General features: G+C 49.2%; 10 protein-coding genes, 1 long non-coding RNA gene and 1 pseudogene across 43 annotated transcripts; 8 read left to right on the top strand and 4 right to left on the bottom strand.

The window, feature by feature from the left end:
* Positions 1–1,627: 1,627 nt before the first annotated feature.
* Positions 1,628–2,723, bottom strand: LOC108582544 (annotated as a pseudogene). The gene has a single exon (XR_004179458.1). The product of XR_004179458.1 is annotated as a non-histone chromosomal protein HMG-17 pseudogene (transcript).
* A 616-nt stretch (positions 2,724–3,339) lies between these two features.
* Positions 3,340–9,769, bottom strand: LOC108582677. The gene is made up of 2 exons (XR_002518143.2): positions 8,443–9,769; positions 3,340–3,909 (listed from the first exon to the last, which is right to left on the bottom strand). It is a non-coding gene; the product is annotated as an uncharacterized LOC108582677 (long non-coding RNA).
* A 60-nt stretch (positions 9,770–9,829) lies between these two features.
* Positions 9,830–11,746, top strand: RAMP2 (receptor activity modifying protein 2). The gene is made up of 4 exons (XM_003913099.3): positions 9,830–10,062; positions 10,530–10,595; positions 11,058–11,166; positions 11,300–11,746. The coding sequence occupies exons 1-4, from the start codon at positions 9,966–9,968 to the stop codon at positions 11,553–11,555; spliced, it is 528 nt and encodes a 175-aa protein (XP_003913148.1). The 5' UTR covers positions 9,830–9,965; the 3' UTR covers positions 11,556–11,746.
* Positions 11,747–19,859: 8,113 nt separating this feature from the next.
* VPS25 (vacuolar protein sorting 25 homolog) lies at positions 19,860–26,392 on the top strand. 2 transcript variants are annotated; one of them, XM_003913101.3, is made up of 6 exons: positions 19,860–19,979; positions 20,184–20,329; positions 21,094–21,147; positions 21,803–21,891; positions 22,661–22,736; positions 25,752–26,392. In XM_003913101.3, the coding sequence occupies exons 1-6, from the start codon at positions 19,927–19,929 to the stop codon at positions 25,862–25,864; spliced, it is 531 nt and encodes a 176-aa protein (XP_003913150.1). In that variant the 5' UTR covers positions 19,860–19,926; the 3' UTR covers positions 25,865–26,392. The 2 variants fall into 2 exon arrangements, with proteins under 2 accessions (XP_003913150.1, XP_017806249.1); XM_017950760.2 differs by lacking the exon at positions 25,752–26,392 and adding an exon at positions 24,445–24,528.
* A 990-nt stretch (positions 26,393–27,382) lies between these two features.
* Positions 27,383–43,402, top strand: WNK4 (WNK lysine deficient protein kinase 4). Of its 8 annotated transcripts, none has more exons than XM_017950768.2 (19): positions 27,383–28,103; positions 29,538–29,710; positions 30,707–30,927; positions 31,193–31,350; positions 31,874–31,962; positions 32,044–32,260; positions 34,054–34,318; positions 34,553–34,674; positions 34,905–34,963; positions 35,038–35,182; positions 35,436–35,552; positions 40,238–40,375; positions 40,944–40,998; positions 41,101–41,711; positions 41,790–41,850; positions 41,954–42,362; positions 42,452–42,651; positions 42,810–42,907; positions 43,023–43,402. In XM_017950768.2, the coding sequence occupies exons 1-19, from the start codon at positions 27,486–27,488 to the stop codon at positions 43,023–43,025; spliced, it is 3,759 nt and encodes a 1,252-aa protein (XP_017806257.2). In that variant the 5' UTR covers positions 27,383–27,485; the 3' UTR covers positions 43,026–43,402. The 8 variants fall into 8 exon arrangements, with proteins under 8 accessions (XP_017806257.2, XP_009188954.3, XP_009188953.3 ...); XM_009190690.4 differs by having other exon boundaries at positions 35,065–35,182; XM_009190689.3 differs by having other exon boundaries at positions 42,810–43,402.
* Positions 43,403–43,408: 6 nt separating this feature from the next.
* Positions 43,409–45,061, bottom strand: LOC101015090 (cytochrome c oxidase assembly factor 3 homolog, mitochondrial). The gene is made up of 2 exons (XM_003913112.5): positions 44,799–45,061; positions 43,409–44,504 (listed from the first exon to the last, which is right to left on the bottom strand). Exons 1-2 carry the CDS (start codon positions 45,010–45,012, stop codon positions 44,398–44,400), a joined length of 321 nt encoding a protein of 106 aa, XP_003913161.1. The 5' UTR covers positions 45,013–45,061; the 3' UTR covers positions 43,409–44,397.
* On the top strand, positions 45,059–58,103 carry CNTD1 (cyclin N-terminal domain containing 1). Of its 4 annotated transcripts, none has more exons than XM_009190704.4 (7): positions 45,059–45,161; positions 50,065–50,140; positions 50,676–50,847; positions 52,146–52,308; positions 53,102–53,246; positions 54,516–54,612; positions 56,721–58,103. In XM_009190704.4, exons 1-7 carry the CDS (start codon positions 45,149–45,151, stop codon positions 56,889–56,891), a joined length of 837 nt encoding a protein of 278 aa, XP_009188968.2. In that variant the 5' UTR covers positions 45,059–45,148; the 3' UTR covers positions 56,892–58,103. The 4 variants fall into 4 exon arrangements, with proteins under 4 accessions (XP_009188968.2, XP_003913160.1, XP_009188969.1 ...); XM_003913111.3 differs by having other exon boundaries at positions 45,124–45,566; XM_009190705.2 differs by lacking the exon at positions 54,516–54,612 and having other exon boundaries at positions 45,124–45,566; positions 56,721–56,804.
* Positions 57,478–71,019, bottom strand: BECN1 (beclin 1). 16 transcript variants are annotated; one of them, XM_021929220.2, is made up of 14 exons: positions 70,799–71,019; positions 70,392–70,523; positions 67,417–67,484; positions 66,552–66,613; positions 66,033–66,101; positions 65,792–65,882; positions 65,549–65,685; positions 65,226–65,420; positions 62,929–63,075; positions 62,692–62,793; positions 61,544–61,693; positions 60,970–61,030; positions 58,999–59,141; positions 57,483–58,273 (listed from the first exon to the last, which is right to left on the bottom strand). In XM_021929220.2, the coding sequence occupies exons 2-14, from the start codon at positions 70,519–70,521 to the stop codon at positions 58,105–58,107; spliced, it is 1,524 nt and encodes a 507-aa protein (XP_021784912.1). In that variant the 5' UTR covers positions 70,522–70,523; positions 70,799–71,019; the 3' UTR covers positions 57,483–58,104. The 16 variants fall into 16 exon arrangements, with proteins under 16 accessions (XP_009188964.1, XP_003913153.1, XP_021784912.1 ...); XM_021929226.2 differs by having other exon boundaries at positions 66,020–66,101; positions 70,799–70,941; XM_021929224.2 differs by having other exon boundaries at positions 66,020–66,101; positions 70,349–70,523; positions 70,799–70,941.
* An 8,143-nt stretch (positions 71,020–79,162) lies between these two features.
* PSME3 (proteasome activator subunit 3) lies at positions 79,163–89,592 on the top strand. 2 transcript variants are annotated; one of them, XM_003913107.5, is made up of 11 exons: positions 79,163–80,042; positions 80,713–80,745; positions 80,870–80,932; positions 81,127–81,231; positions 83,690–83,738; positions 84,129–84,241; positions 84,769–84,837; positions 84,979–85,046; positions 85,146–85,200; positions 85,328–85,414; positions 87,837–89,592. In XM_003913107.5, the coding sequence occupies exons 1-11, from the start codon at positions 80,001–80,003 to the stop codon at positions 87,915–87,917; spliced, it is 765 nt and encodes a 254-aa protein (XP_003913156.1). In that variant the 5' UTR covers positions 79,163–80,000; the 3' UTR covers positions 87,918–89,592. The 2 variants fall into 2 exon arrangements, with proteins under 2 accessions (XP_003913156.1, XP_009188970.1); XM_009190706.4 differs by lacking the exon at positions 79,163–80,042 and adding an exon at positions 80,085–80,624 and having other exon boundaries at positions 87,837–89,562.
* A 512-nt stretch (positions 89,593–90,104) lies between these two features.
* On the top strand, positions 90,105–97,366 carry AOC2 (amine oxidase copper containing 2). Its single transcript, XM_003913105.5, has 4 exons — positions 90,105–92,557; positions 95,756–96,041; positions 96,262–96,391; positions 96,741–97,366. Exons 1-4 carry the CDS (start codon positions 90,970–90,972, stop codon positions 97,005–97,007), a joined length of 2,271 nt encoding a protein of 756 aa, XP_003913154.2. The 5' UTR covers positions 90,105–90,969; the 3' UTR covers positions 97,008–97,366.
* A 110-nt stretch (positions 97,367–97,476) lies between these two features.
* LOC101019829 (membrane primary amine oxidase) lies at positions 97,477–104,770 on the top strand. Of its 4 annotated transcripts, XM_009190709.2 has the most exons (5): positions 98,770–98,888; positions 99,065–99,599; positions 101,096–101,381; positions 102,090–102,219; positions 102,918–104,770. In XM_009190709.2, exons 1-5 carry the CDS (start codon positions 98,880–98,882, stop codon positions 103,191–103,193), a joined length of 1,236 nt encoding a protein of 411 aa, XP_009188973.1. In that variant the 5' UTR covers positions 98,770–98,879; the 3' UTR covers positions 103,194–104,770. The 4 variants fall into 4 exon arrangements, with proteins under 4 accessions (XP_017806263.3, XP_009188973.1, XP_009188974.1 ...); XM_017950774.3 differs by having other exon boundaries at positions 97,477–99,599; positions 102,918–104,764; XM_009190710.4 differs by lacking the exons at positions 98,770–98,888; positions 99,065–99,599 and adding an exon at positions 99,820–100,800 and having other exon boundaries at positions 100,924–101,381.
* Positions 104,771–112,690: 7,920 nt separating this feature from the next.
* On the top strand, positions 112,691–120,786 carry LOC101020181 (membrane primary amine oxidase). Of its 2 annotated transcripts, none has more exons than XM_021929235.2 (4): positions 112,691–114,547; positions 118,402–118,687; positions 119,336–119,525; positions 120,116–120,786. In XM_021929235.2, exons 1-4 carry the CDS (start codon positions 112,951–112,953, stop codon positions 120,389–120,391), a joined length of 2,349 nt encoding a protein of 782 aa, XP_021784927.2. In that variant the 5' UTR covers positions 112,691–112,950; the 3' UTR covers positions 120,392–120,786. The 2 variants fall into 2 exon arrangements, with proteins under 2 accessions (XP_021784927.2, XP_031512964.1); XM_031657104.1 differs by having other exon boundaries at positions 112,692–114,547; positions 119,396–119,525.
* The last annotated feature ends 15,255 nt before the right edge of the window (positions 120,787–136,041 follow it).

Here is a 136,041-nt window from a genome sequence, read left to right on the forward strand (position 1 = left end):
TGTAGATAAGATGACAAGCTCAGAGGAGTTAAGTAACTTGCACAAAGTCTTTTTTTTTTTTGTGATGAAGTCTCGCTCTGTCGCGCAAGCTGGAGTGTAGTGGTGCGATCTCAGCTCACCACAACCTCTGTCTCCCAGATTCAGGCAATTCTTCTGCCTCAGCCTACCAAGTAGCTGGGATTACAGGTGTGCACCACTACACCTGGCTAATTTTTTGTATTTTTAGTAGAGACGGGGTTTCACTACGTTGGCCAGGCTGGTGTTGAACTCCTTACCTCAGGTGATTTGCCTGTTTCAGCCTCTCAAAGTGCTGGGATTACAAGCGTAAGCTACTGTGCCCTGTCACACAAAGTCTGATACAGCCAAATAAGCAATGGAACTGGGATGCAAACCTAGCTCTACTTGACTCCAAAGTGTGTGCTCTTAAGCACTAAGGCAGTAATAAGAATAATGTAGTATTAACTATGGGCCGAGTTGTGCTTTAAGTGCTTTATACTTTGTAACTTACAGATATTATTATCACCCCCATTTTACAGATGAGGAAAATATTGCCTTTTGTAATATGCTCACATTACAGGCATCACACGTTAAACATATGTGTTATTAGTGTCATGTTTGCTTAACATATGTTGGATCCTTGTTTATGATCCAGAAAATAATGCATTTTTTTCTTTCTTTTTTTTTTTGAGACAAAGTCTGGCTCTGTCACCCAGGCTGGAGTGCAGTGGCGCGATCTTGGCTCACTGCAACCTCTGCCTCCCGGATTCACACCATTCTCCTGCCTCAGCCTCTCAAGTAGCTGGGATTACAGGCACCCACCACCACACCTGGCTAATTTTTTGTATTTTTAGTAGAAACGGGGTTTCACTGTGTTCGCCAGGATGGTCTCGATCTCCTGACCTTGTGATCCGCCTGCCTCAGCCTCCCAAAGTGCTGGGATTACAGGCGTGAGCCACTGCACCCGGCCTGTATTTTTTTTTCATTGTCCATCTAATGTGTTAATGTGTCTTGCAGGAAAGAATGTGAAAAGGTACTGTCTATAGACAAAGTAAGCATAATCAGGAGAGGGGCAGTACTGAGTGAGGAAAGACCTCTGTGCCCTGAGGGGCCCTGTGGGGTTGCCCTTCTAGCCAATCTTCCTCTTTCTTTCCTATTCGATTCTCTCTAGCAAGTTGACTTATTTTTTTTAAGCTGTATCCAGTTTTATTAAAGATACTTTCCATAAACAATCATGGCGTTTCAGGCAGGACGTGGGCAGACAATCATTAACAGTATACAACAACTTTCCCTGTTCAGATCATCTGTTGAAGATTTTGAGACGGAGTCTCGCTCTGTCGCCCAGGCTGGAGTGCAGTGGCGCGATCTCGGCTCACTGCAAGCTCCGCCTCCCGGGTTCACGCCATTCTCCTGCCTCAGCCTCCCGAGTAGCTGGGACTACAGGCGCCCACAACCGCGCCCGGCTAATTTTTTGTATTTTTAGTAGAGACGGGGTTTCACCGTGGTCTCGATCTCCTGACCTTGTGATCCGCCCGCCTCGGCCTCCCAAAGTGCTGGGATTACAGGCGTGAGCCACCGCGCCCGGCCTACAACAACTTTCAAACTCCCTTCTCCTTCAATGGACTACCAAAAATCAGAAAGCCACTATAAAACCCAATGAAGTCTTCATCTGATGCTCTGAACAGGGAAAGTTTAGAGTAAGGATTGATATTTCACATTTAGCATGTTGTTTAACAACTTTTCATAGGCCAAACCTGACTTTCAGGAAGTGAAATGAAAATGGCAGAATTTATCTGAAGATCCACAATCTAGAAATGGAACCACTGCTCTTTTGACAAGTGCCATCTCAGTGGCATCACTGGAAAGTCCAGATTGCCTGACACTCTGGTAACCAATGACTAGAGGTCAGGTCCCAACAGATGTCTGGGCTTAAGGGAGTTAAGTGTATGCTGAAGTATGAAAAGGGAGAAAAGGACATAAAAATGAATTTGTTTTTCCATAGCACAAGGCTTTTGTGCCAAGGTGGCCATGTGTGTCAAAGTCAGGGAATTCCTCCTCCTGAGAGCCAAGAGGAAATCTTTCAAAACTAGAAGGGAAACGTGTTTTCCCCACATCAATCCAGCTGTGGAGACATTCTATTAGTGACATATGCCCCTTCCCCAAAAAACAACAATGAAGTGTTATGTGTGCTAGCAACATAGCTTAAAAAAAAAAAGGTAAAACAAAATTCTGCATTTTTAAAAAACTTGATAAAAAATAGTATTTCAAATTGTACAGTCACCAGAAGTACACAGTTATCAACAATGCACACACTTCACTTGGCATTTCCAGCACCTTCAGCTCTCTGTGCCTGGTCTGTTTTGGTATCTCCATTTTCTGCAGGGTTATTCCCCTCCTTGTCAACATCACCTTTTCCCTTTTTCCCTTTGGGTACCTTCTCTCCCTTCTTTACAGGGGCCTTTTTAGGCTTGGGCTGTGGCTTTGGAGGAGCAGGTTTAGTAGACAACCTCGCAGATCTTCTCTGTGATTTGTCCTTCACCTTGGCTTTATCTCCTTTAGCATCCCCTTCAGCCTTTGTCTTGGGCATGGTGGTGGCAGCGATGGTGGCGGGATGTAGGCGCTGGACGCAGGATGCAATGGCAGGCACGCGGGCTTTGGTCGGTCTGGGGGTTGTTCTCACCTCTTCTTCTTCACACTGCTCCAACTTCTTTTTTTTTTTTTTTTTTTTTGAGATCGAGTCTTGCTCTGTTGCCCAGTCTGGAGTGCAGTGGCACTATCTTGGCTCACTGCAACCTCCACCTCCCAGGTTCAAGCGATTCTCCTGCCTCAGCCTCCCAAGTAGCTGGGATTACAGGCATGTGCCACCACGCCCAGCTAATTTTTGTATTTTCAGTAGAGATGGGGTTTCACCAGGTTGGCCAGGCTGGTCTTCAACTCCTGATCTCAGGTGATCCACCTGCCTTGGCCTCCCAAAGTGTTGGGATTACAGGCGTGAACCACCGTGCATGGCCTGTTTGTTTGTTTTTAATACAGGGTTTTGCTCTGCTGCCCAGGCTGGAGTACAATGGCATGATCATGGCTCACTGAAGCCTCAACTTCTGGGCTCGAACAATCCTCCCACCTCAGGCTCTTAAGTAGCTGGGACTACAGGCACACACCACCAGGCCCAGATAATTTTTTGTAGAGATGGGGTCTCCCTATATTGCCTAGGCTGGTCTCAAACTCCCGGGCTTAAGCAATCCTCCTCCCACCTCAGTCTCCCAAACTGCTGGGATTACAGGAGTGAGCCACCATGCCTGACCCTTATTTAACCTTTGAGCCTCAGTTTCCTTGTCTGTAAAGTGAGTTGCTATGATACTTAATTTAATAGTTCAGTTTTAAATAAAACTATTTGTATGATGCATTGAGCATAACAGCATATTGCCTGTCATCTTCAAGGCTTGGTAAACAAACATGAGTAACCTGTGTTATGCAGTATCCAGGCTCCTGGTGTGTCAGGATGGGGTAGAAGTGCTCCTGGGGAGGGTTTCACAGGACAATCCTAATGAATGGAGGGAGAAAGCAATCCTGGCATCTGGCATTGGGTCCTACAGCAGCCATGAGTCAGCCCCAGGTGCTAAGGGACTAGCTGTGTTCTCAGCACTGCTGGGTGTGTGCTATGGGTCACTTGGCCACGGTCCTTGACAGTCACGCTGCCTGAGCATCATTCTTGTAAATCTGGCCTGGGTTCTTCTTAAAAAACAGCCTCCACCATGTGATGTCATTGTCCAGCCAGGGTTGGAGAAGGAAGGAGGAGGAGGGTGTGTGCACACACTCTGGGGATCTTCCTATTTGTGGAGGAGTCAATTTGGTCCTGGAAGAAACTCTCTATCCTTCTCTCCTCCTTTCCAGATCCAGTAAGAAATTGGTATTCTGATGTGGAGTGAGAGGAGGTGATAAATCATAATGGCTAAGACATGAACTTTAGCATCAAGCTATCCTGGGTTTAAATCCTGGCTCTGCCAATTACTAGCTCTGGGACTGTAAACTTTCTCCTCCTGTTTCCCCATTTCACACATGGAGAAGATAATTCTGATGTTATAGTGGTGTGGCTTTAAGACATACATACAAAGCTTTCAGCACATGTGTCAGTAGACACACTATGCAGCCTAGAGTAAGTGCTTAATAAATGGTAGTGACTGTTAGGTCCCCAGCAGTTGATGAGTAATATGACTTGATCAATTTCTCTGGAAGGACCCCGTCTTCTCCAATGGTTTTTTTTTTTTTTTTTTTCCTTCAGACAGAGTTTCACTCTTGTTGCCCAGGCTGGAGTGCAGTGGCACAATCTCAGCTCATTGCAACCTCTGCCTTTCGGGTTCAAGCGATTCTCCTGCCTCAGCCTCCCGAGTAGCTGGATTACAGGCAGACACCACCATGCCCAGAGTATTTTTAGTAAAGACGGGGTTTCACCATGTTTGTCTGGCTGGTCTCAAACTCCTGCCCTCAGGTGATCCGCTTGCCTTGGCCTCCCAAAGTGCTGGGATGACAGGCATGAGCCACCGCACCCAGCCCAATGACTACTTTTCCCCCTGAAAGGTAGTCAGGCCCCTCCCAGGTGTGCCATCATTCTGGAGATGAGGAGGCTAGGGAGAGATGGAGTAGTTGTGTCACCACTCCTTTGTCTTCCCTTCCTTAGCTGGCTCCCTGGCTATGGCTCCTCCACTTCTCCCTGCTGTCTCCCTGCCCTCTCAAGAAGTCTGTCTCCTCTCTCTAGTTAGGAAGGATCAGCCCCTGCCAGCCAGGACTTCTGGCTTCCCCGACCCTGACTCTTTCTCACATCTTCTCTTGTGCTCTGCTCTTCATTTTGCAGACAGCTGGGGGAGAGGCCAGCAGGTGTGAATGACTGTGCGCCATAGAGATGCTTATTGCAGGATGCTCCACATATAATTTCAAGGTGTAGAAGGCCCTAGCACTTTTTACTTCCTCCTGGGTGGCTCTGGATTTGTGTGTGTGGTAGGGGTGGAGGTTGAAGATTAAAGATGCCACTCTTTCCAAGGGGCAAGTCACCTTTTGCCCTGCTCCAGGCAGGATGACCCTTGGCCTGTAACAAGAAGGGAAGTGGCAGTAGGACAGTAGTAGGATTCCTGCTCATGAGGAATTAACCTACACTGGGGCCAGAAGTCTCAGGACAATGTCCAGCTGAATGAGAACCAGATCCCTCTCTCTCCAAGCCCTAGGTGGTGAGGGGCAGAAGAATAAGGAAATGTGTAAGAAACTTAAAAACTAGATTTACGGCTGGGTGCGGTAGCTCACGCCTGTAATCCCAGCACTTTGGAAGGCCGAGGCAGGTAGATCACCTGAGGTCAGGAGTTGGAGACCAACCTGACCAACATGGTGAAACCCTGTCTCTGCTAAAAGTACAAAAATTAGCCAGGCATAGTGGTGGGCACCTGTAGTCCCAGCTACTTGGGAGGCTGAGGCAGGAGAATCACTTGAACCCGGGAGACGGAGGTTGCAGTAAGTTGAGATAGCACCATTGCACTCCAGCTTGGGCAACAAGAGCGAAACTCTGTCTCAAAAACAAACAACAACAAAAAACAAACAAACTAGATTTCCAGGCCAGGAATGGTGGCTCATGCCTGTAATCCCAGAATTTTGGGAGGCCAAGGTGGGCAGATCACTTGAGGTCAGGAGTTTGAGATAAACCTGGCCAACATGGTGAAACCCTGTCTCCGGTAAAAAACCAAAAATTAGCTGGGCCTTGTAGGGGGCATCTGTAATCCCAGCTACTTAGGAGGCTAAGGCAGGAGAACTGCTTGAACCTGGGAGGCGGAGGTTACAGTGAGCTGAGATCACACCACTGCACTCCAGCCTGGGCAACAGAGCAAGACTCCATCTCAAAAATAAATAAATAAATAAATAAATAAATAAATACCCTAGATTTCACTGGACATAAGGGGGAAAAAAGACTAAAGGCAATACTACGTACAGTTAAAAAGAAAGAGGCATACATACATATGTAGTATCATGGAAAGATATCCAAGACATATTACTAAGTCTTCCTTCCTTTCATTCCTTTTTCCTCTTTCCCTTCCTCTTCCCCTTCCCTTCCTTTCTTTCTTCTTTTTCTATTTGGAGACAAGGTCTCACTCTGTAGCCCATGCTGGAGTGCAGTGGCATGATCATGGCTCACTGCAGCCTTGAAATTCTGGGCTCAAGGAATCCTCCTGTCTCAGCTTGCTGTGTAGCTGGGACTACAGGCATGCGCCACCAAGTCTGGCTAATTTATTTTTATTTTTTGTAGAGACAGGGTCTTGCCATGTTGCTCAGGCTGGTCTCGAACTCCTGACTTCAAGTGATCCTACTGCCTTGGTCTCCCAAAGTGTTGGGTTTACAGGTGTGAGACACTGTGCCTGGCTTCTTTATTATTATTACTATTATTATTTTAGACAGAGTCTCGCTATATTACCCAGGTTAGTCTCCAATTCCTGGGCTCAAGTTCCTGCTTCAGGCTCCCAGGTAACTGGGACTACAGGCATAAGCTGAGTACCCAGCAAGAGTGTTACGTTTTTTAAAAGTCATTGAGGCTGGGAACAGTGGCTTATGCCTCTAATCCCAGCATTTTAGGAGGCCAAGACAGGTGGATCCCTTGAGGTCAGGAGTTCAAGACAAACCTGGTCAACCTGGTGAAACCCTGTCTCTACTAAAACACAAAAATTAGCTGGATGTGGTGGCGTGCACCTGTAATCCCAGCTGCTCAGGAGGCTAAGGCAGGAGAATGATCTAACCTGGGAAGTGAAGTTTGCAGTGAGCCGAGATTGCACTACTGCACTCCAGTCTGGGCAACAGAGCGAGACTCCATCTCAAGAAAAAAAAAAAGTCACTGAATAATAGGAGTATAAAATCCCATTTATGCTTTTCTTTAAAAAAAAATCCAAAATATGTGGGAAATGAGATAGGAGTGGGGACACAAAGTTTTCTGGGTTATATATTTTGCAACTAGTATATACTTATATATTACTTGCGATTTAAAAAGTGTATTTTTTAATAGCAAAAACAGAAAGGGGCTTAGAAAGGGAAGGTGAGGGCCCTCAGCAGTGGAAAACAGGGGACTTCCCATGACAAAACCAGCTTCTGTTTCTAATACAGCCCTTCCTCCACCCATTGCTACAGATCATCAGATTGTGGGACTATCCCCTATGGCTACATGGAAAAGAAAGGTGAGGTCTCCTGTCCCTATTCATCTCCAAAGACCCCCAAAGTAAACCCTCAGTTACCAGGATGCTCTCAGAGGTCAATAAAAACATTCAAACATCCAACTGGCACGGAAAAGTGGAAGAGGAAAATCAAAACGAGAGAAAATTCCCAGATTCTCCAACTAGACAGTTTGGACACCCGAGCTCAGAAATGACTATAATAAGCTCTCCTTCGGAGGTCTCAACATCATGATGCAAACTTAACCCCAATCCTAGTCTAAAAATAAAACTTCCCGAGGGCCAGGTGCGGTGGCTCATGCCTGGAATCCCAATACTTTAGGAGACTGAGGCAGGAAGATTGCTTGAAGCCAGGAGTTCGAGAGCAGCCTCGGCAACAAAGCAAGACCCCATATCTACAAAAAATAAGCCTGTTGTCCTAGCTACTTGGGAGACTGAAGCAGGAGGATCTCTTGAGCCCAGAAGCTCAAGACTGCAGTGTGCCATGATTCTTCCACTGCACTCCAGTGTGGGCAACAGAGTGAGCCTCTGCTCCTAAAAAGTAAGATAAAAATAAAATAGGAACTTCCTACCAAGTTACCTATATTTTCTTTTTTGATCTAAAGGCCATTTTACATATGAAAATCTTGAGCTCCAGAGATGTGAAATAACCTGCCCAAGTTACTTGCAGTAAGACAGAGGCAGAACCTACCTTCAGAATCCCCATCATTTTTAAATTTTATCCATTATCATTATCCATTATCATTATGCCATATTGTCCTTTTTTTTTTTTTTTTTTTTTTTTTTTTTGAGACAGGGCACAATCACAGCTCTCTGCAGCCTCGACCTCTGGGGCTCAAGTGATCCTCCTGCCTCAGCCTCCCGAGTAGCTGGGACTACAGGTGCATATCACTATGCCAGGCTAATTTAAAATTATTATTATTTTTTTTTTGTAGAGACAAGGCTTCACTATGATGCCCAGGCTCTATTTTAAATCTAACATTTGCTTTTGTCCCCTTTAATCTTGACCCCAACCCCAGTCCTAACCCATAGTGGGCTCATGTGCTTCTGGCCCCAACCCAGTGAAAATGGCTTGTTTTGCTTTCTGCACCTCCTTGCTCCCTCCTCCCATCTTATCACCCAGAAATCTACCATGTTTCCTTCTTGAAAGGAGCAATCCTAGGCAGGCAGGAAGGACTAGATTTGGTCCCAGCCTGAAACGTCTTGGAGACTGCCTGGCTCTTTTCTGAATCATTATAGAAATGATCCTTACCAGGAGGACTTTGGAGTTCACGTCAAGCAGGCCATTGACTCTCTCCCACTGGATTCCTTGCAAAAGCAGCCTCTTGACCATAGAGGAAGACAACAGGTTATCTATGCCCATGATCCAAGAGCTTGAGATCCTGAGATGAAGACTTCAAGAGAGATCATGACAGATAATTTGTGGTGGGCAGTAAACTGGGACAACAGCAGCAGCTGAGTCCAAAGGTCAGTGTCTGGGAGTAATTTAGGAAAGTTTGGTGCTGACAGCTGTGTCTGGGACTTGAACGTCATGGCCAAACCAGCTCTTGGGTTCCTCAGCTGCCTCAGAGTAATGAACCTCTGGCCCAGGACACAAGAGGCAACTGTGGTGTGGCCAAAGTCAGGGCCCCTGGAGGCCCAGGCTCAGCCTTGCTGCTTCCTTAACGGTGTGACCTTAGATAAGTCACTTAGGAAAAGAGGAAAGGAAACTAGCATTTAGCGAGTGCAGTGCCCTTTCACAGCTGCCATCGTCACTGTTTGGTGAGGAAGCGAATGTCCCTATTTTACACGAGAAGTCCTAAAGGTAAATGTGTCATTCAAGGCCCTATATCTGGGGAGTAGGAAGGCAGAATTAGAACCCAGAGCCTCTGAATTCAAATCCCGGGCTGTTGGCCCTGAGCTTTAGTTTTTTGGTCTGTAAAATGGTGATACACTCACCAGGCACATGAAGTGGCACACTGAAGGTTCTAAAACCCCTCCCTTCTTTCTCCCAACCGTGGTCCTGAAGAACTGTGGCACCTTCTTCCTGGGAACGTAGCCATCGTATTTTGTGCCCCCCCCCAACAGGTTTGTGGGGTCTAGGCCCCAGGAGGTATCTGAAGGGAGGGTATTTGGACTTTGTTTTCCCCTCTACCCCACTCCGCAGACCTTTTCCCGACTCTGGAGGGCCGGCTCCCGCTTCTCCTCCCTGGTTTTGGCTGGTGGGCTGACATCAGCGGGTGTTCCTAGGGATAGGATAAGGAACCCTGAGCTGCCCGGCTCAGCTCCAGGCGCCCCTTGCCCCACAACCCAAGACAGCCCTTTGGATGCAGCGGCGTCGAGAGGCCGCTGGAGCTCCCAGCCTCCTCCCTGTTCTCCAGGTCTGGGAGAGCAGCTTGCCGACCCCTACAGACCCGAAAGAGAGAGAGCGCGACTCGAATCCAGGGAGCGATCCTGGGAGACCCTGGAGAGTCCTGGGCGCCACGCAGCCGAGCCCCTGAAATAGATCCCGGTTCCGGGGTTCCGGGAGCTGTCCAGCCTCGCGGGGTGAGCTACGAGAGGGTGGGCCAACGCCGGCGAGGCGGAGGGAGCTGCGGGCGCCAGGCGCGGGTGCGGCAGCTACTCCCCCTCCAGCCTCTGGCCCCGGGCGTCGCCCCCGCCCCCCACGTGGCCGCCGCCGTCCCAGCCCCTCCGAGGAAGCGGCGCGGCTTCCTGCAGCTTGGGCTGGGGATATAGGCGCCCCCACACCCGGGCCCGGCTCAGCGCAGCCGCCGCTCCTCGCCTCCTAGCTGCACGATGGCCTGGCTCCGGGTGGAGCGCGCCGGCGGCCCGCGGCCCCCTAGGACCCGCGCCGGGCGGCCGGCAGCGCTCCGCCTCCTCCTCCTGCTGGGCGGTGAGCGCGGCGCCCCGAGGCCCGGGCGGGAGGCGCGGGAGGCCCCGGAGGGGAGAGGGGAGAGGGGCTGGATGGCCGAGGCCGGAACGGGCCCGGGGTGCGGGTGCGGACCGACGGACCGAGCAGCACTGGCCTTCGGACGGTCCCTGACCCCACCTCGGGGAGGGCGCAGCACGAGCTGCTTCCCACCCGGGGAAAGCTGGGGTGCCGGCCCCGGCCCGGCGGAGAGGGCTTCGGAGGACAGGAGCTGGCCAGAGGTGAGGGGGCTTTGGGCCTGGGTGTGAGTGACTAGGAGCTGGTGCCAGCCCCTCCCTCCCCGGCACTGAGGCGTCCGTGGGGGCTAGATTATTCCTCTTTTTCTTCCAAGGTAGCCCTGTTTACGGAGGGTCTCAGTCCCCCAACCCTGTCGCAGGCTCCACTACCTGGGTCACCGCTATGCTACCCTCCTCTCCCGTTTCTTCCCACAGCTGTGCTGAAGCCCCATGAAGCCCTGGCTCAGCCTCTTCCCACCACAGGCACAACGGGGTCAGAAGGTGGGTACCCGGGGTGTGGAAGGGTGGCCGAAGGCAAGGACGACAGCAAGTTCAGTGGGGAGGGTCCCTTTCCCACAAGGCCTGCCCCACCCCAGCTGATGCCCCACTAAACTCCCCTCTGTTCTCTCTTGGGGTTCCTTGCAGTCTTTCTCCCTGTCCTCTCACGTGCAGGTCGGCCCCTTCGCGGCTCTGAGCTGCCCACCTCACAAGTGGGCTAGAAGACCCCAGGAAAAGATGTACGTGGAAGTTCTTATCAGGCTGGGATGGAAAGTGCTTAGCACATGGAAGTCATTACATGATTCCTGAGCTGGGACTCTGTCCTCCGCCAGAATGTCTTGCTAGGGAAACTTTCTGAAGGGTTCCCACGTTTGAAGACAGGCAGTTCACCTTGCAAGCACCTGGGCAGGAGGGTTTGGAGGGAGGGGCAGGGGTGTGGTCATTGTTCAGCATCTGTACCTACAGGGGTGACGGTGAAGAACTATGAGACAGCTGTCCAATGTTGCTGGAATCATTATAAGGATCAAATGGATTCTATCGAAAAGGATTGGTGCGACTGGGCCATGATTAGCAGGTAGGGGCAGTGCTGGAGGGTGGCTCAGGCCAGGGGGTGGGCCTGCTCATTGCAGGTAGACCTTGAGTGAGTGTGGGGCACTCTTCTCCCTGGGCCCACCCCCTCCCTCACTCAAGTCCTCTTCTGCGCCTAGGCCTTACAGCACCCTGCGAGAATGCCTGGAGCACTTTGCGGAGTTGTTTGACCTGGGCTTCCCCAATCCCTTGGCAGAGAGGATCATCTTTGAGACTCACCAGATCCACTTTGCCAACTGCTCCCTGGTGCAGCCCACCTTCTCTGACCCCCCAGAGGATGTACTCCTGGCCATGATCATAGCCCCCATCTGCCTCATCCCCTTCCTTATCACTCTTGTAGTATGGAGGAGTAAAGACAGTGAGGCCCAGGCCTAGGGAGCCACGAGCTTCTCTATAACCACCTTACTCCACTTCCCCACACCAACCAGGCCTCCCTCCTCCCCTCTTACTCCCTTTTCTCACTCTCTTCCCCACCACAGATCCCTGGATTGCTGGGAATGGAAGCCGGGTGGGGTAATGGCACAAGTTCTGTAATCTTCAAAATAAAACTTTTTTTGTACAATGTCCTTCTTCCCATTTCAGTGGAACCTGTGTCCTTCCCTGCCACTCCCATAGGCCCTCAGTTCTGGGTAGTAGAACTGGAAAAATCTGGATGGCCCATTGTTCTGTTCATTTCACCTGCCCCCCTGCTCCCTGCCTCCATGAAGGTCACACCCCTATATTCTTTCCTCCCAGGCGGGCCTTTCCTGTCCTTATCCAAACTCAGCTCCAGGAAACAAGCAGGAAGAGACTCCCTTCCGGTCTGGACAGCAGCTGGGGGCCTGCAACTGAGGAGGTGTGGGGGAAGGGGCAAAGGAAAAATCTGTGCTTGTGACTCCTGCAAGAGGAGCAGGAGGCTGCCCAGGAGCCCTGACTATTCCCCTTCTTCGTGCCTCAGTTTACTCCCAGGGCCTGGGAAGAGGAACCCTGACTAAGCAACAGGAATCCATTCCTAAGGACCTCACAACTGTGGGAGAAAGCAGTGGGGGCTTCCTTTACTAGGTTCACAACCCCCCTCCACCTCCCTTGCCCTCATCCTACATTGTCCTGGACTGGGTGTGGCCTACAGCCTAGCAACACACTGCCCCCTGGTGTCCGCTAAAGCCAGCAATCAGGAGACGTATGTGATCTGGAAGAAGCTCAAGGCTGAGGAGCACTGGACCCTGGGGTCAGAAAACCGCCATCTCCACAGCAAACAGTTCCTTTTGTGTTTGTTTGTTTTTTGAAACAAAGTCTCACTCTGTCACCCAGGCTGGAGTGCAGTGGCACAAACATGGCTCACTGCAGCCTCGACCTCCTGGGCTCAAGGATCCTCCCACCTCAGACTTCCAAGTAGCTGGGACCACAGGCGTGTGCCACCATGCCCAGCTAATTTTTTTTTTTTTTTTTTTTTGAGATGGAGTCTCACTCTGTTGCCCAGGCTGGAGTGCAGTGGCGCAATCTTGGCTCACTGCAAGCTCTGCCTCCCGGGTTCACGCCATTCTCCTGCCTCAGCCTCCTGAGTAGCTGGGACTACAGGCGCCCGCCACCACGCCCAGCTAATTTTTTTGTATTTTTAGTGGAGACGGGGTTTCACCATGTCAGCCAGGATGGTCTCGATCTCCTGACCTCGTGATCCACCTGCCTCAGCCTCCCAAAGTGCTGGGATTACAGGCATGAGCCACCTCGCCCTGCCTGTGTTTCATTTTTTTTGTAGAGACATGGTCTCCCAAAGTGCTGGGAGGTTGAAGTGGGTGGATCACTTGAGGTCAGGAATTTGAGACCAACCTGGTGAAACACCATCTTTTTTTTTTTTTTTTTTTTTTTTTTGAGACAGAGCATCGCTCTGTCACCCAGGCCAAAGTACAGTGGTACAATTTTGTCTCACCGCAACCTCTGCCTCCCTGGTTCAAGTGATTCTTGTGACTCAGCCTCCCAAGTAGCTAGCACTACAGGCATGTACCACCATGCCCAGCTAATTGTCATATTTGGAGTAGAGATGGGGTTTCACCATGTTGAGCTGACCAGGCTGGTCTCAAACTCCTGAGCTTAGGTGATCTGCCTGCCTCGGCCTCCCAAAGTGCTGGGATTACAGGTGTGAGCCACCGCGCCCAGCCTGAAACCCCATCTCTACTAAAAATACAAAAATTAGGCCAGGCACGGTGGCTCACGCCTGTAATCCCGGTACTTTGGGAGGCTGAGGCAGGCGGACCACCTAAGCTCAGGGCTTCGAGACCAGCCTGGCCAACGTGGTGAAACCCCGACTCTACTAAAAATACAAAAACTAGCCGGGCGTGGTGGTGCATGCCTGTAATCTCAGCTACTCTGGAGGCTAAGGCAGGATAATTGCTTGAACCTGGGAGGCAGAGGCTGCAGTGAGCCGAGATCGCTACACTGCACTCCAGCCTGGGCAACAGAGCAAAACTCCGTCTCAAAAAAAAAAAAAAAAAAAAAATAGGCTGGTGCAGTGGCTCACGCTTGTAATCCCAGCACTTTAGGAGGCCAAGTCTGGTGGATCCACGAGGTCAGGGGATTCAGACCATCCTGGCTAACATGGTGAAACTCCGCCTCTACTAAAAATACAAAAAATTAGCCGGGTGTGGTGGCACGCGCCTGTAGTCCCAGCTACTTAGGAGGCTGAGGCAGGAGAATCACTTGAACCTGGGATGCGGAGGTTGCAATGAGCCAAGATCACGCCACTACACTCCAACCTGGGCAACAGAGTGAGACTCCGTCTCAAAAACAAACGAACAAACAAACAAGAACTCAGTTGGGTGTAGTGGCACATGTCTGTAGTTCCCGCTACTTGGGAGGCTGAGTGGAGAGGATCAGGAGTTCAAGGTTACGGTGAGGTATGATTGGGCCACTGCACTCCACCACGGGCAACACTGTCTCTAAAAAAATAAAAATACGAAAATAAAATACCAACAGACCCTTGAGTATATTAATAAAATGCATGAAGGCAAATACATGCCATGAAGGGAGTAGATATACCTTTAGGGAAGACAGATACATTCATGGAAATAAAGCAAACCTTTATTTCAGGTAAAAATTCAAAATATTTTAGGGAATATTTTCCACTTCCCCATTCAACACTCCTTTGCTCCATGTCATTTTCTCAAGCTTAGATTATTGCAATAATTTCCTAATTCACCTCCCTTTCTACTCTCTCCCCTAGGGAGGAAATTAGCAGGACTTGGATAAAACAGGAGGGAGAGGCCAGGGCTGAGGGAGGAGAGAGGTTAGGGGTGACTCAGGCTTTGGACTTGAGTTACTAGGACAATGATGGCAGTAATAATAGAAAAGAACCATTGAGGAGGAGGAATTGTCCTGAAGAAAAGCATGTACAATTATAAGGTAATAGTGGAACAAGCTGTTATGTTCCATAGAGAGTTAGAAATGGGGGTGATGGGAGTGGAAAGAGGTTGGGTCTGGAAATACAGGTGTGGGAGTCTCCTGTACAGAAGTGAGCTGTAAAGGCATTAGATGGATGAGAACTCTAAGACAGAATAGTTCATTGAAAAGAGGAAGGTTAGTCGGGAGCAGTGGCTCATGCCTGTAATCTCAGCACTTTGGGAAGCCAAGGCACGCACAGATCACCTGAGGTCGGGAGTTCAAGACCAGCCTGGCCAACATGATGAAACCCTATCTCTACCAAAAATACAAAAACTGGTCAGGTGTGGTGGTGTAAGCCTGTAATCCCAGTTTCTACAGAGGCTGAGACAAGAGAATTGCTTGAATCCTGGAGGCAGAGGTTGCAGTGAGCCAAGATCGTGCAGCCTGGGACACAGAGCAAGAGTTTGTCTCAAAAAAAAAAAAAAAAAAAAAAAGGAAAGAAAAGAAGGCGGCTGAGATTACACTCTTAGGAAACATCACACTTAAAGAATGAGAAAAGGGCTGGGCATAGTGGTTTATGCCTGTAATCCCAGCACTAGGAGGCTGAGGCAGGAGGATTGCTTGAGCTTAGGTGTTCGAGACCAGCCTGGGCAACATGGCAAAAACTCATCTCTATAAAAATTTTAAAAGTTAGCCGGGTGTGGTGGTGCATGCCTGTAGTCCCAGCTACTCAAAAGGCTGAGATGGGAAGATCACTTGAGCCTGGGAGATCGGGCTACAGTGAACCAAGATCACACCACTGCACTCTCCAGCCTGGGCAACAGAGTAAGATGCTGTCTCAAAAAACAAATATATAGGCCGGGCACGGTGGGGTCATGTCTGTAATCTCAGCACTTTGGGAGGTCGAGGCAGGCGGATCACGAGATCAGGAGATCGAGACCATCCTGGTTAACACAGTGAAACCTCCTCTCCACCAAAAATACAAAAAATTAGCCGGGCGTGGTGGCACGCACCTGTAGTCCCAGCTACTGGAGAGGCTGAGGCAGGAGGATTGCTTGAATCCAGGAGGTAGAAGTTGCAGTGAGCCAAGATTGCACCACTGCACTCCAGCCTGGGTGACAGAGCAAGACTCCATCTCAAAAATAAATAAATAAATAAATAAATAAATAAATAAATAAATAAATAAAAGAGTGATGGAGGGAAGATCAGAGACGTAATAGCAGAACAAGAATAAAAGAGTGTCAAAGGCCAGCCGTGGTGGCTCATGCCTGTAATTCCAGCACTTTGGGAGGCCGAGGCGGGCAGATCACGAGGTCAGGAAATCGAGACCATCCTGGCTAACAGGGTGAAACCCCGTCTCTACTAAAAATACAAAATTAGCCAGGCTTGGTGGTGGGCGTCTATAGTCCCAGCTACTCGGGAAGCTGAGGCAGGAGAATGGTGTGAACCCAGGAGGTGGAGCTAGCAGTGAGCCGAGATCGTGCCACTGCACTCTAACCTGGGCACCTGGGCGACAGGGTAAGATTCTGTCTCAAAGAAAAAAAAAAAAAAAATTAGCCGGGCCTGGTGGCGGTGCCTGTAATCTCAGCTACTCAGGAGGCTGAGACAGGGAGAATTGCTTGAACCCAGGAGGCAGAGGTTGCAGTGAGCTGAAATCACACCACTGCACTCCAGCTTGGGTGACAGAGCGAGACTCCATCTCAAAAAAAAAAAAAAAAAAAAAAAGGCCAGGCGAGTGGCCAAGGCAGGCGGATCACCTGAGGTTGGGAGTTTGAGACCAGCCTGACCAACATGGAGAAACCCTGTCTCTACTAAAAATATAAAATTAGCTGGGTGTGATGGCGCATGCCTGTAATCCCAGCTACTCGGGAGGTTGAGGCAGGATAATTGCTTGAACCCGGGAGGCGGAGGTTGCAGTGAGCCAAGATCTTGCCATTGTACTCTAGCCTGCGCAATAAGAACAAAACTCAATCTCAAGAAAAAGGAGTGCCATAAAGGCAAAGGAAATAGTGAGCTTTGAGAAGGTATTATCAACTGAATAGTTCATTCATTCATTCATTTAACAAACATTTGTTGGTCATTCTGTGGACCAAGTATAGTGCATAGTGTTTTTACCTTTTTTTTTTTAATTTCTTTTTTGTTTTTTTGAGGTACAGTCTCGCTCTGTCGCCCAGGCTGGAGTGCAGTGGCGTGATCTAAGCTCACTGTAACCTCAGCCTCCCGGGTTCCAGCAATTCTCTGGCCTGAGCCTCCTGAGTAGCTGGGGTTACAGGCGTGCACCACCATGCCCGGCTAATTTTTTGTATTTTTAGTAGACACAAGGTTTCACCATGTTGGCCAGGCTGGTCTTCAACCCCTGACCTCAAGTGGTTCACCCACCTCAGCCTCCCACAGTGCTGGGATTACAGGCATGAGCCACTGCAGCTGGCCTTTTGTTTCTTTTATTTTCTTTTACTCAGAGACTAAGGTCATAGGAACTGCGCATATGAAGGATTTGGGTGAGGGAAAGGTTGGAAATCAGACAGAAAATTGAGATGGCAAGGTCAAGGTTTGTACTTTTTTATTTATTTATTTTTTTGACACAGAGTCTGGTTCTGTCTCCCAGGCTGGAGTGTAGTGGTGTGATCTAGGCTCACTGCAACCTCTACGTCCTGGGTTCAAGCAATTCTTGTGCCTCAGCCTTCTCTATAGCTGGGATTACAGGTGTGTGCACCACCACATCCAGCTAATTTTTGTACTTTTAGTAAAGACAGGGTTTCACCATGTTGCCCAGGCTGCTCTTGAACTCCTGATCTCAAATGATCTGCCCGCCTCAGCTTCCCAAAGTGCTGGGATTACAGGTGTGAGCCACCATGCCCAGCCTATACTTTTTTTTTTTTTCTTTAAGATAAAGGGTCTTGCTCTGTCATCCAGGCTGGAGTGCAGTGGTGCGATCACACCACACTGCAGCCTCAAACTCCTGGGGTCAAGCAATCCTCCTGTCTCAGCATCCCAAAGTGTTGGGACTACAGGCATGTGTCACAATGCCTGGGTAATTTCTAAAATTTTTTGTAGAGATGGAGTCTTGCTATGATGCCAAGGGATGTAAATATTATTATTATTTTTGAGATGGAGTTTCGCTCTTGTTGCCCAGGCTGGAGTGCAATGGCGTGATCTCAGCTCATTGCAACCTCTGCCTCCCGGGTTCAAGTGATTCTCCTGCCGCTGCCTCCCAAGTACCTGGGATTACAGGTGTCCACCACCATGCCCAGCTAATTTTTTGTATTTTTTAGTAGAGATGGGGTTTCACCATGTTGGCCAGGCTGGTCTTGAACAACTCCTGACCTCGTGTGATGCACCTGCTTCGGCCTCCCAAAGTGCTGAGATTATAGGCATGAGCCACTGCGCCTGGCCCAGGGATTAAATATTTTTAATTAAGGAAGACCTGCACATGTTTACAGTATATGGGAGAGGAGCTAAGGGCAAGGGAGAGAAGGAAGATGATAGAGAAGTCCTGGAGGAAGTTGAAAAGGGGAGGCAAGAACATATGCCAAAGGGTGCAACACTTCTTCTGAGTCCAAAAGGAGGCAGTAGGCTGGGTGCAGTGGCTCATTCCTATAATCCCAGTACTTTGGGAGGCCGAGGTGGGCAGATTACTTGAGGTCAGGAGTTTGAGACCAGCCTGACCAACATGGTGAAACCCCGTCTCTACTAAAAATAAAAAAATTAGCTGGGCGTAGTGGCTTATGCTTGTAATCCCAGCTACTCGGGAGGCTGAAGCAGGAGAATCACTTGAACCAGGGAGGCAGAGGTTGCAGTGAGCCGAGATCAAGCCACTACACTCCAGCCCAGCAATAGTTTTAGACTCCGTCTCAAAAAAAAAAAAAAAAAAAAAAAAAAGGAAGGAGTAAAAGTGGAGAGCAATTTTTGAGTGATGAATCAAGTATAGAGATGGACAGAGGGAAAACTTAAAGGGTTCACATGCATAGCCTCAATCTCACAAAGCAGGAAGGAAAGGCATTTCGCAGAGAGCAGAGAGATGGAGACAGGTGGAGTGGCTTGATGAACGTGGAAAAGTTTGAATAGTTATCTTGAGGGTGACAGGGAGTCAATAAAAGACAAAGGATCACGGAGCTGCCCTTAGAGCCTGGCAGTGAGGCTAGTCAGGGAATCTGGGGCTTGGCAAACATACTCTGGTTATTTTTCTTCCAGCAATACTCCAGAGACCAGGAGTGAAAAAAAGAGGCGGGGGACATGGAGCAACGATCATTGGTTTGGGAACTGACCTGTAGGTAGGTAGGTAAGGGGACAGAACTGAGTAGTTTAGGCTGGGTAAGGAGTCAGATAAAACCAAAACGGGTCCTAAGTCTTGAGACAAGAAAGGCAAGGTCATGGCAGAGGTGAGAGGTAGGCGGCTGTGGTCAAAGACTGCAGCTCTGCATTATGGAAGTAGAGCTGTCTCTAGTGATTCAAGCTACAAAGTGTGCTCCCATGGGTGCTGCCTGAGGAATGGTGAAGTCAAAGGAAATTGGAGGGCCAGGTTGGTCACCTGTTATCCCTTTGGGAGGCTGAGGTCTGGAGATTGCTTGAGCCCAGGAGTTTGAGACCAACCTGGGCCAACATAGTGAGTGCCCATCTCTAGAAAATATTAGCCTGGTTGCTGGGAGCATTAACTCACGTCTGTAGTCCCAGAACTTTGGGAGGCCGAGGCAGGAGGATCACTTGAGCCCAGGAGTTTGACACGAGCCTGGGCAACAGAGAGAGGCCCCCGTCTCTACCAAAACAACAACAACAATATTTATTTAATAACTGGGTGCGGTGGTGTGCACCTGTAGTCCCAGCTACTCAGGAGGCTGAAGCCGGACAATCGCCACAGCTTGGGAGGTAGAGGCTGCAGTGAGCTGTTATTGTGCCACAGTACTCCAGCCTGGGCAACAAACGGAGACCTTGTCTAAAAGATAAATAAATAGATAAATAATTAATTAAAAATAAAACAAAGGACACTGGAATTGAGGAGCTTGGGTAATTGTGAGTTGATCAAATCAAATGGTAATTCACAGAAATGTTAATATTAAAATAAGTCTAGTATAGAGGAAACAAAGGTAGGCTAGGATCTGGAGATCTGGCCTCTATTTGCCGTCCTACTTCAGCAACAAAAATTCGCTGCTTTGGGGAAGCCATGACCTTTCTCTGGGGTTGAACCAGAAGACTTCCCAGGACTTTTCCTGCTCCAAAAGATACGGCTTTTTAGGATAACAGCGAAGGACTGGCTGATGACGAGGACTCCTCCTGCAGATCTTCCTCTTTCAAGAAAGACGTCCGGAACCTTTCTGCATTGCTTTCTGCCCGGACGCGCGGAAGCGAAGGCCGGAAGTCCTTAGCCGGTAGCTTCCGGGTTTCCTGGGCTACTACGATGGCGATGAGTTTCGAGTGGCCGTGGCAGTATCGCTTCCCACCCTTCTTTACGTGAGGCTCAGACCCCAAGAAGCCCCGCTGTGCCTCCCTCCCCTCCCCTGGACCGTGGGCTCAGCCCTGATGCTTCAAATGGGGAGGGGGAGAAAAGACCCGGCCGCCAACCCCCTCAGTCCCTTACTTTCTTCCCGAAACGCGTCCCGGGCAAGTGCTGCCTCTCGCCCTCTAATTCTGCGCCCCACTCCCTTCACCCGGCAGGTTACAACCGAATGTGGACACTCGGCAGAAGCAGCTGGCCGCCTGGTGCTCGCTGGTCCTGTCCTTCTGCCGCCTGCACAAACAGTCCAGCATGACGGTGATGGAAGCTCAGGAGAGCCCGCTCTTCAACAACGTCAAGCTACAGCGTATCCTCCCTCAGGCTCTTCCACAGCCCAAACTGATGTACTTCTGCGCTTTCCCACATGCCCAGACGCCCCCTACCCCCCCACCCCCACCAGCTCCCCTTTACCCATGGTAGGCAGATTCCTACCCAAACTGGGCTTAAGGAGTGAAAATGTGTAGCTGACATTTTACCCCCCAAATGCAGTACCAGACCCTCTTGTTCTTGGCAGTGATGACTGCTCAGATGTCATTAAGGTCTTAGAATTTCTGCCCTGAAGCCAAGTTCCAAGCTTTTTAACCTAAACCTTTTTGACTGTATCTTCCATCCTTTTCTGTGTGAGGCCCAGATTTGGGTAACTACCTTTAATTATTTTCTCTGCCCCTCTCCTGCCAGGAAGTAAGGGTCATTTGGTTTTGCTGCCTGATTCATCCCTAAAATATCTGTGGAGAAAGGCTGAAGGAAGGCAACAGACAGAGGGTGAGGAATGACAGTACCTTTCATTTTCTAAAGCTGTTTTTTTTTTTTTTTTTTGGAGACAGGGTCTTGCTCTCTTGCTCAGGCTGGAATGCAGTGGCACAATCACATAAAGCTCCTTTTAATTGGAAGAGTTTCTCTTTACCTTCCTCCTTTGAATATCCAGGAAATGACAATTCATATCATGTTGGGAAATTGCACACATATGTGTGTGGGAGAGGAAGGGGCAGGTGTTTCTCAACATGGGACTGGCTCTGAGAATTTTTATCCTACCCAACTCATGTGTATGCCATTCCCTTAACCTTAAACCAGGAAAGCTTCCTGTGGAGTCGATCCAGATTGTATTAGAGGAACTGAGGAAGAAAGGTGGGTTCAGTTCCCCAGATTCCTTATTTTTCTTCCTAGTTGGATTTTCCTGAGGGCAAATTAGGATAACTCTTTTTCCCTTTAATAACTTTTTCTCTCTCCTGGCTTGAAGGCCAGAGTCTTCTGTAAAGTAGGCAGCCCAATTCCCAAGTACTTTCTTCTTCTTTGTACACAAAATTGAAATCTCTGTGCCCTAAACCTGAAGAGCAGTGGAAGAAGGATGAATACCTTGTAGATAATAATAGTAAAATAAATATTGAATCTCTCTGAAAGCTGAGTCTCTTCTACTCTGTCCCATCTTGGTATTTTATTTGCCTCTTTGTTTCTTTTTAGGTCATGATGCTTTTTTTTGCTGGGGGGAGATAGGGTCTCACTCTGTCACCCAGGCTGGAGTGCAGTGGCTCAGTCATATCTTACTGCAGCCTTGACTTCCTGGGCTCAGGTGATCCTGAGTAGCTGAGACCACAGGCATGTGTCACCACACACCTGACTAATTTTTTGTATTTTCTGTAGAGACAGGGTCTCGTTATGTTGCCCAGGTTAGTCTCAAACCTCTGGGCTCAAGTGATCCTCCCGCCTTGGCCTCCCGAAGTGCTGGGATTACTGGTGTAAGCCACTGCGCCTGGTTATGCTTTCATAAGTATCTGTTTTACAGGGAACCTCGAGTGGTTGGATAAGAGCAAGTCTAGCTTCCTGATCATGTGGCGGAGGCCAGAAGAATGGGGGAAACTCATCTATCAGTGGGTGAGATCATCCTGCTGCCAAGTGTTCAACAGTGACCCATGGCAAAGGATATTAGGGCCTAGCAGATACCTGGTGTCCCCAGATCCAGACTGAGCAAAATGGGAAGGGGGCAGAAAGAGGAAGTGTAGGCCTTCCAGGCAAACCTCTTTCAGTGACTCAATGCCTTTGACTGTGTAGGACCTCCCTTTCTTTGCCTGTAGGAGGCCAGGGGCTATGTGAGGCCATATTTGGAGAATGCAGAACTGGGAACCCTGAGTGCTCTTGTTGGCTGGAGCCTCTGGCCACAGGAGATAAATGGGGAAAGGAAGGGAAAAAACCTGGGGCCCCTCCCCCACTTCACCCTTATGGGACTGTCCACAACATGAATGAGATATTCTGAACCAGTGTGGGTGTGGGGACAGAATACCCTTCCTCCTAAACCACCAGCCCCAAACATTCTCAAGGAAGAGAAGAGGGTAAGAAGCATCAACATTCTAAATATAACAAATACACAGCATCCATTCTTGAACAGGAAAACAACCAGAATGAGAGGTCGAGGTCACTCCTCAGACACGTGAAGACCTGTGGTTTAGTGGTTCCAAATGAGTGTGTACACATGTAAATATAGCACTTGTAGGGTTTATGGTTTTTAGGCCACTCTGCAGAGGTGACAGTGAGTCTTCGTTTGGGAATAGGTATCATTCCTGGATCAGAGGGGTGGAGCTGATGAATTTACTGTCTCCCAGGAGATTCTTGGTTCTAATTCACTCCTCATTCTCTGTGTTCACAGGTTTCCAGGAGTGGCCAGAACAACTCCGTCTTTACCCTGTATGAACTAACTAACGGGGAAGACACAGAGGATGAGGGTAATGCCTTTCCCTTCCCACCCACAGTTCATTTTTTTTGTTGTTGTCTTGTTTTGTTTTGTTTTGTTTTTGTTTTTGTTTTTTCTGATATGGAGTCTTGCTCTGTCACCCAGGCTGCAGTGCAATGGTGCAATCTTGACTCACTGCAACCTCCGCCTCCTGGGTTCAAGCGATTCTCCTGCCTTAGCTTCCCGAGTAGCTGGGATTACAGGTGCACGCCACCACGCCTGGCTAATTTTTTGTATTTTTAATAGAGTTGGGGTTTCATCATGTTGGCCAGGTTGGTCTTGAACTCCTAACCTCTTGATCTGCCTGCCTTGGCCTCCCAAAGTGCTGGGATTAGAGGCGTGAGCCACCGTGCCCCGCCGGTTTTTTTTTTTTTTTTTCTTTTTGAGACAGAGTCACTCTGTCACCCAGACTGGAGTGCAGTGGCACAGTCTCTGCTCACTGCAACCTCCGCCTCCTAGGTTCAAGCAATTCTAAGTTCTTTTTTTTTTTTTTTTTTTTTTTTTTTTTTTTTTTTTTGAGACGGAGTCTCGCTCTGTCACCCGGGCTGGAGTGCAGTGGCCGGATCTCAGCTCACTGCAAGCTCCGCCTCCCGGGTTCACGCCATTCTCCGGCCTCAGCCTCCCGAGTAGCTGGGACTACAGACGCCCGCCACCTCGCCCGGCTAGTTTTTTGTATTTCTTAATAGAGACGGGGTTTCACCATGTTAGCCAGGATGGTCTCGATCTCCTGACCTCGTGATCCGCCCGTCTCGGCCTCCCAAAGTGCTGGGATTACAGGCTTGAGCCACCGCGCCCGGCCGCAATTCTAAGTTCTTAACCCACGTCCGAGGATTCCATAAGCCACCTGAATTCACATGCAAAAAATCCCAAATTTTATTTTTGTGGATGCATGTGCATTTTTCTAGGGATAGATATTATAAGATTTCCGAGGGCATCTATGACCCATGAAAAGTTAAGAATTTCACTTTTCAGCTGGGCACAGTGGCTCGTGCCTGTAATCCTAGCACTTTGGGAGGCTAAGGCAGGAGGATTTCTTGAGACCAGGAGTTTGAGACTAGCCTGGGCAGCATATGGAGATCCTTTCTCTACAAAAAATTTAAAAATCAGCTGGGCATGGTGGTGTGCACCAGTAGTCTCAGCTACTCAGAAGGGTTAGGTGGGAGGATTGCTTGAGCCCAGGAGGTCAAGGCTGCAGTGAGCTGTGATCACACCACTGCACTCCAGCCTGGGCAACAGAGAGAGACCCTATCTTAAAGAATAACAGTAGGCTGGGCGCAGTGGCTTACGCCTGTAATCCCAGCACTTTGGGAGGCTGAGGCGGGTGGATCACCTGAGGTCAGGAGTTCCAGACCAGCCTGGCCAACATAGTGAAACCCCGTCTCTACTAAAAATACAAAAATTAGCCGGGCATGGTGGTACATGCTTGTAATCCAAGCTACTTGGGACACTGCAGCAGGAGGATCACTTGAACCCGAAGGCAGAGGTTGCAGTGAGCCGAGATCGTACCACTACACTCCAGCCTGGATGACAGAGTGAGACTCCATCTCAGAAAATAATAATAATAATAATAAAGTATTATAAATAAACTTTCTTCATTCAGCATCTGCTATAGATGCTGAATGAGGAACAAGGGCAGGGGATTAAGCTTGAAATCTCATTCCTTGCTGACTCAGGCTTTCTTCCACCTTTTATTCTTATAGAAGACTCAAGATTTGTGGGTGTCAGCTGAAGAGATTGGGCAACACCCCCAGCCCATTTAAATAATTTGGTTTCTGGCCAGGCAAGGATTTGTATAGTGTTTGATTTTTACATAGCGTAAATACTCTTGTTCTTTTTCTCTGACTCCATATTCTGATCCTCTGGATCACCACAAGTTTCGATCTTAGCTGGGATCATAGGGGATGTCTCCCCTTTCTGCCAGGCCCTGGTTGTCCTAGCAGAGTTTACAGCTCTTGGCTGTTCCCCTTCCTGCCCTGCAGGTCTCTGCTTGCTACTCCCACCATCACCCCATGATTTCAGCACTGTAGCCTTGCCCAGCCCACTACTCAGGCTGGGCAAAGTTGGAGGCTTCCTCAGAAAGCAAGTTCCCTGACTTAGCTGAGCCCCCGCAAGGGGTGAGGTAAGCAAGCCTGTCAGGGCTTGTGTGCTGCCTCCCACATCTCCCTGCAGTATCTTACCATATCTCCACATACTCAGCTAGCCATTGGCTCCCAATTTTTTTTTTTTTTTTTTTTTTTTGAGACGGAGTCTTGCTCTGTCGCCCAGGCTGGAGTGCAGTTGCGCGATCTTGGCTCACTGCAACCTCCACTTCCCGGGTTCAAGTGATTCTCCTGCCTCAGCCTCCTGAGCAGCTGGGATTACAGGTGACTGCCACCATGCCCGGCTAATTTTTTGTATTTTTAGTAGAGACAGGGTTTCTCCATGTTGGCCAGGCTGGTCTAGAACTCCTGATCTCAACCCCTGACCACCCCCCCCCCCGCCTCAGCTTCCCAAAGTTCTGGGATTACAGGCATCAGCCACCGCCCCTGGCCTGTGCTCCCAGCTTTTAACTAGAAAAAGGGCAGATATCAGTGCTAGAGTTTAACAGTCTCCTGGCCAGGAGTAGTGGCTATATTCTTTGTGTTAGGATAGATCCTCTAGGGTCAGTGTGTAGTGACAATGGCTCCGATCTCCCTAGGCCTGATTTTCACGGCCCCTTTGTGGCCCTAAAGCAGATGGTGTCATTCTTGAGCATCAGACACAAATGGGAGGTGTGGGGGAGGTTGAGTCTAAGAGGAGAACCAGGAAGGGGGAAATAAGCACAAACTCATTTCATGCTGATTCAGGCTTTCTTACACCCCTTAATACTAAGGAGTGCCTGGGAAGTGTGGGTAGCAGCTGCAGCAGTAGAGATGGCATATGCATACCCTGCCTCTGGGAGGTCTCAGCTTCCAGCCAGACCACTCTCCTCAGAGGCCTTGGGCCCCAGGAGCTGATTGTCTTTGACTGCCCATCTCTCCCTGTTCAGAGTTCCATGGGCTGGATGAGGCCACTCTACTGCGGGCTCTGCAGGCCCTACAGCAGGAACACAAGGCCGAGATCATCACCGTCAGCGATGGCCGAGGCGTCAAGTTCTTCTAGCAGGGACCTGTCTCCCTTTACTTCTTACCTCCCACCTTTCCAGGGCTTTCAAAAGGAGACAGACCCAGTGTCCCCCAAAGACTGGATCTGTGACTCCACCAGACTCAAAAGGGCTCCAGTCCTGAAGGCTGGGACCTGGGGATGGGTTTCTCATACCCCATATGTCTGTCCCTTGGATAGGGTGAGGCTGAAGCACCAAGGAGGAAAGATGTGCTTCTTGTTGCCCTACCTCCTTTCCATCCTAGACTGTCCTTGAGCCAGGGTCTATAAACCTGATACTTTATATGTGTTCACACATGTAAGTACATACACACATGCACCTGCAGCACATGCTTCTGTCTCCTCCTCCTCCCACCCCTTTAGCTGCTGTTGCCTCCCTTCTCAGGCTGGTGCTGGATCCTTCCCAGGGGATGGGGGAAGCCCTGGCTGCAGGCAGCCTTCCAGGCAATATGAAGATAGGAGGCCCACGGGCCTGGCAGTGAGAGGTGTGGCTCGACCCGATTTATGATATTAAAATCTCAACTCCCACTGCCTGCCTCTTAAATTACTGCAGTACTGGAATGGGGATGGGGAGGGCTGTGAAGTGTTGCCACCTGAGTAAATCCCAGCCTGGGAGAGGGGAGAGAAAAGAAAGCTTATGACTTTTGTAGAAGAAAAGGTCCTCCAGGGCTCTGCGGGCTCCAGTGAGCCTGTGGTTTTACATCTGCTGGGTGGGCTGTGTGGAGGAGTGCTGATGGAACACAGCTTGGGGACAGACTGCTTTCTCTCTGAATTGGAGTCACTTAAGGGCTCCCCCTTCCCTCACCGTCTCCCCCATGGAAGTCCTGAGCTACTCTGAAGCCCCTCCCTCCATCCATCTGGTCTGGGTGGGGTAACTGTGGCCAAGGGGAGCTGAGGGGGTAAGCCGGATGTGGACTTTGGTTTATTGGAGACTTTGGCAAACAGAAAGGGAGGAAGGAGAGCCCACATTGCAAAAACAGCCACTCTGGCCAGGACTAGGCTGCGGCCAAGGTGGCCTGGAGGGGATGGATGACCGGGCAGTTTGGGGGAGGGACTTAATCCTGGGGAGCACACACCCATTCCCTATGCAGACCAGAGGGACAACAACGTCAGACCTTTCCACTGTCCTTTCTGTATGTTCGGCCTGGGGCTACTCCGGACAGTTAGGAGGGGGTGGTGCTGCCTTATCTGGGGTGTGCAGGCCGGTGGTAGCCTGCCCCTAAGTAATCCCCCACTAGGATCCGAGTGTCTTCCTCTCCTGCACTCCCCCGCGCACAAACAGGTTTGTGCACTCTTAGTGCGGGAGGACGCACCGCGGTCTCCCACTCAGTTCTGGCCTCAGAGTGAGACTGCGGCCGGGGGCTCGGGAAACAGGGGGACGCGGCTGGGCGGGGCGGCGACTAAGGTTAGGGGCTGCTCGCGGGGAGCCGCTCGGAGGGGCGGCCGTGGGGGGCAAGGGCGGGCCGCGGGGCGGGGCGGGGTCAGGGGCGGGGCCGGGCCGAGCCAGGGGCTGGGGCCCCAGCCGCTCAGCCGGAGCTCTGCGCGCCCAGCGGGTCTGCCTGTCAGACCGCCTCGTCTCCGGCCGTCTGGTTTTCTACCCTTCGGCGCCTTGCTCTTCCTCATGTTGGCACCCCCGGCCACAGAGGCCACCGTCCCCATGTCCCAGACTGAGGCCGACCTGGCGCTGCGGCCCCCACCGCCTCTTGCCACCGCGGGGCAGCCCCGCCTCGGGCCCCCTCCTCGCCGAGCGCGCCGCTTCTCCGGGAAGGCTGAGCCTCGGCCGCGCTCTTCTCGTGTCAGCCGCCGTAGCTCAGTCGACTTGGGGCTGCTGAGCTCTTGGTCCCTGCCACCCTCACCCGCTCCGGAACCCCCCGATCCTCCGGACTCCTCTGGTCCTGGCCCCGCAAGGAGCCCACCGCCTAGCTCCAAAGAAACCTCCGAGGGCACGTGGACCAAGGGAGCCCCTGTGAAGGCTGCAGAAGACTCCGCGCGTCCCGAGCTTCCGGACTCTGCAGTGGACCCGGGGTCCAGGGAGCCGCTGAGGGTCCCTGAAGCTGTGGCCCTAGAGCGGCGGCGGGAGCAGGAAGAAAAGGAGGACATGGAGACCCAGGCTGTGGCAACGTCCCCCGATGGCCGATACCTCAAGTTTGACATCGAGATTGGACGTGGCTCCTTCAAGACGGTGTATCGAGGGCTAGACACCGACACCACAGTGGAGGTGGCCTGGTGTGAGCTGCAGGTGCGGCTGGGAGCCCCCTCGGTGGCACCTTGGGATGGGACTCTGGAGGTCTTAGGATGAGAGACAGAGGGTGGGGGAGACAGCGTCAAGGGAAGGATATATTTTTCCAAATGTCTATAGACACCTCTGCTGTCTTTGCCCTGAATGATCTGGCTGACTCTGGGCTGCAGAAGGAGAGACTGAGGCAGGTGGTGTCTGGTGACTCCTCCATGGGTATGAACATTCTCACTTTAAAGTCTTCATACTCAACCCTGAGAGGTGGAAGATAGGATGGGAAGTTGGGCAGGGGATCCAGTTCAGGTCAGTTTCCTGCTGGTGGGTACCCACAATCCCTTCCTCTCCCCTAAGTCCTGAGATCCTCAGTTATGACCCTGGTCCTCTTGATCCCCTCACTCCTCCCTGTCCCCACCTGTTTGCAGACCAGGAGGCTGGGATGTGGGAAGCCAGGAGCTGGGCAAGGGTCCTCTCCAACTCTAAAAGATTTAGGGCAGTTGTGGCAGAATGGGGCCCCCTAGTCCCTTCTGGAGCAGTCAGACTTCTGGACTTCACAGCTGCGAGGAGGGGGACATAGGGAGCTCCAGCTCTGGAGTGAGTCCAGTTCTGCTCCTCATCCCACTGCCTACCTGTGCTCTCCCTTCCCTCCCATATCTAAAGGCACTAAGCCCATGGGCTTTAGAAAGACCTTCCTCCCATCGCTCCCATGCTACATATGGGTTAGGAGAACCCAGTCAACTTGGGGCCCGAAGCTTCGGATTCAGATTGGGGGACAGAGCCTAGGGGAAGGGTCCCTCTCCAGCCCTGGCACAGGGCTCGCCCCTTGCGCCTGCCAGTGCCGCGCCCCAGGCTCTGGGCCAGGCCAGGAGAGGCAGCCAAACTGGGGGGTGAAGGGAGGGAGAGGAGCTGGGGCGGGACAACTATGGGGGTGGGCGGCCTCTTGGCACCTAGTTCTGGATCTTTTCTTTCCTTCTCAGTACCAACCTCCATATCCCTCCTGCCTTCTGTCTGGATCTAGCAGTTCCCAGTTTCTGGGGCCAACCCCCTTGCCGGCCCCAATTCCCTGCCCGCAGTCTCCTGCTGCCCGCCTGCTGCCTGCTCACTGCCAGCCCCCGGGTGCCCCCTCCCGCCCCATGGCCGGCCTGGGCAGCCACAAAGGCACTATTGAGCTCAGGACTCCGGGACCGGGCTGCATAAAGGAGCTTGTGTCCAGCAGGGGGTCTAGGGGGCTGCCCCAGGCCCAGGTTGGGTGTGTCCTTGGATCAGCTTACGTGGGGGACTGTTGGAGAGTTCAGGGTCTGCAGCCCACTGGGCGAGTGATCCCACTAATCCCACCCCATCTGTGGGCTCCAACCCTTACTTCTTCCCCCAACCCCACTCCAGGTGTTCCTTTCTGTGGGGGTCCTGGGCCTGACATGACACCCGTCCCCCATCCCACAGACTCGGAAACTATCTAGAGCTGAGCGGCAGCGCTTCTCAGAGGAGGTGGAGATGCTCAAGGGGCTGCAGCACCCCAACATCGTCCGCTTCTACGATTCGTGGAAGTCAGTGCTGAGGGGCCAGGTTTGCATCGTGTTGGTCACCGAACTCATGACCTCGGGCACACTTAAGACGTGAGCTCTGCGCATGAGTGGGTGGGGAGAGGGAGACTGGGATGTGTGCCCACTGCTTCCTGAACTCCCAGGTTCCTCAAACTCTCTAATATCCAGGTGTAAAACCAGGTTCATCATCTCCCTCTCACCCAGCCTTTGCCTCGGTGAGTGGCAATGTCCACCCAGCACTCCAGTCAAAAACTTGGGTGTCTCCCCAGACTCCCCTTTCTCCACTCTGCCCCCTCATCAGTCTGTCCCCAAGTCTTTCCTTAACCTCTCCCCACCTGGCTTTCACTGCTTCATCCATGCCACCACCTCAATGCCATCTCGCTGATCTGGAGCCCTGCAGCAGCCTCCTGAAGGGCCTTCCCAAACTCTGCCACCCTCTAAGCGATCCTATCTTCCTGCAGCCTGGAGGATCTTTCCCAGTCGAAAATCTGAACTGTCACTCCCCTCCTTAAAACCCCTTCAAAGTTTCCCATGGCCTTGGAATAAAGCCCACACAGGCTCACCTGTTCACAGACGCCTTGGGATACAGCCTCATTTTTAGCCTAAGTTCCAATCACACCAAATTCCTGGCACCTCGTCCCACCCTGCCTTGTCACTGGCTTTTTCTGTGCCTTTGAGCATAGTGTCCTGTCTGCCTGGGAAGTCTCCATCCCTTCCCCTTTTCACCTTTGAGCTCCTACTCATCATTCAAGATGCAACACAAAAGTATTTCCTCTCCGAAGCCCTCCCTCATGCTTGGGGCAGTTAGTCATCCCTTCCTGCGCTTCCACAGCACCTTGGCTGCGGCCCTATCAATTTACTTCCCAACCCGTTTGGTAACGTCATGTCTATCCACCACACCCCCTGACTCAGTTTCTCCCTGTGGCCAGGCAGACATAGACTAGGAGAATGCTGGCAGAAGATGCGGAGGCGGCAGCAGGGTGCTGCAGGGGGGAGCTTCCCAGTGAGGGGACTCCTCCCCATTGGCCGTGTCCCCCACCAGGACCCTTGCTATGTGCCCTCCCCCAGGTACCTGAGGCGGTTCCGGGAGATGAAGCCGCGAGTCCTTCAGCGCTGGAGCCGCCAAATCCTGCGGGGACTTCATTTCCTACACTCCCGGGTTCCTCCCATCCTGCACCGGGATCTCAAGTGCGACAATGTCTTTATCACGGGCCCTACTGGCTCCGTCAAAATCGGGGACCTGGGCCTGGCCACGCTCAAGCGCGCCTCGTTTGCCAAGAGTGTCATCGGTGCGTCTCTCCAGGAGGGTGCATGCCATTCCTTCCTCCCCCACCTCAGAAGAGAACCTGGGTACTCCCTCCCCTCAGCAAGGGCCTTCAAGGTCCACGGAACTACCAGATGACAGGGGAGCTGAGGAGACCTATGGCATCCCTTCTCAACCCCACTGTGGGCCGGGGTCACTTGCACTCGCAGGGTTGCCTGGGGCTACCTAGCCCAATGGGAAGGACAAGGCCAGAGTGCCCAGCAACCTGATCCCTGCTGTTGACCCTACAGGGACCCCGGAATTCATGGCCCCCGAGATGTACGAGGAAAAGTACGATGAGGCCGTGGACGTGTACGCGTTCGGCATGTGCATGCTGGAGATGGCCACCTCTGAGTACCCGTACTCCGAGTGCCAGAATGCCGCGCAAATCTACCGCAAGGTCACTTCGGTGAGAGGGATGGGGCTGGCGGGAAAGGCAATTCCAGGGCCACTTCCCATTTTCCTGCCCCGGCCAGCCCGCAGTCAATGCCCTTTGCCTGCACGAAAACAGGCTAGACAGAGTCGCCTTGGTGAACACAGGATATTGAATGCACACGCACCCCCTCCAGTACACGCTATTTAGAATAATATGTGTGGTGCTCCCAAGAGTTCACAAATGATTTCGCATCCCATCTCTCATCCAATCCTTCCAGCTGCCCTGTGAGGTGAGCGGGGCAAATGTTCCACCCTGCGATTTACAGATGAACAAACAGCGGGAGACTTGTTCAAGGTCACACTGTAAATACTTGGCGGGGAGTGAGATTTGAAATCACATCTTCCAGTGGCAGTCAGGCTTTTGCAACTGCACGCGTAGCTGCCTAAGGCGGGAGTGTGTAGCTGCCTAAGGCGGGAGTGGAGTAAGGGGTGGGGGAGTGTCAAGCCGAAAGCTGGGGATCAAAGCACCGGAGGTGTCATGCAACCCCTTCCCCCAGGGCAGAAAGCCGAACAGCTTCTACAAGGTGAAGATACCCGAGGTGAAGGAGATCATTGAAGGCTGCATCCGCACGGATAAGAACGAGAGGTGGGGGTGAAAGGGCAGAGCATGGGTAGAGTAGGGCCGCGGGCCGCGGCGGGCTGGGCTAACCCCTTGCGTCACCCTCAGGTTCACCATCCAGGACCTCCTGGCCCACGCCTTCTTCCGCGAGGAGCGCGGTGTGCACGTGGAACTAGCGGAGGAGGACGACGGCGAGAAGCCGGGCCTCAAGCTCTGGTTGCGCATGGAGGACGCGCGGCGTGGGGGGCGCCCACGGGACAACCAGGCTATCGAGTTCCTGTTCCAACTGGGCCGGGACGCGGCTGAGGAGGTGGCACAGGAGATGGTGAGCGGAGGACAGACTGTGCTGCCAGTGGACGTGTAAAGGGCATTGACCCGAGGAGATAGTACAACAGGGATGGGGCGCAGGAGGCGTGGCAGCGATGGGGGCGGGGCACCTTACTCCTCTTAGAATCTCCTGCAGCGTCTCCCTACCTCTCCAGCCCTAACTTACCTGCACCCACACCCAGTTTTCCTTTACAGAGGGAGCCCTGGGTCCTCCAGCATCCCTGCTTTACCTCCAGCTGATCTGTTCTTCCTGGAATGCCCTTCTTGCCAATTTATCTTTTCCTTCTTTCCTCCCTCCCCCTTGTTCTTTTTCTTTTTCTTCCAATATGATCAGAACCATCGATTTCGGGAAGCCATCCCCTCTGGAGTCAAACTTAAATGCTTCTTTCCACTTCAGCAAGTTCTCTGTTACAGCACTCCCCACTATCGGTCCTGTCTTAGACCTGAATAAGTTCCTATCTTTCTTCTCCACTAGACTATAAACTCCCTGAGGGCAGAGACTGTGTTTATTGATTCTTCTATCCCTGGCAGTGCTTGGCACATAGTAAGAGCTCATTAATAGCCCACATCTGTACATGGCTTAAAGCACTTTCACATGCATTTGATCTTTGCTACCCATCCTGCATAGGGGGCAGTTTTATCTCAACTTGTTGATAAGGAAATGGAAATTTAGAGAGGTTGAATACCTTGGCCAGTGCCCCAAGTAGGTAAGTGGAAGAGCTGGATTGAAACTGAGGTGGTTCAGATTTTAAATCAGGTTACCCTTCCCCACCTCCTTTACTCACTCAGCAAAGCTTGTGGCTAAAAGGAAAGAGGAGGTGATGAATGGAAGCTGGTAGAAGGGGAGAGGCATAAGATGCAAGGGCAGACGCCTGGAGACTGGCTTAGGAAGTCCTGAAGGGAGTATGAGATTCTTTTTGGGGAGTAATGGAGTCTCACTCTGTCATCCAGGCTGGAGTGCACTGGCACTATCTCAGCTCATTGCAACCTTCGCCTCCTGGGTTCAAGCAGTTCTCCTGCCTTAGCCTCCTGAGCAGCTGGGATTACAGGCACCAGCCACAATGCCCAGCTAATTTTTGTATTTTTTAGTAGAGACGGGGTTTCACCATGTTGGCCAGGCTGGTCTCGAACTCCTGACCTCAAGTGATCCACCTGTCTTGGCCTCCCAAATTGCTGGGATTATAGGTGTGAACCACCGTGCCCGGCTGAGTATGGGATTCTTAATACAGACATGACCGTTGCAAGGGTGGAGACCACCTACGGTGGGACAAGAACCTGAGAATGTGTTAGAAATTTAGAGCAGGTCTCCATATCATGGCCCAACCTGACCTGAGATCCAATCTTGATCCATTGCTGACAAGGGATTCTTGGCCTTGGTACTGTTGGCATCTTTGTTTCAGGGACTGCCCTGTACATTGTAGGATATTGAGAAAAACCCCTGGCTTCTACTCACTAGATTCAATAGCATCTACCTTTGAGTTGTGGCAACTAAAAATGTCTCTAGATATTGCCAAACATCTCTTCTTCCCATTGGAAACCACTGACTTACTGTATAACTATGAACTGGTCAATTCATTACTCTCTAAAATGGAATGGTAAGGTTTATCCCACAAGGTTGTTTGGAGGATCTAATGATGATAATGTAAGGAGCTGCCAGTTAGCAGACATAGTGGGTCATCAGTAAGTGTTGGTTTCCTTCCTCTCGTATCCCAGAGTTCCCAAGAAGGTGTCCTGATGGATCTTTGAGAGGGGGTCCCAAGCTGTGTTCCTCATCCCCCACCCCAACTCCAGGTAGCTCTGGGCTTGGTCTGTGAAGCCGATTACCAGCCAGTGGCCCGTGCAGTACGTGAACGGGTTGCCGCCATCCAGCGAAAGCGTGAGAAGCTGCGTAAAGCAAGGGAATTGGAGGCACTCCCACCAGAGCCAGGACCTCCACCAGCAACTGTGCCCATGGCTCCTGGTCCCCCCAGTGCTTTCCCCCCTGAACCTGAGGAGCCAGAGGCAGACCAGCACCAGCCCTTCCTTTTCCGCCACGCCAGCTACTCATCTACCACCTGTAAGTCACCCTGATCTTGAGACATAGGTCCCAGAACACCTTGGACTCTGCCCCAAACCCAGAAATTCACCCCCACCGCAGTCACTTACCCTGCCTTCCACCTCTAGCCATGAAGCTCCCTCCAGGAAGGAACTCTCCCACAGCTCCAGGCCCTTCCTTGCTTAGGCAGGCCCCCTCCTCTGCCACTATTCCCTTTCATTTCCCCTTTTCTTGATCCCCTCCCTCCCCAACCAGCGGATTGCGAGACTGATGGCTACCTCAGCTCCTCCGGCTTCCTGGATGCCTCAGACCCTGCCCTTCAGCCCCCTGGGGGGGTGCCATCTAGCCCAGCTGAGTCCCATCTCTGCCTGCCCTCGGTGAGAGGGGGTTGCATGGGGGACTCCCAGCCATTCCAAGCCTATGACCTATCTCCCTCCTTGTGAAACCCAATCTCATGATCCAGCCCTATGTCCCTGGAAATCTACCATTCTTGTCCTCCTTTTCCCTAATTCCATCTCCCTAATATCCTCCCAGCATCCTTGACACCATCTCCCTAGATTGCAACAGTTATCTTCCCCTGACCTCGTGAACCCTTATCCTGTTTCAGGCTTTTGCCCTATCCATTCCACGTTCTGGCCCTGGAAGTGACTTTTCCCCTGGGGACAGGTATGTTCTAGTACAAGTTGGGGTGCCAGGGTGAGACACTTGGGACACTAGGGTCTCAATGTCTGCTCTGACAGTCATTCTATCTCCTTTCTCTTTACCAGCTATGCCTCAGATGCAGCTTCAGGCCTTAGCGATGTGGGAGAAGGGATGGGACAAATGAGGAGACCCCCAGGGAGGAATCTCCGGCGCAGACCCCGATCCCGGCTGCGGGTCACTAGTGTAAGGATGGAGTACAGGAGATAGAGAGTAACTTACAGGGCCAGGAGGGGAGTGTCAGGGGAAAGCCGGGGGGGTCACCCAGAAAAGGGGAGAAGCAGTGTGTGACTGGTACTCAAGAGGCGACCAGACTTTAGGGGTGGGATCTACTTATCTCCAAGTCCATTGTGGCTGCTGTCACTTGGCTGGGTTAGGGTGGAGACACAGCATGACAGAGGGCTTGACTTCCTCCCCTCTGCTGACTTTGAATCTGAAGGTCTCAGACCAGAATGACAGAGTGGTTGAGTGCCAGCTACAGACCCATAACAGCAAGATGGTGACCTTCCGATTTGATCTGGATGGGGACAGCCCGGAAGAGATTGCAGCTGCCATGGTGAGGGGGAGAGAGATGAGGACAGAGTATTTGGATCTGGAACAAGAGTCTCCTTCCGGATGTCCGCTGGGGCTGAAACCCACTGATCCGACAGCAAGGGTTTTTAAATCTCTGGTTGACACTTAGCACAGTGACACTGAAGACGTCTCAGCCCTTGTTTTGTGGGGAGATTTCTCTTTATCCAGTGAGGTTTGGCTTCTCAGCTGGAGGAATCTGAGACTCACATTGACTGGGTACACACAAGTGCTATGTGTAAGTGCCTGGTAGACGTGCAATACTGTGGCTGTAGGTGAAGGATGGACTGGGCAGCAGAGGCAATGGGCTTACCCAGGACCTTGGCAGATGGGCGAGAAAGGCTGTGAAGGGTGGAAAGGCTGTGAAGGGTGTCCCTATGCAGGGACAGCATAAGCAAAGGCATTCCAAGTAGAGAGTGACTTGGAATATGGGGCTGGGAGGGCTTCATGAGGGAATCACTATCATTAGAAGTAAAGATTCCTACAGGAGAGTTGCGGGGAGTGAAGCTGGGTAGGTAAAGTGGGTCCAGATTATAGAATAGACAATGTTAAGAGTTAGGCAGAGGCCAGGTGCAGTGGCTCACGCCTGTAATCCCAGCACTTTGGGAAGCTGAGGTGGGCGGATCACCCAAGGTCAGGAGTTCAAGACCAGCTTGGCCAACATGGTGAAACCCCGTCTCTACTAAAAAATACAAAAATTAGCCGGGCCTGGTGGCGTATGCCTGTAGTCCCAGCTGCTCGGGAGGCTAAAGCAGGAGAATTGCTTGAACCCGGGAGGCGGAGGTTGCAGTGAGCCGAGATCACGCCATTGTACTCCAGCCTGGGTGACAAGAGTGAGATTCTGTCTAAAAATAAATAAATAGGCAGAGTGGGCTGGTTCCAGTGGCTCACACCTGTAATCCCAGCACTCTGGGAGGATGAAGTAGGAGGATCGCTTGAACCCAGGAGTTCAAGACCACCCTGGGAAATATAATGAGACCCTATCTATACAAAAAATTTTAAAAATTAGCCATGTGTGGTGGCACATACCTGTCATCCCAACTACCTGGGAGGCTGAGGTGGGAGGATCACTTGAGCCTGGGAGGTCAAGGCTGCCGTGAGCTGTGATCATGCCACTGTACTCCAGCCTGGGAGACAGAGTGAACTTTGTCTCAAAAAATAAAAATAAAAATAAAAAAAAAGGCAGAGTGTAACATGGTGACAGTAGGCTTTGTGAAGACCATCTGCCATAGGATATGGAAGGGGGTTAGGGGAAGGGAGGGAAAATACCTGGGAGGTAGACCCAGGAAACCACCTGTGGACAAAGGAGACAGTAGCTTATGGGAGGGAAGAAGAGAAAGGGTGAATCTGAGGGTTGTTTCGGGAAAATAAGTTACTCTGTAATCCAGTAACCTATTGACGTAGTACAGAACATAGTACATAGTAGATGCTCAATAAATATTTGCTGAGTTGATATGATAGGGAGTTAGGGAGGAGGGATGTCAAGGACAACTTGTAGGCCACCAAAGGAGAGTAGGAGAGTAGGTGACCAAAGGAGAGAGGAAGTTAGAAATGAAAGAATTTTTTTAAGAGGTCATGATGAGCTTGAGTGAAGAAGGGACAGCCAAGACAAGATCCTCCATAGCTGAGGGATATGGGTCAGGCAGGGCTGGAGAGAGGTGGATGGAGGAGTGGTCAGTACAGAGTTGAGAGTGAAGGGAGATGAGCCTGCAAAGCCAGAGACACAGAGGGTTGCAGAGTGTGTTTCAGCGCATACCACCAGTTCTGGAGTGGGAAGCGGCAGGGTAGGTCATGGAAGGACACAGAGATGAAGCCACAGAGGTAGGAGGAAGTTAGTCAAAACTGAGTGAGGAGAGAGTTTCAAGGAGGTGGCATAGGGTGAATCCTCAGGCAAGACCACACTGCCTTTTGTTTAGGAGATCTTTGTGGGAGACCAGTTTCAGTGGAGTGGAGGTGGTGGATGCCAGCCCCTGGGGTGAAGGAGGGAAAGGAATGGGAGAAACGCCAGGTATTAGGAGCCCTCTCTAAAGCATCTCCTCCATCATGTCATTCACCTTGTGTCCAGGACAAAGACACAATATCACCTGGCACACAAGGCTCATCACCTTCCATCAAACCACTTGACCCTTTCAGAGTCTTCCCTCCAGCCACACGGGTTTCAAAACAGGCCTCTGGAGAGGTTGGGTGCCTTCCTGCCTCTGCCTCCACCTGCTTCAGGGGCTCTCTCTCTTAGAGGCTTCTGTATTGGGCTTTCAAGCCCCCTCTGATTCTGCACAGCCAAAGTGACCCCACCCCATGCATCCAGAGTCCTTTGCCCTCTTTTCTCTCCTTACCCAGTCCTCCCTCCACTCCTCTGCAGCAGGGTTCTCCTGAGACTTGGATCTGATCTGTTGATTTTCACCCGAAATTATTTAGTGGCTACTTGTAGTTGTAGAGTAAGGTTCAAATTCCAAAGCCTTTAAAATTCACAGCACACTCAGCTACACTTGAGTCCTCACTATTTTAAGAACAGGCCATGCCAGGCGTGGTGGCTTACGCCTGTAATCCCAGCTACTCACAAGGCTGAGGCAGGAGAATCACTTGAACCCGGGAGGTGAAGGTTGCGGTGAGCCGAGATCACACCATTGCACTCTAGCCTGGGCAACAACAGTGAAACTCTGTCTCAAAAAAAAAAAAAAAAAAAAGAAAAAAGAAAAGAAAAAAGAAAGAAAAAAAGATTGAATAGGCCAGGCATTGTGGCTCATGCTTGTAATCCCAGTACTTTTGGGAGGCCAAGGCAGGTGGATCACTTGAGGTCAGGAGTTCGAGACCAGCCTGGCCAACATAGTGAAGCCCTGTCTCTACTAAAAATATAGAAATTAGCTGGGCGTGGTGGCAGGCGCCTGTAGTCCCAGCTACTCGAGAGGCTGACGCAGGAGAATATCTTGAACCCAGGAGGTGAGGTTACAGTGAGCCGAGATCATGCCACTGCATTCCAGCCTGGGTAATAGAGCAAGGCTCAGTCTCAATAAATAAATAAATAAATAAATAAATAAAATAATAATAATGTACCATGCCTTGCATGCTTCAAAGCTACTACACTATTCTCTCTGCCTAGACTGCTCTTCTCTTGCTGGTGAACAGCCTGGAATGGAGGAAGGGATCGCTTTCATATAATACCTAAGTTCAAACTTCAGCTCTGTTATTTACTAATCCAATGAACTTGGGCAAGTTTCTTAACCTCTGTAAACTTCAGTTGCATATAAGTAAAATGCAGATGATAGTATTTGTTTTGCAAAGATGTTCTGATGTGATACAATGTAATGTAGAAGTGTCCACATGTGGTAGGTCCTCAATAGAGGTTGCTTTTCTCATCTGTCAATGTTCAGCTCCAAAGACTTACTCTGTGAAAGTGTCCCAGCTTCCCCCCATCCCCAGTGTGGTATTCTGCCTTTGGAATAGCATTTTTAAAAATTGTGATTAAAAAACATAAATGTAAAATTGACCACCGTAACCATTTTTAAGTGCGCAGTTCAGCAATGTTAAGTATATTCACATTGCTGTGAAACAGATCTCCAGGGGTTTTCTTTCCTTGCAAATCTGAAACTCTATACCCATTAAACAACTCTGCCTTTCCACCCCCCCACACCCGCAACCCTGGAACAGCATTTCTATCTATATCTCACTTGTAAGTGCCTTACCTATTACAGGCTGCCTTGCAGTAGGTTTAATTATGTATTTATGTATCTCCTCCACTAAGTTTTCGGCTTTGTTAAGACTAGGACCTTGTTTCATGCTTCCCTGTATTCCCACAGTACCCAGCACAATGCCTGCACATAGTAGGTGCTCAATAGGTATTCATGGATTTGAATGTGACATTTGCCATTGATTGCCTTATTTTGACTTAACTTTGTGGGATGGGTGTATGTGGGCCTGTGTGTTATACTTTATAAACCCTATGGGGCAGAAATTGTGTCCAAAAGCATGTGAGGCAGCAGTGAAGATAACTCAGCTCTGGCTTTAGGTAGATGTGGGTTTAAATCTGGTGACCTTAGGCAGACGGAACTTAACCTCTTTGAGCATTGGTTATCTTAATTCTACCACAGTGATATTAATATGGGCCCCAGGAAGTTAGTGGTGTTAAATGTGATAATATATGCAAAGCAGCTGGCATATATATGCATCCTATGAATGTTAGCACCTTTCCTTCTAGGCTTATTTCTCCTTACACCACACAGTGCCTGGAACACAATAGGCATTTACTTGTTTTAGGTTGGTGGTTGGCAGAAGCAGTAGTGTGAAGGGTGGATTTTTTATTTTTATTTTTTTTGAGATGGGAGTCTTGCTCAGTCGCCAGGCTGGAGTGTGGTGGTGTGATCTTGGCTCACTGCAACCACCGTTTCCCAGGTTCAGGTGATTCTCCCATCTCAGCCACCCGAGTAGCTGGTATTACAGGCCCCAACATCATGCCCGGCTAATTTTTGTATTTTAGTAGAGATGGGGTATCACTATGTTGGCCAGGCTAGTCTTGAACTCCTGACCTCAGGTGATCTACCCGCCTCGGCCTCCCAAAGTGCTAGGATTACAGGCGTGAGCCACCATACCTGGCCTGATTTTTAAAGATGAGAAGCAGGGGGAGAGGGATGAGAGAGATAACAAGCTCTCCCTCCCCATCCTATTGACCCTCGCCAGGTGTATAACGAGTTCATTCTGCCCTCGGAGCGAGATGGATTTCTCAGACGGATTCGGGAGATTATCCAGCGAGTGGAGACCCTGTTGAAGAGAGACACTGGCCCCATGGAGGCTGCTGAAGACACCCTAAGCCCCCAGGTCAGACCCCTCTGGACACTTCCAGGGGAAATGGACTCTCTGCTCCAGGGTTCATTACTCTCTGCCTTCAGCGGTCCCCTTGGATCTCACTCCTCTTCATCTCTGGGACCCTAAAACAGTGGCTCTTACCCCATTTGAGAATATGATGAAAGCCATCGCCTCTTGTTCTGGAAAACTTGTTCAATACATACTTTTCTTTTAACTCATTATTTTGAAATAATTTCAGACTTGTGGAGAGAAGTTGCAAGAATTGTATAAAGAACCCCTGAATACCCTTTGCCCAGATTTGCCAGTTGTTAGTGTTTTGCCACCTTAGCATCATCATCTCTCTTCTTCTCCCCTCTGTATGTGTGCATACATACTATATTTTTCGGAACCACTTGAGAGTGAGTTGCAGACATCATGCCCTTTTACCTCTATACATTTCAGCACATATGCTTCTGAATCCCTTGAAACTCATGTAGACTCCTAGAGGTTTATGGGTCCTAGCTTAGGAACCCCAGTCTGACACCTTCCATCTCAGACTGCTCTTCCCCACTGTGACTGTGGACTCCTTTCTCTGCCTCAGGAGGAGCCAGCACCATTACCTGCCCTGCCCATCCCCCTCCCAGACCCATCCAATGGTATGTACTGATTCTGTCCTTGCTCATCCCAACCCTTGGGGTTGCTCCTGGGAAGGGCACAGGGCATGTGGGACCGTGGTCTCAACATACCCTCCTTCCTAGCAGAGCTCCAGAGCAGCAACTCCCTGGAGCACAGGACCTGGGCAGCCTTCTCCACCTCCTCATCTTCTCCTGGAACTCCTTTGTCTCCTGGAAACCCATTTTCCCCTGGAACCCCCATTTCCCCAGGTCCCATCTTCCCCATCGCTTCTCCCCCATGTCATCCCAGCCCTTCCCCATTCTCCCCCATTTCTTCCCAGGTCTCCTCAAATCCCTCTCCACACCCCACCAGCTCTCCACTTCCATTCTCCTCCAGCACACCTGAGTTTCCAGTCCCACTCTCTCAGTTTCCCCGGAGTTCTCTCCCCATGACTTCTCCACCTACATTCTCTCCCACTTGTTCTCAGGTCACTCTTAGTCCCCCTTTCTTTCCTCCATGCCCCTCCACTTCTTCCCTCCCCTCCACCACAGCAGCCCCTCTCCTCTCTCTGGCTAGTGCATTCTCACTGGCTGTGATGACTGTGGCCCAGTCCCTGCTGTCCCCCTCGCCCGGGCTCCTTTCCCAATCTCCTCCAGCCCCTCCTAGTCCCCTCCCTAGCCTGCCCCTTCCCCCTCCCCTTGCTCCTGGTGGCCAGGAGAGTCCTTCACCCCACACAGCTGAGGTGGAGAATGAGGTGAGTAGAAAACCAAGAGGGATGATTAGGGAGACTCCACTCTGCACTATTCCCTTCTCATGGCCCCACACTTTCTAGGCCTCGCCACCTCCTGCTCGGCCTCTCCCAGGGGAAGCCAGGCTGGCGCCCATCTCTGAAGGTGAGGCCTCTGACCACTGACCTTCCCCTGCCATTATCCCTACTCATTGTCTCTCCTGTCACTGCTCTCCTTTCCTCATGCCTTCTTCCTCGTCGCCCTACAGAGGGAAAGCCGCAGCTTGTTGGGCGTTTCCAAGTGACTTCATCCAAGGAACCAGCTGAGCCTCTTCCCCTGCAGCCAACATCCCCCACTCTCTCCGGTTCTCCAAAACCTTCAACCCCTCAGCTTACTTCAGAGAGCTCAGACACAGAGGACAGTGCTGGAGCTGGGCCAGAGACCAGGGAATCTCTGGCTGAGAGCGACCGTGCAGCTGAGGGTCTGGGGGCTGGAGTTGAGGAGGAAGGAGATGATGGGAAGGAACCCCAAGTTGGGGGCAGCCCCCCACCCCTGAGCCATCCCAGCCCAGTGTGGATGAACTACTCCTACAACAGCCTGTGTCTGAGCAGCGAGGAGTCAGAAAGCAGTGGGGAAGATGAGGAGTTCTGGGCTGAGCTGCAGAGTCTTCGGCAGAAGTGAGTCTGGGGAGGATGGAGGAGCGAGAGGTGAACCTGGGAGAGCATGGTGTGTGGCTAGCCCTTTCATGCCCTCCATGCATCCTCAGGCACTTGTCAGAGGTGGAAACACTACAGACACTACAGAAAAAAGAAATTGAAGATTTGTACAGCCGGCTGGGGAAGCAGCCCCCACCGGGTATTGTGGCCCCAGCTGCTATGCTGTCCAGCCGCCAGCGCCGCCTCTCCAAGGGCAGCTTCCCCACCTCCCGCCGCAACAGCCTACAGCGCTCTGAGCCCCCAGGCCCTGGTGAGACTGCAGTCACCCAGCTTCCATCTTTTCCCTGAGACCCCTTCCTGTCTACTGTTTTTTTCCAGGTCCTGGGGGTCTGCCCCAGGGGAATAGACCCCCTCTCCCCACCTCCCCTTTCCTCACTTAGTGCTCTCCCTCCCCCATCCTGCTCCCAGGCATCATGCGAAGGAACTCCCTGAGTGGCAGCAGCACCGGCTCCCAGGAGCAGCGGGCAAGCAAGGGGGTGACATTCGCCGGGGATGTTGGCAGGATGGTGAGGGCGGGCCCAAGGGAGGGAGAGCCCAGGGAATCAGGGAATGGTACCTGGCTGCAGCTTCGCCATCCTCCCACCTTGGAGGTTTCTTCATCACTTTTTCTTTTCCCTCCAGTGAATTCAGAACAGAAGCCATGTATCTCCCCCACACCAGAGCCCACCATGGAGCTTCTGTTCTCAGAATCTGATGCTTTTCTGACCAACACAACTGAGCAAGGAAGATCCCAGCACTGAAGGGGTAGAAGGCCGGGGGGCATGGAGAGTGCAGCTCCATTATAGTGAAGAGCCAAACATATGTGAACTGTTTGCTGTGTGGGGGTGTTAGTCCTGCAGCCTACCATCTTCATCTCTAGCCCCTCTCCCCTGCCAAGAGTCAACCACTAAGCAATCCCGCCCAAGCCCAGATGCTTCTAGAGGGGCCCACTCCCAGCTGGGAGAGTGTAGGTGATATGCTCACACCACATTAGCAGCAACCAATAAAAATGCTGGAAACAAGGATGCTGTGAATCCATATGCCATGCCTTAGGAATTGGGGAGCAAAGCCTTGTGGGGTGAGGTAGGGGAGGATTTAAAAGGGACTTTTCTTTTCGCAGTGGGAGGCAGCGGTGGAAGCTGCCCAGCCTTCTGGCTTCCTACCATCAGTTAATGAGGAAACTGCAAGGTCAGTGATCCACTTGACTAAGTTAGGATCCCCTCTAGACCCCACCCTAGACCTGTACAGGCAGGTACAAGGGAAAGTTAAAAGAATGAAGACTGCTTGTCTTTCACCCTTCATCCACCTCTCTCTCCCTCTCCCTCTCCCTCTGGGGATGGGAAAAGCAGTAGAGGTACAGTATGTTCTTGTGGGTAGAGGACAGAAGAGTGACCTTCCTTCCCCTAAGACGTGGGTTCAGTCTCAAACCACCCAGTGATCTCTCCCTTAAATCAGGTGGAAAGATCTCATGGAAAAAGTAATTCTAGTTAAACATTTACAGCTCCCTGGGGCAATGCCACCACTGCAGCTACTGCTTGTGAAGCTTTCCAGCATGAAGTGCCATATACTGCCTCTCAGCCTCCATACTCACTTGACTCCAGGAGAATGACTCAGTTTATTATCTCAATTTGACCCTATCTATACCACTTTAGGCTCAAACACTGTACAGAGCTGCCACGCCTAACCTCCTAACAATCGCATCCCTGGAAGGTGAGGGGGTAAACCACAAAGTCAGAAACATTGGGAAAAGCCACAGTCGCATGCACATCTCTCAAGGAAACAAACTACAAGAAAGGGCTCAGTCATTGTACACAGCAAGTGTGCAGTGGGCAAAGTTCTGTTCTTTTGACAGTAGCCAAATGCTTAAGTCCCTGGTTTCTTGGGATCAATCATGGCCCAAGGTTAGTAAGAAGGCCAACAACGTTGTGAGCAGGATTCAATTTCTACAGGGTCATGGGGCATCATCCACCATGTGAAGGGGCTCCAGCAGGTTGGACATGATCAATACCCATCCAGATTAGGATCCTGATGCCCTCGCCAGAGCTCGGGCTCGGGCAGCTTTGGCCTCGTCTTCTAGCTCATCTAGGAAACGCTCCTGGGAGATCGAGTAGATAGTGTAACCATCTGGGGAGGTAGGTTCAGGAAACCACACGGACTATGCACATTCCCCTTTCCTAGATTTGCTCTACCACGCTTGTTACCTTCCCCAATCAGTGATTCCGGCTTCCCACCGCTGCTGTTTCTAAGCCCTGAACCCCAACTCCGTTATTAATAAATCAAAATAAACGAGTACCTTATGAATAACAAAGTACTAACCCCATTTTACCCCAAAATTAAACGGGTGGTTCAGCCCTCTTGCACATTCTGTTCCCCTTCCCCTATATGCGGTCCCCTTGAGTCTACAACAAGGACGGATACAAATAGCTAACACCAGGGCCCCGATGCCTAGGCCGGTCACGATGTTCCGGGTCCGCCGCTGCGGTAGGACCTTCTGCCACTGGGCAAGCTGCGCCGACCGCATGGAATACAGTTGCTCGGATGTCAGCTTCTCCCGCGTCGGGTCGATACGCTGAGCGAAAGGGGCCTCTCCACGCTTAGCATCCAGAGGGTCACCAGATCCCGAAGCCGCCATGTTGCCGCTCCTCTCTTCGTGTTGCCGCCGCGCGGGGCTCGCTGGGAACAGTAGTCCTGGGCCACTGCAGTGGACTCTGGGAGATGTAGTCCGCGTGCCCTTTGCTAGGCTGAACCGCGGTTCCGGGGCACACGGGATGGATGCGGGAGGTGAGAAGCGGACGTGCTTTCTGATTGGCTGAGGAGTCCGCGGCCGTTGGGGTGGGAAAAAGCTGTGGAGGGTTCCAGGCTGTGGTGGTAATTGGGTTTTCCTCAGACTTGAGGCGACGACACACTCATTGGAAGGGGCGAGGAATCCAGGGTGTGGCAGAAGACTAGAGAGGAGCTAAGGGGGTCGGTATGTGGATCCAGTGAGCCCGTCCAGGTGCCCCAAGAGGCTCGTGAATATGGACGGACCCATGAGGCCAAGATCGGCCTCCCTCGTTGACTTTCAGTTTGGAGTTGTCGCCACAGAGACGATCGAAGACGCCCTGCTTCACTTGGCCCAGCAGAATGAGCAAGCAGTGCAGGAGGCTTCGGGGCGGTTGGGCAGCTTCAGGGAGCCCCGGATCGTGGGTGCGGCTGCAGGGCCGGGGAGCTGGGTTCATGGGAGACTGGGGCTTTTGTCTTTCAGGCACGACCTTGAGATTCCGTTGATTTTATTCATTCAGAGAATGTTTGCTAACTTTCTCTGTGGGGTGCTGGGGGTATACTGATGGACAAGACTCACCAGTGCCCTCCCCTTGATTTCTTTGACATGTATGGAGTACTTATGAGTGGCACCGCTTGGCTAGAAAGGAAATAGAGGGCCAGGCATGGTGGCTCACACTTGTAATCCCAGCACTTTGGGAGGCTGAGCTGGGAGGATCACCTGAGGTCAGGAGTTCGAGACCAGCCTGACATAGTGAAATCCCGTCTCTACTAAAAATACAAAAATTAGCCAGGTGGGATTACAGGCGCACACTTGTAATCCCAGCTACTTGGGAGGCTGAGACAGGAGAATCGTTTGAACCCAGAAGGCGGAAGTTGCAGTGAGCTGAAATCGTGCCATTGCACTCCAGCCTAGGCGACAAGAGCAACACTGCGTCTCAAAAAAAAGAAAAAAGGCCGGGCGTGGTGGCTCACGCCTGTAATTCCAGCACTTTGGGAGGCTGAGACGGGTGGATCACAAGGTCAGGAGATCGAGACCATCCTGGCTAACACGGTGAAACCCCATCTCTACTAAAAGTACAAAAAAATTAGCTGGGCGTGGTGGCGGGCACCTGTAGTCCCAGCTACTAGGGAGGCTGAGGCAGAAGAATGGTGTGAACCCGGGAGGCGGAGCTTGCAGTGAGCTTGGAGTGCCACTGCACTCCAGCCTGGGCGACAGAGCGAGACTCCGTCTCAAAAGACAAAAAAGGCTGGGCGCGGTGGCTCAAGCCTGTAATCCCAGCACTTTGGGAGGCCGAGACAGGCGGATCACTAGGTCAGGAGATCGAGACCATCCTGGCTAACACGGTGAAACCCCGTCTCTACTAAAAAATACAAAAAACTAGCCAGGCGAGGTGGCGGGTGCCTGTAGTCCCAGCTACTCGGGAGGCTGAGGCAGGAGAATGGCGGGAACCCGGGAGGCGGAGCTTGCAGTGAGCCGAGATCAGGCCACTGCACTCCAGCCTGGGCGACAGAGCAAGACTCTGTCTCAGAAAAAAAAAAAAAAAAAGAAATAGAGATAGAGGTCTTGCCTTCAAACCATGTGCAAGTTGGGGGAGATATTAGAACAAATATGCAATGACTAGGTACTATGATTAGATAAGTGATGTCAGAGAGAGATAAAACAAGCGTTTATGGGGGTTGAGAGGAACGATATGGTAATAGGAAGAATTCAGGGGATGGCCCAGGCATCGGGACATTTCAGGCAGACCTTGAAGGAAGGAGGACATTGGTTTGGTGAAGGGGGAGGAAGGTGACAGCGTTTCTACCAAAAAGAGGTAGCATGAGTAACGCTATGGAAATGGGGTGCTTAGGGTGCATGTGGGTACAGTGCAGTCCATGTCGGCCAGTGCATGTGGAAGAGAGTTGAAATTAAGACTGGAAAGGTAGTTTGGAGACATTCCATGTGGAAGTTTGAATGCCAAGGGGAAGAGTTTATCCTTGGTTTAGTAGAAAACCAAGAAGACATTGAAGGTTTTTAAATAAGGGATATGACGGTAACCCTCCCTTAGTAAGCATTATTTTGGCAGTGATGTAAGGGAGGTAAAGGATGGATTAAACCAGAGGGAGATGGGAGGTAGGCAGACAGGTAGAGTCAATGTCACCAGGTTAGGTGATAGGGTAGAGGGAATAACAAGGGAGGGTGTATTAAAAACATTCCAGAGGCAAAGTCTAGGGTTCTGCTGTGGATACATTTAGGAAGTGAAGGAGAGAAAGGTGACTATGCTAAACGGTTGAGCCTAGAAGACTGGAAGTATAGTGGTCACTAAAAGAAACACACAGACACAGCCGGGCACGGTGGCTCACGCCTGTATTCCCAACACTTTGAGAGGCTGAGGTGGGTGGATCACAAGGTCAGGAGTTCGAGACCAGCCTGGCCAAATTAGGGAAACCCCGTCTCTATTAAAAATACAAAAATTAGCTGGGTGTGGTGGCAGGTGCCTGTAGTCCCAGCTACTCGGGAGGCTGAGGCAGGGGAATTGCTTGAACCTGGGAGGCGGAGGTTGCAGTGAGCCAAGATCGTGCCACTGCACTCCAGCCTAGGTGACAGAGCAAGACTCTGTCTCAAAAAAAAAAAAACAAAAACAAAAACACACAGACACACTACACAAATAAAGCAGGAGGAAAAGTGACTTTTGTTTGGGAAAGATAATAATAGCTTTGAAGCCTGGCCAACATGGTGAAACCCCATCTCTACTAAAAATACAAAAATTAGCCTAGCGTGGTAGCAGGCAACTGTAATCCCAGCTACTCAGGAGGCTGAGGCAGAGGAGAATGGCTGGAACATGGGAGGCAGAGGTTGCAGTGAGCTGAGATTATGCCATTGCACTCCAGCCTGGGTAACAGAGTGAGACCTTGTCTCAAAAAAAATAAAAATAAAAATAAAAAATATATATACATACACACACACACATATATATATGTTAGAAGAGAGGTCAGAAATGGAGATCAAGGTTTTCAAGTTACCTTCACAATGATACTGTTGAAACTGTGGCAGAGGATGAGCTCCTAGAAGGCGAAAAGAAAAGCAGGTCAAGGACAGTTCCTTGGGAAAACACTTTTTGTTCAGGGAATTGGAGTAAGAAGACTTGTGAAGGAAATAAAAGGAGGAGATAGGAATAGAACCAAGGGACTTTTGGAAGTCAAGAGGTGACTGAAAAGGATGATGGTCAGAAGTTTCAGATGCTTTAGGGATATCAACAGAACTAAAGATTGCAAAAAGCCATGATATTTAACAATTTGGACATATTTACTGTCCTCTGAGAATCATTTCAGCAAGTTAGGAAAGGTAGAAGCCAACATATAGAAAATTAGGGAGTGAATGATGAAGTGGAAGCAGTAGGTGTGTAAGCCAGGCTTTCAAGTAATTCAACAGTGAGGCTGAGACAGGAGGACTGCTTGAGCCCAGGAGTTTGAGACCAGCCTGGGCAATGTAGCAAGATCCCGTCTATTTATTATTTATTTATTTGTTTAAAAAAATTCAACAGTGATGGAAAAGAGAGAGGTGGAGCCCTACCCTAAGAGGTTAAAAGGGGAGGGTCTTTTAGTTAATAGCAGATCTGACTATGATTGTTATTGAGGAGGTGGGGCCAATAGCAAGGGAAAGGTGTAACCCTCATCCATTCCACCTAATCCAAGCTCAGTTTCCTTGGCAAATTAAAATGGAAAACAGAAACAAATGCCTAGATAATTCAGAGCAAAACCAAACCAAAACTCAACAACTGCACACACACACAAAGAACAAAACTAAGATATAAAGCCTAAAGTCAAGCAAATAAAATGACTAATAAGAGACACAATTACATGTTCTAGGGTATTTTGCTGAATTGCTTAAACTAATTCTGTTCTGCATTAGACATTGCTAGCCAAACCGTAGCCTCTGTAACGATGAGGTTTTGTACGTCTATGTGTAATGTGTGCTGAGTAGATTGTTAAACTGTCTTGTGTAAGCTTGACTTCATTTTCTAAGAAAGTTAAATTTTCTCTGAAGACATATGATTATTTGACTAAATGTGTAATTCTCTACTGATCAATGCTAAAAGGTCTTCGGTCTGTAGGAGCTTTCTTTGTTGAGAACTGATATTTACCTTTGTTTCCACCCTCTAATGATATTGCAAGATAAATATAATTCTATCTGGAGCTGTTCTTGCAAAGAGAAACAGAGGCAGGCTAAAATCTTGCCAAGGTATCTCACCCTTCCCACCTTCCCAATGACTCCTTCCCCCTAAATTGGGCTATGTTCCCCAATTTAGGGGATGTTTCTTCAAAAACAAGCCACTTCACAGTAACACACTTGCTCCTGGGGAGAGGCTCAGCCACCAGATTTACCCAACAAACTGGTGGTGGAGAGATGGTGTCCAGCTGTAAGGTGACTTGTGTTTGTAAAGCAATGGGAGTTCTCCAGAGGGTGGTTACTAAACAAACAGTGTCATAAAGAATATCGAAGCTCCAGGAGGGATCTTTCTGTTCCTGCCAACATTCCACAGAAAACAGAATATAGCAGTTAGGGTTTTTATCCATCCAAGAATCTTCCTTGAAGCTGGGGGTTCCCAGCATGGTGTAGAGGTCACCTAGACCAGCTGGTATGTTTGTGTGTAACCAGCCAAGCCTTTTATCAGCTGAAACCCACACGAAGGCTCAAGGGTCACTGAGGGGGCTTGGTAAACCCTTGTCTTTGGCACTCAGTCAGCCTCCTTTTCATGCCTCTGATCTGCCTATTGGCAGCAAAGGAAACTAAGCTCAGCTTTGGTTGTTTTAGTCTCATCTTTCTCACCTCCTGACCCTCTTCCCTTGGCCCCATCATGGCTTTTACACAACGCCAAGAGTTCACAGAGTGGTTTGGGTTGCATCTTGTGAATTAGGCTCTTTTTTCCTGTTTTGGCAGAGTTTGTTTTTCTCCTGTCTGAACAATGGTGTCTGGAGAAATCTGTGAGCTACCAGGCTGTAGAAATCCTAGAAAGGTAAAGCCCTGCCGTAACGCCTTTGTGAGCGGCACCTCTCAGAGTGGCTAATGTACCTACATCTTTAAGAAAGTACAAGTAGTTGCCCCTTACCCTGAGACCTGGTTTTATACCCTCTCTAACTTGCAAATATAAATTTCTTTGTTCTTATTGTTGTTTTGAGACAGGGTCTTGCTCTGTTACCCAGGCTGGAGTGCAATGGTGGGATCTCGGCTCATTACAGCCTTGACCTCCTGGGCTCAAGTGATCCTCCCACCTCAGTTTACTGAGTAGCTGGGACCACAGGCATGTGCCTCCACACTTGGCACTTGGCTAATTTATTTATTTATTTTTGGTAGAGACGGGTTTTTGCCATGTTGCCCAGGGTGGTCTTGAACTCCTGGGCTCAAGTGATCCGCCTGCCTTGGCCTCCCAAAGTGCTGGGATTACAGGTGCGAGCCACCATGCTCAGCCTCAAATGTAAATTTCTTAGCCAGCAAATTAAACTCCCTTTAGTTTGAGTGTGGATTGTTTACTCTCCTTCCCTTCCTTATAGGTTTATGGTAAAACAGGCAGAGAACATCTGCAGGCAAGCCACAATCCAGCCAAGAGATAATAAGAGAGAGTCTCAGAATTGGAGGGCTCTGAAACAGCAGCTTGTCAACAAGTTTACTCTCCGCCTTGTGTCATGTGTTCAGTTGGCCAGCAAACTTTCCTTCCAAAACAAAGTAAGGAGCTGGGGTTGCTCATGGGCACCTGAGTGTAAGGAAGAAACCGGCTTTTATACAAAGGGGGCTGTGATGAGCTTCAACTCAGTGACAAGAAGAAAATAAATAAATTACAAAGTAAAAACAACGGCCAGGCATGGTGGCTCATGCCTGTAATCCCAGCACTTTGGGAGGCTGAGGCAGGTGGATCACCTGAGATCAGGAGTTCAAGACCAGCCTGGCCAACACGGTGAAACCCCATCTCTACTAAAATACAAAACTTAGCCAGGTGTGGTGGTGTACACCTGTAATTCCAGCTCCTCAGGAGGCTGAGGCAGGAGAATTGCTTGAAGTTGGGAGGCAGAGGTTGCAGTGAGCTGAGGTCGTGCCATTGCACTCCAGCCTGGGCAACAGAACGACTGTCTCAAAAAAACCAACAACAACAAAAAAAACTAGGTAGCTGTGAGAAACCTACTCCTAGGTTAGGTGATACAACTCGTGGAAATTCCAGAGTGTAGTTATGCTTCCTAAGCATACCTCCTACACACACACACACACACACATGCTCACTCTTTCTCCCCCTCTCACTCACACACAGGCAGGTATTAAATAGCCTGAAGTTCTGCTCCCAAAGTATAATTGGGACAGATGCCATCATTCATACTGGTCACCTTTCCTCCCCTTGGACTCAAGGGCAGTTTACATAAGGTGCCTGAATTGCCAGCATACCTATCAGCAGTAAAGGCACACTATTACATTTACAAGGGGAAAAAAATGTTTCCACATCACTACCCAATGCCTACACAGTAAAATATCATTCATTCAACAAATACTTACTGAGTTCATTCTATGGCCAGATGCTGCACTAGGTGCCATGGCTACAACAGTAAACAATATTGTCTGTGCTAACAAGGAATCTATTATGTAATGGGAAAAGACACATACAAATAGTGTGAAAAAAAAGCTCCGATTAATGTAAATAGAGGGCTATAAATGTACCTCATCAGTCTTGAATGACTTCTTGAAATGGGGTGGATGGGAAATGGGAGGATCCCAAGAGAAGAGGGAGAGGAATTAGGGAGGAAAAGAAGGGAGATCCAGGTATAGAAAACAGCCTGTGTAGTGGCTTGGAGAGGGACAACATGGTGGGTTTGGAAACTGCAAGTAATTCTGAATGACAAGCAGAATATGAGGGGGAATTACCATGAGACAAGACTGAGATGAAGGAATGGGCTGGATTATGAAGGGCTTTGTGCACTCTGCCAAGATGTATGGCCTTTATCCTAACATTCTTCTTTCCTTCTCTTTTCTTTGCTCAGATAATCAGCAACATTACAGTCTTGAATTTCCTCCAGGCTCTAGGCCATCTACACACTAAAGAAGAACTGCTGGAGTCAGAGCTTGATGTTTTGAAGTCCCTGAACTTCCAAATTAATCTGCCCACTCCCCTGGCATATGTGGAGATGCTCCTAGAGGTTTTAGGTATCTTACTGTGTTAGGGAATATGGGTTGGAGACTTCCATAGAAAACAATACAAAATGTGCAAGGGGAGGCGGGCATGGCACATACCTATAATCCTAGCACTTTGGGAGGCTGAGGCAGGTGGATCACTTGAAGCCAGGAGTTCAAGACCAGCCTGGCCAACATAGTGAGACCCCATCTCTACTAAAAATACAAAAATTAGCTGGGTGTGGTGGTGGGCACCTGTAATCTCAGCTAATTGGGAGGCTGAGGCACAAGAATTGCTTGAACCTGGGAAGTATAGGTTGCAGTGAGCCAAGATCGTGCCACTGCACTCCAGCCTGAGCGACAGAGAGGATTCCTTTTCAAAAAAAAAAAAATTGTGCACAGGAATTTGGGAGCAGTGGGCAGAACCTGCCAATGAGGAACAGTAGGAAGCTTGATGGTGTCTCTGGATGACTGAAAAAGGTGTTCCCTCTGGCACTTGTCAGAGAAAGAAGCTCAGAGTGTCTTAGCAACTGGTTTCTGTTTGGACTTACTAGGCACTCTTATTGCAGGATCAAAGAGTTGACTTTATAGAGAAGCATAAGATAAGAGAGGGACAACTACATGCTAATTGTACATATACTACAGATAGAGGTTTCTCTACCTTTACTTTTGTCCTTCAAAACTGATCTCCAGCTAAACAGGTTTCTTGCAGAACATAGCAACCAGGAAGCACATTAGCACCTCAACAGCTTTATGTCACAACTGTGGTTATGATCAGAGAAGATAGGATTATAAATCATCCCTATCATTCCCATACTCCATCTAGGATACAATGGCTGTTTGGTTCCAGCCATGAGGCTGCATGCAACCTGTCTGACACTGCTCGACCTGGTCTATCTTCTGCATGAACCCATATATGAGAGCCTGTTGAGGGCTTCAATTGAGAACTCCACTCCCAGTCAGCTGCAAGGGTAAGACAACTCCTGTAAGGTAGGCTCCTTCCAGGAACAGGGAAGGGGAGACAGACCATAAGAACTTGGGGAATGGAATTAGCCTAGCATGGCATCCAGTCCTGGATAACCTACTCAGGCTACCTGGTTCTCATTAGCTTCCAATATGTTGTTTGGATGCAGAGGACTGAGCAAGGTCAGGAAAACCCTAAAGGCTTTTACTTTTAAATTTAAATTAAGTAATTAACATATTTTCTTTCCTAGTTTTTTCTTTATAGCTGCATATAACTCAAGGTTACTGGACTGCTTTGGTCAGTCACTTAGGAAAAAAAAGTCGCCGGCACAGTGGCTCATGCCTATAATCCCAGCACTTTGGGAGGCCGAGGCGGGCGGATCACAAGGTCAGGAGATCGAGACCATCCTGGCTAACACAGTGAAACCCTGTCTCCACTAAAAATACCAAAAATTAGCCGGGCATGGTGGGCGCCTGTAGTCCCAGATACTCGGGAGGTTGAGGCAGGAGAATGGTGTGAACCTGGGAGGCGGAGCTTGCAGTGAGCCGAGATCACGCCACTGCACTCCAGCCTGGGTGACAGAGCAAGACTCCATCTAAAAAAAAAAAGAAAAAAAAAAAAGAAAAAACAGTCACAGGGTTGCAACTTGGACAAAAGTGTTTGATCACTGTAAAAACAGGCTGTTTAAAAGCTTCACAGTTGGGGCCGGGCGCGGTGGCTCAAGCCTGTAATCCCAGCACTTTGGGAGGCCGAGGCGGGTGGATCACGAGGTCAGGAGATCGAGACCATCCTGGCTAACATGGTGAAACCCCGTCTCTACTAAAAATACAAAAAACTAGCCGGGCGTGGTGGCGGGCGCCTGTAGTCCCAGCTACTCGGAGGCTGAGGCAGGAGAATGGCGTGAACCTGGGAGGCGGAGCTTGCAGTGAGCCGAGATCGCGCCACTGCACTCCAGCCTGGGTGACACAGCGCGAGACTCCGTCTCAAAAAAAAAAAAAAAAAAAAAAAAAAGCTTCACAGTTACAACCAACCATTAGGGAGACAAATAGAACTACAAAAGGCCTATAAACCATTCAGACATAAGGCTCATGTTAATCCCAGTTAAGTTGGGGGAGAATGGGAGAGCAGGTAAATGAGCTATTACTTGACCATTTCCTTCCATATCTAAAAAATCCAAGATGATTGACACAGATAATTCATAAAGTTCCATGACCCTATGATTTGGAAGATCAAGTTCCATTCTAGCTTTAAAATTAATGTGGTTTTAATCACTCAGGGAAAAGTTTATTTCAGTGAAGGAAGACTTCATGCTGTTGGCAGTAGGAATCATTGCAGCAAGTGCTTTCATCCAAAACCATGAGTGTTGGAGCCAGGTATGCACCACTGAGCAGGACCAGCATGGTGAGAATTCATTTAACAGGAAGCATTTCACCCATCAGTTAAAGGAAAACAGAAGACAACCTACAGAAGTGCCAAGACCCAGGATTAGGATTAGTGTGCAAGATTTGAGAGGGAAAAATCTAGGATAGGGCTGAAATGTTTCCTTGTTTTCCTTTTATAAATCTGGAAACGGAGGCCCAAGTTCAGCTTGTTCATTTCTCTCTATAATGATAACCTGCTATTATGTTAAAAGTCCAGGCTGGGCATGGTGGCTCACGCCTGTAATCCCAGGATTTTGGAAGGCCAAGGCGGGAGGCCTGTTTGAGCCCAGGAGTTCAAGACCAGCCTGGTCAACATAGAAAGACCTTGTCTCTACAAAAATCAAAAATTAGTCATAGCTGGGTGCAGTGGCTCACGCCTGTAATCCCAGCACTTTGGGAGGCCGAGGCAGGTGGATCACCTGAGCTCAGGAGTTGGAGACCAGCCTGGGCAACATGGCGAAACTCTGTCTCTATCAAAAATTAAAAAAAAAAAATCAGCTGGGTACGGTGGCACACGCCTGTGGTCTCAGCTACTCAGGAGGCCAAGGTAGAAGGATCGCTTGAGCCTGGGAGGTAGAGGTTGCAGTGAGCCAAGACTGCGCCACTGCACTCCAGCCTGGGAGATAGAGTGAGACCCCATCTCGGAAAAAAAAAAAAAAAAATTAGCTGGGCGTGGTGGTGCATGTCTGTAGTCCCAGCTATGTGGACTACTTGGCTGAGATGGGAGGATCACTTGAGCCCAGGAGTTGTAGGCTACAGTGAGCCATGATTGTGCCACTGTACTCTAGCCTGGGCGACAGTGAAACCCCGTCTCAAACAAACAAAACAAAGCAACAAAAAAAAAAAACAGGAAAAAAAAAAAAAAAAAAAGGGTGGCTTGGCCGGGCGCGGTGGCTCAAGCCTGTAATCCCAGCACTTTGGGAGGCCGAGACGGGCGGATCACAAGGTCAGGAGATCGAGACCATCCTGGTTAACACGGCGAAACCCCGTCTCTACTAAAAACACAAAAAATTAGCCGGGCGAGGTGGCGGCGCCTGTGGTCCCAGCTACTCGGGAGGCTGAGGCAGGAGAATAGCGGGAACCCGGGAGGCGGAGCTTGCAGTGAGCTGAGATCTGGCCACTGCACTCCAGCCTGGGCGACCGAGCGAGACTCCGTCTCAAAAAAAAAAAAAAAAAAAAAAAAAAAAGGGTGGCTTACGCCTGTAACTCCAGCATTTTGGGAGGCCAAGGCAGGACTGTTTGAGCCCACAAGCTGGAGACCAGCCTGGGCAACACCGTGAGACCTCATCTCTACAAAAATAAACAAAAGTAGCTGGACATGGTGGCTTGCGCCTGTAGTCCCAGCTACTCCGGAGGCTGAAGTGGGAGGATCACTTAAGCCCAGGAGGTGGAGGTTGCAATGAGCCTAAAATCACACTACTGCATTGCAGCCTGGCAGCCTGGGCAACAGAGTGAGACCCTGTTTCAAAACAAAGTCCAACAATTATATCTTCTCAATTAATGAAAATGTCAAGGCCCAAATATCATTCTTTTTTTTTTGAGACAAAGTCTCGCGCTGTCGCCCAGGCTGGAGTGCAGTGGCGCGATCTCGGCTCACTGCAAGCTCCGCCTCCCGGGTTCACGCCATTCTCCTGCCTCAGCCTCCTGAGTAGCTGGGACTACAGGCGCCCACCACCGCGCCCAGCTAATTTTTTGTATTTTTAGTAGAGACGGGGTTTCACTGTGGTCTCGATCTCCTGACCTTGTGATCCGCCCGCCTCGGCCTCCCAAAGTGCTGGGATTACAGGCGTGAGCCACCGCGCCCAGCCCCAAATATCATTCTTATATTTCACAAAACTTATCTCCAGCAGAGGGAAATGTCTAGCAGAAAGTTTCCATGCTAACATTATCAGGGAAAAGGTATCCTAATATAATTTGGCCATTGGCAAACACTGGAATCTGGATTTCAGAAATTTGAATTTACAATTGCCTTGAGAGAACATCCCAAGTAATGTGTGTGTTTGTGCACTAAAACATGTTGAGATTTTTTAGTAATAAGAAATCTGTCTCTATTTCTGAAGGTTGTGGGGCATTTGCAGAGCATCACTGGTATTGCCTTGGCAAGCATTGCTGAGTTCTCTTATGCAATCCTGACTCACAGCGTGGGAGCCAACACTCCGGGGAGACAGCAGTCTATTCCTCCCCACCTGGCAGCCAGAGCTCTGAAGACTGTTGCTTCCTCTAACACATGAGGGAGGCTGAATCCACCAAATATAAACAGCCTTCCGTCACTGCACTCATGCCTCCCTCTGTTTACTTTCATACTAAGGGTACAGAAGTTCCAAGTCTCTTTTGAACTGTATTTTGTATGCCAATTTCATGCTTATTTTTTCTTTATCAGAGAGAGTTAAAGTGGACGAGCATGCCCTTTTTGTTATATCAGCCTGAAAATGTTAAAAAGCTAAGTGGAGACAGATCAGTTGTTTCATTTTTGTTTAACAAGATATTTATACTTTTAATTTCATTAAGAGGAACATCAGGCATGGAGATCAGTATAAATCAGGGGCTCAAATACAGACTATCTGGGTGACCTTGACTAAGCATCAAGGAGGTAGCCTTTATTTCCCCTTAAAATTAGTTAACATCTCTGTTCCGTTATTCAGATCTACACAAACGGGGCTTCCTCAACAGTTATCTATTTTCACTAGAGTCTTTTTTTAAAACTAAAACTAACTCTGAACATGTTTCAACAGAATTTCCACATACCTGCATTAGAATTCAATTCTCCCAGAATACAAAGTACTCTATTTTAAAGAAAAACCCAACAGTGCGCCCCTGGGCAGTTTTCAGACTGCAGCAAATCTTTTATTACAAATAATTAAATCTCTCCATAATGTCTCAAACAGTATCAAACACCATTTCATATCTCTAACACAGAGCAGAGTCGGCATTCAGTATGAGAACCGAGTGAGAAGTGTTACATTTCAAGCATCTGCACATCACATGGTGACCAGGTAAAGCTTAGATGTCATTTTCCCACATTATCCAACTGTGCATCTCAAACATATCCTCGTCTCAGTAAAGACGAGTTTCTATTTCATACTGTTAAGTGCGGGAAGTTGAGAGAGATACAAATCCAGTGAAAACACATTAATCTCAATTCAACTCAGTTAAAAAAAAAAAAAAGCAAATTTAAATTAGTTTTTTTCAGAGAAGAAAGGGAAAGGAGTCCATGGGGTTAAGAGTCAAAACTGTGACAATGGTTGGCAGCTATACCTGGCATGTTGTAGCTCTGGAAACTATCTGTCATATGATATTTTAAAATAAAGTGGCTTTTGTGGATTTTTTCTTTTTTGGTATTGTAAACATGTACTGTTTAATATTACCCGAATTTAATTTAAAACATGTTTGCAAACAAAACAAAATTAAAAGCCTTTAAGGCAAACCTCCCCCTAAGGAAAAAAGTCATTTGTTATAAAATTGTGAGGATACCCACGCAAGACCCCACTTAAGATTCGTCAGCATGAACTTGAGAGCTTTTGTCCACTGCTCCTCAGAGTTAAACTGGGTTTTGATGGAATAGGAGCCGCCGCTGCCTCCTGTGTCTTCAATCTTGCCTTTCTCCACATCCATCCTGCAGATGGACACAGCAGAACTCATTAGTAACTGAGATCTGAGTTAAGTCAGTTCAGGGCAGGGACTTGATCATGGGACCATTCACGTCATTTTATCTATTAAAGAACACTTGGTAAGGAACGGTAGTGTATTTTGGATTTGCTTGAAAGCCAAAAAATCAAGAAGACTGTCACAAGAGCCTCATTGTCACTGCAGAGTACAGGGACAGGACACACACTTAAAGAGAAGAGAAGCCTGAAGTAGAGGTGAGTGAGGGTTACAGTACTTCTTGCTGTTTTCCTAGGCATCCCTGAACTTGGCAGGGGAGAAAGGAGGCAGTAGAAAAAAAAGCTTATTTTGGGGTGATAGAAGCAGCCTTACTCTAGGTAAAACCTAGAGTTTCCATCCATCACTGGGATCCTAAAAAAATCAAAACTAGCATTCCTGTGTATTTCCAAGGACTTCAGGGAAACACCTTCTTGAAACTGGAGAGGAGGCTTGAGCTCTATGCCAATAAAACCCGCTAAACCATCTAAGGCCACATTCTTCTACTCCAAGGACTAGGTGGTCACATTCTGTCCTGCTTGCAGTACTGGGTCAGTCTCTGCCCATCAATGTCATGTGATTCTGTGCCATATTTTTGCTTTCCCACCATTTATACTGTTTTGCCTCCATTCTTACTGCTGCTTCAATTCTGTTCAATTTGGTCCTATACAGGTTGACTCAGCATTGCGCTATACTGACCTGTAGGGAAGACAAAAACGTGTCTCGCCTTTCTCAACCTCTTCTTTGAACTGCTGCACACAGTCCAGGAAAGCCACCATTGCATGGTCAAACTTGTTGTCCCAGAAAAACCGCAACCCCCCAGAACAGTATAACGGCAGCTCCTGCCCAAGAAGAGAAAACTGGCTATGGGTCTGGCACCAAGACAGGCTTCTAGAGATTGTTCCCAATCCTATCAATCTCTCAAGTTATGTTCTGTCTGTATCCCACTGGAAACTTGTATTGTAGCTGGACTCTATCTTCCATAGATTTGAACAACTACAATAACCTTGGGCAAATAACAATGCACTTAGAACTGTTTCACCATCAATGAAAATGTACCATAGGTTGAGCATCCTGAATCCAAAAATCCAAAATGCTACAAAACCTTTCCAGGAAGAGTAGATGGGAAAAGAAAAATAAATAAATAGACCAGGCGCGGTGGCTCACGCCTGTAATCCCAGCACTTTGGGAGGCCAAGGCAGGTGGATCACCTGAGATTGGAAGTTTGAGATTAGCCTGACCAACATGGAGAAACCCCATCTCTACTAAAAATACCTAATTAGCCGGGTGTGGTGGTGCATGCCTGTAATCCCAGCTACTCAGGAGACTGAGGCAGGGGAATCACTTGAACCCAGGAGGCGGAGGTTGCAGTGAGCCGAGATCATGTCATTGCACTTCAGCCTGGGCAACAAGAGCAAAACTCCATCTCAAAAACAAAAACAAAAAACCAAAAACAAACAAACAAAAAAAAACACAAAAAGAAAAATAAATAAAAATAGGTTGGGCGCGGTGGCTCACACCTGTAATCCCAGCACTTTGGGAGGCCGAGGTCAGGAGATCGAGAGCATCCATTGTGAAACCCCATCTCTACTAAAAATACAAAAAATTAGCCAGGCATTGTGGTGGGTGCCTGTAATCCCAGCTACTCAGGAGAGGAGGCTGAGGCAGGAGAATGGAGTGAACCTGCGAGGCAGAGCTTGCAGTGAGCCGAGATCACGCCACTGCACTCCAGCCTGCGTGACAGTGCGAGATTCTGTCTCAAAAAAAAAAAAGTAAAATAAAAAATAAAAATAATAAAAAATGCTACAAAACCTGAAACTTTTTGACCATTGATATGATGCCACAAGTGGAAAATTCCATACCTGACACCTTTGCTTTCTGATGATTCAATGTATACAAGCTTTGTTTCATGCACAAAATTATTTACAATATTGTATGAAATTACCTTCAGACTACATGTATCAGGTATATATAAAACATAGAGGCCGGGCGCGGTGGCTCACGCCTGTAATCCTAGAACTTTGGGAGGCCGAGGCGGGTATATCACCTGAGGTCAGGAGCTCGAGACCAGCCTGGTCCAACATGGTGAAACCCCGCCTCTACTAAAATACAAAAATCAGCTGGGTGTGGTGGCGGGCACCTATAATCCCAGCTACTCAGGAGGCTGAGGCAGGAGAGTAACTTGAACCTGGAAGGCAGTGAGCCAAAATCATGCCACTGCACTCCAGCCTGGGCAACAGAGCAAGACTACGTCTCAAAAAAAGAAACATAAATGAATTTTGTGTTTAGACTTGGGTCCCATTCCCAAGATATCTTAGTATCTATATGCAAATATCCCAAAATCTGAAAAAAAATCTAAAATCTAAAACACTTCTGGTTATATCCAAGCTATAAACATCTATGTCATGGTGATTCTTTTCCTATCCTAGTGCACACATCCTCCTCTGACCTGCCCATATCCCTTCTCAACAGACTGTCAAAACCTAATTTTCATCTACAAGCCCCCCAAAACTAAACCTGAACTAGACAAGATACTGAACAATACACTGGCTCTTCAATGATATCTAGGTCTAAAAAATAAATTGAATGCCAATATCAAAGCAAACCGTCCATTTTGTTAAGAGATATAAGAACTCTGTATTTCAGTGAAAATGGAGCTTCACAGAGTACCTTAGATTTGTCTGTCAGAGACTCCAGATATGAATGGTTTCCGTAAGGAACAAGTCGATATCTAAAACAGAGATACAAACAGAGATGGATACAGGACTCCTCCTAAAGTGATTATTGGGAAGTTATAACCCAATGATTTCACTCTTCATTCTAGCCAAGGGCTTCTTTTATTATGCTCAACTGCCTCTCCCACCTCCCCACTGGATCCACGTTTAAAATATTTTGTTTAATAAACAAACTACATTTATTATATAATTGCCAGGGGGCCTTCCATGAACAAATGTTACGTTGTAGTTTAAATTTAAGAAACACAAACTGAAAATATCCTGAGGAACGCTAAGGCTCTGGGGACTGTAGGCTGGGAACTACGCTATGGTCATGCACCCAGTGACTGTGATCAGTGGAGAGAGCCCTGTGATGAGGGGAAAACAAGGCACTGACGGCTTTCCAGCCACAGAAAACTCCCAGTCTGTGGGCAGCAAGGGCTCCTGACATGGTGGAGAGCAGTACCAGGTTAGAGATACAAATTATATCAAAGACACACCACTCCCCAAGAAAGGGCTACACTTCCTACCTCTGAAATTTCAGACCCATCTTATTGGCCAGAGCATGGAGCAGCAACACAGTCTGGCCCCAAGCAGCATTAATCTCATTCCATTCTACGGGAACACTGGGCAGGCGACCCAGCCTGAAGTTATTGATTGTGCCAAACTGTCCACTGTGCCTACAGAGGAAGGCAGAAAGGTTGGGGGAAATACAGGGATTACTTAAAACTTTTGAGATTTCCCACTCTCACCCCAAACCTAGCTTCAATCTATCTTCAAGTCCATATATGCAAGCTGTACTTGGCACTTTAAGTACATGTCCAAAACTTGAGTCATCAACTTTTTCCCTGTTGCTCAGATGCCAAAGCAGAACCCTGGGTGGTACCTCTGAACGCTCCCTCAGCTCCTTCCCCACAAAACTGCCGACCCCTCCTGATTCTACCTGCTAAATCTCTTAGGTCAGTCCACTTTTCTCCAAATTCAATGCTACTACTCTTTCCCTTTAGATTCCTACTGACAAGTATCCCTTCCAACGATTCCACCCCTTTACCCCAAGTCATTCCCCATGGTGCAGGTAAAGCCATCGTTCACAAATACGAGTGTAATTATGTCACTTCCCTAGCCAAAATGCTTCAGTGTCTTCTCTGCCTTTTGGATCAAGTCCAAACCTCTTAATGAGGCCTACGAGATCCTTCAGGAACTGGTAACTCTCCAGTTTCATATCCGGTCACTCTCCCCTTTACACTCAATCTTCAGTCACAATAAGCTCCTTTCTGTTCTCTGAATTCACCACTCCCTCTTTCCCATTGCTTTGCACATGATGTTCTCTCTGCTAGGAACAACGCCCTCTCTGTAGACTTCTACTTTACCTCTCAGTTTAAACGTAAGTCTCCTATGGGGAAACTCTCCATGTGGCCTCCCCAAACTGGATCAAGTGCCCTTATGTGTTCCCCACAGCACTCTGGGTTTACCATCATCACACTGCATTACAACTGCTTGTTATTTATCCATCCCTTCCACCAGATGATATGCAACTAGAAGGTTGACTGCACACTGTTTTGCTGTTGCCTTCTTAGCACTCAGCACAGTGCCTATTGCAGAGTAGATGCTCAACAGTTATTAAATTGATGAAACATCAAACACCCTGGGGATAAGAAATCAGCACCAGGCAGCTTACCAGGTTTTTAAGTGGCTGAAGAGCTCAGGCCTTTTCCTTTCTTTAGAAGGGTGGATGTCACCAAGCTCTAGCATTCCAATCCCTACTGTGCCTATCCCATCACTACGAATGAAAGAAACCTAGCTGAGTGAAGATCAACTACAGTCCCTCTTTTGTGGGAAGTGGGCACCCAGGCTTAGTGGCCAACAGCTAAGGTCCAGGTATGTGTGGTGCTCCTCATCCCCCAGCTCTCATTACCAGATGTGGAAGGTTGCATTAAAGACATTGGTTTTCTTCAGCTTATCCAGCTGAATCTGTGCATAACGCATCTGGTTTTCCACACTCTTCAGCTCATCATCCAGCTCCAGCTGTTGCCGTTTAAATTCACTGTATTCTCTCTGATACCTGTGAGCAGCCAAGGGGGACATTGAAGGCTGTTAGTTTGGGGGCTAGTTTCTCCCTCACCACACTATGAACGATTCTTTAGTGATCATAGTTACTTCTAGCTCTAGCATCTTTTATATTTGGCATAGATCCCATTCTGAGGAACATGTATGTCCTAGCTGTTTTGCCTGGAAGGAACAGAAATATTCCTTCTGCCCATATGCAAAAAGGTGGAGGAAAAAAGAATTCTCCCAAACCAGGGCAAAAAATCTCTTTATTTCTGATCTTTTTCAGAAGTGAGGTGAATGGGTTAGGAGTGGCTTCTTGGGGCCGGGTACGGTGGCTCACACCTATAATCCCAGCCCTGTGGGAGGCCAAGATGGGTGGATCACTTGAGGTCGGGAGTTCGAGAGCAGCCTGGCCAACGTGGTGAAACCCCGTCTGTACTAAAAATACAAAAATTAGCCAGTCATGGTGGTGCATGCCTGTAGTCCCAGCTACCTGGGAGGCTGAGGTGGGAGAATTGCTTCAACCCAGGAGGCGGAGGTTGCAGACAGCTGAGATCACACCACTGCACTCCAGCCTAGGCAACAGAGTGAGACTCTGTCAAAAAAAAAAAAAAAAAAAAGTGGCTTTTTCCCGCTGGGCATGGTGGCTCATGCCTGTAATCCCAGCACTTTGGGAGGCTGAGGCAGGTGGATCACTTGAGCTCAAGAGTTCAAGACCAGCCTGGGCAACATGGGGAAACCCCATCTCTATAAAAAATTAAAAAATTAGGCCGGGCGCGGTGGCTCAAGCCTGTAATTCCAGCACTTTGGGAGGCCGAGACGGGCGGATCACGAGGTCAGGAGATCGAGACCATCCTGGTTAACACGGTGAAACCCCGTCTCTACTAAAAAATACAATAAACTAGCCGGGTGAGGTGGTGGGCGCCTGTAGTCCCAGCTACTCGGGAGGCTGAGGCAGGAGAATGGCGTAAACCCAGAAGGCAGAGCTTGCAGTGAGCTGAGATCCGGCCACTGCACTCCAGCCTGGGCGACAGAGCGAGACTCTGTCTCAAAAAAAAATAAAAAAAATAAAAAATTAGCCAGGTATGGTGTTGCACGCCTGTAGTTCCAGCTACTTGGGAGGCTGAGGTGGGAGGATTGCTTGAGTGTAGGAAGTCGAGGCTGCAGTGAGTCATGACTGCCCCACAGCACTCCAGCCTGGATGACAGAGTAAGGCTCTGTTTCTAAAAACAAAACAAAACAAAACAAAACAAAACAAAATAGTGGCTTCTTCCGTGAACTGGCCATAATTTGCTTTCTAAAGTTTCACTTCTATACACTTACTGTCCTTTAAATAGTTACTACACCCCACTTCCAGTGAAACTTGTTATACTGTGTGAAAAAACTGGACTTTTCTCTGTCCTTCATTTTCACAACTTTAGTTAGTATGGACACTGTGTCTCCTCCACTAGACAGAAGGTTCTCTCAGGTCAAGGACATCCATAATGTTTTTATTTTTTGAGACAGGGTCTCAACTCTGTTGCCCAAGCTGGAGTGCAGTGGTGTGATCACAGCACACTGTAACCTCGAATTCCTGGGCTCAAGTTATTCTTCACTCCAGCCTCCTGAGTAGTTGCTAGGACTACAGGTTTACCACAGCAGCCTAGTTTTTTAAAAAATTTTTATTTCTGTAGACATGGGGTCTCACTATGTTGCCCCAGACGGTCTTAAATCCTGGCCTTAAGTGATCCTCCTGCCTTGGCTTCCCAAAGTGCTGGAATTACAGATGTGAGCCACCACACCTGGCCTCCGTGAAATTTTTAAGCTTGGAGAGAAAAACGTAGACTAATTAGCTCATCTTTTCAGACAAGGATGGCTAGAAAGTGGCTGATTCATCCAAATAAGCCCATTCCCTACAGGACAGAGCCAAGACTGGAGCTCTGGTTTCTGCACTCTCTATTTAACCAACGTCCTTTTTTCATTAATCATGCCGACTCTTCATAGGTAACTCTCCCAGCAAACCTCTAGAAACAGGGCATGGAAGCAATATGCAGGATCTGGGGCAGGCATGCTGATGACTGACAGCTGACTAGAGTTTACAGCCTAATTAGACACATTCAGCTGGAAGTCATTTCCTCTCCTGGAGCCTCGAGTGTGAGAAGATAGAACAGGGTGAGAACTCACTGAGCTTCCTCCTGATCCAGTCTCTCAGCCTCAGCCTGGACCTTCTCGAGATTTTCTGCCACTATCTTGCGGTTCTTTTCCACGTCTTCCAGCTCCTGGATCAGCCTCTCCTCCTCTAGTGCTAGCTCCTTTAGCTCCATCTGTAGCTGTTCACTGTCATCCTCATTCATTTGCTCTAAGATCTCCAAACAGCGTCTGCCAAAGACACAGGAAGACTATACTTACTAGAGCTCCATTTGCCTGAGTGGAGTAGGGCTCTTGGGTAAGCACCAAGTAGTCCCAGAGCAGTAACAGCTCTGAGCCCTGGCTCTGGAGACACTCACTTGTAGTTCTGACACTCATTTTCAGTGACGTTGAGCTGAGTGTCCAGCTGGTCTAAAAGAGTATCTGTGCATTCCTCACAGAGTGGGTGATCCACATCTGTCTGGCCCGACATGATGTCAAAAAGGTCTCCAGTGACCTGGAAGTGTGGGAGAGTCAGGGTAGAGCCTCCCCCATGCTTCCTGCTCAATTACCCACTCTCCCAGCCAGACCTACTGCTTGCCACTGGAATGGGGCCGACTTGCCTTCAGTCTTCGGCTGAGGTTCTCCATGGTGCCGCCATCAGATGCCTCCCCAATCAGAGTGAAGCTGTTGGCACTTTCTGTGGACATCATCCTGCAGACAGCCCCCCGCCCACGGGCCACATGAGGGAACAGAGAGGCTTCCTCCACCTACTGCAATGCCAGTGGCAGAGACTCTCAAGCACCAGCTGAGGGGCCTCAGGGCACATACCCACTCCTAGCCCAACTGACCTCCCAAGGGTACCTCTCTCCCAAAGGAAGGCCATGCTGGTCTTCCACAGAGACACTGAGCACGAAGGTTGGCCTTGATGGACTAAGGAGGGAAAGGGAGCATAAAAAATTGATATGTCTACAGTGGAAAAGAACGGAGAACCAGGAAAGGCCATTTAAAAAAAATTACACCCCTTGCCAGCAACCTCTTTACCTGCAGCAATGAGAACTAAGGACCCAAACATCTAACGACATTTGCTATTCTGAAACTTCTCAAGAGCCCATCTCTTGGTGATTAGTCAATCACTCCCTCAATTTTTTTCAATACTTCATCATTAAAGCTACTACCCTTTCCCACTGTGTGAATGGCTACAGGAAAAAATCCATACTGGAAGGTGACGGGCCAGGTATAGGGGAATACATCTTTGCTGAAAGGGCCAAAAGGCTAGGTGATGATGCATCTCCATTACCTGGCTCCAGGTCTCAATTCCTGGATTTAATTAAAATTCTACTAGTCTTTGGCAAGGAATGGGGGCTGAGAAGTTGTAGGCACCTGGCTGGGGGGATGAATCTGCGAGAGACACCATCCTGGCGAGGAGTTTCGATAAATGGCTCCTGGGAAAGAAATAAGAGGGCATTAGAATTCTGGCAGCTTAGAGGTAGAGTTCATCTCCCAAACACCCTCAGAACTATATGGCTTTAGTCTTGATTGATAACCACAAGACTTGATAAACCACAGAGACTTAAAAAATGGGTATTATCAAAGCAGTGGAGGTATTAATGACCTCCACTAAACCTGACATCAGCACTCTCCCAGTGACTGGCAGCAGCGGGTAAATAAATACTCCAGCTCCCTTGCTACTTGAGAAGAAATCTCAGGTGTGTATTCAACACTATCTCACAGGATGTTGCTCCACAGATGCTCCACAGGATCACTGATATTATCACAACTTAAAATGACATGTTCTCTAACACTGACAATTCTTTCTGTCCAGGGTAATCATACAATTCGCTGTCCTAACCAGGATGCTTTTGAGAATGGAGACGAGCGGATATTAACAACTAGCTAGAACAACAGATGCAAATCAATGCTCTGGAACGACCTGGACGCACAGACCATCCCATCTCCAACCGACAATAATTTGTAATTCTGCTTCAAGTAAAGAGCCCTTTCTAACATTTTAAAATGGCTCACTCAGTAACCCTGTGACCTCAGGTGCAGATCTGTACCTCCAATAGTGCACAACAGCCTGATCATGTAGAATGTCTCCTTACCCAGAGACCCCAAAAGTCTGGGGGCTCTAGAAGCCCCAAGTAGCCTGCAGAAACCAAGCCTGCATTCCTGTGTTTTCATATCATATCTCCCATTTGGAATGTTTACTACGTGAGGAAGATAGGGGAGAGGGCACTTCTATTACCTCTCCTGAGTTAGTCTCTTCCTCCTGGGTCTCTCCTGGTTTCGCCTGGGCTGTGGTAAGTAATGGAGCTAAGGGCAAGGAAAATATTGGGTCAGACACAGTCTTATCAAAGCAGGAGGGCATCTGAAAGTATGGGAAAAGAGTCTGAAATATTCTCATCACCACCCTCACCTCCAATTTTTCTTAAAGTACCATTTACACCAAAAAGAATCTGTGGTCCTCCTCACCCCCATTAAATCAGATGAAGGAAATGTTCACTTTTTTAAGGCATAAGGGTGTCATGATTATTATTATTATTTTGAGATGGAGTCTCGCTCTGTCACCAGGCTGGAGTGCAGTGGCGCGATCTCGGCTCACTGCAATCTCTGCCTCCCGGGTTCGAGTGATTCCCCTGTCTCAGTCTCCCGAGTAGCTGGGACTACAGGCGCGCACCACCACACCCAGCTAATTTTTTGTATTTTAGTAGAGACAAGGTTTCACCATGTTAGCCAGGTTTTGATCTCCAGACCTCATGATCCACCCGTCTTGGCTATCCAAAGTGCTGGGATTACAGGCTGAGCCACTGTGCCCGGCCAGTATCATTTATTTTTAAGAATCCTTACCTGTCAAAAATACAGAAATATTTACAGTATTTATGCTTGGGATTTGCTTCAAAACAATTCAGGGTGGAAAGGAATGGATGGGGTTGTGGATAAAGCTTGATGAAATATGTGTTGATAATTGTTGCAACTAGGTGATGGGTACACAGGGGTTCATGATATACTCTGAAATTTTCCATCACAAAAGTAAACATCTGTTTCCCCCAGAATAGCAAGGAGGGAACATAAGGAAACTTTCTGGGAAGATGAAACATTGCTAAATTGCAGTGATCCAGATTACATGAGTGTATCCATTTGTCAAAAATGCATAGCTAAGATTCATATATTTCAAGGCATGACAATTTACCTTTCTAAAAAGGTGTGAAAAACATAATAATTGAGCAGGGGATGGGAGGTGAGTGGAGGTGTAGATAACATAAGAATGTGAGAATATGGCTGATTGTTGAAGCTGGGTGATGAATACAAGGCAGGCTATGCTATTCTCTTGACTATATAGGTCTGAAATTTTCCATAATAAAAAGTCAAAAACTGTTATTAAACGAGTTAATTTCGGCCGGGCGCGGTGGCTCACGCCTGTAATCCCAGCACTTTGGGAGGCTGAGGCGGGCAGATCACAAGGTCAAGAGATCGAGACCATCCTGGCCAACACAGTGAAACCCTGTCTCTACTAAAAATACAAAAATTAGCTGGGCGTGGTGGTGTGTGCCTGTAGTCCCAGCTACTCGGGAGGCTGACAGAGGCTGCAGTGAGCTGAGATTGTGCCACTGCACTCCAGCCTGGCAACAGAGCGAGACTCCGTCTAAAAAAAAAAAAAAAAAAAAAAAAAAAAGAGCTAATTTCCCCTCAAAAAAAAGAAACCAGGTAATAATAGCAGCTAACATTTATTGAATGCTATTTGCCCAGCATATTCCTAAGTGTTTCTGTGGTTTGTCATATTTGAACTTTATAAATTCGTTATGAGGCAGTTCAACATTTTACAGACAAATCAGAAACCAAGGCTTGGAGAAAAGAAGTAACGTGCAAAAAGTCGTTCAGCTAGTAAATGACAGCCAGGATTTAAACCCAAGCAGGCTGACTCTAGGCCCATAAGTTTATCTAAGCTGCCTATTCAGTCTTCTCTTTTACTGTCTGACTTAATCTGAATTCTTCCGACTTTGCGGGGTTTTGGGGTTTTTTATTTTTTTAATTATAGAGACAGGGTCTTACTGTGTTGCTCAGGCTAGTCTCGAATTCCTGCTCAAGTGATCCACCTGCCTCAGCCTCCCATAGTGCTGGGAGTACAAGTGTGAACCACCACTCCTGGCCTTTTTTATTTATTTATTTATTTATTGACACAGGGTCTTGCTCTGTTGCCCAAGCTGCAGTGCAGTGGCATGATCATAGCTCACTGCAGCTTTGACCTCCTGGGCTCAAGTGATCCTCCTGCCTCAGCCTCTACCACTCATCACACTCAGCTTTTTTTTTTTTTTTTTTTTTTTTTACGAGAGACAAGATCTCTGCTAGGTTGCTCAGGTTGGTCTTAGAACTCCTGAGCTCAAGCGATCCTCCCACCTCAGCCTCCCAAAGCACTGGAATTACAGGCATGAGCCATCATGTCCAGCAAATTCTTCAGACTTTAAGACTCTACTCCATTTACCAGCTGTTGGACCTCAGGTGAGTCACTTAATCTCACTGTGCCTCAATTCTTCATCTGAAAAATGATGTAATGATGGTGTACCCCATAGGGGTTGTTACAGGGACTAAATGAAGTAACATGTGTAATGCACTTGGTAATACTATATAGTAAGTCCTCAACAAACATTATTTATTATTATATATACATATTCCTTTTCTCTGAAACAGCAGGAGCAGAAAATAAGGACCCTTCTTTTGCTACGGAAAGCTCTTTTTTTGAGACGGAGCCTCGCTCTGTTGCCCAGGCTGGAGTGCGGTGGTGCGATCTCAGCTCACTGCAACCTCCACTTCCCGGGTCCAAGCGATTCTCCTGCCTCAACATCCCGAGTAGCTGGGACTACAGGCGCGTGCCACCACGCCCGGCTAATTTTTGTATTTTTAGGAGAGACGGGGTTTCGCCATGTTAGCCAGGCCGGTCTCGAACTCCTGACCTCAGGTGATCTGCCCACCTCGGTCTCCCAAAATGCTGGGATTACAGGCGTGAGCCATCGCTCCCGGTCGGTCAGAAAGCTCTCAGAAGCCCACAGTGTCAGAATGCTTTATGTTCCCGAGGAGAAAACAGGGAGCCAGAGAGATGAAGTGACTTTCCTAGGTTCACACGATGAGTTTGTGGCAGACTACACAGCCACCGTAAGAATTATATCACCAAAGCTGCCCACCTTCCACATTCTTGACCACCCTCTTTCCAAGGGTCTCGCTGACCTGTGAGTTCCTGGATGGTGACACGGTCCAGGATCTTGAAACTTGTGTCCAGTTTCAGGGGCTGGCTGCAGCGCTGGCACACGAAGCTCACCTGCATGGTGCTGTTGTTGGACGTCTTAGACCCTTCCATCCCTGCGGCGGTGGAAAAGAGGCAACATTATGGAGAAGCGACGCCCTTGAACCTCCGGCCCGGGGTTACTACATGCCTTGGTGACGACGGTAAAAGGAGGGAACTCCCAGTCTGCGCCGTTCCCTCTAGGAATGGTATGATACGGGGCGGACCTGCTTCCGGGGCAGCCTGAGCAAGGGTAGTTTAGAACCCAGGGTCAGGGAAGGGACTCCAATAAGAGCCGTGAGGGTTATAAAACTCCCTTCTAAGGTCCCACCTCAGCCCCGATGCTCTTCACCTCGGGAGCCCGGAGCCCGTCACCCAAGTCCGGTCTACCGCGGGGGCACTGTGGCCTCGGGTCGGTCCCAGAGCGAGGCCTCCAGAACTGCCATCGCTCTGTCTTCAGCGACTTCCCGGTCCGCCGGCGGAAAACTTCCGCCCGAGACCGGACGTGACGCCACGACGGCAGCAGGAGCTCCTGGTCCACAGGCTCACGGGCCCGGCAGCGACCCCCAGAGGCCAGGCTGGGAAAAGCAGCGGGCTTCAGCAGACGACCAAGGTTACCACGGGAAGCGTAGGCGCCAATTACGCAGAGAATGGGGAGGCTCCGCTATTCTCTAAATTCAGGGAGAGGCGGGCGCGGTGGCTCACGCCTGTAATCCCAGCTCTTCGGGAGGCCGAGGAGGGCGGATCACGTGAGGTCAAGAGTTCGAGACCAACCTGGCCAACACAGTGAAACCCCATCTCTACTAAAAATACAAAAATTCCCCGGGCGTGGTGGTGCGCGCCTATAATCCCAGCTACTCGGGAGGCTGAGGCAGGAGAATCGTTTGCACCTTGGAGGTAGAGGTTGCGGTGAGCCGAGATTGGGCCACTGCACTACAGCCTGGGCCACAGGGCAAGGCTCCATCTCAAAACAACAACAACAACAAAAGGCTGGGCATGGTGGCTCACGCCTGTAATTCCAGCACTTTGGGAGGCCAAGGTGGGTGGATCACAAGGTCAGGAATTCGAGACCAGCCTGGCCAATATGGTGAAATCCCGTCTCTACTAAAAATACAAAAATTAGCCGAGCATGGTGGCGTGCTCCTGTAATCCCAGCTACTCAGGAAGCTGAGGTAGGAGAATCGCTTGACCCCTGGAGGTGGAGGTTGTAGTGAGTCAAGATCACGCCACTGCACTCCAGCCTGGGTGACAGAAGGAGACTCCATCTCAAAAAAACCACACACACGCAAAATAAAATAAAATAAAATAAAATCACAAAAAAAGAAAGTGTTATTCAAATAAAGACTTGAAGAAGGTGAGGAACGAATTCTTGCCTACATCTAAAGGAAGAGCATTCTAGGCCAAGGGAACAGCAAGAGCACAGAGGGTGCCTGTTCAGGGATTAGCAGAGACTGGTGTGGCTAGAAGATGGGCAAGGAAAAGAGATACAGAAAATGAGGTGAAGGAGGTAAGGGGATGAGGGAGGTAAGGGTGTTGAGCTGTCTACCACCTAGGCTTTTACAGGGAATATAAAGCTCTGGCTCTCACTTTGAATGAGATGAGATGGCTGGGTCTTGAGCAGAGGGACTTACTTCATTTTTAAAAACAACTTTATGGGGTATAATTTACATACCGTAAGACTCACACTTTTTAAATGTACAGTTCAATGATTTTTAGTACATTTACAGAGTTGCACAACTATCACCATAATCCAATTTTAGAACATTTCCTGTCTCCCCTTGCAACCCCGCCACTGTGGCCTCCCAAAGTGCTGAGATTACAGGTGTGAGCCAATGTGCCTGGCCAAAAGTTTTTCATTTCAATAAAGTCCAGGGCTTATGCTTTTGGTGTAAGAGAAACCACTGCTTAACCCAAAATTGTATGTAGTATTGTCTATTTTATTTTTATTTTGAGACAGTGTCTTACTCTGTTACCCAGGCTGGAGTGAAGCGGAATGAACAAACATGGCTCACTGCAGATTTGACTTCCTGGCTCAAGCAATCCTCTTGCTTCAACCTCTGGCATAGCAGGGACCACAGGTGATCGCTACCACGCCCAGCTAATTTTTAAATTTTTTGTAGAGATGGGGTCTCACACTGCACTCTGGCCTGGGCAACAGAGTGAGACTCCATCTCAAAAAAAAAAAAAAAAAGGAGATAGGATCTCACTTTGTTGCCCAAGTTTCTGCTTTTTAAATTTAACATTTTTCTATATTGCTACACAGTTATTGTAGTTATCATGGCTACATTACACTACACTAAATGTACTACCTTAGTGTATTTTTTTTTTTTTACTGCTGGAAATTCTGTTTCCCCTTTGGGTGATTACAATAATGCTGCAATGAAGAGCTGACTACTTACTTATGATAGAGACTCATAACTGGGATTACAGAATTAAGACTCTGTCGGCTATTTAATGTCTCTTCCTTAACATTGGGAATCATTTTCCAAAGTGCTTGTACATAATTATATTCTGCCTCCAATAATGTATGAGGAAGCCTGTTTTCGTATTGCCTTGGCCAGTATTGGGTATCATATATTTGGGGAACAAAAGCAAAAAATGGCACTTCCTTGTTATTTTAATTAGCATCATTCATTGGTGATAAGGCTGAACTTTTTGCTATGTATTTGCTTATTGTAGTTACCTTTTTTTTTTTTTTTTTTGAGATGGAGTCTCGCCCTGTCGCCCAGGCTGGAGTGCAGTGGTGCAATCTCGGCTCACTGCAACCTCTGCCTCCCGGGTTCACGCCATTCTCCTGCCTCAGCCTCCCGAGTAGCTGGATTACAGGCACCCGCCACTACGCCCGGCTAATTTTTTGTATTTTTAGTGGAGATGGTTTCACCGTGTTAGCCAGGATGGTCTCGATCTCCTGACCTCATGATCTGCCCGCCTCGGCCTCCCAAAGTGCTGGGATTACAGGCGTGAGCCACCATGCCTTTTTTTTTTTTTTTTTTTTTTAAAGAGACACCGTCTCACTCTGTCACCCAGGCTGGAGTGCAGTGGTGCAATCTCAGCTCACTGGAACCTCTGCTTCCCAGGCTCAAGCAGTAGTTACTTTTTTATGAATTATGTTTGCATTCTTTCATTATTTAGGTATTGAATTCTTAGTATTTTTCTCAGTATTTGTAGCAATTTTTCATGAAATGCTTTAACGTATTTTCCTGATGTTCAGAAAGTTATAAATTTTCAAGTCAAATCTGCTTATTTTTCTTGATGACTTATATTGCTTAGAAAGTTATTCCCACTTCCAGAAGTGTCTTTCTTTTCTTTTAAATGTATGTGGTCTTCTTATAGTTGGTATTGGATGTGATATGTGGAACTAGATTGATTTTTCTCCTGGTTTTGTGACTAGGGATAGTGTTTACAATCCTCCTTCTTCTTGGCTCTTTCAGCATGAAAGCCCCTTTAGGAGAGGTGACTGGAATCATCCCCAAAGAATTCTCCCCTAGTCCTGGTATGGCTGCTTCATTGTCCTGCGTTTCTTCCTGCTTGGCTGTCCCTAACACCATCTCAGAAAAGCATAGAGAAGTAACAGGCTTCTAGAGAGGTAGGGCGTATAGTGTCACAACTGAAGATTTGGAAGTTGAGACCACCTGGTTCTTTACCATCCACTAGCCATGTGACCTTGTGCAATTCATTCAACTGTTCTGTGCTTTGTTTTCTTATTTACAAAATGAGAATAATAGTATACAATAGTAAATATCATAAAGGGTAGTGTGATAAATGAGCTGATACAAGTGGAACACAGGGCAATGACTGTTACATAGTGAATGCTCTGTGTGCCCTCCCACTTGGGAAGTATATGTAGTCAGTGTATGTAGTGCTTGAGGGATTAGTGAATAATCCACAACATATCCTCAGTCATCGATTCAACAGATGTTTATTGAGGATCTATTATGTGCCAGTCCCTATTCTAGGTCTGAGAGGATATACTGGTGAACTGCTCTGATAGTTTATATTCTAGAGGGGAGAATTTGACAATAAACATGTAACCAAGTTAATAAGATAATTTCAAATAATGGCACATGCTATGGGTTGAGTGGTGGCCCCAGAAGATGTTGAAGTCCTAACATCTGGGACTAACACATGGGAATGTGACCTTTTATGGAAATAGGATCGTTGCAGATGAGGTCATTAATGTTAGCCCTAGACCAATATGACTGCGTCCTTATAAATAGGGGCAATCTGGACACAGAGACAGACACGTACTGTGTCTGAAGGAAGATGATGTAAAGAGACACAGGGTGACCTCTAAGCCAAGGAAGACCTGAGGCTGCCAGAAGCCAGGAAAGAGGTCTGGAACGGATTATTCTCTGGCTCCCTTAGAAGGAACATGGTCCCGCTGATACCTTAATGTTGGGCTTGTAGCATCCAGAACTCTGAGACAATGTATTTTTCTGGTTCTAAGCCATCCACTTTGTGGTACTTTGCTACAGCAGCCCTGGAAAGCTAATACAGTAGGTGAAAGGGTGATGTGATAGAGAGTAAGTGGGGGCAGGGTGGGAGGAGCTACTTCAACTGGGGGATTCAGGAAGGCCTGTGTTATCTGGAAACCACTGAGGGTGATAAGTAGGGAAGAGACATGACTGGGTGACTTAAAAAGAAACTATTTACTGGGGGATAGAATATATAGGGGAAAGGACATAAATCATATGTGTATTTTCAATGAATTTTTACAAAATGAACACGTCAATGTAACTAACACCCAACTCCCTCTCCCATGCCTCCTTCTAGTTGGTGCCCACCCTAAGGGCAAACAATATCATCAATTCTGACACCCTATATTGAGTTTTGACTGTTTTTTGAATTTCATGTAAATGGAATCATACATGACATACTCTTTTGTTTCTGTTTTCTTTTGCTTATCATGAGATTCACCCACCTTGTGTAGTTTTAGTTCATACATTCTCAATACTTTGTAGTATTCCATTGTGTGACTATATTAAAATACAGATATCTCTCTTGCTATTAAGAGGCATCCGGGTAGTTTCCAGTTGGGTCTATTGTGAATAGCGTCGCTATGAACATTCTTGTTCATGTCTTTTGGTGAATATATTTATGCATTTCTCTTGGGTGGGTCCTTAGAATTGAGGTTTCTGGGATCTCTCTCTCTCTCTCTCCCTGTCTTCCCTAGGTATAGATATTCAGCTTGAGTAGATGCTACCATGTCTGTGGCTGATATATTAAAAAATTATTTTGAGCTGGCCTAGTGTGCACCTGTAATCCCAGCTCCTCAGGAGGCTGAGGCGGGAGGATCCCTTGAGCCCAAGAGTTCGAGACCACCTTGGGCAACATAGCAAGATCCTGTCTCAGTCAATCAATCAATCAATGATAAATTTTGGTGCTGAGTGAAGAATAGAATGTGACAGTTGCTAGGGGGTGGCAAGAGTGGAAATGGAGAGACCAGATAGGAGCCTATTGTAATAGTCCTAGCAAAGGATGACGGTGGCTTTGGCCAGGCTAACAAGAGATGGAGGAAAGCACACTCATACAGGATGCATTATACAGGGAAAGCTGACAGGACCTGCTGATGGATTGAATGTGGAAACATGAGGGAAAGAGAGGAATCAAGATTGACTGTTAGGTTTTTGGTTTGAACAACTGGGTGAACAGTTATGTCAATTACTGAGATGGAGAAGAATAGGAAAATAACAGGTGTGTGGGAGAATCAAGAATTCTGGTTTGGCCATGTTAAGTTTGATATGCTCATTAGGTTTCCAAGTAGAAACATCAAATAGATGGTTGGAACTCAGTGAAGATGTCAGATGGGAGATACGAACCTGGGGCCCTCAAATCAGCATACAGATGATTTTTTTTGTTTTTTTGAGACAGAGTTTCGCTCTTGTTGCCCAGGCTGGAGTGCATGGCGCGATCTTCGCTTACCACAACCTCCACCTTCCAGGTTCAAGTGATTCTCCTGCCTCAGCCTCCCGAGTAGCTGGGATTACAAGGCATGTGCCATCGTGCCGGCTAATTTTGTATTTTTAGTAGAAACGGAGTTTCTCCATGTTCAGGCTAGTCTCGAACTCCTGACCTCAGGTGATCTGCCTGCCTTGGCCTCCCAAAGTGCTGGGATTACAGGCATTAGCCACTGTGCCCGGCCGCATACAGATGATACTTAAAGCTATGAACATGCATTGATCCTCTTAGGGAGAAAGTGTAAGTAGAGAATAAACGACATAAGTCTCCTGAAGCATGCCACCATTAAGAAGTGGAGCAGAGGAGGAAGGGCCAGCAAAGGAAATGGGGAATCACTGTTGAGGCTGGAGAAAGATCAGAACAGGTTGCTGTGTGTATTTTAAGAAGGGGAGTGGCTAAGATGTTGAGTACTACTGAGAGGTTCAAATAAGATGAGAGGTGACCACTGGTACTGTCAACATGGAAGTCACTGGTAACCTAACAAAAATTGTATCATTGAGAAAGTGGGGTTGAGAAGTCTGATTAGAGTGGACTGGAGTAAAGGGGGCATGAGGAAGTAGAGTAAGAGACAATAAATAATTCAAGAAGTCTTGCCAGGAAAGAGAGCACAGAAAGGGAGTAATAGCTACAGAGGAACCTGGATTCGGCGGGGAGTTTTCTCAAGATAGGGGATATTGGTCATGTCTGGAAATGACCCAGCAGAGTAGAAATGTGATTTAGGAAAATGAGGGGCTAATCATGGGCACAGACATTGAGAAAGTGAAAGGGGATGGAATCCAAGGAACAAAAGGAAGAGATGGGAACAGGTATGTTTCCTTCAATGAAAGAGGAAAGGCAGAAAGTATTTTGCAGATTGGCAGATTTGGTGGTGAGATGATGAGGAAGTTCTCATTTGCTTCTGTTTTCTCAATAAAGAATGAGCCCAGACCTAAGTTGGAGGTGGGAGAGAAGGAATACTGGAGGTTCAGGGAGATGAGAAAGTATGACAGTCATTGGGAGGGGGAGAGCAAACTCGTCAGGAGCATGTAGTAGGAGCTCAGGCAGTGTTGTGCACTCATATGAGATTTCGGGACATGAATTTAAAATTAGACCAGTCATCAGTGATCACATGTGACTTGTAAGCACCCAGAAATGAATAGTTATTGTTAAATGTAGTGGTACCCTCCAGTTGTTCACTGAATAAACAAATGAATGAATAGAGTATTATATAAAACACTCGGATGGGGAGGAGGAAGGGAAATAAAGAGGATGTGTATCTGTCTTATAACCTACTTGAAGGAGACAAAACATAATTATTTGAGAACAAAGCATATTTTAACAGACACAAACACATTAAGTTTTCCAGTTGATGTTATAAATTCTGAAAGAAATACAGAATAGTGGCATACTTAAAATAGGATGGAGTTAATGTGGGAAATAATTCCTGAAGTTTCAAATCGGATCTCAACAGTTCCTGGGGAAATGTGTTAACAGAAAACAGAGGTAAAAGGGGGAAAACTGTTAGATGTTTATGAGCAAGATGGATAGTATGAGCTATGTTATATGTGGCCTTCTATAAGCTGAAAAGGACTTTGAGCTTGAAAGCAGGAATGAAAATAATTACTGTAATTTAAGGACTAACCTCTTCATGCTAAGCGTTAACAGATCAGTTACTTATCTGACAGTGGCTACTATTTATTTTGTATCTAAGCACTGTGCTAATTGTTTTACATATATTATTTCTAATATTCACAACACTACAATATTACATACTATTATTTATTACTAATTATTAAAATTCCATTTTACAGATGAGGGAATTGACTCAGCATTTCAATAATTTGCCCAAGATTCCAGTTAGTAAGGAGCTGAGGTGGGATTTGAGGCACAGGTCTCTGATTCCAAAGGCCATAGTCAGTCTTTTGTGCTTTACTCCATTTAATTGTGTATTCCCCTCATTCTCCTAGCACTTAGTAGAGAGGCCAGTCTAGGATAAATGTTCAACAGCAAGGGCGACCCCAAAATATAAATCTGATGACCTCTTTTTGCACTTAATCTAGATTGTTTACTAACAACCCTCCTCACCCCCAGCTCACCAGTCTTTGTCTTCAAGACAGTCTCCTTCCTTCCCTGGAGCATTTGCTGCACTTACACCTCTCAAGGCTCTTCTCACTCTTTCCATGCTAACTCCTTTATGTCCTTTAGATTGCAGCTTGTCACTTGTTCAGAGGCCTTCCTTGGCCATTCGATCTAAAATAGATCTCTGGTATTTTCTATGTCATCCACTTGTTTCCTAATATTTATCAAATTTTGCAGTTACTTTGTCAGTTTACTTTCTGGTGTTTTTCCAATATTATGCCCCATGGGACCAGCAACCTTGAATCTTGTTTGCCTTTGATTTCCCAGAGCTGTGCTGTTCAATACAGAAGCCAGCAGCCACATGTGGCTACTGAGCACTGTACTGTAAATGTGTTATTTTCTTATTGAGATGTGCAGTTAAGTGTAAAATATGCACTGGATTTTGAAGACTTGGTATGAGAAAAGAATGCATAAGATCTCGATTTTTTAATGTTGATTACATGTTGAAGGACTTGGATAAACTGGGTTAAATATATGACTAAAATTTTCACTTGTTTCTTTTACTTTTTAATTGTGGCTACTAGAAGATTTCAACCTACATATGTAACTCACATATTTCTAGAATCTGAGACAGTGCCCTGGCCCATTTTATTGAATGAAATATCCAATGTCGAGAGAGAGATCGAATGAATGGGTGTATGAAGAGGTATAGTCTTAAGCTTCCATTAGGCAAATAGATACAGCAGTACCATAGAAGTTAGGAGATCTGGGTCCTGGCTCAGGATGTACTGGAAACGCCTTGGACAAATCTTGCCCTACTCTGGGCATCAATTTGCCCATTAGGTAGTTGATCTTTGAGGTCCGGAAGCTTACGACAGTCAGTTGGCAGGGAAATGTACCAGGAAAGCTTGGTACAACCGCACTTGTGTTTTTCGCTCTAGCCTAAACACTTGAGCCTCGGCAAACGGGCAGAGGCAGCGGGAATCAGGGACTACACCCCCGAACCCAGTACCCGGGTCCCCGACTTCCCCGAGCCTACGTCACTGGGGCGCGACGGCGCTGTCCCCGGGACTGCAGCGATTGAGGTCCCTTCGGTGAAGGCGAGTTCCGGGCCAACAGAGAGGGTCGCACCGTTTCCGAGTCTTTCGGAGGCTCAGTTCTCAGCGCACCATTCCCCACAGCTCTCCTTTTTACTTCACCCCTACCCAACACTTTACCCCGGGGAGCATCCAAACCCGAGTCTCATCGCGGCTGCGCAGCGCACGTGCACAGCCTAGCAGGAGTCTCGGCGATTGGCTGTGACGCAGTTTCCGGCGTGAGCGGCGAAAGCCGGGAGGGCGAGCGAGAGAGCTACCAGGCAGCAGGCTGCCGGCGGGCGGGCGGACGGCACGGAGGGAGGGAGCAAGCGAGCAGTGAGTGAGCCAGCGAGGGCGGCCGGGTCCCGAGGTCAGCCGAGATTTCTCAGGTCCCTCCGGCCCCCTCCCTGGAGTCCACAGCGCCTCCGGTGTCCAGCGGATCGGAGACGGCCCGGCCCGGCCATGGCCTCGTTGCTGAAGGTGGATCAGGAAGTGAAGCTCAAGGTAGCGGCACCGGTCCGGCCTTTTTGCCCCTCGCTTTGATCCCCCAGCAGTCTGACTGGCTTCCTACTCCCCATGTCGTCTTTGTCTCCCTGGGGATACCAGCTCTGAGCTTCCGCTCGACTCAGCCCAGCCCCCAACTCCCGGGGTCGGCTTCGCGGGAGAGGAAAATATAGGATGGCTTTCTGTACCGCGTCTGATGATGGAGAGTCCCGGGGACACCTCCGCGGACACGTGTTGGACTCAGGGCTTTAGGCCAGTGACAGCTGGAAATTCCCCAGCCCAACAACGTCCCTGGACACTGCCCCTGCCCTTGGTGGCTGGCCTGCCTGGTATCATAGGCCAGGTCTGGGTGGGGGTTGGCACGTTTGTGAGCTCACATCTTTCCTAACTACCTGTCTTTTGTCTGCTTATCAAATTCAGACAGCTTCAGACACAGGAGGGAGGGAGGGGAGAGGAGAGAGGAGACAGGCAGGTGCTGCCCTCAAAGCCCTGCTTTCTTCTCCTGAGATGGAAAAATGGATCCTCAAAAAAATAAAGTATTTGCAGTCTGGGGGCCTCTCAGCTTCTTATTACAGTTACAAGGTGAGGGAAAGACAGTTGGATTTGGGATTCTCTATCCTGCTCTTACCTCTGTCCCCAGGTACTGAATTGCTCTCTTTGTTAATTTTAGGTTGATTCTTTCAGGGAACGCATCACAAGTGAGGTGAGTGAAATAAATAGAAAAATGAGTGTTGGTTGAGAGTTTCCCAAAGAGGAGATATCTGTAGAGAGAGAGAGAGAGACCTTCCCACAGATATTAATTCAGCTGTATTTTCCCTCCTCCTTAGGCAGAAGACTTGGTGGCAAATTTTTTCCCAAAGAAGTTGTTAGAACTTGATAGTTTTCTGAAGGTGAGAGACCCTTTTCTTTCCTCAAATTCCCCTATTTTTTTGGCCCTGGTATTACTGTCAACTGGAACAAATTGTGTGTTGATTCTTCTTTTTATTTTTTTAAACTGTAAAAGCGCTTTCATTTCTTGCTCTTCAATCAAATACTTCTTTGTTCAGCTTGAAAAGATTAATGTTTTGGGGTGGGTGTCTTTCAGGAACCAATCTTAAACATCCATGACCTAACTCAGATCCACTCTGACATGAATCTCCCAGTCCCTGACCCCATTCTTCTCACCAATAGCCATGATGGACTGGATGGTGTAAGTGTCCTATATTTATCTTTGTGTTCTTGAGCAGTAGGTCCTCTGTCCTCTGTTTCCTTGTCAGTTTAAGATGTACAGAGGCAACAGTGGGATTTGGATCTGGGAACTAGGACTGTTACAGACATGATGACTCTAGTATAGTTGTTTTATTTCTTATTTATTTATTTATTTTTGAGAAAGGGCGTCACTTTTTTTTGCCCAAGCTGGAGTGTAGTGGCGTGAGCACTGCTCACTGCAGCCTGGACCTCCCAAACTTAAGTGACCCTCCCTCCTCAGCCCGCCAAGTAGCTGATACTACAGGAGTGTGCCACCATGCCCAGCTGATTTTTGTATTTTTTGTAGAGACAGGGTTTCACCATGTTGCCGAGGCTGGTCTCAAACCACTGAGCTCAAGTAATCCACCCGCCTCAGCCTCCCAAAATGCTGGGATTACAGGCGTGAGTCACTGCACGAGGCCTGCGGTATATTCCTTTTAGACCCTGAGTTTCATTTACAACGTGAAGTGAATGTGCTAATGCTACTCTCAGTGTTAGAGTGAGTTTCAAATAAAAGAGAACTAGCTTTGGCCAGGCGCGGTGGCTCACACCTGTAATCCCAGCACTTTGGGAGACTCAGGTGGTTGGATCACGAGGTCAGGAGATGGAGACCATCCTTGCTAACACGGTGAAACCCCATCTCTACTAAAAATACAAAAAATTAGCTGGGCGTGGTTGTGGGCGCCTGTAGTCCCAGCTACTCAGGAGGCTGAGGCAGGAGAGTGGCATGAACCCAGGAGGCGGAGCTTATAGTGAGCCGAGATAATGACACTGCACTCCAGCCTGGGCAACAGAGCGAGACTGTGTCTCAAAAAAAAAAAAGAACTAGCTTCATCAGGTTACCTGGTTTTTCCCATGGCTCTGAAAAAGACTTTACTTAACTTTGTTTCTGTGTCTTGATAAGTGTTATGGGATATGAAGTTCTTGCTGTGTAACTGCAATCGCTGTTTTGCTGTACATCTTTAATAGCTAGTCCTTATCAGTCATGTGTCCGCATGCTACTATAACACTGATGATACTGAATTGTTGTCTGTAGTACCGCCTCATTGACAGAACTTGTACGTCTGGAAGGCAGGAACTACCTTTTTTTTTTTTTTTTTTTGAGACAGTCTCACTCTGTTTCCTAGGCTGGGGTGCAGTGGCGCGATCTCAGCTTCCTGCAACCTCCCCCTCCCGGTTTCAAGTGATTCTCCCACCTCAGCCTCCATGTAGCTGAGATTACAGGTGCGCGCCACCAAGCCCAGCCAATTTTTTTATTTTTAGTGGAGACAGGGTTTCACCATGTTGTCCAGACTGATCTCGAACTCCTGATCTCAGGTGATCCACCCGCCTCAGTCTCCCAAAGTGCTGGGATTACAGGCATGAGCCACCGTAGTCGGTCGGCAGGAACTATCTTAATCTTTGTATTCCCAGCACCTAGTGTTGATACTGGTCCATAGCAATTGCTGAATGCGTGGTTGTTGACTGAATAATGTGTTCCTTTGTGGAACCAGCAGATTTGTACGTATTCCCTTAATTATCTTCCCTGCTTTGATAGTTTCTTTTTTCCTATTCCTTGTAATACTTAATGTGTTGTATTTCTGGAAAGATTGGTCTTCCCAACTACAGCATAATTTGCTTTGTGGCAAGAACCTTTTCTTTCTTTTTCTGAGGGGGGACAGAGCCTCACTCTGTCACCCAGGTTGGAGTGCAGTGGCACAATCTCAGGTCACTGCAACCTCAAACTCCTCAACTCAAGCGATCCTCCTACCTCGGCCTCCCAGGTAGCTGGGACTACAGGCACATGTGCCATCACGTCCAGCTAGTTTTTGTATTTTTTTGTGGGGACAGGGTTTCCCTGTGTTGCCCAGGCTGGTCTCGAGCTCCTGGGCTCAAGCAATCTACGTGCCTTGGCCTCCCAAAGTGCTAGGATTACAGGCATGAGCCACCGCACCTCGCCTCCTAAGAACCTTTTCTTTTCTTTTTTTTTTTTTTGAGACAGAGTCTCGCTCTGTCGCCCAGGCTGGAGCGCAGTAGCCGGAAATCAGCTCACTGCAAGCTCCGCCTCCTGGGTTTACGCCATTCTCCTGCCTCAGCCTCCCAGGTAGCTGGGACTACAGGCGCCCGCCACCTCACCCGGCTAGTTTTTTGTATTTTGTAGTAGAGACGGGGTTTCACCGTGTTAGCCAGGATGGTCACGATCTCCTGACCTCGTGATCCGCCCATCTTGGCCTCCCAAAGTGCTGGGATTACAGGCTTGAGCCACTGCGCCCAGCCCCAAGAACCTTTTCTTAAAGCTTCATGTGTACTTACGAAATTGTGCAGAAATTAATAACACAAACTATGAGGCTGAGGAAGGGATTAAACTTGCTTGAAGGGTATCTTGTGATGGACATGTGGGTGTCAAAAGAAGGCTCATCCCTGCCTCTTTGTATCCTTAGCCCACTTATAAGAAGCGAAGGTTGGATGAGTGTGAAGAAGCCTTCCAAGGTAAGAGGCACCCTTACCTTACCTCTCCTCACCCCACCCCTGACTTGCAACCCTGAGAAGCAGGTGGATCTAGTTCTCCTGACCAGGAGGCAAGATCTGATCTTACTTCCCAGAGGTAGCATTCCCAGCTCCTCCAAACATGGTTGTTATTTAGTGCTCTTAACCTGGTTTTCCAATAAACAGAGGGTTTAAGACTTTTGTCATATTTCAGATGCTCATCTGTTGTTCTTTTGTTCCATACATTCTCGTTGACTCATAGTGGTGTCTTGGTAGGATTGTGACAAAGGCAGAGGTCATAGCATCTGATAGGTATAGGGAAAATGAGAGAGAGACAGGGGATGCTGTGTCCTTCCCTCTTCCCTGATCATTTGACCTTCATATCTCTGCCAGGAACCAAGGTGTTTGTGATGCCCAATGGGATGCTGAAAAGCAACCAGCAGCTGGTGGACATTATTGAGAAAGTGAAACCTGAGATCCGGCTGTTGATTGAGAAATGTAACACGGTGAGGCACAGGCTAGTGACCTATGGGCCGGCCCCAAGTACCCCACCTGAAGTGCAAGAAACAGTGGATGTACGGGTGGTATGGGAATTGGCAGACTAGATTTTTTTGTGGTTTTTTTTTTTTGAGATGGGGTCTTGCTCCATCACCCAGGTTGGAGTGCAATGGCGCCATCTCGGCTCACTGCAACCTCTGCCTCCGGGTTCAAGCGATTCTCCTGCCTCAGCCTCCTGAGTAGCTGGGATTACAGGTGCCTGCTAACACACCCAGCTACTTGTTGTGTTTTTAGTAGAGATGGGGTTTCACCATTTTGGCCATGGCTAGCCAGGCTGGTCTCGAACTCCTGACCTCAGGTGATCCACTCGCTTCAGGCTCCCAAATTGCTGGGATTACCAGTGTGAGCCACTGTGCCTGGCCACACTAGGTATTTTGGCTTCTGTGTTCCTGGCATCTGGCCCCAGCCATCTGAATTGTGTACTTAATGGCTTCAGCCTTCAGGCAAAGGTCCTCATATATGTTTTGACCTCCAGGTCAAAATGTGGGTACAGCTCCTGATTCCCAGGATAGAAGATGGAAACAACTTTGGGGTGTCCATTCAGGTAATGTACTTGAATTACGAACTGGGAAGAGCGGCTTGGGAGATACTCTCATCTCCCCTGCGTTAGCTTTTTTTCCTTTCTCCTTGGGGCTGCTGTGGATGTCATGGAAGTGGCTTTTGATGCACCTGTTGTTTGTTTTAGGAGGAAACAGTTGCAGAGCTAAGAACTGTTGAGAGTGAAGCTGCATCTTATCTGGACCAGATTTCTAGGTAGGGCTGCTTGGGCTTGGCCGAGGCATTGGGGGCTGATGAGGTGGTGGGCACCATCAAGGGTCTCCTGCAGCTTCCTCCTCTTCTCTCTCCTTTCAGATATTATATTACAAGAGCCAAATTGGTTTCTAAAATAGCTAAATATCCCCATGTGGTAAGTAAGTGGTTTGTGGCCTGAGGGTGGAGGTGGCAGGATAGTGAACAGTGACTGTTACTGGGAAGGAGCTATCTGGGAACAGTTGGGCCTTGGGGACTAGCTTTTTCCTCTACCCTCTTTGCAGGAGGACTATCGCCGCACCGTGACAGAGATTGATGAGAAAGAATATATCAGCCTTCGGCTCATCATATCAGAGCTGAGGAATCAATATGTGAGTAACCTCAGTCCTTGTCCATAGTTGCTGTGGCTTCACTTAGTTCTGTTGAGAGTATTCTTGAAATTCTCTGAAGGGCTGAGATGAGGGTCTGAGGTAAAATTAGTAGACTAAATTCTGTTCATCAACTGAGTGTTGAGAACCATGAAGTCCTCTAGCGGGGTTTCTCTCTTCTTTCTGCCAGAGAGGAGGGGTGTGCCGTACAGTATGGTTAAGATATCGGTGTTAGAGTCAGACAGACTTAGGTTTGCAACCAGGCTCTACCTGTATTGTGTGATCTCGAGCAAATTGTTTAAGCTCAAACTTCAATTTCTTCTTTAAAATGGGACTGGGCTGGGTGCAGTCGCTCATGTCTGTAATCCCAGCACTTCGGGAGGCCAAGCCAGGTGGATCACCTGAGGTCAGGAGTTTGAGACCAGCCTGACCAACATGGTGAAACCTTGTCTCTACTAAAAATACAAAATTAGCTGGGCGTGGTGGCACATGGCTGTAATCCCAGCTACTTGGGAGGCTGAGGCAGGAGAATCACTTGAACCCAGGAAGTGGAGTTTACGGTGAGCCAAGAGCGTGCCATTGCACTCCAGCCTGGGCAACAAGAGTGAAACTCCGTCTCAAAAAAAATAAAAATAAAAATAGGCCTGGTGTGGTGGCTCACGCCTGTAGTATCAGCACTTTGGGAGGCCGAGGCGGACATATCACTTGAGGTCAGGAGTTCGAGACCAGCCTGACCAACATGGAAAAACCCTGTCTTTACTAAAAATACAAAAAAAAATTGGCCGGGCATGGTGGCACATGCCTTTAATCCTAGCTACTTGGGATGCTGAGGCAGGAGAATTGCTTGAACCCGGGAGGCAGAGGTTGCAGTGAGCCGAGATTGTGCCCCTGGACTCCAGCCTGGGCAATAAGAGCGAAACTCAGCCTCAAATAAAAATTAAAATTAAAAAAATAAAATGGGACTGAAGAGGCCGGGTGTGGTGGATCACACCTGTAATGCCAGCACTGTGGGAGGCTGAGGCAGGTAGATCACATGAGGTCAGGAGTTTGAGACCAGCCTGGCCAACATGGTGAAACCCCATCTCTACTGAAAATACAAAAAATTAGCTGGGCATGGTTGGTGGACCCCTGTAATCCCACCTAATTGGGAGGCTGAGGCAGGAGAATCGCTTGAATCCAAGAGGCAGAGGTTGCAATGAGCCAGGATTGTGCCACTGCACTCCAGCCTGGGCAACAGGAGCGAAACTCCGTCTCAAAAAAAAAAAAAAGAAAAGAACTGAAGAGTACCTACTCACAAAATTCATTCAATTTTAAAATAAGTGAGATAACACATTGAAGAACCTGGTACAATTCTTACTATGTTAAGTGCACAATACCTGTTAGTTGCTACTAGACACTTGGGGCCTCGGAAATACCCATTTACACCCAGTTGAAGTATAAGAGGGGTGGTGCTGCCACCCTGAATGCAGGCTCAAGTGAGATTAAAATTACAGTAAGTCGGCTGAGCACAGTAGCTCACATCTGTAATCCCAGCACTTTGGGAGGCTGAGGTGGGCATTTCACGAGGTCAGGAGATCGAGACCATCCTGGCTAACACGGTGAAACCCCGTCTCTACTAAAAATACAAAAAATTAGCTGGGCGTGGTGGCGGGCGCCTATAGTCCCAGCTACTTCGGAGGCTGAGTCAGGAGAATGGAGTGAACCTGGGAGGCAAAGCTTGAAGTGAACCGAGATCGTGCCGCTGCACTCCAGCCTGGGTGACAGAGCAAGACTCTGTCTCAAAAAAAAAAAAAAAAATTACAGTAAGTCCTCACCTAATGTTGTCCATAGATTTTTACAAACTGTGACTTTAAAAATGATGTATATGAAAACCAAGTTTTTTTAATTAACATTGTAACAAAATGATGTTATTTAAATCCAGGTTATTTGAGGACCTTCTGTACTTGATTTGCTCATCTGCTTAAAGTCGCAGTTACTAAGAACCTATTGGTGACATTAAGGGCTTACTGTATGCAGATGATTGCTTGGGGATTTGTAGAGGGGTCTGTCACTTTCTTTTTTTTTTTTTTTGAGACGGAGTCTTACTCTGTCGCCCAGGCTGGAGTGCAGTGGCCGGATCTCAGCTCACTGCAAGCTCCGCCTCCCGGGTTTACGCCATTCTCCTGCCTCAGCCTCCCGAGTAGCTGGGACTACAGGTGCCTGCCACCTTGCCCGGCTAGTTTTTTGTATTTTTTAGTAGAGACGGGGTTTCACTGTGTTAGCCAGGATGGTCTCGATCTCCTGACCTCGTGATCCGCCCGTCTCGGCCTCCCAAAGTGCTGGGATTACAGGCTTGAGCCACCGCGCCCGGCCCAAGGGTCTGTCACTTTCTTGGTGAGGTAAGGGTTGTACAGATATGTGATTTCCCTGATCCTTCTTCTCCCAGGTCACTCTACATGACATGATCCTGAAAAATATCGAGAAGATCAAACGGCCCCGGAGCAGCAATGCAGAGACTCTGTACTGAGGCCAGGGCCAGGGCCAGGGGACTCTGTGAGTCTGGCTCAAGACCGACATTGCCTTGGTTTGTTACATGACTATCGTGATGGGGAAACTGGCTGGAAATAGTAATCACACCTCTCTGTTTTTAGTTAGAGTCTAATGAAACTCTCATCTAGTTCTGTGATGTGTTTACCTCTTTTTTCAGGCCTCAGGAACTCTTCTATTTCCTTCCCTAATACCCCACACCCAACCTGTCGTAATTTCTGGAGAACTCCAGGTTTGTGTGTGCAGGCTGTTGGCACAAAAATACTTGTGTTTTCACTCTTCTCCTCTCTCCCTCCTGTGTCTTGCGCTGTATGTTTTCTTCCTTTTGATAATTAGTTGGTTAAAAGCTGAAGGGAACCGGAAGGAAAGTGCTAGGTGTTTTTTAGGAACTAGGGTGGTGGGGGGATGAACTTCTCTTCCTCACATGAGGTTACTGTTTCTTTCCTCTGTGGGGCATTGGATCCTTCCACAGTTGCCCTGGTGATGACTTCGGGCTTTGCATCTGTGTACATCCCACCTTGAATCTTGATCATGACAAGAAACACGTTAGGCCTTCAGTCAATTCCCAAGCTCCTTCTGATGTTTTTATAATGGGCGTTTTCACATGCACATATGTGTATGTACGTATACACCCATACAGACATGCACACACACTCCTACTCCATTAGCTAACATACCCTCCCTCTCCACAATCCCTGTCATGTACCCTGTCATGTACCTTTCATGATGGTTGTCTTAGTTGTCATCTACCCAAACAAACGTCCTGGGCCCGTCCTCCCTCCTGATACTGTAGCCTCTTGGTACCCAGGGTGAGTTGGTGGAGAACAGAGAGATGAGAAGCAGAGGGCTTGGGGAAGGCCTATTCCTCTCTGACTCAGCCCTTTTTGGCATTACTGCAAAAGCTTGACTCCTGGTTGCCTTTTCCCAGCCAGTTGTCAGTTGGGGTGAAGATGTCTGCAAGTATGAGGTCTGGACGCTGCTGCTCATGTTGGGCTTTCCTTTTGGGAAATATTTCTCTTATTTATAGTGTTGGGCTTCTGGGGAAAGCAGTCATTGGTGTGTATGTGTATGTGCACGCACACACATACATATACACGTTTGTGTATGTGGAAATGCACTGGGCAAGTCAAAACTATAGAAGAGTTGCCTCCTGTCTCTCGAATCTTCCAGAGATATCACTTAACTGTTAACAACTTTTGTGTTAATCCCCGTCAGCCCCCAGCTCTTTTATTCTACCACGGCTGGAGAGTTGATACCTGCAGTCAGCCTGCCAGTAACTCTTAGTGTCTGTTTCTGACTTATTCTTCCTGTCTCTGTCTTCCAACCCCCAATAATATTTCCACCTGGGATGCATCATTTGTACTCCCGATACTCTGTAGAGAAGGAGTCAGGATGCTGTCTTCCCACAAATAGTACTCAGTAACAAACCAACTGCATTTTAGTTGGGCAGTGCTCCCACCCACCCTCCAGATCCCTTCCAGCTAAAACCCTTCCCCCTTCCCTCCATGTGTTTCTCAGTTCCCCGTTCTGTTTGTTGGATTGTTCCACTGCCCCTCCTCCTCACCCTACCACCCTTGGATCGTAATGTAAAATTCTTTTACCATGTCAAGAAATTATTAAAAATACAGGTACTTTGACCTCTTTCTAAAGCCGCAGACCCTGGTGCAATGCTCTGGTGGCTAGGGACGTACTCATGCTTGCATGTGTGCACACTCGGACACCCACCTCCATGGACACCTAGCCACCCTGTTGTGTGTCCTTATTGCCAGTTGAGCTGAATCTTTTCCCCAGTATAGTGGAAAGACTGAGGCTTCTGCCTACTGAGCTAGGGTGGGTGCTTTATTTGTGTTCAGTCTGAATTATGGGAAAGTTAGCTCTTCCTAGACCTAAGCTGCCTTCTTTCCCTACTTTCAGAAGATCCTAGTTCCTTCTTCCTGAGTGATACCCGTGAGCTGCCAGTAGAGGCTGCTATCGCTCCATGTGTAAGGAATGACCTGGTTCAAGGCATGTCCTGCCCAATCATTTTCTTTACCTTATACTAATTCTCCCTGAATAATGTCTTCAGTTTCTTGAGGAGACTCATGGTTTTGGTTTTCAGATTACTTGGAGGGCTGCCTAGGAATCGATCTCCCTCTGAAATAAAAGTTTCCTCAACTTGCACCTCGCAAGTAGCCTTCTGATTTCCAATGATCCCCTCGTTGTCTCTGTGAAAAGTTTAAGGTCTTGAACAATGGAGGAGCAGCTGCTCTGTTCTGTTTCAGAGATGACTACCAAAAGCTAGTGGTTTGTGAGTGCTTCCCCTGTGCCAGGCTCTTAAGTACCTAATGTGCATGATCACATTTAATCTTTAGGAATCTGTAGGGTAGTTGTATCTATTTGTTACAGATGAGGACACTGAGACTCAGGATGAGTATTTCCGCTAAGGTTACACAGCTGAGGGAACTGGGATTGGTGGACAAACCTGATTACTAAGCCCAGGCTCTCAGCCACTCCACTGGATGGAAAAGGCCTGACTACAAATCAAGGGCTTGGCATTAGGCAACAGGCAGAATTCAGTGCTTACTGCTGAACATGGCTGTGAATCCTGGAGTTGTTGGGATGCAGTTCCTGCCAGGAGGTAGGAAAATGGACAGCTCAGTGCTTGCATGCAGGCTGCAGAACTTAATTGGGCATCTGAGGTTTGTACTCTTCCTGAGACCCATTCCGGGTGGAAACTGGAGGTTAGCATCGTTAACCCAGATTCCCTTTCATCTGGTCTAAATGGTGAAAATCAGTAGTTGGTACTGACTGCTACCAGTGGGAGTTCAGGGGCAATGAAGAGGCTATGCATGTGGAAGCAGTGCCTTGGGCCAAACCACAGGACAGAAAATTGGAACAGAATTACATAAATCAAGGTCAGAAATTTCCTGCCCAACCCATGGGGTGGAGTTTTCTCCATTCCTATCCATCCTAGTGAATATAAACCCCGACTTGATGTCAGTAACTGGAAGGAGCGGCTGTTAGAACTCTGATTTCAGCTCTCAGCATCCACTATGCATCTCAAGATAGTCCTGGCGTTCCTGGCACTGTCCCTCATTACCATCTTTGCCCTGGCCTATGTTTTGCTGACCAACCCAGGTGGTTCCAGCCAGCCTCCCCACTGCCCCTCTGTATCCCATAGGGCCCAGCCCTGGCCACACCCTGGCCAGAGCCAGCTATTTGCAGACCTGAGCCGAGAGGAGCTGACAGCTGTGATGCGCTTTCTGACCCAGCGGCTGGGGCCCGGGCTAGTGGATGCAGCCCAGGCTCAGCCCTCGGACAACTGCATCTTCTCAGTGGAGCTGCAGCTGCCCCCCAAGGCTGCAGCCCTGGCCCACCTGGACAGGGGGAGCCCCCCACCTGCCCGAGAGGCACTGGCCATCGTCCTCTTTGGTGGACAACCCCAGCCCAATGTGAGTGAGCTGGTGGTGGGGCCGCTGCCTCACCCCTCCTACATGCGGGACGTGACTGTGGAGCGTCACGGCGGGCCCCTGCCCTATCACCGTCGCCCGGTGCTGAGAGCTGAGTTTACGCAGATGTGGAGGCATCTGAAAGAGGTGGAGCTACCCAAGGCACCCATCTTCCTGGCTTCCACCTTCAACTACAATGGCTCTACCTTGGCAGCTGTGCATGCCACCCCTCGGGGCTTGCGCTCGGGGGACCGAGCTACCTGGATGGCCCTCCACCATAACATCTCAGGTGTTGGTCTTTTCCTTCACCCCGTGGGGCTGGAGCTACTACTGGACCACAGGGCCCTGGACCCTGCCCACTGGACTGTCCAGCGGGTCTTCTACCTTGGGCACTACTATGCAGACTTGGGCCAGTTGGAACGGGAGTTTAAGTCTGGCCGGTTGGAAGTGGTTAGAGTTCCTCTACCTCCACCAAATGGAGCTTCATCCCTGAGGTCTCGGAACTCTCCAGGTCCTCTTCCGCCTCTTCAGTTCTCACCCCAGGGTTCCCAGTACAGTGTGCAGGGAAACCTGGTGGTATCCTCCCTCTGGTCATTTACCTTTGGCCATGGGGTGTTCAGCGGCCTGAGGATTTTTGATGTTCGGTTCCAGGGTGAGCGAGTAGCCTATGAAGTCAGTGTCCAGGAGTGTATGTCTATCTATGGTGCCGATTCACCCAAGACGATGCTGACTCGCTATTTGGATAGCAGCTTTGGACTTGGCCGTAACAGCCGAGGCTTGGTGCGGGGAGTGGACTGCCCCTATCAAGCCACGATGGTGGACATCCATATATTAGTGGGCAAAGGGGCAGTCCAGCTGCTTCCGGGGGCTGTGTGTATATTTGAGGAAGCCCAGGGACTGCCCCTCCGAAGGCACCACAATTACCTTGAAAATCATTTCTATGGTGGTTTGGCCAGCTCAGCCCTTGTGGTCAGGTCTGTGTCATCTGTGGGCAACTATGACTACATTTGGGACTTTGTGTTGTACCCAAACGGGGCACTTGAAGGGCGGGTCCATGCCACGGGTTATATCAACACAGCTTTCCTGAAAGGGGGAGAGGAGGGCCTCCTCTTTGGGAACCGTGTGGGGGAACGAGTGCTGGGAACGGTGCACACACATGCCTTCCACTTCAAGCTAGACCTGGATGTGGCAGGTGAGTGCTGAGGGATGAGGGCTTGGGGGTGGGGTCAGGTAGGGTAGAGGGAAGGGAAGGGAAGGGAATCTCCCAGGTCAAGCTCAGATAAGTGGCAAGAGCGGGGTGTTCCAGCACCACAGCTCTAGTGGCAACAGGACAGGGACTGTTTAAGCATATTCAGTGCAGTCAGTCTGGTACTGGGCTACTGGGTATCTGGCAAAAGGTGAAAAGGGTTCCTCCGCCTAGCCCCTCTGACTTCCTGTGATTGTGAAATCAGTTTAAATGTAATGGCTGGGCATGATTGCCTTAGCCTCAAGTGACACTGGGTGGGTGAACTGGCCCAATGGGGCTGGAGTTGGAACACTTTGCTTCTTCCTAATTCTGAGGGTCAGTGAGGGTGGGGAGGGCAGGGTCCTGAGCCGAGGTCGGAAGCAGTCTGTTCAGAGTCTTCAGGGTCGGGGTGGACCTGGGGCTTGGGAAGGGGAGGGTACCAAAGCTGGGGTTGCTCCCCATGATAGGGCCACTCCTTGTCAGGAGGGTCATCCCATTCCTGTCATCACTGTTGACTCATGGCAGGCACACAGTCAGCTTGCTGCAAGTATGGAAAGAGATTTCTCAAGCACAAAGGGCTCAAAGCACACAGAGGACTTGCTGTTCCTGACAGACTTTGTCAAGGACAGAAAGGAACTTACAGACTCAGACTTTTAGATCCACAAAGAAAATTAGAAACTCACCAGACCCTCCCCATTTTAAGGGAAACTAAAGAGGGTGGCGGGAGATGGGACAGGAAATGACTGCCCAGGTATAATGCAACATAAACTAGTATTTCTTGTGAAATGTTTTCTTATCCTCAAGTCTAAAGACATGGCACGTTGGCCGGGCGCGGTGGCTCAAGCCTGTAATCCCAGCACTTTGGGAGGCCGAGACGGGCGGATCACGAGGTCAGGAGATCGAGACCATCCTGGCTAACACAGTGAAACCCCATCTCTACTAAAAAATACAAAAAACTAGCTGGGCGAGGTGGCGGGCGCCTGTAGTCCCAGGTACTCGGGAGGCTGAGGCAGGAGAATGGCGTGAACCCGGGAGGCGGAGCTTGCAGTGAGCTGAGATCCGGCCACTGCACTCCAGCCTAGGCAAGAGAGCCAGACTCCGCCTCAAAATAAAAAGACATGGCACGTGCATGCCTGCGTGTGTGTGTGCATGAGGGTAGGGAGGACTAATAGCATGATTGAAATGATCATTTTTTTAACTAGATTACTCTTTGACACACTTGGATTTTGACTTGTCTTCTGATTGGAAGTTTTTTTCAGCATCTTTGGCATTAAAGAGCCTTGTTTTGGGAAGTAACATTTATTGGACTCCTAGCATGTGCAGCATGGGCTGCTGCTGTGGGCCAGAGAGGGTGTGTCAGGCACCATCGCACAGGATGGCTGCAGAGGCACCAGCTTCAGTGCAGTCCCTCCTGTGCCAGGCGCCTTCACATAGGTCTCGTTGAAAGGAACTAACAGTCCAGACCTGCAGAAAGTGACCAAATGCTGAGTTAGGCAATGCGGGTTATGGATGCTGTAGAATTCCAAGGAGCTCCCAGACAAAGGTATGAATGTGCTCGCTTCTGAAAAAGACTGACAGTACTTCCCACCTTGCTGAGATCGAAAGTGAAGCCTCAGAGCTGGGAGGAGTATGCAGGGGACCATGGGAAGGGATTGGGTTTTCTTTTTTGGAGGCAGAGTCTCACTCTCACCCAGGCTGGAGTGCAGTAGTGCAATCACAGGTTACTGCAGCCCCAACCTCCTGGTCTCAAGCAATCCTCCTGCCTCAGCCTCCTGAGTAGCTGGGATGACAGGCACACACTACCACACCCAGTTTTGTTTTGTTTTGTTTTGTTTTTTTTGAGACAGAGTCTCACTCTGTTGCCCAGGCTGGAGTGCAGTGGTACAATCTCAGCTCATTGCAACCTCCACCTCCCAGGTTCAAGCGATTCTTGTGTCTCAGTTCAACTGATTCTTGTGTCTTGGCCTCCAGAGTAGCGGGGATTACACGCGCACACCACCACACCTGGTTTTTTTTTTTTTTTTTTCTTTTTAAGTAGAGATGGGGATTCACCATGTTGGCCAGGCTCATCTTGAACTCCAGTCTCAAGTGAGCCGCTCGCCTTGGCCTCCCAAAGTGTTGTGAGCTACCATGCCTGGCATTTGTTTGTTTGTTTGTTTGTTTGTTTAAGTTTTAAAAAAATTTTTTTTATTTTTTAAAGAGGCAGTGTTTCATTCTGTTACCCTAGCTGGTCTCCAGCACCTGGGCTCAAGGGATCTGCACCACCCTTCCACCAGCCTCCCAAGTTGCAAGCTGCCACACCTGGCTCCGGAGTCAGTTTTTCAACTTGCTTCTCCACGACAAGTATCATTATCCGTTTCATAGTTAAACGAATGTCATCAGTCAGCTGCATGTGCTTTTCTGTTTACTGGGCACAGCCATAGAACAGCTTTAATTATGCCCAGTGTAGGGATTCAGAAAGTGAATCGGAGAAGCAAATTGGTCCAGGGACTGTTTGGTAGTCCAGTGCTAATAGAACTTTCTGCAGTGATAGAAATGTTCTGTGCTTGTGTTGTGGCTCTAAACAGTAGCCACTAGCCATGTATGGTAACTGGGCACTTTAAATGTGGCTAGTGTGACTGAGGAACTGATTTTTTTTTTCTTTTTTTTTTGAGACAGGGTCTTGCTCTGTTGCCCAGGCTGGAGTGCAGTGGTGTGACCTCAGCTCACTGCAACCACAACCTCCTGGGCTCAAGCAGTCCTCCCACCCCAGCTTCCCAAGTAGCTGGGACCACAGGCATGTGCCACCATGCCTGGCTGATGTTTTTATTGTTTATAGAGTCAGGGTTTCACCACGTTGCACAGGCTGGTCTCAAACTCCTGGGCTCACGTGATCCACCCGCCTCAGCCTCCCAAAGTGCTGGGATTGCAACTGTGAGCCACCTCAGCTGGCCCTGAATTTTAATTTTCATAGCCACGTGTGGTTAATGGTTACCCTATTGGACAAGGCAAGTTGGAAGAACACAGGAACTTGCGCTTGCCCAGACCTGGCTCCCAGCACAGTGTGCTCTGATACTCTCTCTGCCTTTTGTCACGCCAGTGCAGTGGACATCATGTGGAAGACAGGGACCTGGCCCAGAGACCTTACCTGGTGTGGAACTCATCTCCCTTCCCTCCCCCTGGCAGGGCTGAAAAACTGGGTGGTAGCTGAAGACGTGGTGTTTAAACCTGTGGCCGCCCCCTGGAACCCGGAGCACTGGCTACAGCGCCCACAGCTGACTCGGCAGGTCCTGGGAAAGGAGGACCTGACAGCTTTTTCCTTGGGAAGCCCCTTACCCCGTTACCTCTACCTGGCTAGCAACCAGACTAATGCCTGGGGTCACCAGCGCGGGTACCGAATCCAGATCCACAGCCCCCTTGGCATACACTTACCCCTGGAGAGTGACATGGAGAGGGCCCTCAGCTGGGGGAGGTGAGGAGGGCCCTGGCCTGGGTGGAAGGAAAGGACTGCCCCTCACCTACCCCAGCCCTTGGAGACAAACTCCCTGCCCATGGCTACCTGTACCTCCCCTCAAACCCAAGTTAGATACACGGTGTGAAATGGTCTCACACAGAATCGGATCTAAGGGACTTCTGGGCCAGGAAAGGCACCTGACATCTTCCAACACCACCTTCTTACGATTCCTGGTCAGATACCAGCTTGTGGTGACCCAGAGAAAGGAGGAGGAATCACAGAGCAGTAGCATCTATCACCAGAATGACATCTGGACTCCCACAGTCACCTTTGCTGACTTCATCAACAATGAAACCCTCTTAGGAGAGGTTGGTTGCCCTAGGGACATAGGAAAGGGACACCTGTGGGCATGGTGTCTTGGCTGCCCAGCCTCTGGCCAGAGGTTAGAGGGAATGGCCGATTACAGTTCACAGATTCAGAGGCCATGGAGTTTTCTGATGAGCAACACAGGTCATCCCTCCTGGGGTGAGATTAGCTCTGGGACACTGGCTCCCCCTCTCCCCGCATAGCTGCTTACATAGATTGTGCCATGTGTTGTATGGGCATGAGGCTAGGCAGAGTGGAAGCCAGGCTGAGACTGCAGGCTGGGATTGTGGCTGAATGGTGGTTCTTTGGGTCTTGCTTGCATAGTCCTCCAGCTCCTCCCTCTTCCTGCAGGATCTGGTGGCTTGGGTCACAGCCAGCTTCCTGCACATTCCCCATGCCGAGGACGTCCCCAACACAGTGACTCTGGGGAACAGAGTTGGCTTCTTGCTCCGACCCTATAACTTCTTTGATGAGGACCCCTCCATCTTCTCCCCTGGCAGTGTCTACTTTGAGAAGGGCCAGGATGCTGGGCTCTGCAGCGTCAATCCTGTGGCCTGCCTCCCCGACCTGGCAGCCTGTGTCCCGGACTTACCCCCTTTCTCTTACCAAGGCTTCTAGTCCTGAGGGTGTGGCGGGGGGCATGGTTAGTCACATGTACCTTTCCCTGTTTCTACTTCTGTTCCCGGTGTTTTTCACACCTGCTCCCCAGATTCCCCACCCTTCAGTGTTTCTCTCACATGAAAACCCCGTTAGTCCCTTTGGTTAATTCTTACTTCCTGTTCATCTCTAAAATGTTAAATTATAAAAATGATTTAAAAATATTCAAACAAAAATACCACAAATCCTACTACTCAGAAAAAGGTGGTGTTCACATTACACCAGACATCTTTTTATGCATGTGCGTTCAAAAGGAAGAGTAGATAGAATTTTGTAAAACAGATGTTATATGTAATTTATAATAAAAAGTATTAGAGGAATTTTACTTGAATTTATCATTTGACCTTTTAAGTAGCTAGAGTCCCCTGGAGCATACTAAGGACTCTGGCCAGGGAAATTAGCAGTGGGAGACAGAGGGCAAGGGAGATAGACCTGGCCAAGGAATGTTGTTTGGAAAGCTGAAGGGGCAGGGGTGGGGGTCTTTGAAAGGAGAACAATAGTTTGAAGTTACAGGAAAACATCTGGCCCTGACTAAGTGCAGGGTTGGGGAAGAAGCTGGGCTGAGGGGAAGAGAGGCTGCTCTGCGCAGATCCTACTCCTTCCCGGTGCTGCATTATCTTGAAATCTTCCTTCCCCTTCCCCCTAGCCCCAACTCTCCCCAACTCCAACCCTGACCCAGAAAGTAGTCTGATTTGGAGCCTGGAAGACAAAACCATGTAAGGTCTGTGGAAATCACAGCTGCTCAGACCCGCCTCCAACTCCAGCCACCCCGCCCCCTTGCCCCAGCCTTCCTGTGTCCTTCCCACCCTTAGTCCCAGGCATCTGACTACCGGGAACCTCAGCCAGAGTCCGGGAGCCCCCCCCAGTCCAGGAGCCAACAGAGCCCCCGTCGTGCTGGCGTGAGAATACATTGCTCTCCTTTGGTTGGATCCACTGCCCCTCTTCATGGGAAAATGAACCAGAAGACCATCCTGGTGTTCCTCACTCTGGCTGTCATCACCATCTTTGCCTTGGTTTGTGTCCTGCTGGTGGGCAGGGGTGGAGATGGGGGTGAACCCAGCCAGCTTCCCCATTGCCCCTCTATATCTCCCAGTGCCCAGCCTTGGACACACCCTGGCCAGAGCCAGCTGTTTGCAGACCTGAGCCGAGAGGAGCTGACAGCTGTGATGCACTTTCTGACCCAGCGACTGGGGCCAGGGCTGGTGGATGCGGCCCAGGCCCGGCCCTCGGACAACTGTGTCTTCTCAGTGGAGCTACAGCTGCCTCCCAAGGCTGCAGCCCTGGCTCACCTGGACAGGGGGAGCCCCCCACCTGCCCGGGAGGCACTGGCCATCGTCTTCTTTGGCAGGCAACCCCAGCCCAACGTGAGTGAGCTGGTGGTGGGGCCACTGCCTCACCCTTCCTACATGCGGGACGTGACCGTGGAGCGTCATGGAGGCCCCCTGCCCTATCACCGACGCCCCGTGCTGTTCCGAGAGTACCTGGACATAGACCAGATGATCTTCAACAGAGAGCTGCCCCAGGCTTCTGGGCTTCTCCACCACTGTTGCTTCTACAAGCGCCGGGGACGGAACCTGGTGACAATGACCACGGCTCCCCGTGGTCTGCAATCAGGGGACCGGGCCACCTGGTTTGGCCTCTACTACAACATCTCAGGGGCTGGGTTCTTCCTGCACCCCGTGGGCTTGGAGCTGCTAGTGAACCACAAGGCCCTGGACCCTGCCCGTTGGACCATCCAGAAGGTGTTCTATCAAGGCCGCTACTACGACAGCCTGGCCCAGCTGGAGGCCCAGTTTGAGGCCGGCCTTGTGAATGTGGTGCTGATCCCAGACAATGGCACAGGTGGGTCCTGGTCCCTGAAGTCCCCTGTGTCCCCGGGTCCAGCTCCCCCTCTGCAGTTCCATCCCCAGGGCCCCCGCTTCAGTGTCCAGGGAAGTCAAGTGGCCTCCTCACTATGGACTTTCTCCTTTGGCCTTGGAGCATTCAGCGGCCCAAGGATCTTTGACGTTCGCTTCCAGGGAGAAAGACTAGTTTATGAGATCAGCCTCCAAGAAGCCTTGGCCGTCTATGGTGGAAATTCCCCAGCAGCAATGATGACCCGCTATGTGGATGGAGGCTTTGGCATGGGCAAGTACACCACGCCCCTGACCCGTGGGGTGGACTGCCCCTACCTGGCCACCTACGTGGACTGGCACTTCATTTTGGAGTCCCAGGCCCCCAAGACAATACGTGATGCCTTTTGTGTATTTGAACACAACCAGGGCCTCCCCCTGCGGCGGCACCACTCAGATCTCTACTCCCACTACTTTGGGGGCCTTGCAGAAACAGTGCTGGTTGTCAGATCTGTGTCCACCTTGCTCAACTATGACTATGTGTGGGATATGGTCTTCCACCCCAGTGGGGCCATAGAAACCCGATTCTATGCCACGGGCTACATCAGCTCAGCATTCCTCTTTGGTGCTACCGGGAAGTACGGGAACCAAGTTGCAGAGCACACCCTGGGCACGGTCCATACCCACAGCGCCCACTTCAAGGTGGATCTGGATGTAGGAGGTAAAACATTTTGGTGGGGAGAAGGCTTCTGGAAGAAGGGCTGAAAAGTTGTTTCCATTTGCTTTGGGTTTTGTGTAGAGTATCCCATAAAGGAAGATGTGGATTTTTGTGCTTCCCTTTTTGCTAGATGGGAGAGAGTTGGCAGCTGAGTTTTATTTGGATCTTAGCTCACTGGCTGGGTGCAAAGCTGCAGCCTTCCTCCACGTGACCTCATCAGAAGATCTTGGGAAATGGCCAAGCTCAGGGAGGAGGCAGGATCTGGGCTAACAGGGTCCCCATTGCCCTCTTCCCTCCCTTGTACTTATATGGGCTCTGCTGCTGGGAGCAGCCTTCTGTTTGTCAGCTCATTTCTGTGTCTGGCCTGTGGTGCTGGTGTGTTGGAGGATCTCTTTGCATTCTACCAAGTCCCTGGCGTGTGCAGGTCCGTCATTCCAGGTTGTACATTTCCTTTGGAGGTGGACCCTCCTCCTCCCTGATTTTCCTTCTTTCTCTGGTCACAATTCACAATCCATGTGAGGGTCACATGGAGCCTGTAGAGCATTCTGGATAGATCCTGGAGTCTGGTCACAGAGAGCCAAGGCTACATGATGGCTTGAAGTCTTCATCTTTGTCTTTTCACTGTCCTTCCCCACATTGAGTCAGTCACCAGGTGTTTGTTTGTTTTTTTTTTCTTTCTATTCTGCACCTGCAGTATCTCGCTGGATCACACTGCCATGCCCTGCAGGTGCCAGCCCTCTTTCTGCTGTTTCCGCTCTTGTTGCTCTCAGATCCAAGAGCCATTCTGCACCCAGAGGGCCTCCCATCCACACCAGCCTGCCTTTTACTCAGCTCTCACATTCCTCATCACCTGTGGGATCCTGTCCGCAGAAGCCCCTCCAAACTCTTTCTTTCACAGTGCAGCTCCAACCTGCCTTGCCGTGCTCTGCACAGCTATACCCACATACTCCATGTCCGTGGACACGCACTTCACACGTTACAGCCAGGCATCCTCTTGTTTGCTTATGCTTTGTCTCTGCTTAGAATGTCCTTCCATGTCATCTCTTCTGGTAATATCCTTTAAGGCCAGGCTGAAAAGTTGCCCGGAAGGGCCCCCTTTTCCTGCCTGCAAGTGTATTCCTGTGGCCCGGAAGCTGCCTAGGCCATGCTCCTCCCACAGGACAGGCCAGTCAGTGGTTTGCCTGTCTGCGTGGAAAGCGAGAGGGTAAGGATGATGTTCATTCCTCTCTATCCCCAGGGGCGAGCACAGTCCTCTCTGCTAATGAATGTTGAAAGAATGAATGAGTGAAATGGAATGAAATCCCTGATGAAATATTTTAATTTATAGGTCCACAGCTTTGGCTGAAGGATTGGAGGTATCTTGGGGAGAGGGAAGAAAAGCAGGGGCACACTCAGTTCTGGGCTGCTCTTTGGCCCCCAGTCTGAAGCCAGGTGGAGGCAGAGTCCAGAGGGGCCAGGGTGGTTGCATGACAGGCCCTCCCCCATCCCACCCTGAGCAGGACTGGAGAACTGGGTCTGGGCCGAGGATATGGTCTTTGTCCCCATGGCTGTGCCCTGGAGCCCTGAGCACCAGCTGCAGAGGCTGCAGGTGACCCGGAAGCTGCTGGAGACAGAGGAGCAGGCCGCCTTCCTTGTGGGAGGCACCACCCCTCGCTACATGTACCTGGCCAGCAACCACAGCAACAAGTGGGGCCACCCGCGGGGCTACCGCATCCAGATGCTCAGCTTTGCTGGAGAGCCGCTGCCCCAAAACAGCTCCATGGCGAGAGGCTTCAGCTGGGAGAGGTGAGTGGTGGGCAGTCAGAGAGGAGGGGGGCAGTGAGAGTGGGAAAGGAGTGTTGGCGGACACTCAGCTCACCCTGTATGTGAGGGGAGAGATCTCTCAGGAAGATTTTTCTTTTCTTTTCTTTTCTTTTTTGAGATGGAGTCTTGCTCTGTCCCCCAGGCTGGAGTGCAGTGGCGCCATCTCACTGCATCTTCCACCTCCCAGTTTCAAGCGATTCTCCTGCCTCAGCCTCCCCAGTAGCTGGGATTATAGGCATACGCCACCACACCTGGCTAATTTTTGTGTTTTTAGTAGAGACAGGGTTTCACCATGTTGGCCAGGCTGGTCTCGAACTCCTGACCTCGTTCGTGATCCACCCGCCTTGGCCTCCCAAAGTGTGATTGCAGGCATGAGCTGCCACGCCTGGCCAAAGGTTTTTCTAGTTACCCGAAGAAACCATGATGGGCACATTTTCCCCTTGGAGGCTAAAGCCCAGGAGTGAGAACTCTCTTCTCTTTTGGATGGGAGAGGGGTTGTGCTGTGAAATGGCTGGGGATAAACAGGAGGACTTGACCCCCCTTAGGGTGTCGTCGGGGATTCTGTAGCGCCGAGTCAGTTGTGTCAATGCAGTTGGGGAAGCTGAGCTCTGAGCACTCAGTTCCCTTTCGTCACAATCAGGCAGCAGGATGGGGTCAATGGCCATGGAGGCCTGACCAGTGCCTCCCTAGGTACCAGCTGGCCGTGACCCAGCGGAAGGAGGAGGAGCCCAGTAGCAGCAGCGTTTTCAATCAGAATGACCCTTGGGCCCCCACTGTGGATTTCAGTGACTTCATCAACAACGAGACCATTGCTGGAAAGGTCAGCTGGCCAGGGCAGAGGGCACAGGATGAGCCTTACTTTCTCTTGGGAGGGTCCCTGAAAACCACCTGCACTTCTCAGGGGTGGTGCTGATTCCTGCCTTCTGCACTTCAGTAGGTCTGATCACTATCCTTTGAGGGAACCTTTCTGAGCTGGGTGTCTGTATTCAGACGCTGAGTGAGACCCTGGGCCTGTCCTTGAGATCTTAGAGCCCTCTTAGTTCCAGTTTCATGGACTGAGTCCTTTCTAGGCTCCAGAACTCAGGGGGGATGGAAGTTACCAACGAAAATGACATCTCCTGTATCTGAAGCTTCTCCCATTCCTGACTTGAATTTCACAGTGTTGGCCTAGTTCTGCTTCCCAAGCGCTGGTTCTCACTCCTCCACCCTTCTTCCCTCGGTTGTGGGGAACTCTTGGAGAGTTAGGAGAAGAGGAGCTGAAGTAGCCTGTGGGTGTCACCCTCTGGGGGTAGGTAGGCAGTGGGCGATATGATGGGAAATGTCGGAGATGGAGGCTGCAAGCCAGGGACAGGGAGGCAGGCGTTCCTAATATGAAATGGACTACTTATGCTTTGACTTCTATCCAGTAGGAAAAAATGTTTAAAGACTCACGATGCTTGGGCTGGTGAGCTGAATCCCTACCAGGGCATGTCCTCAGCAAAGCCAGATCTCGTGACCCTCTTTCTTCTCCCCTGCTAGGACTTGGTGGCCTGGGTGACAGCTGGTTTTCTGCACATCCCACATGCAGAGGACATTCCTAACACGGTGACTGTGGGGAACGGCGTGGGCTTCTTCCTCCGACCCTACAACTTCTTTGACGAAGACCCCTCCTTCTACTCTGCCGACTCCATCCACTTCCGAGGGGACCAGGATGCTGGGGCCTGTGAGGTCAACCCCCTGGCTTGCCTGCCCCAGGCTGCTGCCTGTGCCCCCGACCTCCCTGCCTTCTCCCACGGGGGCTTCTCTCACAACTAGGCGGTCCCTGGGATGGGGCATGTGGCCAAGGGCTCCAGGGCCAGGGTGTGAGGGACGGGGAGCAGCTGGGCACTGGGCCAGCAGCCTGGTTCCCTCTTTCCTGTGCCAGGACCCTCTTTCTTCCACTGCCCTGCCTCGCATCCCCTCTATGCCAGGAGCCTCCTGACCCTGTGATGCCTGACACAGGGGACAGTCAGCTTTGTTGATGCCAGCTGTGCTGAGTTCCCATCCAGTGAGGCCAGGGCATGGCCAAGCCTGGAACCATGGCCGAGGGCTTCCCTAGACGGCTCCCTTTTTTGCTCTCTGGCTTTCCCAAATCTTTTCAGGCCATCTCTAAGGACTCTAAAAGGGGGTTATTCCCTGGAGACCCCAGGGTGGGGTTGCCAGTCCTGCAAGTCCATAGCTGAGCTGGAAAGGATGCTTCTGCTCACGTTCCCTCTCATCCAGGTCTCTTCCTTCTTGTCTTCCTTCCTCTCGCCTACTTCCTCCTCGTCCTGTTCCTGCCTTCTCTTCTATCCTGCAATTTCTCCCGAATCCTGAGGGTATATCCCTGTGCCCCAGCCCCTGGTGCTCCCCCAGCCCGCAGTTCTCAATCAACTTCAGTCTCCTCTCCAGCCCTGTGGAAGTCTCAAAGATGCAATGGGACCCCTAATTGGAGGCCAATCCCTGTGTGTCGTTCCCTTGCGTCTGTTGCTTATTGGGAGTAGGAGTTGCTCCTACCCCTGCCCTGGGGCTGGGTGTGTTTCAGGACAGCTGCCTCTGTGCATTTGTGTCTGCCTGCCTCATGCTCTCTAGAGGAGAATGGTCGTCGTGACAGCAGCAGCTCAAGTTAGCATTTCAAGCGATTTTGTGGGTGCAGTGATAATGAAGAATGGGTATTTTGTACCAGGGCTCTATATTCTGCAACAACCTGCTTGGGAGGCTGGAGTGGAAACCAAGGGTGGGCATCAAAGATGAGGAGCCAAAACCCCTAGAACTCTGGCCACCCAGCCAGGAGGGACTGTCCAATCACATTCAGGATTGCAAATGAGCTGGGCCCTGGGTGAGGTGGGGGTCTGGCCTAAGGGGGAGGGGCCTGGTGTGGTGGGGTGGGGCCTGGCCTGGTGCAGGCTTGGGCTCCGTACCCGTCACTGCTGTCCCTCCTGAGGTCTGGACTGGGGATGGGGACAAAGAAATAGCAAGAGATGAGAAACAACAGAAACTTTTTTCCCTAAAGGATTGGTTAAATCAGTTCTGATACAGCCTTACAATACAATAGTATGCAGCTGAAAAATAATTGTATGTCTTTATATACTAATATGTAATAATCTTCAAGTGAAAAGGGCAAGCCACAGAAATGTGTATAGTGCACTTCCCATTTGTGTTTCAGAAAGGAGGAGAATATAAATACATATTTGCTTATGTATACCTATTCAGAATAAATGGATAACGCTGATTACTTTTGGGAGGGGAACCAGGAGGTTGAAGACAGGGGAGGGAAGGGTCTTAACACTTATACCCTTTTGTACGTTTTGAATTTTGAACCATGTGACTGTATTACCTATTCAAAATAAACAATAAATGGGCCCAAACAGGAACTGACTTTTTTTTTTACAGACACTTTTTTTTTTTTTTGGTGGAGAACAGGTTGGGGATAGGGTAAAGTGGGTTAAGGAATAGGACCAGGGATGAAATTTTCTCCACTTCTTGAGACCCAGAGAAGCAAGTGTGGCCTCTAGTAACTTCTTTTACCTTCTCATGCTTGTACATTTTTGAGGAAATGTTAAACCTCGCTTAATTCCCTGACACACACCCCATGCCGGCCCTTTCCCTCTCCTTCTCTTTTCTCTCTCTCAGTGAAGGGCACTGAGAAGCAGTGAGGAGGGAGGACTTGGAGAGGGGACTTATGCTTGCCAGAAGCCCAGGCCAGGGCAGGAGGTAAAGTGCAGGAAACCCATGTTCTAGGAGCTCCAGCATCATGGAAGCCTCTGTTACCTTCTGTCTGTTCTGCCCCAAGCCCAAGTTCTGCCATAGGTCAGTGGAACAGTGGATGGGGAGGAGTCAGTGAGCTGGAGAGAAATGAGGCTCTAAAGAACAGGGAGAAAGCCTTCAGTAAGGAGCAGGGGGCCTGCAATGGCATATTAATTCATAATATGGCCAGGAGCAGAGGCAGGAGTGAAGGAGGACGGGGAGAGACGGAGAGAAGGGCAGACTCAGGACAGATGCAGGAGAAAGGTGGATGCTATGGCCTGATGAGGCGCTGATGCAGGCTTCATAATCCCTTTGACCTGAGGACCTGAACTCCTTTCTTTTTTTTTTATTTTTTATTTTTTTATTTTTTTGAGATGGAGTTTCACATTTGTCACCCAGGCTGGAGTACAATGGTGTGCTTTTGGTTCACTGCAACTTCCACCACCTGGGTTCAAGCAATTCTCCTGTCTCAGCCTCCTGAGTAGCTAGGATTACAGGCATGTGCCACCACGCCCAGCTAATTTTGTATTGTTAGTAGAGATGGGGTTTCACCATGTTGGCCAGGCTGGTCTCGAACTCCTGACCTCAGGTGATCTGGCTGCCTTGGCCTCCCAAAGTGCTGGGATTGCAGCTGTGAGCCACTACGCCCGGCCTGAACTTCTCCTTTAAATGCATATCCTCTTGTCCCCACCTCCTTATGGCTCTTTCTTATGGCTACTTGCACCATCAACAGTGCTGGGGGAAGGGGAGCAAAGGAATTCAGGTATCCACCCCCACCCCCTCAGCATCTTGTTCACTGGAATTTAATTGCCTTGAAACCCATCTCCAGACCAAAGATCATGAGTGTTTGTATGTGGTGTGTGTATGTAATTGTATGTCAATTCTCATAAGCTTTTATATGAAAATGTGACTGGTTGTGTCTGCCTCCTTACATCTCAGCATGATGATGATGCCACCTGGCCCAGGCCCCAGATGAGGCGAGGCAGAATGGACATCTAGATTGTTAGAACATCAGTTCAGCTCGGGTCAGGAGGGCCGTAAGGTGGAACTCCAGCCTCGTGCCCAATCCAATCTCGTCCCTAGACCACAGAAGTTGTCTGGAGTCTTGGCTTCAGACTTGTGGTCAATTGTCTAGAAGTGATTACTGGCTGAGGATGTCAGGTTCTGAAGGAAATGGTGCTGCCAAGGCTCAGATCTTTAGGACCTGGGACCCAGTGGCCTGAGATAAAGGAGCTGGACAAGGGAATCCCTGAGGCTTGAGTCAGAGGGCATGACTAAGACTTTTCCAGGAATGTAGACATGGCAACCCCCTGTAAGGACATGAGGTGTGCCCACTTGCCTTGCCTCTTTTTTATTTTTTTATTTTGAGATGGAATTTCACTCTTGTTGCCCAGGCTGGAGTGCAATGGCATGATCTCAGCTCACTGCAACCTCCACTTCGCGGGTCCAAGTGATTCTCCTGCCTCAGCCTCCTGAGTAGCTGGGATTACAGGCACCTACCACCACGCCCGGCTAATTTTGTATTTTTGGTAGAGACAAGGTTTCTCCATGTTGGTCAGGCTGGTCTCAATCTCCTGACCTCAAGTTATCCGCCGTGTCAGTTGGCCTACCCAAAGTGCTCGGGAGTTCACAGGTAACGTGAGCCACAGCGCCTGGCCCCCAGTGACTTCCTAAACACAAAATCAATTAGCTGAGCGTCCTGGCCGCCTATCTGTAATCCCTGCGACTCTGTTGGCTGAGGCATTTGACAATCACTTCAACCTGGGTCCTGACTCTTGCAGTGAGCAGAGACTCTCTCCCATCTTGCACTCCAGCCTAGGCAACAATTGTGCCCCTTTGTCATCCAAAAAAAAATATTTGTTCCTTCTCAGTCTTCTCAGGCTCCTTGACTTCTGCTCCCCTCATCTACTCATGGAGCCCCAAGCTCTTGCGTTTTCTAGGGCTCTGTCCTTGGTCCTCCCAAAGTGATGGGATTATAGGTGTAAGCCACTATGCCCAGCCAGCCTTTCTTACTTTAACTGTCAATATTTGTCACTGGCCAAATATATCTCTCTACATATATGTTTTTGGTGTTTTGTTTTGTTTTTGAGACAGGTTCTCACTGTGTTGCCCAGGCTGGAGTATAGAGGTACAATCTTGGCTCACTGCAACCTCCACCCTGTAGGCTCAAGTGATCCTCCCACCTCAGCCTCCCAAGTAGCTGGGACTACAGGCATACACCACTATACCCGGCTAATTTTTTATATTTTTGGTAGACAGGGTTTTGCCATGTTACCCAGGCTGGTCTTGAACTCCTGAGCTCAAGGAATCTGCCCACCTTGGCCTTTCAAAGTGCTAGGATTATAGGTATGAACCGCCATGCCAGCCTATATATATTTATATTTTAAAGTTATTGTAGAGATGAGGACTGGCTATGTTGCCCAGGGTGGTCTTGGACTTCTGGGCTCAAGCCATTCTCCTGTCTCTTCCTCACAAAGTGCTGGAATTACAGGCATGAGGCACCACGCTCAACCAAAATAAATCTTTTCTCTGTTTTTTTCTTTTTTTAGTGACAAGGTCTTGCTCTGTCACTTAGGCTGGAGTGCAGTGGCACAACCATAGCTTACTGCAGCCTTGAACTCCTGGGCTCAAGCAATCCTTCTGCCTCAGCCTACCAAGTAGCTAGGATTTGCCTGGCTAATTTTCTTTTAAAATTTTTTGTAGAGATGAGGTCTCTCTATATTGCCCAAGCTGGTCTTGAACTCCTGGGCTCATGTGATTCTCAAGTCTTGGCATCCCAAAATGAAGGGATTAAGGTGTGAGCTGCTGCACCTGGTCAACATTAGTCATCCTTTTTTTTTTTTTTTTTTTTGAGACAGAGTCTTGCTCTGTCACCCGGGCTGGAGTGCAGTGGTGTGATCTCGGCTCATTGCAATCTCCACCTCCCAGGTTCAAGCAATTCTCCTGCCTCAGCCTCCTGAGTAGCTGCGATTACAGGTGCCCACCACCACGCCCAGTTAATTTTTGTATTTTTAGTAGAGACAGGGTTTCACCATGTTGGCCAGGCTGCTCTCGAACTTTTGATCTCAAGTGATCTGCCCATCTTGGCCTCCCAAAGTGCTAGGATTACAGGCGTGAGCCACTGTGCTCAGCTTCAGCATTAGTTATCTTAATGGCATGTTCTTAGCCGAGAGCTGGAGGTACCTTCCTCACTATTGACTGTAACTTACCAAAGGGCCCAGACACAAGTTCCCTAGCTGGGATGGATTGCCTTGCGGCTAGGCCTTGACATTAGATTTTATTTCCTTTATCCTAAAGGTCACACAACTGTTGCAGGACACAGAGGACTAGAGAGACTAGCATGGGTGAATACAGGAGGATGTTTATTAGGTGCGCACTGGCTCAGTGGACTCACATCTAAAAAGCTGAGCATTGAACATAGACAGAGTTTAGCTTACATAGGCTAGTACACAGAAACAGGACAAAGACAGTAAACTATACAGTGACAAGTCACGTAACCTATAGCATAACTGTTGACTTGGTATAACTTGTAAAACAGAAACTTACAAATTTTACTGAATAAAAGTATTGGCAAACATAGTCATAATTAATGGTTTAGAGAAAGGGGAGACAGCAAAGAAATTTGTTTTTCTTCTTTTAACTTTGTTCGGGGGTGTCTGGAGCCTATTTCTGCAGGCTAGGTCACCATGACCTGTCTATAGCCTTGCCTGCAGTAGAAGAAAACTTCTGTTTTTCACTTAACCTTTACTTTTCTTGTAGTGAGTACATGCAGTATTTATTTTCTTTAAATTTCTGCTTCACAATCTGTTTCCAATGACCCTTTCCTGCCTTAGTTACAGTAATTCCATTGTCTTGACTTCAAGAAGCTTTCTAGTTCCTCATCTCCATGTTACTGTTCATTGATGGGAATATTGGGTGTGAGTTTTACTCCCCAACATTTGGGCGTAATTATTAAATGTCACTTTTCTTTTTGTTTATTTTTCTGAGATAGCATCCTGCTCTGTTGCCCAGGCTGAAGTGTAATGGCATCATGATCATGCCTTACAGCAGCTAATTCTTTTTTTTTTTTCTTTAAACTTTTTTATACAGATGTGGGTCTCTACAAAATGTTGCCCAGGCTGATCCTGAACTTCTGGGCTCGAGCAATCCTCCCACCTCACCCTCCCAAAGTGCTGGGATTACAGACGTGAGCCACCATGCCCATTTACCTTCCTTTCTTTCTTTTCTCTTTTCTTTCATCTTTCTTTCTTTCTTCTTTCTTTCGTTCGTTCCTTCCTTCCTTCCTCCCTCCCTCCTTTCTTTTCTTTCTTTCTTTTCTTTCTTTCCTTCCTTTCTTTCTTTCTTTCTTTCTTTCTTTCTTTCTTTCTTTCTTTCTTCTTTCCTCTCTCTTTCTTTTCTCTCTCTCTCTTTCTTCCTTCCTTCCCTGCCCTTCTCCTTCCTTCCTTCCTTCCTTCTTCCTTGCTTCCCTCCTTCCTTCCTTCTTTTTTCCTTCCTTCCTTTCCTCCCTCCCTCCCTCTCTCTCCTTCCTTCCCTCCTTTCCTTTCCTTTCTTTTTCTTTCCTTTCCTTTCCATTCCTTTCCTTTCCTTCCCTTTTCCTTCCTTCCTTCCTCCTTTCCTTCTTTCCTTCCTTCCTTTCTCTCTTTCTTTCCTCCTTTTTTCTGAGATAGAGTCTAGCTCTGTCACCCAGGCTGGAGTGTAGTGGCACAATGTTGCCTCACTGAAACTCCGCCTCCCAGGTTCAAGCAATTCTTGTGCCTCAGCCTCCGAAGTAGCTGGGATTACAGACGTGGGCCACCACGCCCAGTTAATTTTTGTATTTTTAGTAGAGATGGAGTTTCACCATGTTGGCCAGGCTGGTCTTGAACTCCCAACCTCAGGTGATCCACCCGCCTCAGCCTCCCAAAGTGCTGGGATTACAAGCATGAGCCACCATGCCTGGCCTTATTTTTTTATGTTAGATAACCAGCTCTGTGCCCTCAGCTACCCGGCTGGCAGGAAATTAAACTCCAGGCATGTTTGTTGAGAGTGCTCATCTTTAGGGTTAGGTAAGACTCTGGAATCTGGGACTTTCAGGGACTGTCAGCTAGTCTTCAGTGGACAGTGACCACTGCTCTTAAACTCACTTTCCACTGCCTCGCCAAGTCTTGCCAAGGTGGAGACAGAGGAGGGGCCTGGGCATGAGTTCCCCTCTAAGGCTATCACTTCCCTAAGGCCTTGCTGGGCGGGAGAGTCGGCTCTAGCCATTCTTTCTCTTAATACACACACACACACACACACACACACACACACACTCCCTACTTGTGAATCCCACAAAATTCCCCTAAGACCTGCCCTCACTCTGTAGGGGATCTCTCAAAAACCTTTCTCCTTCCCGAGTTGATCCAGGGAGCTGTCATCAGTAATCCAAGAGCTTAGGGAGGCTGCAGCGGGAACACTGCTTGAGTCCAGGAATTTGAGGCTGCTGTGAGCTATATGATGACACCACTGCACTCCATGCACTGTAGCCTGGGAGACAGAGCGAGACCGTGTGTCAAAAACTAAACAAAACGAAACAGAAAAACAAAAAAACCAACTTTTTTTTAAAAACAGTTTTTTCATGAAGAGCTTCTGCAGAGCATCAAAACCAGCTCAGCAAGAGAAAATGTGGTTCTTGGTTTCCCTGAGGACAAGAAGGGCTCACATGCCTAGAGGGGGGAGTTATTATGTTGAAATTCCATCCTGCAGGAAAGGGGAACCCTACTTTTCTTACAGCCTTGAAATGAGCCCTACTACTTCTACAGCTTTAAATAACAAGAGGCCAGACACGGTGGCTCATGCCTGTAATCCCAGCACTTTGGGAGGCCGAGGCAGGTGGATCACTTGGGGTCAGGAGTTTAAGACCAGCCTGGCCAACATAGTGAAACTCCATCTCTACTAAAAATACAAAAATTAGTCAGGTATGGTGATGTGCATCTGTAATCCCAGCTACTCGGGAGGCTGAGGCAGGAGAATCGCTTGAACCCAGGAGGTGGAGGTTGCAGTGAGCTGAGATTGTGCCACTGCACTCCAGCCTGGGCGACAGAGCAAGACTCCATCTCAAAATGAAATGAAATGAAATGAAATAAATGAAATGAAATGAAATAAATGAAATGAAATGAAATGAAATGAAATGAAATGAAATGAAATGAAGATACAAAAATTAGCCGGGTGTGGTGGCATGCACCTGTAATCCCAGTTACTCTGCAGGCTGAGGCAGGAAAATTGCTTGAACCCGGGAGACGGAGATTGTACCATTGCACTCCAGCCTGGGCAATGGAGCAAGACTGTTTAAAAAAAAATAAAGTAAAATAAAAGAACAAGAGGCAGGAAAACCAGGCAAGTTTCCTTATCAAAATACAACCGATGGCATAAACATTTCTGGATAGCCTGACCCTTCTGATGTTGATTTATCTGCTTAAACTCTTCTAGGTTTCCAGATGTCTGTCTCACTGTCTCCTGCAATGACTACCTTGCTGAAAGCATGCGCCACACAAGGCTTCATGATCTTACCTCCTCTGCCTACTCCCCTCCTCCCCAACTCCCACCAAATAGGCTGATCCTTGACTGTTCCCTGCTTGTGCTGAGCTGTTTCGGGTTTCTGTGCTGGAATATCCTTCCTCTTCTCTGCCAGGTGAATGCATCATCTCCAAGGTTGGCTCGAACATCTCTTCCTGAGAAGTCTTCCTAGATGTGTGAAGGTTGGAGAAGATTCTTCCCCAGGTACACGAGGGAAGCACAACCCCTTCTGGAACCCTCAGTCTCTTCTAGTTCCCCTCAGGACCTGGCTGCCCAAATGACAGTGGCTTTCCACATGTTTGTCACCTGGAAAAGAAGCTGCTCAGCCATTGGCTGTGAAGGACAGAGGCGGCTTCACTCTCTATGTCGGCACCATTTTGGAAAAGGATTTTCAGGCGTGAGATAAGTCCACAGCCAGTTTCCCAGCCCCATCTGACCTCTGCCCTGGCCTATCCCTCAGTCCAGTACAAGGGGAGGCCTGAAGGTCTTGGTTATACTCTGGTTCCTGCCCCCACCCTCACCCCCACCCCAATGAACCAGGCAGCTTCTAGCTTGTTCTGCACCCTGCACGCTCCCCTGCAGTGACTTAGGGTGCTCGGGGCCTCCACACAGCTGACCTGGCTCAGCCCTTCAGCCCCTCCAGCTCCCTACTAAATACTTTGCCTTCTCATCATTACTCTCAGGCTTCCCTCAGGCTGCTGCTAGGATTCTGGCTGATGGATGGAGGCAGGAGAGAGTGGTGGGAGGCAGAACCTGGAGGACATCAAAAATTAGAGGAGGGAAGGAGGGAATCTGGCTGTGGAGGCGTGGCCAGGTGAGTTTCCCTTGCAGCCTTGCAGCCAGGAGAAAAGTTCCACCTGAAGGGAAGAGAAAGGAGAGCCACAGGACAGTCACCCCCACTTCCTCTTGCGCCTTGCTGGTTCTTATCTCCAAAACGCACCTCTGAGCCTACGCGGTTCGTTGACCCTGACCCTGAGTGTGTTGTTTGATTTGGAACAGGAGGACAGAGGCTTACGTGGGTCATTTAAAGTCAAAGTTCCTAACTCTGCCCCACCTCCTGAACACGGCCTGATTCCTAGTTCCCTCTAGCTCCACCCCCGACCCCTCTGCCCTTGGGGTTTTTCACAATATCCATCATTCCTCTTGACCGGCAGCGCCTTCAGAGGCGGAGAGAAACATCCTGCACCCAGGTCCTCTCTGGCTGTTTATCGTTGTCTATTTTGCATTCTGCATTCAGAACCAAGAGCCTGAAGACGACCCAGGAGCTTCAGCTATGGCTGTCTTCATTATTTTGTCCCTGTTTAGTGTTCTGGTGACAGGCATAGGTGAAGGCGGGGCTGGGAGTGAGAAAGGAGGTGAGAGGGAATGTAAGCTGAACCAGCTTCCCCATTGCCCCTCTATATCTCCCAGTGCCCAGCCTTGGACACACCCTGGCCAGAGCCAGCTGTTTGCAGACCTGAGCCGAGAGGAGCTGACAGCTGTGATGCACTTTCTGACCCAGCGACTGGGGCCAGGGCTGGTGGATGCGGCCCAGGCCCGGCCCTCGGACAACTGTGTCTTCTCAGTGGAGCTACAGCTGCCTCCCAAGGCTGCAGCCCTGGCTCACCTGGACAGGGGGAGCCCCCCACCTGCCCGGGAGGCACTGGCCATCGTCTTCTTTGGCAGGCAACCCCAGCCCAACGTGAGTGAGCTGGTGGTGGGGCCACTGCCTCACCCTTCCTATATGCGGGACGTGACCGTGGAGCGTCATGGAGGCCCCCTGCCCTATCACCGACGCCCCGTGCTGTTCCGAGAGTACCTGGACATAGACCAGATGATCTTCGACAGAGAGCTGCCCCAGGCTTCTGGGCTTCTCCACCACTGTTGCTTCTACAAGCACCAGGAACGGAACCTGGTGACAATGAACACGGCTCCCCGTGGTCTGCAATCGGGGGACCGGGCCACTTGGTTTGGCCTCTACTACAACATCTCAGGGGCTGGGTTCTTCCTGCACCCCGTGGGCTTGGAGCTGCTAGTGAACCACAAGGCCCTGGACCCTGCCCGTTGGACCATCCAGAAGGTGTTCTATCAAGGCTGCTACTACGACAGCCTGGCCCAGCTGGAGGCCCAGTTTGAGGCCGGCCTTGTGAATGTGGTGCTGATCCCAGACAATGGCACAGGTGGGTCCTGGTCCCTGAAGTCCCCTGTGCCCCCAGGTCCAGCTCCCCCTCTGCAGTTCCATCCCCAGGGCCCCCGCTTCAGTGTCCAGGGAAGTCGAGTGGCCTCCTCACTATGGACTTTCTCCTTTGGTCTCGGAGCATTCAGTGGCCCAAGGATCTTTGACGTTCGCTTCCAAGGGGAGAGGGTGGCCTATGAAGTCAGTGTCCAGGAGGCCTTGGCCATCTATGGAGGCAATTCTCCTTCTGCTCTACGAAGCCGGTACATAGATAGCGGCTTTGGCTTGGGCCACTTCTCCACGCCCCTGACCCGTGGGGTGGACTGCCCCTACCTGGCCACTTATGTGGACTGGCACTTCCTTTTCGAGTCCCAGGCCGCCAAGACAATACGTGATGCCTTTTGTGTATTTGAACACAACCAGGGCCTCCCCCTGCGGCGACACCACTCAGATCTCTACTCCCACTACTTTGGGGGCCTTGCAGAAACGGTGCTGGTCGTCAGATCTGTGTCCACTATGCTCAACTATGACTATGTGTGGGATACAGTCTTCCACCCTAATGGGGCCATAGAAGTCAGACTCCACACCACCGGCTACATCAGCTCAGCATTCCCCTTTGGTGCTGCCGAGAGGTATGGGAACAAAGTTTCAGAGCACACCCTGGGCACGGCCCACACCCACAGCGCCCACTTCAAGGTGGACCTGGATGTAGCAGGTAAGGCATCCTGGCAGAGGCAAAGGTGCCGGAGGGGTGAGCTGAAGTCTCCATGCCTAGCTTTAAAAGTTTTCTTTGGGCTGGGTATGGTGGCTTATGCCTATAAGCCCCACACTTTGGAAGTCTGAGGTGGGCAGATCACTTGAGGTCAGGAGTTCAAAACCAGCCTGGCTAACATGGCGAAATCCTGTCTGTACCAAAAGTACAAAAATTAGCTGGGCATGGGTACACCTGTAATCCTAGCTACTCAGGAGGCTGAGGCAAGAGAATCACTTGAATCTGGGAGTTGGCCGGGTGCGGTGGCTCAAGCCTGTAATCCCAGCGCTTTGGGAGGCCGAGACGGGCGGATCACGAGGTCAGGAGATCGAGACCATCCTGGCAAACACGGTGAAACCCCGTCTCTATTAAATACAAAAAAAAAAAAAAAACTAGCCGGGCGAGGTGGCGGGCGCCTGTAGTCCCAGCTACTTGGGAGGCTGAGGCCGGAGAATGGCGTGAACCCGGGAGGCGGAGCTTGCAGTGAGCTGAGATCCGGCCACTGCACTCCAGCCTGGGTGACAGAGCGAGACTCCGTCTCAAAAAAAAAAAAAAAAAAAAAAAAAAGAATCTGGGAGTCAAGAGGTTGCAGTGAGCTGAGATCGAGCCACTGCGCTCCATCCTGCATGACAACCAGACTTTGTCTCAAAAAAAAAGTCTTCCATAGTTAAAAAAATTACCTCTGTGATTATAGAATCTATTATATTGTATACTATGTATAAATATGATATACTGATTGAAGTATTTAGATTTCTATATCAAATGTTATCATAATGTACCTATGTTTTGTCACTTCTGTTTTTTCACATAACAACATTTTTCAAGCAAGCAACAAAAATGTATGAATGCACACTTGTGCCAAGCACCCCACTATGCAGTTTAACAAAAGAAACAACAGTGTTGCTCTCAGGTGGTTTACATTCTTTTTTTCATCTCTTTTCTTTTTTGTTTTTTGAGACAGGGTCTCTATCACCCAGGCTGGAATGAGGTAGTGTGACCATAGCTCACTACAACCTCCAACTAACTGGGCTCATGTGATCCTCTCACTTCGATCTCCCAAAATGCTGGGATTACAAGTGTAAACCACCATGCTCAGCCCTTATCATTTTTTGGTGGTGAGAACACTTAAACTCTACTCTTCGCAATTTTCCAGAATATATAATACATTGTTATTAACTATAGTCACCCTGTTGTACAATAGATCTCTTTGGGATTTCTGCTGTTGTTTGAAACAGGGTCTTACTCTGTCAACCAGGCTGGAGTGCAATGGTATAGCTCACTGTAGCCTCAACTTACTGAGCTCAAGAAATCCTCCCAATTCAGCCTCCTGAGTATCTGGGACTGTGGGCACACGCCACCACGCTCAGCTAATTTAAGTTTTTTTGTTTTTTGTTTTTTTTTAATAGAGATGGGGATCTCACTATGTTGCCAAGGCTGGTCTTGAACTCCTGGGCTCAAGCAATCCTCCCTCCTCAGCCTCCCAAAGTGCTGGGATTACAGGCATGAGCCACCATGTCCAATAGATCTCTTGAACTTCTGAAATTTTTTATTCATTGAGCTACATCTCCCCAACTCCACCCTCCTTAAGGCACTGGTAACCACCATTCTACTTCCTACTGCTATGAGTTCAACTTTTTTTTAGATTCCACATATAAGTGAGATCATATAGTGTTGTCCTTCTGTGTCTGACTTATTTAATTAACATAATGTCCCCTAGGTTCATCCATGTTGTTGCAATGAGATTTTCTTCTTTTAAGGCTGAATAGTATTTCATCATGTAGATATACCACATTTTCTTAATCCTTAAAAGTTTTCCTTATTCCTTATACATTTATTAATTGGAATTTTCCATAAAGAAGAGTTGTCCTTCCTTTTTATTTCTGTTTTCAATTATTTATTCAAATTGTATAGACTCATGGTTTTTTATTGTACTTTAAGGGTTATAATGGAGTACTATCATTTACTTTGTTCCTTACATTTTTCCAACTCTGGCCATTGGGAGGTCCTTCAGATTAGTTCCTATGTCCTTTTCACATACCTCCACGCTTTTTTGAGCCCTTCCTTACTTTCTGGCACCCAAAAATGTTTCATCTGGCATTTCCCCTGCTCCTACCCTGGAATCAACCTTGTCTGCAAGGAGATCAGGTTCACTTTATTGGAGAATGGTATTTAGAAACCAATATCTGGGCACCAAGTGTGCTCATCATTACTGGGATGTCATTGCTTTTAGGCCCTCTCAGTAGACTTAGCTAGAAAATTCAAGCATATATTCCAACCAACCCATACACACACATCTATCTTTATCTCTGTATTAAATGAGGACAACTTTTAAAACACTTGGAATAGTGCCTGACACATAGCGGGCCCTTGAGAAATACTAGGTATTGTTGTGATTAGCCACAGGAGCCTACTTGTGTGTGTGCACCATAGAGAACTCTTAGTCTGTGGCTGGGCGCAGTGGCTCACGCCTGTAATCCCAGCACTTTGGGAGGCTGAGGTGGGTGGATCACCTGAGGTCAGGAGATTGAGACCAGCCCGGCCAACATGGAGAAACCCCGTCTCTACTAAAAATACAAAAATTAGCTGTGCATGTTGGTGTGTGCCTGTAATCCCAGCTATTCTGGAGGCTGAGGCAAGAGAATCACTTGAACCTGGGAGGTAGAGGTTGCAGTGAGCCCAGATCATGCCACTGTACTCCATCCTGGGCAACAAGAGCAAAACTCTGTCAAAAAAAAAAAAAAAAAGAAAAAAGAAAAAAAAAAAAACCTCTTAGTTTGCAATTGTCAGCTAAGGGTGGAAACACTGGGATATGGATTAGGGGCAGTGAATCTACAAAAGAAAACTAAGGGTTTGCTGAATCAGTCTCTCCTCTCTCCTGGTCTTTGGAAGGTGCAGAGGGAACTACCAGCATGTTTTGATTTATTGCTCCTTGTCTCAGATCACTTAACTTGACTCCTAATGTGGGACCTAGTTGGACTCAAATAAAATCATTCAGACTCCAAAAGTTCAGGAAACAGATTGTGTCTTAACCCCTGCTCCCTGCTCCCTGCCAAGTTTCAAACATGAAAGGTACCTCCAAGCCCCAGCAGCATCGGGCCCAGCGTTGGTTTTCCTTCCCCTTGGTCCCCACATCTGCTGTTCTTGTGTTGTGGTGTCTCTCTATGCTGTCTTCCTCTATGTGCTGATGTGTGGGCAGTGTAAGGCCAGACTAAGACCCAGGTCCCCAGCACTGCCATGATATTAACCGTGTGTCCTTGCTGACCAACCAAGGTACATTATTGAATGCTCTAAACCTCAGTTGTCCCATCTGTAAAATGGAGACAATGATAGTTCCTCCTTTTTGAGATTGTTGGAAAAGTGAAAGCATGAATACACAGAAGGCACTCAGCATGCTGCCTACACAGCTCCTTCAGGTTCAGTCAATGTGCGGCTTATTTTCATGATAAGGCAGTCCTGGCAATGCCACAGGGCTTCACATGTGAGGGGAAGTCTTCAGGTCAGAGGGAGTGCCACCCCGCCCATTGCCCACAAGGTTGTTCCAACCTCAGGTAAACACCCTCCCATGCAGCCCCTCAGAGGGAGGAGATTGGTGGAGGCCCAGTCACAAGGCATCTGGGATTATTACCAGAGAAGAGAGTAGAGAGAAAGACCTCCTCCAAATCCCTGGACTGGGGTTATCTTGCAGAGAGGGAAGAGAAGCAGGGGCACACTCAGTTCTGGGCTGCTCTTTGGCCCCCACTCTGAAGCCAGGTGGAGGCAGAGTCCAGAGGGGCCAAGGCAATTGCATGACAGGCCCTCCCCCATCCCACCCTGAGCAGGACTAGAGAACTGGGTCTGGGCCGAGGATATGGCCTTTGTCCCCATGGCTGTGCCGTGGAGCCCTGAGCACCAGATGCAGAGGATGGAGGTGACCCGGAAGCTGCTGGAGACGGAGGAGCAGGCCACCTTCCCCATGGGAGGTGCAACCCCTCGCTACCTGTACCTGGCCAGCAACCACAGCAACAAGTGGGGTCACCCCCGGGGCTACCGCATCCAGGTGCGCAGCTTTTCTGGGGAGCCGCTACCCCAGAACAGCTCCATGGAGAGAGGCTTCAGCTGGGGGAGGTGAGTGGTTGGCGGTCAGGAGGGAGTGGGGCAGGTAGAATGGATGAAGGGCTCCACACTGTTCCACCTCCCACAGGTACACACACACACACACACACACACATTCCTGTGGCCACAATCTGTAGCCACTCAAAACAAAGCCTAATGGGTGGGTGGAGGAATGCTGAGATATGAGGCATTGAAGCAAATCTAGGAAAATATTAGTGGTAGACGCTAGACTTGAGTATGTGGATGTTCACATACAATTCTTCCAATTTTTCTGTATGTTTAAAATGTTCACATTAAAGGTTGGAGGAAAAGAACAGTGAGATAGGAGCACAGATCGGAGGGAGGATTCCCTAAAATCTAGGTATTTGGGATACTGAACTTGACGTAGGATGGGAAAGAGGCCATGTCCATATGTGATTCCAAGGCCCAGGCTCAACATCATGCTCTGATCCAGATGGATGGATGAGCAACATTCCTACCTGAAGTCTGCTGGGCCAGTGATGTTTAAGGTACAGGACAGCGGACAAGTCGGGAAGTCTACAGATGAGAGAGAGAGAGAGAGAGAGAGAGAGGCAAGGAGAACTGGACAGAGATGATACAGAGGCTCAATACTCTAAGACTTCGGGGCTCATTTCCCCCTTGTGTTTGTTCACTCTTCAGTGCAGCCTCAGGCAGTGGAACGGTTGATGAACTTGTCGGTCTAATCAAAAACTCCTGTAGGTACCAGCTGGCGGTAACCCAGCGGAAGGAGGAGGAGCCCAGTAGCACCAGCATCTACAATTTGAATGACCCTTGGACACCCACTGTGGACTTCACTGACTTCATCAACAATGAGACCATTGCAGGGCAGGTCAGTTGCATGGAGTGGTGAGCAGGCAGCTGGGGAGGAGGGGAGGAGTCAGGGGGACAAGATGAGCCACTTCACTGCCTCAGGAGCCAGATTCCTCAGGGACCTTCAGAACCCACTAAGAATGAAACTTCGGCCGGGTGCAGTGGCTCATGCCTATAATCCCACCCAGCACTTTAGGAGGCCAAAGCAGGTGGGTCTCTTGAGGTCAGGAATTCGAGACCAGCCTGGTCAACATGGTGAAACCCCATCTCTACTAAAAATACAAAAATGAGCAGAGTGTGGTGGCGCGTGCCTGTAATTCCAGCTATTCGGGTGCCTGAGGCTTGAACCCAGGAGGTGGTGATTGCAGTGAGTCGAGATCACACCACTGCACTCCAGCCTGGGTAACAGAGCGAGACTCTGTCTCAAAAAAAAAACAAAAAAAAAAAAAAAAAGAAGAAGAAAAGAAACTTTATGACTTCACATTTTTCCTGAGGAACTAAGAACATATAGGTGGGTGAGCTGACTCCCTATCTGCAAGGTCACTGCGAGGGCAGGGCACATTCTCAGCAAAGCCAGACCTCGTGACCCTCTTTATTCTCCCCTGCTAGGACTTGGTGGCCTGGGTGACAGCTGGTTTTCTGCACATCCCACATGCAGAGGACATTCCTAACACGGTGACTGTGGGGAACGGCGTGGGCTTCTTCCTCCGACCCTACAACTTCTTTGACGAAGACCCCTCCTTCTACTCTGCCGACTCCATCCACTTCCGAGGGGACCAGGATGCTGGGGCCTGTGAGGTCAACCCCCTGGCTTGCCTGCCCCAGGCTGCTGCCTGTGCCCCCGACCTCCCTGCCTTCTCCCACGGGGGCTTCTCTCACAACTAGGCGGTCCCTGGGATGGGGCATGTGGCCAAGGGCTCCAGGGCCAGGGTGTGAGGGACGGGGAGCAGCTGGGCACTGGGCCGGCAGCCTGGTTCCCTCTTCCCTGCGCCAGGACCCTCTTTCTTCCACTGCCCTGCCTCGCATCCCCTCTATGCCAGGAGCCTCCTGACCCTGTGATGCCTGACACAGGGGACACTCAGCCTTTTGATGCCAGCTGTGCTGAGTTCCCATCCAGAGAGGTGAGGCATGGCCCCTCCTGGAGCTTAGAGCCGTGGCCAGGCATTTCCCCAGACCACTCCTGGTTTTCTTAACAGTTTTTTTTTAATGAGACATAATTTACATATCATAAAATTCATCCCTTTAAAGTATACAATTTCATGAGTTTTGTTTTTGTTTTGTTTGTTTGTTTTTTGTTTTTTTTTCTTCTTTTGAGACGGAGTTTCACTCTTGTTGCCCAGGCTGGAGTGCAATGGCGCGTTCTCGGCTCACTGCAACCTCCGCCTCCTTGGTTCAAATGATCAAGTGATTCTCCTGCCTCAGCCTCCTGAGTAGCTGAGATTAGAGGCTCCCATCACTATGCCTGGCTAATTTTTTTTTTTTTTTGTATTTTTAGTAGAGAAGGGATTTCACCATGTTGACCAGGCTGGTCTCAAACTCCTGACCTCAGGTGATCCACCTGCCTCAGCCTCCCAAAGTGCTGGGATTACAGGCATGAGCCACCGTGCCCAGCACAGTTTCATGTGTTTTAGTATATCCACAAAGTTTTGCAACCATTGCTACTAATTCCAGAACATTTTTATCACCCCAGAAGGAAATCCTGTACGTGTTAGCAGTCACTTTCTATTTCCCCACAGTCCCTCTCCATCTCTAGATAACCACTTCCCTACTGTCTGTCCCACTGGGTTTGCCTATATTCTGGTCATTTGCATGAAAAGATTCAGACAAGGCCGGGCGCAGTGGCTCAAGCCTGTAATCCCAGCACTTTGGGAGGCCGAGACAGGCAGATCACGAGGTCAGGAGATCGAGACCATCCTGGCTAACACAGTGAAACCCCGTCTCTACTAAAAATACAAAAACTTAGCCGGGCGAGGTGGCGGGCGCCTGTAGTCCCAGCTACTCGGGAGGCTGAGGCAGGAGAATGGCGTAAACCCGGGAGGCACAGCTTGCAGTGAGCTGAGATCCGGCCACTGCACTCCAGCCTGGGCGAAAGAGCGAGACTCCGTCTCAAAAAAAAAAAAAAAAAAAAAAAAAGATTCAGACAATACGTGGTCTTCTGTGATTGGCTTCTTTCACTTAGTGTAATGTTTGTGAGATACGTCCATGTTGTAGTGTATGTCAGTGCCTCACTTCTTTATGGCTAAATGATATCCCATTGTATCAATATATCTCATTGTGATTATCCATTCATCCATTGGTGGATATTGGAGTTGTTTCCACTTTTTTGGTTATTATAGATAATGCTGCTATAAACGTTCATGCACAAGTTTTCGTGTGGACGTGTGTTTTCACTTCTCTTGGGTATGTACCTAGGAGTAGAATTTCCAGGTTATGCGGTAATTCTATGTTTAACCTTTTGGGAAACTGCCAGATTGTTCTCCAAAGTGACTTACTTTTTTCCTTCTTTTAAAATTGTATAAAATATATGTAACATAAAATTTGCCACCTTGGCCAGGCACAGTGGCCCACGCCTGTAATCCCAGCACTTTGGGAGGCTGAGGCAGGCAGATCAACTGAGGTTGGGAGATCGAGACCAGCCTGGCCAATATGGTGAAACCTCATCTCTACTAAAAATACAAAATTAGCTGGGTGTGGTGGCATGCGCCTGTAATCCCAGCTACTCGGGAGGCTAAGGCAGGAGAATCACTTGAACCCAAGAGGCAGAGGTTGCAGTGAGCCCAGATTGCGCCATTGCACTCCAGCCTGGGCAAAAATAGCAAAACTCAGTCTCAAAAAATAAAAAAAAATTGCCACTTTAAACATTTTTAAGTGAGAGTTTGGTGACATTCGGAAGCTCTTTTGGGCCTCCTTAGTGCTCCTCTGACCTGGTTTTAGTTTTTTTTTTTTTTTTTTAGATAGATTCTCACTCTTGTCACCCAGGCTGGAGTGAATGGCACAATCTCAGTTCACTGCAACCTCTGCCTCCTGGGTTCAGGCGATTCTCCTGCCTCAACCTCCCAAGTAGCTGGGATTAGAGGTGCCCGCCACCACGCTTGGCTAATTTTTTTGTATTTTTAGTAGAGATGGGGTTTCTCCATGTTGGCCAGGCTGGTCTTGAACTCCTGACCTCAGGTCATCCACCCTCCTCGGCCTCCCAAAGTGCTGGGATTACAGGCGTGAGCCACCATGCCTGGCCTGCCCTGGGTCTTAAAGGTGAGTAGGGAGCCTCTAGAGACCAGACTGTTCTCCCAAAGCCCCAGAGCATTTTCCCCAGTAGATGTGCATCTCAGTTTTGGGCCTTGGACAGCAGGTCCTTCTCTCTGTCTGTTCCCTCTCATGCTGACAAAGTCCTCCTCCTCTCGGTCTTCCTGCTACTTCAGCTTCTATTCCCTATTGGTTTTTGTTTTTTGGCTTTTGTTTGAGATGGAGTCTCTCTCTGTCGCTCAGGCTGAAGTTCAGTGGCATGATCTCGGCTCACTGCAACTTCAACCTCCCGGGTTCAAGCGATTCTCCAGCCTCAGCCTCCTGAGTAGCTGGGACTACAGGCGTGTGCCACCATGCTGGGCTAATTTTTGTATTTTTTGGTACAGACAGGGTTTCACCATTTGGCCAGGCTGGTCTCAAACTCCTGACCTCAAGTGATCCTCCGGCCTCGGCCTCCCAAAGTGCTGGGATTACGGATGTGAGCTGCTGTGCCTAGTCTGTTCCCTCTGTTTCTAGCAGAGGTCCCGTGCAAACGTCCCTGCTGCCTCAGGTCTTGTAGTTCCTTCCTCCATTCCTTACTTCTGGTGTCCTCCTCTGCCCCTGGGCTGGGTTAGCCTTGGATCTGCCAGGGACTGTCTTGTTTGAAGAAGGACAATGCTTGGTTATCTCCTTGCGGGGGCCTATGTCTCTGAACAGTTTTCTTCATCTTGTCTCTCTGCCTTTCATTGTCATCAGAAAATGTTCCTCCTGTCATCTTGTCATCTGCCTACACTGACAGATGTTACGAGTTCCTGCCATTTACACAGGCCATGTGGAGTACGCGTTTGTGAGGGGGAAGGATGGTCAAGTGTCAGCAGCAGTCCCGGGGGTTTGTGGGTGGAAGGATAAAAAAGGTGAAGGGTCATCTGGTCCCAGGGCCCTGGTGACAGTAGCCTCTGTTACTCTGCAGCAGCCAGCGTAGGTGACCAGAATGTCACTGAGGGTAGGTACTAAAAAGCCCTAGGAGTGGCCGGATACAGTGGCTCACACCTGTAATCCCAGCACTTTGGGAGGCCAAAGTGGGCAGATCACGAGGTTGGGAGTTCAAGACCAGCCTGACCAGGGCTACCCCTCATGGGCTGTGGACTTTGGACTTTGGATAGGCATAAATAAGAACCAGGACTATTTCCAGGAGGGGATTTGGGCGTGGGAGTAAAGTGGGGAGGAGGTAGGGCTCAAACACCAAGCTTTCTCAGGTGTGTCAAGGCAAGAGAAACTTACACAGTATGTGGCGTCCACACCTCTGCTCCGTCAGTGTCTTTTCTGGGAGTGAGATCAAGAAGAGAAGGGGTCCCGTCCCAGCAGGAAGCCCAGGCTGCCCACCCAGCCCGAGGGGAGGGCACTGACTAGGCAGGATCTGGCAAGAGGGAAGTTCAGGGCGCAGATTTGGGTCCAATTCAGCTTGTGACCAGAAGAGAGATCATAAACTGGGATCCCACATCACATGGAATCCTATGGTTCCCTTGAGAACTGCCTGGACCCCCAGGTCAACCATGTGGGCTGGAAAGGAAGTAAGTTCTGGCAAAGGGACCTTCATACAAGGACCAAAGCCGTGGGAACCACATTTCGATTTGTGACTTTCAGCGTATCTTGAAAGCGCTTAGATGGGGAAGGTTTGGAAAGGCAGAACTGCTACTGCTGCTGCTGCTGCCTCTTCTTTCCATTTTGTGTCTCAGCTCAAAGATTGAGCTTCTCTTTACCCTCTCAGCCCAGACAAATATCTTGTTTTGCCTTTCTTGCATTTTTTTCTTTAAAGAAATTTGGAGGCTGGATTGGGAGGATCACTTGACCCCAGAAGGTCGAGGCTGCTGTGAGCCATGATTGCACCACTGCACTCCAGCCTGAGCAACAGAGTGAGACCACGTTTAAAAGAAAAACAAAAACAAAACATAAAAAGGGAGTCATAATAGTGGAAATGCTCTGTCTTGCCCGGAAAATGAATGCTGCAGGGAGCCAGGTCTGCCACTTTTGGCTGCTCCGCAGGTTGCTTCTCCAGATGCAGAAATTGGGAGAAGGCACCTGTGGCCCAAGGCTGAGGTCTGTGGGGGGCCTGCTGCTGTGGCTCACCTGCTGACCAAGGAGGATGAGATATGGCCCCCCACTGGGGTCTGAGGGCACAACCCAAGCCACCCTGAAGGGGTATGTGCACAAGGAGTTCTCAGGAGAAGTCCCCGAGATGGCCTGTTGGAAAACTCTGATGGGAACATTTCCTTCCACCTTCAAGAAAGAAGCAGCGTGACCCTGAAGAATGCAGCCCAGAGAGATCCAAAGGGTCAGAAGCTCTGGGGCGAGTCTGGTGAGCTTCCTAGGGATGCCACAGACTCATCTCCACCTTGCCCTGTGGTCTGGCCCTGCCTCCTGGTGGAGCCTGCCCTGTCCCCACCCTGACACTTGACCTGTGGCTGACAGTGGGCCACCTCTGCTCCACTCAGGCTCTGTGGCCGGGGGGTCTGCAGCTTCTCTGGCATTTCTCCTCACCATCTGGGTCCTGCGACGGAAACAGTCTCATTCAGCTGCCCCAGAGACTCACAAGTCCTTTACTCATTTCAGCAAGTATTTTCCAGCCCCTGCCATGTGTCGGGCCCCTGTTAATTCTATAGTAGTATTTGTTGTGATAAATAAAATTGCCTTCATAGTGATGTCATGGTGGAGGGAGGAACGCTCAGAGGAAGAGGCTGTCTCTGAGCCCACAGAGCTCCCACTGCTATTTCTAAGAGGCCAGCAATATGTCTTTGCATTTCAGAAAACTGGGTCTATTCAAGAAATAAAGAGAGATGGAGGTCAAAGTGGGAATGGATTTAGGGGTGGGGATGGAGTAGGATGGAAGTGAGAGAGGGGTGGAGAGGGAATAGGGGGGAGGTTGGTGATGGGGAGGGGAGAGGATAAGGAACAAGATGAGGAAGGGGGAAGTGGAGTTGGAGTGGAGATGAAGATGAAAGTGAGGAGGGCTGGATCATCCTCTGGCCTCTCCTACCAAGCCCCCTCTACACAATGCAAAGGAAACTTCATTCACTCATCGGACGTTTCTGGGACTCTTCCTGAATGCCAGATGTGCATTGGTACAGAAAAATGACTCTCTTCATAAAAGCTCTTGCCTTTAAAGAGCTCAGAGTCTGGGCTGAGGAGAGGTCTTTATATAAACAAAAACACTTGCAGGGCGCACTGGCTCACGCCTATAATTTCGGTGCTTTGGGAGGCCGAGGCTGGTGGATCACATGAGGTCAGGAGTTTGAGACCAGCCTGGCCAACATGGTGAAACTCTGTCTCTACTAAAAATACAAAAATTATCCAGGATTGGTGACACGTGCCTGTAGTCTCAGCTACTTGGAGGGTGAGGCAGGAGAATCACTTGAACCTGGGAGGCAGAGGTTGCAGTGAGCTGAGATCACACCACTGCACTCCAGCCTGGGCAGCAGAGCGAGATTCTAAAAACAAACAAACAAAAAATAAACAAAAATACTGAGATAAGAGCTATGAGCTCGGTGCAGTGGCTCATGCCTGTAATCCCAGCACTTTGGGAGGCCGAGGTGGGAAGATCACCTGAGGTCAGGAGTTCAAGACCAGCCTGACCAATGTGGAGAAACCCCATCTCTACTAAAAATACAAAATTAGCTGGGCGTGGTGGTGCACGCCTGTAATCCCAGCTACTTGGGAGGCTGAGGCAAGAGAATCACTTGAATCCAGGAGTTGGAGGTTGTGGCGAGCCAAGATCGTGCCATTGCACTCCAGCCTGGGCAACAAGGGTGAAACTCTGTCTAAAAAAAAAAAAAAAAAAAGAGCTATGACAGACTAGTGGAGCATAGAATGAGGAGCCATCTATTCCTAGTGGGAGTCTGGGAGGACTTCAGAGAAGAGGTGATAGTTAGTGTGTTTAACTGGATTCATTTATTTATTTCAGTTAGTAATACATTCATATGTTCAAAATCCTAAAGACACAAAAGAACTTGTGTCTGGTGATGGTTGCACAATTCTGTCAATGTACCAAAAACCATGGAAACCATTGAATTATATACTTTATTTTATTTATTTATTTATTTATTTATTTATTTATTTTGAGACGGAGTCTCGCTCTGTCACCCAGGCTGGAGTGCAGTGGCGCGATCTTGGCTCACTGCAAGCTCTGCCTCCTGGGTTCACGCCATTCTCCTGCCTCGGCCTCCTGAGTAACTGGGACTACAGGCGCCTGCCGCCACGCCTGACTAATTTTTTGTATTTTGAGTAGAGACGGGGTTTCACCGTGTTAGCCAGGATGTTCTCAATCTCCTTACCTGGTGATCCACCCGCCTCGACCTCCCAAAGTTCTGCGATTACAGTTGTGAGCCACTGTGCCTGGCCTGAATTATGTACTTTAAATGGGCGAATGATACAGTATGTGACTTATAGCCCAATAAAACTGTATTTCAGAAAAGAGTTTGTGTCTCCATCCCACATCTGATTCTAGTCCCTCCCTGAAGTCAAGTAATAAGGTGAGTTTCTTCTGTATCTTTTTCACTGGGAGTCAGGGAGTGACATTTGAAGTGGTGAACGAGTTGAATTTAGTCAAGTAGTGGACTGTGGAACACAGTGTGCTGGCAGTGACAGAGGCATGAAGGCTCGTGGTTCTGTGAATACCCAATGGCTGGAGCATGGGGTGAGGGTGGCAGAATGGCAAAGGCTGATTGGGGTTGGGGTGAGCAGAGCCTTGGAGGCCATGCAAGGCAGTGTGTACTTTATCTGTAAGCAGCGATGATCCAGACCTTTAAGCTGCGTGAAAAACAATGTGACAATAATTTAAAGACACCCAAATCCCCCTCCAACATCCCGTTGTCATTCATCTAAGTGAAACTGCAGTTCTTTTCTCTATGCACTCATGTGTTTACCTGGTTAGGTAAGTACAATCTAAATACCCTTTTGTATTCTACTTTTTCCATTTAATATTAGTCATAAGCATCTTTATAGGTTGTCATGTAATACTCAAATGGATTTTTTTTTTTTAATTTGAGATGAAGTCTTGCTCTGTTGCCCAGACTGGAGTGCAGTGGCATGATCTCGGCTCACTGCAAACTCCGCCTCCTGGGTTCAAGCGATTCTCCTGCCTCAGCCTCCCCGAGTAGCTAGGATTACAGGCACCCGCCATCATGCCCAGCTAATTTTTGTATTTTTAGTAGAGACATGGTTTCGTCATGTTGGCCAGGCTGGTTTCGACCTCCTGACCTCGGGTGATCCACCCGCCTAAGCCTCTCAAAGTGCTGGGATTACAGACATGAGCCACTGCTCCTGGTTAATGGATGGTTTTTAAAGGATAAGAGGTACTCTATCAAGTTGATAGTAAACAAATCATTCCCTGTTGGGCAATTGGGTTGGTTCCAATTTGCTATCAAGTGGAAGAATGACCCAATGGGATCTTGGCTTCGGACAATGGCTTTTACATGGCCAACTCGCCGGCTCAGAGCTAAAAGGGACTCAGGGAGTCATCTGGGTTCATCCTTACGGTTTCCGTGGCCATGAGTAAGCATCTGAACCCATTTCTTCATCTGGAAAATGATAATGTATTTAAATCACTCCAAAGATTTTTAGGCCTTGGTAGATTTCTCTGACACTGGAAAGTCCATCCACAGCCTATCTGTTACGCATCAAAGGAACTACTTGAAGACACTGGGGTCCTGGCCAGGCAGGGTGACTCATGCCTGTAATCCCAACACTTTGGGAGGCTGGGGCAGGAGGATCGCTTGAGGCCAGGAGTTCAAGGCCAGCCTGAGCAACAGAGTGAGATTCTGTCTCTACAAAAAATTTTTAAAATTAGCCGACCATGGTGGCACATACTTATAGTTCTAGCTACTTGGGAAGCTTGAGGTAGGAGGATCAAGTGACGAGCCCAGGAATTTGAGGCTGCAGTGAGCTATGATTGTACCACCGCACCCCAGCCTGGGTGACAGAGTGAGGCCTTGTCTCAAAAAAAAAAAAAAAAAAAGACATAAGACTTTGAGGTCCACGGGCTCTCCCCATATTCTGGCCTAGAAAAGTGTCCCCATCACCCTCTTGCCTTCCTTGGACAGATGGCAAAAGAGTGTCTGGGGCAGATGAACTCTGGAGGCTCAAAAGGAAACATTCGGGGCTGCCTGCAGCAGTGCTGAGGCTGCAGTTTAATTTTCTTTGACATCAGTGGTAGAATTTGTCCACTAGGGGCCGGGCATGGTGGCTTACACCTGTAATCCCAGCACTTTGGGAGGCTGACGTGGGTGGATCACCTGAGCTCAGGAGTTTGAGACCAGCCTGGCCAACATGATGAAACCCTGTCTCTACTAACAATACAAAAAAATTAGCCGGGCATGGTGGTGGGCGCCTGTAATCCCAGCTACTTGGGAGGCTGAGGCAGGAGAATTGCTTGAACCCAGGAGGCAGAGGATGCAGTGAGCCAAGATTGCACCATTGTACTCCAGCCTGGGCAACAAGAATGAAATTCCATCTCAAAAAAAAAAAAGCTGGGGAGACAGCAGGTCCCAGACAGACAGACATGGCCCACTGACTGGCTTGGCCCAGGGGAGATGCTGCTGGAACAAGAAAACCTCCCTGATGGTTCTTGGAAGTGGGAGCTGGCCCCAGGCCCTCTATCTGCCGCTTATCTCCCTCACAGTGGCTGCTGCTTCTTCACTCAGACTATCTGGCCCCAGCTACAGAGACCTGATAGCTACAGAGACCTCATCATATGAAGGGAAAGAGGTTGTAGCATTCTCAGTAGGGCCCAGGTCTCAAACACCTCCCTACTGCATGTCTCATATGCTTTTTTTTTTTTTTTGAGACGGAGTCTCGCTCTGTCGCCCAAGCTGGAGTGCAGTGGCGCGATCCTGGCTCACTGCAAGCTCCGCCTCCTGGGTTCACGCCATTCTCCTGCCTCAGCCTCCCAAGTAGCTGGAACTACAGGCGCCCGCCACCACGCCCGGCTCATTTTTTGTATTTTTAGTAGAGACGGGGTTTCACCATGGTCTCGATCTGCCTGAGCCTTGTGAGTGCAGCGCCACAGCCTCGGCCTCACTGCAAAGTGCTGGGATTCACAGGCGTGAGCGATTCTCGAGCCTCAGCCTCCCAAGTGGCTGGGACTACAGGCATACACCACCATCCCCAGTTAATTTTTGTATTTTTAGTAGAGACGGAGTTTTGCCATGTTGCCCAGGCTGGTCTCAAACTCCTGAGCTCAGGCATTCCATCTGCCTTGGTCTCCCAAAGTGCTAGGAATACAGGCATGAGCCACAGTGCCCGGCCCCTTATGCCTCTTAACTTTACATCTCTGGGTCAGAATATGATGGGGAACTTTCCCTTTCTTGAGGACCTCCAAGGAATGTGATGTCTGTCACTCCCAATTCTCCTATTGAGAAGGAAAAGCCAGTATAGGACAGACTACTCTGGGCCAGATGATTTCCATCTTTGCTTCACTTAATCCTCATAACAACCTTGAAAGGCAGATGTTAATTATACCCATTTCACAGATGCAGAAACTATAATTCAGAGAGATTAGGAAACATGCCCACAGTCACCTGGCTGGTAAAAGGTGGGGCTGGGAATGAATTCAGATCTTTGCAGAATTATACCTCATGGCCCTCCCTGGGCCATGGCTCTTTTTCACTGCCTGGAAGGCCTGTTTGAAGAATTAAACAAGGTATCAGACTGGTCTGAATACTGTAAGAAAAATAAAAAAGGAATGAAACAAGGTGATGCTTGAGAAATCTTTGGCACCGGATCCATATTAAGTGACCCTCTCAGAGCAAAGTCAACACTCAAACGACAAGGGGAGAAATATGCACAGCTGCTTTTCACAAAGGTGCTCGACCTTGACTGCGCATTGAAATCACCTGGGAAGCTTGTAAAACTCAACATACCCGGACTGCGCCTCAGCCTAGTATGATCAGAGCCTCTGGGGGCAAAGCGCAGACATGACTGGTTTTTACATTTCCCCAGGTGATTCTACTCTATAGCCAAGATTGGGAGAACTCTGGAGACGGTAGTTCAGTTTCAAGCCTCCCAGGAGGAAGCTTACTAGAGAGTCTAAGATATAAAGAATGTGTCCATCAGAAGGTGCAGAAAGGGGCCGGGCACAGTGGCTCACACCTATAATTCCAGCACTTTGGGAGGCTGAGGCAGGCAGATCACTTGAATCCAGGAGTTCGAGACCAGCCTGGCAACATGGCAAAACCCTGTCTCTACAAAAATACAAAAAAAAAAAAAAAAAATTAGCCAGGATGGTGACATGCACCTGTGGTCCCAGTTACTAGGAAAGCTGAGGTGGGAGGATCATTTGAGCCAGGGAGGCAGAGGCTGCAGTTAGCCAAGATCATGCCACTGCACTCCAGCCTGGGTGACAGAGTGAGAAGACCCTGTCTCCCTCAGAAAGGGAGCATCACAGAGCCTGCCCTGATAGTGACAATCAGCCACATCTGGAGCAGAGGACCCGGCCAGGGCCAGTACACCTCCCATCCTAGAGGCACTTTAGCCATGCACATGGAGGCACCAGGCCCTATTGAAGCTATCTTGTGACCAACTGCTGGTTCTGATGCCCAGCTCGACAGGCCAGCTTCCCACCACATCATGGTGATGGGAAGAAAATGGACACATCACTTACATCTCTTTTTGTAAATGAACTAATTGACATTCTAATAAGAATTACTTTTGCTTTGACAGTTACAGTAAATCAACAGATTGACCTTCAGGTGTAATTTTGGTAAATATAGATCTCCCTGAAAGACAATTCCTGTTGGTCACTGAGGAATCTGGTTTCTGATTCAGGCTTATCCCTTGGACTGGGGTGAATTCACCAAGAAACCATCTTGAGGTATCCTGGGAGATGTCAACCAGCCTCTTCTGATGCAACCAGCCTAGCCACGGACTTTATGTTTAACTTTCAGAGCAGAGACTCCATGTCAGCAAATTCCTCGCCTCCTTCCCTCCTCTCATATAGTTTTGGCTTTTTGTTTTGTTTTGTTTTGTTTTGTTTTTGAGACGGAGTCTCGCTCTGTCGCCCAGGCTGGAGTGCTGTGGTCGGATCTCAGCTCACTGCAGCCTCGACCTCCCAGGCCCAAGCAATCCTCCTGCCTCAGCCTCCTGAGTCGCTGGGATTACAAGTGTGCACCACCATACCCAGCTAATTTTTAAATATTTTGTGTAGACAGTGTCTCCTTATGTTGCCCAGGCTGGTCTTGAACCTTGAGCTCAATGGATCTTCCTGCCTTGGCCTCCCAAAGCACTGGGATTATAGGTGTGAGTCACTGTGGCTGGCCCCCTCCTATAGTTTTTCCCTGGCCAATATCCCTCTGCAGAGCTTCTCACTCTCTGCAGGGAATATTAGGTCGTTCACATACCTGGGTTCAGGCCCTACACTGCAGTCATCCTGATGCTTACACCCCAGACACCCCAGACGTGCGTCCTCCTTTGAACAACCCATTCCCACCCACTAAGCCTCTGCCCATGTGTTCTGACTCCTCCCTCCCTTCCTTCCTCTGCTTCCTTCCTCTTTCCTCTTCCTTCTTCATCTAGTGACAGCTTATTCACCCTCTAAAACCCAGCTCGAATCCCACTCTCTACCTTTCCCTGAATATTATTTACTTTGTTCTTTCTGCTCCCGTAGTACTTTGGACAGAACTCTGCCACGGAGGTTCGCACACTGAACTCTAGTTCCTTGACCACGTGTGTCCTCCCCTCACTCCCCTCACTGAACCTGGCTTTGGTGGCCTGGTGCCCCGCTTGGTGTCGTGCCCATGTGTGGATGCTTAAATACATCTTTGAAATTTGAATAAACAGTAAACATTATTATATATGAGTCGTTTTTTCCCCTTTAAAAGCCACATCATATCCATTTTCTCATTGGACTACTTCAGAGGAGAAGATCTAAGGACATCCAAAGATCCTAAGTGAAAAATCACAGGACACAGGGCTAAAGGGCAGCAGTGGCGCGCTGAGCCCAGGCGTTTGCTTTCCAGATGAGACCTGCACTGCCTGGACCAGCAACGCAGCAGAGGTAGCAGGAAGGGGGGCATGGAGCCAAAGGGTTTCTGGGCAGGTGGTTGCTGGCAGATCTATAAATCCATTCCCCACAATGGGCTGTCACTGAAACAGCCCGGGAGTAGCCCAGAGCCTGGAGGTAGACCTGAGAGGGCAGGATGTGGGAAGATTAGAAGCACAGGCTAGGCCAGGCACGGTGGATCATACCCGTAATCCCAGCACTTTGGGAGGCCGAGGCGGGTGGATCACCTGAGGTCAGGAGGCCAAGACCAGCCTGGACAACATGGTGAAACCCCATCTCTGCTAAAAACACACACAAAAAATTAACCGGGCGTGGTGGCACATGCCTGTAATCCCAGCTACTTGGGAGGCTGAGACGGCAGAATCGCTTGAACCCGCGAGGCGGAGGTTGCAGTGAGCCAAGGTCGCGCCATTGCACTCCAGCCTGGGCAACAAGAGCAAAATGCCATCTCAAAAAAAAAAGGGATCATCCTGGCTAACATGGTGAAACCCTGTCTCTACTAAAAATACAAAAAATGAGCTGGGCGTGGTGGCGGGCGCCTTTAGTCCCAGCTACTCGGGATGCTGAGGCAGGAGAATGGCTTGAACCTGGGAGGCAGAGTTTGCAGTGAGCTGAGATTGCACCACTGCACTCCAGCCTGGGCGACGAGCAAGACTCCGTCTCAAAAAAAAAAAAAAAAAAAAAAAAAAATCATGGACTAGAAATTGGACCACTAAATAATATAGAATTTGACATGTGGGTGGAGAGGGGTGTTTTGGGGGCTGCAAATCAATAATGTTCTCCTCAATCTGCGTAAGCAGAGGCAATGCGGTATAGTGGTTTACAGTGTGGCTTCTGGAACTAGGTTCCTGGGGTTTGGATCCAGCACATGTGACACATGTGACCTTGAACAAGTTATTTAACTTCTCTAGACTTCACTTTCCTCACTTGTAAAAGGGGAACAGTAATAAAATCTACCTCAGGATTTTTATGAAAATTAAATTAGTAAATCCATGTAATTTTTCAGAACGAGTCCCTGGCTTAGAGTAAATGCTCAGTGAATGTGAGCTATTATTTAATATTTTATTAAGTAGCATCTACAAGGTGTTTCTGTGACTGTGTAAGGAAATCACAGTGGCTCACATCTGTAATCATCATACTTTGGGAGGCCGATGCAGGAGGATCCCTTGAGCCCAGGAGTTCAAGATCAGCCTGGACACTACAGCGAGACCCTGTTTCTACCAAAAAAATGTTGTTAAGTTAGCCAGGTGTGGTAGCAAGCACTTGTAGTCCTAGCTACTTGGGAGGCTGAGGCAGGATGATCTCTTGAGCCCCGGAATTCAGGGCTGCAGTGAGGTATGACGGATTGCACCACTGCACTCTGGCCTGGGCAGCAGAGCAAAACACTGTCTCCAAAAAAAAAAAAAAATAGAAGGATCCGGGCATGGTGGCTCATGCCTGTAATCCCAGCACTTTGGGAGGCCGAGACAGGCTGATCACGAGGTCAGGAGATCAAGACCTTCCTGGCTAACACGGTGAAACCCCGTCTCTACCTAAAAATACAAAAAAATTAGCTGGCCGTGGTGGCGGGCACCAGTAGTCCCAGCTACTCGGGAGGCTGAGGTGGGAGAATGGTGTGAACCCAGGAGGCAGAGCTTGCAGTGAGCCGAGATCGCGCCACTGCACTCCAGCCTGGGCGACAGAGCGAGACTATCTCAAAAAAAAAAAAAAAAGGAAAGAAAAAGGAAGCCACCCGAAAACATAGTGGCTTAAAACAGCAAACCAATACCTTGCTCACAATTCTGTAGGTCAGCAATCTGGCCCAGGCTCTGTTGGGCAGTTCTGCCAGATTCTCCTGGGATCGCTTCATGGATCACCCACGTGGACTGGGGCTGGGTGGTCTAAGACCTCACTCTCAGCTCTGGTGACTGGGGGTGGCTGGCAGGCCCCATGTTGTAGTAACCTGTCTCCAGGAGGCTGCCCGGACTTCTCCCCTTTGTGAGTTGGGGTTCTAATCATAGCCCAAAGAGGGTAAGCCCTAGCAAGCAAATGCTTTTCAAGCTTTTACTTAGATCACATTTGCTTTTTGATGTTTGTTTGTTTTTCTGAGACAGTCTCACTCTGTCACCCAGGCTGGAGTACAGTGGTGCGATCTCAGCCCACAGCAATCTCCACCTCTCAGGTTCAAGCAATTCTCCTCCCTCAGCCTCTTGAGTAGCTGGGACTGCAGGTCCCCGCCACTGTGCCTGACTAATTTTCATATTTTTAGTAGAGACGGGGTTTCACCACGTTGGCCAGGCTGGTCTCGAACTCCTGACCTCAAGTGATCCACCCACCTCAGCCTCCCAAAGTGCTGGGATTATGGGTGTGGGCCACTACACCTGGCCTACTTATATCACATTTGTTAATGTCCCATTAGCCAAGGCAAGTCACAAGATCAAGCCCAGATTCAAAGGATGAAGACATAAACTTTATATCTTGATGGGAAGAGAGGCAAAGTCACAATGCAGGCCGGGTGCGGTGGCTCAAGCCTGTAATCCCAGCACTTTGGGAGGCTGAGACGGGCGGATCACGAGGTCAGAAGATCGAGACCATCCTGGCTAACATGGTGAAACCCCGTCTCTACTAAAAATTACAAAAAACTAGCCGGGCGAGGTGGTGGGCGCCTGTAGTCCCAGCTACTCGGGAGGCTGAGGCAGGAGAATGGCGTAAACCCAGGAGGCGGAGCTTGCAGTGAGCTGAGATCCGGCCACTGCACTCCAGCCTGGGTGACAGAGTGAGACTCCGTCTCAAAAAAAAAAAAAAAAAAGTCACAATGCAAAAGAGCACACGTCAGGGAGGGGAGCATTTTCACAGCCGTGTGAACAGTCTGCTATACTGGGCACCAGACATGTAAGCAGAGCTCAGTTCTGGAGGCTGGAAGGAATGCTTTCTTGGCGCTCAGGGCTCAGGATGGCAGGTTAAGATGCAAGCAAAACCATTATAATGCAAGGTCTGAATGCAGTAAGTGCCCCAACATAGGAGTTCAAATCAGACAGATCTTTTGCAGCTAATGAGGGGTGGAGGTCAATGGGTTGAGAAGGCTTTATTTGCCTGACCTTGAGGTGTAGTTAGAATCTGTTCATACAGAGATGGGGAAAATGATATTCCAGGTGGAGGAAAAAGCAAAGTTGGAAAAACCAAGGCATGTTTGGGAAATCCAAACTTATCTAATATATCTGGTGTGTGGCCATCAAGGGGGACTGCAGGGCATAAAACTAGAAAGATAAGCTGGTGTCCAATG

The sequence above is a fragment of the Papio anubis genome, chromosome 17 (genome assembly GCF_008728515.1).
Source record: "Papio anubis isolate 15944 chromosome 17, Panubis1.0, whole genome shotgun sequence".
Classification (NCBI taxonomy): Eukaryota; Metazoa; Chordata; class Mammalia; order Primates; family Cercopithecidae; genus Papio; species Papio anubis.

Bases quoted from the DNA above. Each gene is read 5' to 3' on its own strand.
- RAMP2 (XM_003913099.3), top strand. From the start codon at position 9,966: ATGGCCTGGCTCCGGGTGGAGCGCGCCGGCGGCCCGCGGCCCCCTAGG. The intron at 10,063-10,529 runs GTGAGCGCGGCG...TTCTTCCCACAG, and splicing joins CCTCCTCCTCCTGCTGGGCG to CTGTGCTGAAGCCCCATGAA. The intron at 11,167-11,299 runs GTAGGGGCAGTG...TTCTGCGCCTAG, and splicing joins GACTGGGCCATGATTAGCAG to GCCTTACAGCACCCTGCGAG.
- VPS25 (XM_003913101.3), top strand. From the start codon at position 19,927: ATGGCGATGAGTTTCGAGTGGCCGTGGCAGTATCGCTTCCCACCCTTC. The intron at 20,330-21,093 runs GTATCCTCCCTC...ACCTTAAACCAG, and splicing joins CAACAACGTCAAGCTACAGC to GAAAGCTTCCTGTGGAGTCG. The intron at 22,737-25,751 runs GTAATGCCTTTC...CTCCCTGTTCAG, and splicing joins GGAAGACACAGAGGATGAGG to AGTTCCATGGGCTGGATGAG.
- WNK4 (XM_009190689.3), top strand. From the start codon at position 27,486: ATGTTGGCACCCCCGGCCACAGAGGCCACCGTCCCCATGTCCCAGACT. The intron at 32,261-34,053 runs GTGAGCGGAGGA...CCCCAACTCCAG, and splicing joins AGGAGGTGGCACAGGAGATG to GTAGCTCTGGGCTTGGTCTG. The intron at 40,999-41,100 runs GTATGTACTGAT...CCTCCTTCCTAG, and splicing joins CCTCCCAGACCCATCCAATG to CAGAGCTCCAGAGCAGCAAC.
- LOC101015090 (XM_003913112.5), bottom strand. From the start codon at position 45,012: ATGGCGGCTTCGGGATCTGGTGACCCTCTGGATGCTAAGCGTGGAGAG. The intron at 44,505-44,798 runs GTATCCGTCCTT...CTACCTCCCCAG, and splicing joins GGCCCTGGTGTTAGCTATTT to ATGGTTACACTATCTACTCG.
- CNTD1 (XM_003913111.3), top strand. From the start codon at position 45,398: ATGGACGGACCCATGAGGCCAAGATCGGCCTCCCTCGTTGACTTTCAG. The intron at 52,309-53,101 runs GTATCTTACTGT...TACTCCATCTAG, and splicing joins GATGCTCCTAGAGGTTTTAG to GATACAATGGCTGTTTGGTT. The intron at 54,613-56,720 runs GTATGCACCACT...CTATTTCTGAAG, and splicing joins ACCATGAGTGTTGGAGCCAG to GTTGTGGGGCATTTGCAGAG.
- BECN1 (XM_021929220.2), bottom strand. From the start codon at position 70,521: ATGGAAGGGTCTAAGACGTCCAACAACAGCACCATGCAGGTGAGCTTC. The intron at 61,694-62,691 runs GTAAGCTGCCTG...CTTCCTCTGTAG, and splicing joins TTCAGCCACTTAAAAACCTG to GCACAGTGGACAGTTTGGCA. The intron at 58,274-58,998 runs GTCAGTATAGCG...GTCCATCTGCAG, and splicing joins CGTTTTTGTCTTCCCTACAG to GATGGATGTGGAGAAAGGCA.
- PSME3 (XM_009190706.4), top strand. From the start codon at position 80,550: ATGGAAAAATGGATCCTCAAAAAAATAAAGTATTTGCAGTCTGGGGGC. The intron at 80,625-80,712 runs GTGAGGGAAAGA...TGTTAATTTTAG, and splicing joins CTTCTTATTACAGTTACAAG to GTTGATTCTTTCAGGGAACG. The intron at 80,933-81,126 runs GTGAGAGACCCT...GGTGTCTTTCAG, and splicing joins AACTTGATAGTTTTCTGAAG to GAACCAATCTTAAACATCCA.
- AOC2 (XM_003913105.5), top strand. From the start codon at position 90,970: ATGCATCTCAAGATAGTCCTGGCGTTCCTGGCACTGTCCCTCATTACC. The intron at 92,558-95,755 runs GTGAGTGCTGAG...TCCCCCTGGCAG, and splicing joins GCTAGACCTGGATGTGGCAG to GGCTGAAAAACTGGGTGGTA. The intron at 96,042-96,261 runs GTGAGGAGGGCC...ATTCCTGGTCAG, and splicing joins AGGGCCCTCAGCTGGGGGAG to ATACCAGCTTGTGGTGACCC.
- LOC101019829 (XM_017950774.3), top strand. From the start codon at position 98,000: ATGAACCAGAAGACCATCCTGGTGTTCCTCACTCTGGCTGTCATCACC. The intron at 99,600-101,095 runs GTAAAACATTTT...CACCCTGAGCAG, and splicing joins GGTGGATCTGGATGTAGGAG to GACTGGAGAACTGGGTCTGG. The intron at 101,382-102,089 runs GTGAGTGGTGGG...GTGCCTCCCTAG, and splicing joins AGAGGCTTCAGCTGGGAGAG to GTACCAGCTGGCCGTGACCC.
- LOC101020181 (XM_021929235.2), top strand. From the start codon at position 112,951: ATGGCTGTCTTCATTATTTTGTCCCTGTTTAGTGTTCTGGTGACAGGC. The intron at 114,548-118,401 runs GTAAGGCATCCT...CACCCTGAGCAG, and splicing joins GGTGGACCTGGATGTAGCAG to GACTAGAGAACTGGGTCTGG. The intron at 119,526-120,115 runs GTCAGTTGCATG...CTCCCCTGCTAG, and splicing joins ATGAGACCATTGCAGGGCAG to GACTTGGTGGCCTGGGTGAC.